Source organism: Zosterops lateralis, assembly GCF_965231275.1.
Source record: "Zosterops lateralis genome assembly, chromosome: 4".
NCBI lineage: Eukaryota > Metazoa > Chordata > Aves > Passeriformes > Zosteropidae > Zosterops > Zosterops lateralis.
The window spans coordinates 36,976,503-37,120,681 of record NC_139765.1 but is presented as its reverse complement, the minus strand read 5'-3'; the positions used below and the strand labels follow the sequence as shown (position 1 = coordinate 37,120,681).

General features: G+C 38.5%; 1 protein-coding gene across 5 annotated transcripts; it reads right to left on the bottom strand.

Moving 5' to 3' along the window:
• Nucleotides 1–43,522: 43,522 nt before the first annotated feature.
• KCNC2 (potassium voltage-gated channel subfamily C member 2) lies at nt 43,523–142,915 on the bottom strand (the record flags this gene model as incomplete). 5 transcript variants are annotated; one of them, XM_083860543.1, is made up of 5 exons in its annotated part: nt 46,041–46,177; nt 50,056–50,223; nt 52,158–52,289; nt 52,616–53,546; nt 142,283–142,915. In XM_083860543.1, the coding sequence occupies 5 exons, from the start codon at nt 142,913–142,915 to the stop codon at nt 46,041–46,043; spliced, it is 2,001 nt and encodes a 666-aa protein (XP_083716669.1). The 5 variants fall into 5 exon arrangements, with proteins under 5 accessions (XP_083716671.1, XP_083716669.1, XP_083716670.1 ...); XM_083860545.1 differs by lacking the exons at nt 46,041–46,177; nt 52,158–52,289 and adding an exon at nt 43,523–44,219; XM_083860544.1 differs by lacking the exon at nt 52,158–52,289.
• Between the last annotated feature and the right edge of the window lie 1,264 nt (nt 142,916–144,179).

Genomic DNA, 144,179 nt, shown 5'->3' with positions numbered 1-144,179 from the left:
CCTTTCCCTCATCTCATAAGTAGGTCACTTTGTCATAGAAGGAGATCAGGTTGTTCAAGCAGGACCTGCCTTTTATAAACTCATGTTGGCTGGAACTGATCTCCTGGTTATCCTGCATGTGCCACATAATGACATTCAGGATGACCAGCTCCATGACCTTCCCTGGGGCTGAGGTCAGTTGAAAGGCCTGTAGCTCCTCAGGTTGTTCTGACCCTTCTTGTAGATGGGCATCACAGTCAGCTGGGATTTATCCATTTGACCAGGATTGGTGATAATTGATTGAAAGTGACTTGGCAAACTCTTTAATTAGCCTCTTACTTGTTCTTGGGTGCATCTTTCTAGAAAACGTAAAATTAAGCCTCAAAAATCCTCATTTACTTGTGGAAAATCTTAAAAATTGGGATGAGGGGAACTTGAAATTCATCAGACTATGGGATTTGGTAGCTGGATAGTTAATGATTGAATTCTCATCTACTGCATACATTCTAACCTTGTATGGGACTCATTAACAAGAGAAGAGACTCAGAAATAATTTAATGATGTTTTGAAGATAGGTCTTTATTAGTATTTTCCACTATAATTTGCCTAGACATCTTATTGCCCTCAAGATGCCTCCAAAGTCTTCAAGACAGTATGCAGATACTGCTATCCATGTATTCAGGTTTTACTGCAGGCACAAGGTGGTTGCAAATAATCAGAAATGTGCTCAGATATCATGTTTCATTTGAAAGGGAAAATTTCAGCCTGAAAATAAAGTTCTGGTCTCAATTTTTTTGATAGTCCGGTCTTACTTTATCTGGTATATTCAGTAATGAAATGTAGCAGTAAAAGCACAACTGTTTGTCATCAGCTTGTTTGGGTTTTTTTACAAGTGAGTTGAGGTACATTTTCTCCCAGAGAGGTTCCTTAATGTCATATGGAACCTTTTCTGTTTTCCTGGTTCCAAAGATGATATTGTCTGTAAAAGAAGACAATAAGTGTTTGTTAAACTGTACTGAAAATGTGGAATAACTGCAGGATGTTTATTATATAAACTATTTATATTTAATTTGCCATTTCACCAAATGTGCAGACACATTTGCAGACACATTCAGCCAAGAAATATTTAAACTGAGCTCATTCTATAATTACTTTTTTATTAAAAAGGAAAATATTTTTCAATACTTTGTATGTCACAAGTAAGTGAGATTGATTGAACTTGTAAGCAATTAAATGTCCATTAAAATAAAGATATTTCATATTAATACATTTACTTTGTTTTCAAACATCATAGTCTTGCTATGCTTCCTTTCAAAGGGAATTGAAATTTTCTGGTTTGAATTTAATGATGTAACTACCTTGAAAGTTTTCTCCATAGATACAATTGGCTTCTTCCCAGTTCTCCAGCACCATAAGGCTGTCAGGTAGGCTTCCTCCTGTGTAAGCAGTGTAATCCCTGTGCCACAGCAGGAAATACATTCTCGGCTACAACCTTTCCTTTATGCCTGGAGTATCTCTGCTGAGAAGAGTTTGCAGCTCAGGAGCAGTAACCACTGCGTGAGCTGAATGCTTAAGCTTTTGTGAGGGATAAATAGACAAGGGATGTTATTACTCTGATTCAGAAACCTTCTCTACCTAGGCACATACCTATTGTATTAGAGAAATTTAATGTCCTCAGCAGCCTTTCTGAACTGATATGGGCTTTATGGTACTGCAGGGCCCTGCTATCTGTCCGTGCTAATGACTGGGTGGTAAAGCAGCTTCAGTTGTGGCATTTTCTCTTATTCAGCTATTAAATTATTAAACTGTTTATGAGAACTTCTTTACTGGAGTTTGAATGTCTCTTTTTCCCTGTTCTTCATTTCTGTTTATTTAAACCCTCGTCAGAGAGTTTCCTAAACCGCTGATAACCCAATATTTCTTCATCTCTTTCCTCACTCTCTGATTATTTGCAGTTACAACCAGAAGCTGATGTCATAAATCTGCTTATGTTGTCATCTGAAGCATAAGTGAGATATATAGTGTACACTCTTTGAGTAAAAAAATTTGGGCTTTGCTCCATTGGGATCCTATACAGCATTCAGATTCAATCTACTTGCTTGCCATATGGACAAACCCTGTTTAAAGAGATGCCATCTGTCGAGCTATATGCAGACATGTGCTCATACTTTCTATTTTAAGAATTTTCTCCCAATTTTTAATGTTGTTTTTCTTTTGGCATTGGATTGGTCACCTGATCAGTTCCAGTAGGTTTTATAAATTAGTCTGATGCCGGGTATGTTTTCCAGCAATCCTGTGGGATGCTGATGCCAGAGACCCTTCTCTGAAGTCTGATGCTCTGGGCTCCTGGCAGTGCTGGGAGGGCTATGGGGTCTGTGCCCTGGGCTGTTCCCAGGAGCTGGGTCTCCACAGACACACACAGACACTGCCTGCTGGCAGCCACACAGCTCGGCTACTGGGACTTGCTGTGGCCACAATGACAAACAAATCTCCTGACTTAGGTGAGTCAGGAGAAAATCAGATTAGTGGTCTGTGTTCAGAATTTGTTTCATGAGCCAAAGTGAGTATTTTGCAGGTGGACAAGTCCCAGAAATAAATAAAGTGACCGCAAGTGATTCACGGCATGGATCAGCTCTAAGTCCTGAAGACACAAGGCATAACTGTCAATATTAAGTTCTCCTTTGAATGAAATCTAGCACTGATCTCTATTGTGAACCTCCCAATTATTTCAAAAGGAGCCAATACTTTACCTGTTATTTCATCAAAACTTACCAGAAAAAAAAATACTGGCCTCTTGCTGTTTTGAAAATATTTAACTGATCCCAGATGTCCCATGACAGAATTTCTATTAAACTGCAGGCTGAGCAGGACTTCTTAGCACAGTTTAGGACAAGCCTTTCATCCTTTTTCATGTTGTTATTTTTGGAAAATAGGCTGTCAACTGGGACATTTCATTTTCTCAGTCAGTCTTAGAGGAGGCAGTCAATGGAACAATTGATGATCATGACACAAATCCAAAGATAATTAAATGGTAAGGGAAAGGATTTTACTTGATAGACATGTTTTGCTGCCATCAGCACAAAGACAAAAGACAGGATATCTGTGTAAAGAAAGAAGGCCAGGTTGGAGGGAGACAGCAGCATTACAAAGATCTCTAGGAACAAATATTGGAGTTTTTCTATTATTTAGGGGAAAAAAGTGAAAATTAGGTACAAGTGCATATATTGACTTTGCTTCCTTCTCTTTTAAATGCTTGTGTTTTCAGTGTCATATTAAATCTTTCAAAAGCATATAAACCACAGATCTAGCATTATGGTGTTCAGATGTTTTAAGAAACACATCTCATCATCTTTATACAAAAAATTCCAAGAGAGATTATGTATGTCACTAAAAAGTACAGAGACTTTATGCTTATTTCTGATTTGTAACATGGTTTCAAAATAATACCATCAAATAAGATTGTGGTGTCATACTTCTGAGAGTAGAAAGTAGCAAGATACTGACAGATGTTAAGCACAGCTCCATAAATTAAAACATGATAATTTTGCCCTGCTAGAATGATGAGGAAGATGAGTAAAATTAAGTGCATGATTAAGAATCAATTTCCTTAAACTTGAGAGATCTCAGGCTGGCACTTATGTTTCCATCCAGTGGCAACTGCTCCTGGAGTCATGGGCAGTGCAGAGAAACCAATGTGTGCACAAACTGGGTGACCATGTGTCCTGTCACACACCAACCTGGCATGGACAAATGGACAGGCTTCCCCAGCTGACTGAGAGAGAGAGCTACCTCACTCTAGAGGATTCTGAATTCTCATTTCAGACACGCATCTGGTATTCTTATGATTTATTCAGATGGAGCTTTGTAAAGCATATTTGGGGCACATTTGCCCTGTTTGCATATCTACATCCCAGTGCAGTTATTCCATGTAGATACCTCCTTATAATTACGTGCCTGAGATCTTTCAAAGAAATTAACAGGTTTCCAAAACATTCCACAATGTGAAGTTTTGCAGGCTGCAGAAGGACAGTTCCCTAGATGATAGGGAGTTTATAGAGAAGAGGTTAATACATTTTAGTCTCAAAACATGCTCCTGGATTCTCTGCTCTTTTGAGATTCCCCACCTGTTGCCATGGTTTCCAGTGCCAGTTACATCTTTGTCTTGTATTCCTCTTTTTCAAATATATCTTTTTCAAGACAGGTTTATTGTTCCTTGTTCTGGACAGTCCTGTGGGGTCCAGAGAGTCTCTTGGACTCCTTCCAAACCCACTTAGCTTACTAAATTTTGTCCTAATGAGGCTCCTGCACACAACAGTGTTTATATTTTAAACAGTGACTATATTTTTAGCACTGCTGTTCATGGTAAAATACATTGCTGTAAAATAAAATTTCACATCAGGACAACTCTGCCTGAAGCAAAATGAAAAGTTCCTTGGTCCTTGCCAAAACTGTGTACCTATCCTTGGCCCACAATGCTACTTCACTCCTTTGTCTTGGAATCCAGGAAAACCATCACAGAACAGAATGGTTTCTTCCCCCTTTCGAATTACTTCATCCTGTATCACTGATTATAAACTTGCAGTGATTCAAACTATCTTTTTTGCCGTAAGAATTTTCTGCATTAATTTCACAAAGAATTAGGCAAGATGAATATCAAAGTTTATTGGCAGAGAGAGCTCAGCCTAAGAATTCTCACTGAACAGATAATAAATCTTCCTGCTCATCGGGATGACCTCAAATTCCCTATAGTTACAAATATTCAGTGTAAGCAAGGTCAAAATACAGATGACTCCCTTTGGCAGCTCCTTTTTTGAAAAACATTATAAATTAGAAACTGGATTGCAAGCCTCATAAATATGTTTTTTACCTGCTGACAGGTGCCTAGTCAGGATTTGCTATATTGAATTCAGAAATTAGTAGTAGAGAAATCTCACCAGCTGGAAACTCACAACATCATCAGGTAGTCTCCAGACATATTTCTTTTTCTATTTTAAAAATATGTGAATGAGAGAATAAAAATTGTCTATATGGAGGTAACAAAAGTAGGGTGAAAAACTGCTAAATTACTGGTGGTCCACATAATGTGCATTCCCACATCAGTTTCCTGTTCAGGACACCAAAGTATAACATCTATTCAAAGGCAGATTCATATACAACTTTAAATGGGATGTTTTACAGAAGATAGGAGGTGAAATAAGTACAAATAGACAAGGTTTGTTGTCAAGAAGAGAAAATGGAAAAGGTAGGGGTGAGGTCAGATACATTTCTCTTCAAGTCTATATCTGTATCTTTTCAAGTATAAAAAAATTTAAATCTATATCTCTTCAAGTATAAATAAATTTTAAAAAGGGGTCTATAAACTTATGGTTTGAGATCAAATTTTCAGAAATGCCAATATACTTATCTGATAGTTCACACATAAAACTGATCTCAGATTTATCTGCTGTGCAGCTGAAATTACTCATTTACACACAAAGATTTTAAAGCCCTAGGGATGAGGCCAAAACTTCATCTGAATTCATCACTAGAGTGAATGAGGAGAGCAGTAATCTTCTGAACAAATAGACATACGAATGGCTAAAGGCACAGAAAATAAAAAAAAAGAGAAAAAAAAAATCACACATGCCTGTCCAAAACAGGCATTCTTTCAGGGTATGTTATCTGGTGCAGAGGATATGTCTGATTGACAGGACTGAAAGTAGAAGGCTGAAGTGTGGCTGATACTTTTTGCACTCAAACATCTGTATTAAATTAAGTTTTTCTCTCTTTTTGTCAACAAGCTGGCAGGGTGCACACAACATGTCCGCTCTGTAATACCAGCATCACTGTTGGAAAAGCCCAGTATGAATGCTTGTTTCTGTGAATAGGTGTCTCTAACAAGAAAATACAACAGTCATAAAGAGAATCAACAGGTGATGTCAAAATTATACTTAAGCTTATAATGCTCAGTTTCTGGCTCTGTCCAGATATTAGTGGGCAAGGAGGTATATCCACAGTCTCAGTCATAAATGCCTGCATTCTCAGTACCAGAAATGCCATTGCCACAATATTTTCAAGCAGGCACTCCATTCCCTGCCGCCTGGCTGGTTAATGATGGAAACAGCACACACACCATATGTTTGCTGAGGCACTTCAGAATAGCTGTGCTGGTCCTGGCCCAAATTAAGGAATGAAAAGCCATGGCAGAAATGTAAAAGAACCACCCAAAAGCTTGTTTTAAAAGAAGCCTGACTTCGCATTGTTTACCTTCACAGCCGGTCTTTGAGCTGGGTCTTATGCAATCACCTTGTATATCATATTCAGATGCTTCTGTCCATTTTTACTCTGTCCTAAGGCCTACAAAAACAACTTTCTGCTCCCAGGAGTACCCAGCTGCAACTAAACCCAAGGAACACCAGGTTTTGAATATCATGTTCTCATAGCACCTGCTAGACTGCATTATTAAGCTCCAGTGCAGTGCACTAAAGACCTTCTTTGCACCTGACAGCGATTGGTGAGCACTCTCTGCTCTTCTCAAAACATCATACCACGGTTAACACTTAAGAGAAAGTCAGCACCAGGGGTTTTGCTCATTCCCAGAGAGAAAAGGAGAAAGAAGAATCACAAGGAATGCAGCCCTGCCAGTATGGTGGGAGTCCTGGTAGAAAGTGGGATAGGCACAGCTGAAGAGAAGGTTACAGCGTTTGCCATGTAACCATCATGACTACAGAGGAGGTGACTGCTGTGACAACAACCAAGAAGGCTACTGCACCTTGTTTCTGAAGAGAAAAGCTGCTCTGCCCTCAATGGCAAAGAGGATTAAAAGGATGGCCTGAGATAAATGGTCTGTCGGTCAGAACATTTCAATTAGAATGCTTTTTCCTGATTAAGTGGAGTACACAACTACTATGACATGTTTTTAATATATGTCAGTACTGACAGCCTTTCATTTAGGAAAGAAATTCAATAATATAGAAAAGCCCAGTTTTAACATTTTTTGAAAAGCTGTTTTGAAGTAAAAATTATTATAATCATACTTTCTTGAAAGGGTGAAATCAGAAATGAAATGTTTTGTCTCCCCAAATCAAAACAAAAAAAATCCATTTGATTTATTACAGTTTTTGAAAAGGATGTTGCTCTTCTGTTACTTCAGAGCAAGTGAAAAATTGGAAAACCAGAATTTCGAATGTAAAATACATCCCCAATTCAATTATTCATCTTACAATGCAAATCTGACAGTCACTTGAGTTTATGCATACATTAGCATAGCTTTTCACATATTCTGCACATACATCTGGAAATATTTTGATATTGCCAAAGCTGTTTCACCTTCTCATAGACTATTCTAATCTTCCCTCATGAAATATCTGGGAAAAGGAAATACTGTTTTTATCTGAATTTTAGCTCTCACCCATGTATTAGATACCACATGTAAAATTTTACTGTATTTTTCAAAGCAACATTGTACACTTGGAGCATTTTTTTCCCCAGAAAAGGCACATGAAGTTAATTTATAATAATAAAGGGTAAATGTTCCTTTGGTGGGTTAGCCTTGGCTAACACCCAAGCACCCACCAGATGCTTGCTCACTCCACCCCCTTGGTGATGTGGGGGAGAAAATAAGAAGAAAAGGAGCAAAACAGCTCATCAGTTAAAAGACAAGGAGTTCACTTACCAGTTACTGTCAAAATAGACTCAACCTCGGGAAAATTAATTAAAATTAAAAAAAAAAAAAAAACCAAAAACCAAAAAAGCCCCAAAACATAATTGCTAATTCTAGTAATGGAAAACAAAAATGCAAACATTTAAAACCACTTTTCCTTCCCCTTTTCTCAGACTTAGATTCTCTCCACCCTCCTCTCCATTGCTGCAAGCATCACAGGGCTGGGTTATTTTGGTCAGTGCACAGCAGTTGCCTCTCTGTTTCCTCCTTCTCATATTTTTCCTTTGCTGCAGTATGGATTCTTCGCAGGCTGCAAGGGATATCTGCTCTGGCACCTGGAGCATCTCCTCCTCCTCCTGCTCATATGATTCTTTGTGTTCTCTCTGCTTTTTCTCACAATTTCGTTCCCTCCTCCTCTCCCTGTGGTGTTCTGCCCTTTCTTAGACATGTTTTTCCAGAGAAAATATTTTCCATTCCATATTTTGCCAGAAGGTCTGTTGTAGTCTGTTGGGATGGGCTGTGTAGCCCCTGATCTCTTCTCACAGAGGCCACCTCTCCATCCCCCACACTTTGACACTAACACCCAATACAGTGACTCATTTCAATCTGAGCTGTCATATTCATGAGATCCAGCTCACTTAACTTTCAACATTTAGAAATCTGACTAGAAAGGATGTTTTTCTTTATGATGAGGATAACATCTTCCCAGAACAATCCACCCCATCTTTCTGAAGTGTTCATCTCATCCTTTGGAGATTTCTGTTTCTTGAAATTAGGAAACCACAGATGCCACACCTTTCTTCAGTGTTGGTTGAGATGAATCCCCTCCTTCAGCATAGGTAATTATCCAAACTCTCCCTCTCACCAGGAGAGAACATACCAAGAGCAGTTTTGGACTCCAAAGATGGGAATTGTCTCATTTCAGCTGGGGAATTTTCATGTTTTTAGAGATAAAAAGCCCAGACACATAGTGAAAGCTCGTCACCTGATCTTCTCTACAGCTGATGGAACAGAGTCAGGCACCTTGAAAGGTACTTCAAATCCCTGTCTTTAGATGCAAGGCATGACCCTCCTGAAGTATGAACTCTTTCCCTTGTCTGTAGAGGGGATCTTGGTGACTAAGATGACTAAATACCTCTTCATCAGATATATCATCCTTAAATTTCAAAATTATTTGCTGAAATTAATGTGCAGTTCTTGTTCTATTCAATCTTTGTAGTTTATCTGAATGTTGTTATTAACAGAAGAGTCTGATAGGTGAAGAAGAAAAGCCTTTAGTAGAAACAAAATCAGAAATGGAAAGCCAGCTAAAGAGCTGGTATTCTTCAGGCTCTAGGCCCACAGTAAGGTGTCATGTCCTCCTGCAAACCTGCCATCAGGCAAGATAGATGAGAGCAGCCACTCTTCAAACCACTGAGCAAAAAACCCTCATCTTGGAAAACCATAATAATTTACAAACTGTACCTCTGTCTTTCCTTAATCACTAGTCTTTACATGTACCAGCTAAATCGAATTGATGTTCTAGAATTTAGATATTCTATCATTCTCTTGTAATCAGTTGAATATGCCTGACTAATGCTAGAATCCCAAAATAGAATTACTGGTGTGTAGCTGTGACAAGAGCACCTGGAAGACCTTAGCAAGGGATGCACTACTGACTAAGATACCAAATGTGTGGCTAAGGCTCTTTCTCCCTCTAAACATATATTCTACCATCATATTTAATAACCTACCCCGTGTTCTGATGAGGAAGTATGTTAAATACTCCAAAGGGTTCTTGTCAGTGAACATTAGGGCCCTCTGTTGTGTTAGCCCAATACCTGATGACACAGCTTTCTCACTTTCAGAACAAAGTGTTGACTTGCCCCAGTTTCAATTATAGTTGATAATGATAAATGGCAAAGTACTTGTTTCTAAATGTTCTTCCTGAAGGGACAAATCCACAAAGCCTCCCATCCCTGCTCAGTTGATTTTCACTCTTTTCTGTATGTCAAGGCAAGTTTCCGTGATTTGGTTTTCAGCATGTTTACTTACACTGTATCTTGAACAATGTATTATCTTTTAGAAAAGTTTCCGTAATTCCCCACAGGATTTAATACCACACTTCATAAATTCTGTCACTTATAATTAGTAAGAGCTATAATTTTCACAACTCAAATTTTATTGCATTTCTCTACGCACAAATACTCTTCTACCTGTAAGATACCAGCAGTTTTTTCCTATTGTTCTATAAATATCTGTCTCACTATACATGAGGCAATCTAACATGCTCAAACTCTAAGATCATACAGCCACTGCAGCTGATGTTTTGATGTTTCTCCTGTGCTGTTATACTAATCAAAGCTGAAGAAGAATACTAATCTATTTTAAACAATAAAAAACCTGAAAACTACTTAATCAGGTGTGAAATTTCTTAAGGTTTGTGCAATTTAACTCCTGCAATTTATTCCTCAGGCTCTCCTGTTTTTTTTTACTAGGTGCACCCAGTGGTGAAATTAGTGTTAATTCCCTCAAAGGTATCAGCTTCTGAAAAAAGCATACAGGCTCCACTCCATTTAAAAATACCTTTTATTCCGCAGCCAAAGAATGTGTCACTTCTCAAAATCTTGGCTTATGCATTTGTTTTTTCAGGTTATGTAAAATACTGCTCCCTACACAGTGCCCAGGATGGTTCCTGTGCCTTATTGTATTGGACTGGCCAGTGACCAGCAGGGCTCTACAAATCATGGGTGGAAACATAGTGAATGCCTTTTTTCCCCATCTGATTCCCTGTCTACCAGCGACCTGCGGGACTGTACAAATGAAAGTTGGAAGACTAGTGACTGATTTTCTCGTGATGGTGTTCCTTCTTGACTCACTCCATGGTTTCAGTTAGATGCACAATCTCTTTCTACTTCTTATTACACAGCATTTCTGTAGGCTGATAAACAGCTGTTGGATATTTTCTATGCCAAAGAAGATCACAGCAGTGATGAGGAGAGTATAATTCTTACAAAATAAATGAGACATTATGTAAATAAAACACTTTTAAAGCCTCCAGGCTGCAAGGTGCTATCCAAATAAGTATCACCCACACCCTCATGTGCTGCTAAAAAAAAATCAGGGTTAAGTGTCAGTTTAGATGTGCATTTCAATGAGGGTTAATAGTTTCACAATAAATGACTCATGCAAAAGCATTTGTTTGGGGGCAAGGCAAGAAACACATGAATTTCGCCTCCAAGAGAGAGGTGTTTGGGGAGATTATTTTGCACAGAAGCCTGATGCTTGAACAAAGGACTTAGAAATTCTCTGCCTGTTTGAAAAACATATCCAAGCAACTTAAAGTGATTTTTTTTCAAAGACTTTTCCAAAATACAATTTAAATAAGGTGGCAAAAATTGTAGCTCTTCTTAGAAGATGAGGCATAGGATCCAATATTTTTCCTTTGAACCCATATGTGGTTATGTGCTCTTTCTTAAATCTTTCAACTTTCCATTTTTTCTTTTTGGTTCTCACTGAATGGCTTCCTCATTCTTATGTAAGGATTTTACTTATTTGATACATATAAACACTATATTTCCGTAGTAAGTGATCAGGCAGGCAGAACAGCATATCAATGTTGCATAAGGATGGGCAGCAATGATTCCTCCCTTCAAAAAGATTTTTGTAGTATAGATGCCATGTAAGAATTTAGAGACATATCCTGGAAACACAGGCCAAGCTGTAAAATATGTTTAAATATGTGGGTGTTGGTCCTGTTTGTCAGATGCCAACAACATGAACAGGTTTAGACATTGAATGCATAATGAAAAAAAAACCTGTACTCTGAATGACTGGCAAGAGGAAATACTATTAGGAGGAGGTTCTAAGAGCTGGGTGTCATCTGAGTAACAACTGCAAAAAAGGCCTGTATTTCCTTTCCTTTTTTGACTAATACAAGTCATGGTGATGGAAGGCTTAAATATACCTAATAATTTACAAAAATATGTCCATGGTACCTTTAAAGGGCTTTGATAATTCTATCATCTTCAAAGGAATCTAAAGTAAAATAGAGCTCATTTCTATGAGTTACACTGAGTGTGACCATGAAGTACAGCAAAAGTGAGATGATGCCAGTTGGTGAAAAAGCATAGGAATTATACTAAGGGAGCGGATTATACTTAAAGCCATCATGAGCTAAAAGGAAAAGCAAACCTGTGTTCAGCCTGATCAAAGGGCTACTACTGGCCTTAGAACAGGCCAGGAGAACCCCTCACTCAGTAGGAAAAGGCTGTGACAATTAATCAGCAGGAAAAGTTTTTGTTATTACTCTTTTCATGGGAATGTATTGCACAGAGACCTGAAATGAGTCTTCAGGGCACTCTGCCCTGCTGCCACAGACATCTGCAAGGTTTTCTTTCCAGGAGGACACTATCACTGAGAGCAGACAATAGTGGGCTGTTGGCATTTTCCTCTGAAATAATATAAGCCAGACAAGTCTTTTTGCTAGGGAAGTATTTAGATTTCTGCAAAATGTGCTTCTTATCACCCCAGTGGAAAGCAGCTTTGCAGTAAAGGGCCTGGAGGTCACAGTGGACACTAAGGTGAACATGAGCCAGCAATGTTTCTGAAAAGGTGATTGTCTTGGACTTCATTAGCAGAAGTGCTGCTAGCAGGCTGAGGGAGGTGATTGCTCCCTCCTACACAGCCCTGGTGAGGTCAAACCTGCGGTGCTTGGTCCAGTTCCTTCCTCTTCAGTACACAAGAATCATGGACCTACTGGAGTGAGCCCAGTAATGAACTACAAAGATAAGATGACCCTGGAATGACAAACAACTGAAAACTATGTAGCTTTGCCCAAATCCCATCATATTTCATATTAGCAAGAGTACTAATTTTGGGAATTAAAAATAACTTTTTCCTCAATGTTTTACATATATATATATAAATTGTCTGACTGAAAAGCCTCTAGATCTCCAGGGAAGAGAGCTCAGGGAGGCAGGTATGAATATCTAAAGAAGTTAATAATTTTGACAGGGGTGTTAAATATTATGGCACAGGTTTGAAATAGAAAGAAGTGAAGCCCTGGTTTGCAGTATGATTGCAGTTTTAGCTTACCAGTCTGAGATCTGGTCCACTGACTCCCTGATGCTGCTGCCTCAGCTTGAGGTCTTGAAGAAAAACACCGTAATTTTTCAGGTTGCTTGCAGAAGAACAGGAACATCAAAACAAACTTTTAATCTGTTCTGATGTTTGCTACTCCTGGGAGAAGAAAGCACTTCATTCAGAGTTAGAAAATATGACTGGAACCAAACAGCTTCTCTCTGAAGTTTTCCAGAACAATTACTATTGGAGCTTGTTAGATGGTGACCTTAATTTCCAGGAGCAGGAACAACAGCGTAGAAGCTGCATGCAGCATTGCATTGATCTGCCTTGCAAATCTGAATTTTCCTTCTCATCCTCATTTATACTGCCTATGTCTGCTGGTGTCATGAGACCTAATTTAGGATCCTTCACACCATGCCAAATTGTATCAGGTGAGTGGTCTAGGTCACTTAAAGAACCACTTTCAAAGAGATTTTAAAAAGTGTTTTTAAGATCATGTTGCAAAGGTAGGATTTAACAAATTCTGACAGCAAGGTTCACTCCATTTCCTGCTACATGGAAGAAACATACAAATGAAAATCATGTTATTATAAAACTAGAATAATTTGCAGAGACCAGAGATGCAAAAGCTTCAATGTCCACTGTGTTACTCCACTTCTCTGTGGGTTTTTAGAGAGGTTCTTGGCCCAGCTACAGAACATAGCTTCACCTCCTTTGGAGCTTGTACCAAAATACTGCTGGTTTGGTTAAGGGGTTGAGTGCATCCATCTCAGCAGGTGCTTCTTTAATACTCAGACAGAGTCTTGTCCATCTTTAAGGAAAGCTGACACTACAGACTGGATTTAATTCACTCACCGAAGACAGAAAAAACCTGTAAGTCCTTCAAAACAGTCATTTTCTTGCACTTTTAACTCTGTTCTAGCACTGCAAATAATTACTGGAAGCATCAACTAAGGGATTTTTTGTATTGGGTCATAGTAAGAAACTTGCAATTCAAATAGATCCATGAACATTTAGAAATGTAGACAAATCACGTACACAAATTTAAGTACCTCTTGGCAATGCAGCTTGGGTTTGTAAACTGGACCCAACAACCTGCTGCAAACACTTCAGCAGCACTTGATTCCCTCCTTCCTTTCAGCAAAAGTACTAAACCTAAAGTTTTTAATAGCATGATCTTAAATGAGACACCACAATTTTTTTTTGCATTGCATTTGTCTACTTAAAACCACTTAAAATTAACCAACCAAAGATTTTTGGCAGTAAAATTCTAATGAGCAATACCAATGACTTCAATGTCAATTATTGTTTAATTTATGGGTTGTTTTATATGGTTTTAAAAGCTTGGTTAGCTGGCAAGTTCAATTAAGAACATTTCAAATCAAAGCATTTTATTTCAGTTAGAATTAATTACATTCAGGACAACATATCTAACATGATAGAGGGAGAAAACCTAGATCAAGCAATTAAATGAAATTTCATCATTAAATCAAAATAATTTCATTACAGTCTCTGTCAAAAGGAAATATTTTCCCCATTTACACAAGGATCATCTCGTTTGGTTATTAAAAAAAAGTGAGTTCCTATCTTGCTACTACCACCTGAAGAAATGGAATAGTTAATATGATCTGTATAAAGGTGATGTAATTTTGTCCACTCTTCTCTTTTTGGAAAGGAAAAGTATTTATGAACATGTTTGAAAATATCAAAAGATGCATGCCAAATCTAATTTAATGATATGATTTTTTTATTGCCAATGGGCAGGTTGCTGAATAGTAAAGCAAATTGTCAATGTTATGTTGTATTGCCTTATTTTCCCATGAGGAATGTTTTCTATTTTGAAGTATTTACCCTCAGCATAGTTAGAATCTGACAACACTGTTGGTTATAGTAAGTACAACCTTCCACCAATTGGAGCACCTACAATGTCTGAATCAATGGTTTGGAATTTGTGAGGCTTTAGTTTGGTTAAAGCATTTTGACTAAGACAGCTATGTAGACCATTTTAGAGGTTCTCCAGCCAACACCAAGTACCAAACAAGACATGCATTTGAGGCCTGGCTGAACACTGATATCTCCTATTACAAATTAGGCTTTGAATGGGGAAAACCACAAATATTAAAAAAAAAAAAAAAAAAAAAAAAAAGGCACTAGAAATTACTCATTCACTTCTATGGCTTATTTAAAGATCAGGCACCCTGCAGGTCTGTTTTCCTGCCCTGTGGATGGTTGCTCCTTCCTTAGTTCTGTGCATCTCCTAGGATCCAAAACAAGTGTTTGCATTTAGAAGCCCTACAGCCTACAGGGCATTTAGGAGCCTTTGCTTTACTTTAAGAGCTGCTTTTGTCATTTGTTTCAACCCTAGACAGTGTTTTATTCTCAAAAAATTCAGGAGTGTTAACATGTGCTATTTTGCAAGAGTGGCCTGCAGTCAATTTCCATCCATTAAGACAAGTGCTGTCACTCACTGTGGAATGCACATTTACAGTTTGTCATACAAACGAGCCAAGGGTGAAAGGAAAATGGTGGAAAAAATACAGCACCATAACAGAAAATCATGACTCCTGACCTGATGAGATCAAAATATGTAGACTAAATTGAAAAATCCTTTCAGAATAGTCACAATTAACTGAATGATGGCTGTATGTGAACAGATATCAGCCTTGTGTTAAGAGTTTTGGATTTAGATCCACATCAGGAAGGACATGTTAATTTATTATTTTCCTCAAGTGGATGAATTATATAGACTAACCCTTTAAATTTGTTTTAGGATATTAAGATAATAGTACAATAATATCTGTAGCCTCTTATATGCCATTGTATTGGGTTTGCATGGCCAAGCTTTGGTAGCATGTGGGCTAAGAGGTGGCTTCTGTGAGAAGCTACCAGAAGCTCCTTCCATGTCCAGCAGAGCCAATCCATGGCAGCTCCAAAGACAGATGTGCCACTGGTCATGGCTGAACCAATTAGAAACAGTGATAACACATCTGTGATAATAGATTTAAGAAGAAAAAGTTATTATACAGTAGTAATTGTGGCTAGAGAACAGCAGAGTGAGAATATGTGAGAGGAACAACCCTACAGATACCAAGGTCAGTGCAGAAGGAAGGGCAGGAGGTGCTCCATGCACTGGAGCTGAGATTCCCCTGCAGACTGGTTCAGATCATGGTGAGGCAGCTGTGCCCCTGCAGCCTGTGGAGATCCACAGGGATGCAGAGATCCACCTGCAGCCCATGGAGAAGACCCACACCAGAGCAAGTGGATGCCTGAAAGGAGGCTGTCACCCTGTGGAAGGTCTATGGAGAGAGTATCCTCAGCTGGAGAAGCCTTTCCTTGCAGGACTGCACCCTGTGTAACAGTGACCCACACTGCTGCAGTCTGGGGAGGACTGCTGCCCATGGGATGGACTCATATTGCAGCCATGCATGGAGAACTGTCTCCCATGGGAGGTACCCCACAGTGGAAGAAGGAATGACTCACCACCCTGAACAGCAGGAAAAACACCAAGTCACAACCCCCATTCCCTTCTCCCTATGTTGCTGGAGAAGGAGGTACAGCTGGGAAGGAGGGATGGGTGGAGGGAAGGTGTTTTGAAGGGTTTATTTTACTTCTCATTATCCTGCTCTGATTTCGTTAGCAATAAATTCAGTTTATATCTCCAATTCAAGCCTGTTTGGCCCGTAACTGTATTTGATAAGTGATCTCTCCTGTTCTTAATCTCAGCCCATGAACCCTTCATTATATCTTCTCTTCCTTGTCAAGATGCAGAGGGGAGTGTGAGAGTGGCTTTGGTGGGTGCCTGGCATCCAGCCAGGGTCAACCCACTACAGCCATCTATTCCTTTGCTTGAATAGTGATAAACCCAGAACACTGTAGGAATTCTCTGTACCTCAGATTGAAGAAAATATCATTGGTTCTCAGTTCCATCAGTCCATATGTCACTCAGGAAAAAAAATTATATCATTTGTTAGGTTTGTTCTGCATTTAAAAATTCTATGCCTACAGCTTCGTCTTTTACTCCACTGCCAAGACCTACCCTTGGAAGATGTCTTTGTACAACCCAGTGACAATCTTCTCTCATGTAGCGGTACAGCCACATGTGTTTTCTGTTTCTGAAAACAGAAGTGTTTTCAGTTAAAGGAGTAAGAAAGGAATTTATATTTACAAGAAAGAATATTCATGTATGAACACAGGAAAAACATTAACTTAAATATCATGACTCAATACTTTATGAATATATATGTGTATATATACATGAGTTTAAATCAGATTCAGTGATGGCTTTTGGAGCGATTCCTCTAGTGACTACTGCTGTGGTTGTCACTCGTCTTGTTTCTGACAGATGAGACATATCAGAAACCTCTTATGTTGTTACAAATAATTTTGAGGTTGGCTGTGAAGACAGCTAACTTGTTGGAGAGCACTCTGGTTGGATACATGGGTTCCAGGAGAGAGAAGGAAGATGGAAGCTGAGCCCTGGGGTGGTGACACTCTTGCACTTTGAACAAATACACAGTGTGAGACAAACTGTTCAAATCTCTTTTTGAGAAAGATGGACTTACCACGAAATGTTCTTCCACAATCTCTAGATTTTGAAAGATCTCCTTGAGAAAAGACAAATTTCACCAAAGTATCTTTCAGAAGCATCTTCAATAAAAGACAAGGCAACCAACAAATAAATATTTGCAGAAAATGCTGGAAATTATTGAACTTCAGGAAAAATACATACATCCCTGCTGAGTTTTCCTGACTGGAATATAAAAAGAGGGAGAAAATGCTTTATTTCAGACATCCAAACTCATCTTGTAAGAAAACCCACTTCAGTTCAGTCTAAAAATAGCTGTTATATCATCAATAACTATTTATTAACTGAAACATATGGATAAATATATAGATCTTCTCTCTTTGTTGCAGTGTAGTACAATGTCTTAATATTTTGGATGTTCTCTGGCAACTTCTTCTGAAATCATGGAATAAACAGACTGTCTATTAAATACTTACCCTTCCTAGCTGCAAAGAAAATATGGACAGTTCACCGATGCTTAATAGGGAAGAATTAGCACATTTATTAAGTCCTAATTTTTAAGACATCATTTAAATGGTTTGGATTCTGATCAATGAATTCTGAATATTTGGCTAAATTTACCCCAGAGCTTAGAAATTCCTTCACGTAGCAATAGGCAACAATGACTTCAGATGTCATTACTTTTCTCTAACACATGTTTTATTCCAACAGGAGAGTAAGCAGTAGAAAAGATGTGCGATCACTGCTTTAGCAAAGTCAGACATCTCAGAGGCCAGGTCAGGCTGCCAGAATTCACAGAAATGATTGACAAGTGCTTGCATGGCCACAGACTGCACTGCAGGCGAAATAAGTGCCATCAGGGGGACTAGAACAAGAAGCTACAATGTGCCAGGCTCAAAAAGCACCTCTTCCCCTTGCTGTGTTGATGCAGTTGTAAGCTCAAAGAGAAGCATGCAAAGAAATAAAACAGGATAGCAGAATTTGCATATGGTTTCTTTATCCTGATGCTGACCTCCCCATCATCAGGCTGAGGAAGGATACAGAAAACAATATTCAGAAGGCAGCTCGTTTTTGAAAATAATGTGGTTATATAGGATCCTCCAGTTAATGAGATCCCAGTTTAATACTGTGTAGTGTACAGACAGTAGTGAACAAGTCTGCATTTCTGAATGCTGATAAAGAAAGCAGTGGAAATTTTAGCATGTGAATCTGTGCTGAGCAATGTCCTGTTCCAAGATGCACTTCAGTGCTGGACAAGAAAGCTGCTTCTGCTATCAGAAACACATCTTTCTCTTCTAGTTCCAAACAGTCATTGACTGGATGATTCAAAAACAGTTTATTAGAGAACATTTAACACATCTTTAGGTATTTATATTATTTTAAGTCAGCTAGGTAAGACTGATTTCCCAGTGCATCAGGACAAGTGATATTTTACTCTAGTAACACTGTATGTAAAAGCTGAAAATGAGACATTGAAAGGCATGCAGAGATCACCAATAGAGATAGATTGACATCCAAACCATTGTATATAATGGGCATAAGAAACTCTGTCATTTACCTGCATGTCTTCAGGACTGCTGCCATAAGCAGTTATGTTATGACTGTTACGTTGTAATTACATTCATGGAAAAAAAAACTGAAGTGTTTTCCATTGATGTAATTAACTGTAATGATGGTTGATAAGGTTGGACACATAGCTGTCACCATCTTAAAGCCAGACATCTGGTCTAAGGTACACATTCCTGTTCTTTAAATTCAAAAACATGACATCTGAAAGCAAGTCATCCCATTTAGCTTCAATTCTTTTCTTAGGGATGGCATGAACTTCCACAGGAGGTGCCTTTGTCTCTCCATTGCCTCTAAAAAGCATCTTGATAAATAGCCACTCTCATTCTAGTATTATTTAATTCACGGTTAAGGATTGTTTTACTTGCTTAATTTTGAATGTTTAAGCTTGATGACTTGTTTTGAGTTTGATTTGGTTTTGTTAATTTCTTTGCTTTTGGGGTTTTGGAGGGTTTTTATTCTGAAAGGAACATAAATTATGGCCTTTGAAAATTCACATTTAAATTTTGCTAAAATTGAATATAGTTATTTCCTTCAGTAATGGGAAGCACTTTCTCTAATAGATAGCAATAAAATGTAACTTTTGAAGCTGATAAATGCACATGGACTGAAAAACGGCTGTAGCTATTTGAACTTCATTGCTGAGAGAATACTATTATTATCTCTGCATTACTAGTATTTTCATTTTAGATCGAGGCTAAATAAAACTTACTAAAGGAAGGAGTGCATGTAAAATGAATAGTTGGCTATAACAACTAGTTTAACTAATAAGATGAAAAGTAATAAAAAAATAGTATTATAAGTTCAAAATAAGAATTGCAAACTCTCTTATGTCCTGTCATATAGGAAAATATGTCTACAACACTCATATTTCAAGAACTTAACCAGGAGAAACAGCCCAAGTTTCTGCCTGGGGTTAAAATGCAGAGTCATCATTTCAGATATGACTTAAAATTTTGGTAAACCACATAAGTAATCTGTCATATTCCATCTTGTCATAAATGTTTTTGCTGTGGCCTCATAAGCATGAGGAATATTTGAAGAGCAATGAAGGGGAAGATTTACTTTTTAGACGCTCCAACTTAGACTTGACTTAGTACATTCCCCAAACTCGTGTGCTTCAGTTGGTTGCAAGTATAGGCTACACAAGAAAAAACCCCAACTCCCAGCTCCCTCCCCACCTTCTCTTTAGCCCTTGTAAGTGCTTCTCTTCACCCTAGCAAACTTGGGATTTCCTGTTCCAGATAAATTGCAACAACTAATGTACATGTTCAGCAAACATGAGAAAAGGTTGGCAGCTGGACAAAAAGACTGTCATTAATATATGCAGTGCAAAAGGGGCCTGTGACTACAGAAGTAAAAGTGAAGACCTTTGTCCATGCCATGTCTACAATGTGAAGAAGGGTGTGAGAAGGCTCTGCAGACCCCAAGTGGAGAATAGCCCTTCTGGCCAGGGCAGTTGTCCTGTGAAGTGACCATCACAGTGACTGTGGCTCTCCTTGCCTTGTGGCTCTCATGGGCGCTCTGTCCTGCCAACCTCAGCCCAGACAGGCAGTGGCTTGGCTTCTCTCTATGCTGAAAGTGCTCATGATACTGGTACCTAGTTGAAAACTGGGCACACAGCTGGAGTTTGATGCAAGAGAACAAATTCTCTCAACTGGAATTTCACAGTTTCATCAGACAGATAAGCTTGATAGATAAACAGCCTCCTGAAATCTCCCAAAATATTGTTTGTGACCTCTCCAACAGCACCTTCTATGTTGTGTGCTTGCAAACCAATAATTGCATTCAGCTATAGAATAAAATTTGCTGAATTTTTCAGTTAAGTTAGAAGATGTGCATTTTACTAAGTCTAGTTTTGCCTAATTTGTTTCTTACTTTTGATTCTTTCTTGAAAGAAGTTTTGAAAAGTTCGGCTAATTTATTTACAACCAGGTACCACAACTTTTCTTTCGAAACATGCTGGCTTGTTGTGACTCACCAAAGAAATAATGCATGACATTCCTTCTTCATAACAAAATTGCAACATGGACTGTTTACCATTACAGTCCATCTTCTGCCTAAAAAGCACCCAGAGGAGTGAGGGGTCCTTATCTAGACATGAAAAAAATTAGGCTTTTCTGTGGCTTTGCTTCTTTAAGTGGCCCAAATACTCTCCCTGTAAAATTAGAAACGGTAGATCTAGTAAGAGGCTCAATTTTAAGTCCATCTTCTTCCACTTGTAAAGAAACTCGAAGAGCATTAGTTTGTGGCTCCTAAATCAACTGGCTACAGAAGTTGTTGTCTAAGGTGTCTCCATGTTGACATCTGGAAAACAGTGAAGTTGAGGACTCAGTGGTTTCACAAAAGAGTAGATAACTGATTTTTTGCTGATTTTCTGCAAGTTTGCATTTGATCTACCGCTAACTGCTATTAGAGCTTTTCTCTCTGAAATTTACATAAAAATTTTGCTCATGATATCCTAAAGCAATTTACAAAGAAGACCTGAACCAATATCTCTGTTTTCACAGATTTGGAAAATTAAGGCATAAATTACTTGGGCTGTGTAACTGAACAGCTCAAGGCTGACATCAGCTTCCTGAGATCTGGTTAGCCAAATCTGAACAACAGAGTTAGCAATGTTACAAGTTATAACCCCCTGTCTGGAAACTATGCCTCTCACCTGAGGCACAGTATCTGCCCATAATCTGGGCACAGCTCCTTGCCATGCTCACTAAAACAACTTAACTGGCTGGCAATGAGGTTGGCTGGGGCTGGGAGGGTCAATACTTCCAGCTGAAGAGGTAGAAGCTCAATTAAAGGCAGGAACTTCATGACTTGGGGCTTCTTGGTCTTCCTGTGCTCCTGATGCACTGTGGTTTCATCACTCAGAGTATTGCCTGTCCCCCGTGCTTTGCTTCCACCTCTGCCCTGGCATGGGTAATACAGTGGACCTCCAGGTCCCTTTCTTTTTATTAACACTGCATGTTCTGATGCATATTTTAGGTTGTTTCAATCTCTTGGGTAAGAACAAATATCCTCCCTTTCCTAGCCAGGCTTTTCTGGCAAGATTCAGCTCTGGACATAGAAATGCAGGTTATCTATATTAAGCTGTGTGCCAATTTATCTTATTTCCCAATATAGCCAGAGAAGAAAAGACAAACAGTGATGCCTAGGCTGCAGGATACATTTTCAAATCGATTTAACTGCTTCAACTTAGCCTTCTGGTGCCATCTGACATGGCCTTGGGTGTCTGCCTTGCCTCCAGCAGTCACTACAGGTGACCTGAGGTCCCCTGTAGATCCTGTGACATATCTGACAGCCCAATGGAGATGTCTAGGTTCCTCAAAGGCATTGTAAATGACATCTGAATCATCCCTTGTGTTTTCTTTGGAGATAACTGAATCATTCTCTAGGCTCCACTAACTGCTGACTAGTTCTAAATCAACCAGCGTGGGAGCTCCAGCACCCCACTCATATGCAAATGTCACATGAAACCCAGGTTTCTACTGCCTTGTCTAACTCTCGCTGCTCTGTTATCTTTACTGAGACACATACTTGGACTTTGCTTAATTTATTCTACTGTACTGCCAATTAACTGTCAAGTATGGCTGCTTTATTTTTTAAATAAATCTCAGGCTTCTTACAAATATTTCTTCCAAAGAGTAATAGGGCTGTTAGAAGCTGTTAGAAGCTGTGCCAATAGCTTACTAGGACTTCACTTACAAAGTCTCCACATTTTCTTCTCAGATAAAGGCTCTCTTTTGGTGTCTTAGTTCAAGAGGTCTGCATGTTCTGCTGAGTTATAAAAGTCTGCTTTTCAATCCTAATACTCTTACCTCCCACCTTTTCTTTTTCAAATTAAAAGATGAAAATCTTTGTAGTGTTTGTAGGAGGCTGGATTTCTTTTCTGTTTCACAACCACTAAGTTTGTGTGGCTCCTTTCCTTCCCCTGTTCCCGGGTCAGGATGCTACTACCTACACCAGTGCCTAAGTCTTTGAAATACTGAAGGAAATGCAGCATGAGACCCATATCACCATTTCTGCCCATCCTGACATGCAGGCTTAGCTCCATGCTAGAGTACTGAATAGAGGAACTGGGACTGTGTCATTGCAGTTGGACATCCAGGGCTGAGGCAGAGCCTGAGTTGTTGATGTTGATGGTCTCTTCCATCTCTGTGGTTTTTTTCCTGATAAACTCTGCAAAGGTTAGAATTTTTTCTGCTTTATTTTTTTCATCTAAGTAATTTACTTCCCTTAATTTGGAAGCAATGTTTTCTTTCCTGGCTGCTTTTACTGTCTGTTAGCAGTAGAGGGCTTGGAAATGGATGACCATGAAAGCAAAATGTGTTATTGGCATGGCTGTTACTTCCCCATGTACTCATTACAGAAATCCAAGTGAGGGCAAAATCACATCAAATTTCCAGCTAAAGAGAGTACCAAAAGGAGAGGAGCAGTCACCACTCTGCCTCTTCTCCTGTGTCCAGCTCCTGCATAAGGGTAGCATTCCTGAAAACAAAAATGGACCCTTACAACTGGGAAAGCATTCTCCCTGCCCAACCCTTTCAGATCCCAAGTGAAAGCTGAGTGAAAATAGCCAGAAGTACTAAGGCAGGGAAGAAATGTCCAAAAAAATGGAGTAAAATTCTTATCCTAGCAACAACAGCAGCTGAGGGAGGAAAACACTTAGTTGAATGAGAATGTCTTTTTTGAGGCTGATGATGCTCCCCATGCTCAGTAACTCACAGGACTCTGAGAGATGTGGAAGCTGCCATTTCCTTGGCCTTTGCCACTCTGTGACCTAGATTGAGGGAAATAGAAAGGCACTGAATGGTGGGCAAGCATTCCAATCATTTCTAAGGGCCCAAAGCCACCAACGTGGCTCAGGCAGGAAGCAGGAAAGGAACGTCCTGCCAGCATGAAGTATTCACACTTGGCAGAAGGGAGATTACAAGGTCAAACACAATTCTTGAGGGTGCTCAAGCACTGTCTTGACAGAAAGGTCTGTATGTGGAAAGACAAGGGCCAGAGTTTGGGTTCAGAACTACAAAGCTGCTCTAGTCTCTCTACAGGGAGAGGATCTCTTCTACACCCCTCATGGGGGGAGCAGGCACCTTTATCTCTGTAAGGGGGCAACTCTGTTACCCAGAGCCCCTAGGGCCACTTGGCGTGCTGCTGAGCTGAATTATGGAGTCTGGGGAGGAGCAAAGATATTTTGTACTCAGAAGGAGATTTTAAAGTTAGCTAAGAATTTAGCATTACTTGCCCTCCAGCACAAGCAAATCTCCCTTTTCCTTCTTGAGTACCATATGTTGCCTGCTACCATTTCTCCTATTTCCAGGGCACAGGTAGAGCTCATTAAAACTACCTCTATACTCTGTACAGGTGTAGGGGTTTGATGTGGGCTAAATATCTGGTGCCCACCAAAGCTGCTCTGTCACTGCCCTCCTCAGTTGGACAAGGGAGAGAAAATATAATGAAAGACTCATGAGCTGAGATAGGGACAGGGAAAAATCACTCACTGATTACTGTAATGGGCAAAGCAGACTTGACTTGGGGAAATTAGTTGAATTTATTACTAATCAAAATCAGAGCAGGATAATGAGAAGTAAAACAAGTCCTAGAAACACCTTTCCTTGACCTCTCTCCCACTTCTTGGGCTTAAGTTTGTTCTTGATTCTCAGTGTCCTCTCCTGCAGCAGCACAGGAACACAGTGAAAATGGGGCTATGGTCAGTTCATCACATGTTGTTTCTGTCACTGCTTCTTCCTCAGGGAGAGGAGTCCTTATTCACTGACCTTGGTGTCTGCACTGTTGTTTCTCTCATGTATTCTCACTCTGCTCTTCTCTGGCCACTGTTACTTCTGAGCAACATCTTCTATTTTCTTCCCTTTTTTTCCCCCATAAGTATGTAATCACAGAGGTGTTACTAACACCTCTGATTGGCTTGGCCTTATTCTGTGGCAGGTCCAGCTTGGAGCTGGCTGGCGATGGCTCTGTCAGAGTTGGGGGAAGTTTCTGGCAGCTTTCCACAGAAGCCATTCTGTAGCCCCACCACCACCAGTACCTTGCCACACAAGCCCAATACCACAAGAAAAGGGTTGTATGGGAGATTTGGGGGAAGGGAGATCTGCAGGCTCTGAGAGAATCAGAGTGTGTGCTGTTGTGACCACACCCCTTGTCTACCTCTCCCTACCTTCTAATAGAGGAGGGAAGATTTGAAGAAATCCCTCTGGATACCACTTACAATCCATCATCCTTAAGCTTAAGCTCAAAAATGAGTATCCAGAAAGCTTCGACTACTCCATGTATTTTTTGTAAGATAAATGGATTGGATTTCTAGGGACAATGTGACTTTGGTTACAGATCTTTAATTCCAGCATCAGCAGTTTTTCCTTTAAAATCATTGGACATATTCCTGGTGATTTTTGGACCTATAGCACACAGCGTATTTTTTATTTTTCCATCACTAAAGAGATTGGTAAGATCTGATTCTGAGGCTGGAGGTGGAAGTGCAGAGCTTAGCAATATGTTGGGTTCCCTATGATATACCCAGTATAGGCAGCCCTGCCATTGGTCACAATTCTTTTTCAACACAATTTGCAAGAGAAATGACAGTAATCTACATTTGCTCTAAAATTATTATCGTTCTGCTATGGCACTAAAATTCATCTGCCCTCAAGAAATGTTTCAATAGGAACCTCCATGTATAATACATGTTTTCAATTTATTATTAATGGACTTCAATCTGAATCGCAAATTCAACATGATGTCTGACTTTTTTCAAACTCATTCTGTTCCATGTCAGCTCTTATAACATGTTCCTCATCACAGAATCTGAACAACAGACCCACAGTGCGTTAAGTGATGGACTTAAAAATCAGCCACACTCTGTTTAGCTTCTCAGCTTTGCCCCAGAGGTAGAAGTCTGGACCATGCGGAACATTCAGTTTTGAGGGGATTTTTAGTTTGGTCTGATGCATATTTTCTTTTAAAATATTTGTATTTGAGCCAGTCAAAGCAATGGCTTTTAACATCAGAGTATGTGATGGTCAGATTAGTGACAGTCCTTAGTTCCTGCTCAGTGAGCTTCACAGTCTTGGCTTAGTCAGGCCTGTGCCCAGGACTGAAACCCTTCAGCCCTGTGATAAAGCACCAGTCATCCCTCAGCAGTTACCAGCTTTGGTCTTGATCCCAGCATGTCAGAACATTTTGTAGATGGGCACAGGCTCAAAATAAAGCTTAAAGTCTAGCAATTAGCTACAAATCTTAAGACCTAACCTCATCTGCATGCTGAGCAGTGGCAGTGCTACCCCCTGCCTGGCTGCAGTGCAGCTCTGGTGGCGCTCTGAGCCAGCTGTGTGCAGCTCACAGGTTCCCATTTGTCCTTAGGTTACCCCACGGCCAGGAGACACTGGAGCAAATCCCCAGGTGAAGGATCCTGCAGTGACGACACAGATCACTCCACACAAAGCCCCTGGAGAGAGGCAGGGCTTTGTTAGGACACTGCCAGCATCCCTCTTACAGACAGCAGTGTACCATCTCATGTGCACACCGCCACTGCCAGGCTGCAGCGCGCTTTCTCACCGTGCAAAAGGGCTCCTAAAGCAGCTTGGGTCCCTTCCCAGTACTACTCATTTGTTCCCATGGAGAGAAGTTTTAATAGCCCAGTTAATAGCCCAGGAGTTTTAATTCCACCAGGAGAGGATAACACCAGTGCCACGGGACATGCAGAGCCAGTGGGACTGTTAAGGGATTTCAACAAAGTCCTTTGAGAAGCTGAGAAACAGGAGAAAATGAAGCCAGAAGCAAGCAAAATGCCACACACTGTCATTTCCCTTTGCAGAAATCCAATGAACTATAGGGAATTATAGATTTTAGGAATAGTTATCTCTTTTCAGGAGCACAGGATATTTTGCTGCTGATGTAAATATTTCATTTATGACTGTAACCTTGAAATCCAGCTCCTGTGTGTTGTTCAAAAGGCACCCCTCAGACTACTTCCTCAGGCAGTCAGTAAAATAGTAAAAATCCCACAAGTCACAATTTTCTACAGAAGTACAGACACTGTGAGCTATACAGCAGCCGGAAGGAGTCCATAAAATACATCAAAGCATCACTTTTGAAGTTCTTTGAGAACATGAATGGCAAGCCAGCACTGAATAACTTTGCATCCAACCATGGCAAATATGAAATTGCTTTACTTGAAAGGAACAATCTAGCCAAATTTTCTTTCAAACCTCTGAAAAGAAAAAAAAACATTTCATGTGAGTAAGCATTTCAGAAGAATGACTCTAAGCCAAATAATCATCATTCATAAAACTCACTTTATTAAAGACATCAGCACACATTACAATACTAATGCAGCTATAAGAGCTGGGGAACAGACTGAGCCCAACATTTCCCAGCAAGAAGCAAACCTGGGAAGACAACTCAAACACTCTAACTTGCAGCCTTCTTGGGTATCAGGTTACATCTCCCCCTTCGAAAAGCTGTGTTGCCATCTCTGCACTATATCCCCAGGTGTCACAAAGCAGGCTGCAAGCCCCAGAAACCAAGGAGAGGAGAGAAAAGCAGTTTGCACCCTGAGAGTCTGCTTGCTTTCTGTAGAAATCAGCCCATCAAAGGGCAAGCAGGTTATATTTACCTGCAGGACAGACACCTTCCTGGACCCAGTCCTCATCAGGTCTGTGCAAACTGAACTAAGATCTTGTCTGAGGCAGGGCATCATGGACAGATAGGAAGTCAAACTAAGAAGGAAACATAGAAAGAAAAAGTACTATCAGAAAGGTAATAATGCATTTACCACAGTGGACTGTGAAGGGATATACAGAAAAGCAGGTCTTGGCCAACAGATGTTTGACAAGTACTGGATAAACAGTAAATTTTAAGATTATTTATTCCACTGACAGGGTTAAATTCAGAATCGCACTCTGAAGAAGGTAGAGAAACACAGCAGCTCTTAGCTGCTGTAAAATGCTTATAAGGAAAGAGATAGATCAGTGATCACAGCAGCAAGCCTGATACCCTGTGAGTTTCTCTTATGACTGTCTGAGAGTTACACGCTTTCCATGCCTGTGAATCCCTTGTGCCCAGCCAGCCAGCCATTCCCCAAAATAGGCCAGTCTGCTGATCACCTCTTTTCTCCAAGTTAAATTTCTGTTCAAGAAAGCCAGCTGTAACTCAGGTTTTCCTATTAAATTTGCAGTTCAAAACCAGTTGAGTGTTTAAAAAATTTACCAATGTTCTATTTGGGAGAAATAGCTCTATGATATTCTAAAGAATTGTATTTTATTTTATAAATATTTTATTAACACAGCTTCTGAAATATTACCTTATCAGCTTTTTCCCTTTGATACACATCCTTTTCAAGATTTTAAGATCAAAATATGTAGAGTGCAGTGTCTTTAGAGAGCATAATGAGTGGGAAAGGAAGCTCAGGGAAGGCTGAAAGGATGGATATTCGAGGACATGGGTGACCCACTTCCATGTGCACAGAGGCAACTTATGGTCTTTAAGATTTGACAACCACACCTCCATCCACAAATCTGAGCACATGAAGCTCTCATTGCAGAACTGGGGAAGGGTTGCAGCCTCCCAGTTGCTGCTCTACCAAAGACAAACAAAGCAGCTGGCACACCCAAGGCAGCTGTGCAGGAAACTGTACACATTGACTTGTGGTAGTGCTGGAAAACTAGAGCCCTTTGGGATTAGGCAATACTAAGTGATATCTTGGAGGCTCTTGGTGTTGGATGTAAGTGCTGAGGGTGTAGGGGGAAATTCAGGTGAGTACCCAAGTCCTTTCATGCCCCTGAGCTACAGGTGGGACCAGAAAGGGGTATGGAACAACACCTTAAGGTGGTGGGGTTCATCAGGTGGTGGATAAAGGTATGAGATTTCCCAAAGAAAAATTTTGTTGAACAAAACCTTACATATATAATTATGTTAATAAATAACACAAAGCTGTGCAGTCTTCAGAGCCATTCAATATTTAATGCTGCTATTTTCAGGGTAATTTATGCTGGTTGTTTGGGACTTTGCTCCTGCTCTCTCTCTATCTATCGCTATGCAGAGGTGACAGTTGCCCTTGAAAGACAGATTCAGTTTGAAACTGTCAGAATTTTCCTGAACTGGTTAAAGATTTCCAGCAGATATTTGTGAATGATCAGAAGGAGCTGAGTCACCTTACTGAAGAATTAGAAAAGAAAATAATGTTTAAGCAGTTTCTCACAGAAATAGCTTACAACATCTTAATCTGCTCAAAGGGCATTACTTTGAAATCTGGATTTTGATCATAAAGGTGATTCACTAAGACACTCAAAGACATGGTTTAAGCACATCTGAAGTCAATGGATCTTGCAAAACTGCATGCATTCAAGTGTGCCTATTTACTCTGCTAGGAAGGGATCATTTCTCAAAATGAAGATTTAGATATTAACCCTGAAATTCATCTTGGTGGTTTGCAATCATGACCAAGAGTTTCTGGCAGAAACATGCACAGTGAAAAGCAGTTACACATTCAATCTCAGAAGCACGTTGCATTACACTGCAGAGAGTTAAATGATGGACATGCCAAAACTTTGCAAAAAAGGATGAAGCAGACACCTTCCAGATTGGCTGAGAAAAACTGATAAACAACATGGTGTCAGGATTGCCGTGAAGAAAAAAAAATCCGTAGTGGAAAAATGCAGAGATTAAAAAATTAAAATTCTAGTGCCCTCACTAGTGCCCTAGTGTGTGTCACCGGGAGAGGAAGGATGTCAAAGACTCTAAATATTAGAGTAGTGAGGGGTTTGGAGCTGATTTTCCTGCTCAGATTGCCAGCACTAAGAGCAATTACAAGGCAGAGGCTTTAAGTGATTTCGGATGAAAATCTAAGCAAAAGTTCAAGGAGCTGAAGGAGTCCTGAAGTTTTATGACAGCAGAAGACAATGACAATGACACAATAAGTGATATTGAGAGGCTGTAGAAATTCTACCAGGTTCTGGAAAAAATGTAATTGCTTTATGCCAGTCTCCTGAACAGGCTAATCAACCCATGTTGACTGACTTTATTAGACGTTGCAAATGCCAGATAGAGTTTTTAACATCAAGACGTGCTTTGTAGATGAACTCTCAGCTCTCCATGGAGAACTGGACAACTTTTACAAAATGGTGAGGAAAACTGGAGAACTTCCTGGATACTTAAATATGCAGATAATGAAGACCTTTGCAAATCATATTAAAAATACTGGGGCACTTCCTAGGAGAGAAGTATTACCAGGAAATGACCAAAGCATTCCCATTTCCAAAGGGCAGTACCGACTCCTGCACTTCCAGACAGGTGGGAGTTGAAAGTACAAGAGGAGCCCAGTGGTCTGAAGTACAGATACCTGTATTTCAAGTGCAGCAAACAAGGACCAGTACAAGATTCTGTACTGTCTGGTGAAAACTGAGCCAGAGCTCAGAAAAAAAGGGTGAGGCTCGGCAGAAGGAAAATGAAGCAATTAGTATCCCCATCAAATGCTACCTTGGATGTCTTCTCAGCCCCTTGCACCAGTGAGAGGCAGAGTTCTCAGTAGTGGAATTTCTAGAAACAGAATGGTACATCATTCCTAAATGCTTACAGAAAAAGAAAAAGAAAAAGAAAAAGAAAAAGAAAAAGAAAAAGGCATTTAAGGCTCTCTGAGGGTCATTCAGGGATTGAAAAATTTCAGAGGAGAACCAGACATATTTTAGATTGACCTCAGATGAACTGTGGCATTATGGAATGTCTAAAGGTTTGACACGTGGCAAAATACAAGACAAGACAAGTGAAATAATCCATATTGGTGGTACAGAGAAGGCAAAAACTTGCTGCCTGAAGCAAAGTAAGCATCGATTTGTTTAATCTGGTGGAAAAAAATTGGTTCTTGCTTATAAATATTTTTCTAAACTAGCAGACACTCCTTTCTAGTTCAAACACATGCTTTCCAATATATTCCATGAGTCATCACATGTTTTTTAATGCATTTATTAGAGTCATAGCCATAAGCATTTTTGAATTGACAAACACTTTTGTCATTGAATATTACTGGAATCTCCATTTAATTTGAGTGAAATCCATCTCTGCACAGACAATGATATGAATTCAATGCACTATTTTAATTATCACAAAAGAACAAACAAGGTTTAGGACTGTGAGTATTTACTGCACTGGCCTTTGACAGAAAAAGTTGTGGATGTACTCAACTGTAGAAAACCAAACTTCTAATTTCCACAAAGTAATTTTTATGGAAATGCAAGTCCAGCAAGGGATGTGATTGTTATTATTGATGACAGATGAAACATGGATCATCCACAGACCCCATGGACTCTACACTCACAATGAACCATATTCAGATGTGCTTTCATATGTTAGATAGTATTCCCAAACTCTATTGATATGAGCATATTTGGAGGAGGAACAATCTTACAAGAAGAAACAAAAAACTAATTAGGTCCAGGGTGTATGCCTCTTTTAATTTTTATTAAACACACTAAAAAAATGTTTTTCCCCAGACCCATTCCCAGAAATCACTTTCTGTGTCTATCTGTATCTCAAAAGCAGTAAAAAAGGCTAAACTTTCGAGTTTATTCCTGAATTATTACTTTGCCATACACTCCTTTGCTGCTTGTCACTTTCAGAATTGGACAGATAATCTAGATTTCCTTTCAGAATTAGATTTCTAGATTAATCTATTCAGGGGCAGACTTTGGATGAGTGGATTGCAGTAAAACTTTGAGACTCAGCATGTTATTTTTCTCTTGCATCTTTGCTGTTTTTTCCTGGACTGCACAAAGACACCTTCATACTTCAAAAACGCCTGTTCTTGGCACACTAAATATCTACCAGTGGCTTCTGATGTCTTTTTATGATGCCATTCACTGAGGCTTTTTCCATCAGTTCTATTATTCTTTATCTTAAGGTTCAATCTTCTATTATAACTAGGAGATAGCTATTTCATCTTGCACTACTACTCTTCATATTTGAGCAATTTCAAAAGACAATTTCAAAGGGTCACTCTGGTTTGAAAATGTGAAGGCAGATGCCATTTTGATGTTTTTTTGAGAAAAAGGAACAAAAATGTGCTTGAGGCCAACCTGCAAGCCAGCATGCACTTTCATGTGAGTTTTCTGGAAAAGTCATATTTCTAAACTTATCTTGCTGCTGGTGAGGAATACATGAAATGTGGGCAGAAGCTCAAAGGCTGCATGTAAAGCAATATGGAGCATTCGCAGCCCATCAGTCTGACTGGTTCTATCAAAACCATTTATATCCTTCCTCTGGTGGCCAAGAGAGCTACATTTGTAAGTGTCTTCCATGCTGAGAGGCAGAGTGAGACATAAAACCACATAAACTGAAGAAAGATTATTGTCCTTGTACTTCCCCTTTTTTATTCTTATTGTTCTTCCTGCAAATCAACTTTGCCCTGACCAGAAGCATGAAGCAACAGTCTGGGTCTTCTCACACCTCCAGTTAGAGGCCGAAGAGGGAAAGGAACCACAGGCATCCTATGTCAAAGGCAGGGATGGACCTTAATCTGATGTATGTTACAACTGGTGTCCAAGTTTCGTAGTCAGTGGGCCGGTGCCAACTGTCTCCACCAACCAGGAGTCACCAGGTTTCTTATTCATGAAACTGTAAATGGACTCTTGCTGTAGCCAATTTACATGATATAATCTTCATTAAGTTCTCGGAACAAGCTGCACTGAGATTTGGGTAAGGTCAACAGAAAAGCAAATCTTTCTAAACTTTTTCACAGGTCCCCAGGTGGAGGGCTGGGGTTTACCTTTTACTCTTTTGACCCCAGTCTACATAGACATGTTTGTTGACATTGTTCCATGGGAAAAACTCCACCTTTGGTTGATTTGGGGTTTTTGTTCTGCCCTATCAAGCGCTCCCCTCATCTTTCATTCTCCTGTTACTGAGCAGTGCGCAAACACTCTGTGCTCTCATGGATCTCATACCACTTTCATCAGCAAATTTCAATTCTTTACTTTGAAACTGTGCTCCCAATCCTACTTGGTAGGAAGAAATATCTTCCCTAAAATTAGATTTGCTATGATATGAATAGAAGAACATAAGAGAAATTCTGTACTCATGTCAATTAGGACTGTTTGAACACTCTTTTGTACCATTTGGGTTAGGTTGAGTATTTTAATGACTACTGGGATATTCTTGTGAACATGTTTGTGTGTGTCACATATTTGCAGCAGAATAGCTTCTCTCTCTGCAGCACTCATTGTCTTCTCAGATCCATCCTGTGTGGAGGATCAGTGTGACAAGCAATGTTTAACTTCTGCATACTGAAACATACTGATATGCTGTTCCTCTTCAGGACAGTGCTCACAAAGGCTACAGTGTCAGAAGCAGCTTACCCAGAAACTACAGCAGATTCAGCAAATGTGTCTTAAGGACAGCTGAGCATGGTCTCAAAGAAAAGGACTAATAGATATGGAATCTGAAAGTAACTTTGTTGAAACTGAAATTTGACAAAGACTTTTTACACAAGGTACTTCTTTCAACTTCCCATTATAATTTGTTTAAATTTGTTCATGGTAATACCACCACCTTACAATAGTTTTCATTAAGTGTTTGATACAAAATGGGGGAAAGCCAAAAGGTTAAGAACCCTTAACTCTGAACAGGATCTACACAAAACTGCTGCCATAATCTCTTTATTATTGTCCAGTAAAAACGTTATGTTATCACTTCTCCACATGCTAGAAATACAAAGTTAGTTCTAGAGAAAACTGTACCTCTCCAACATATAGCAGTTTCTGCACTCCACAGGAAAAAAAATCATATTTTGATAGTGTACATTTTTTTAAAAAAGTTTAAGATTTTTTTCTAGTTTTTACTGAGATGGGAAAAAATTAACCCAGTGCAATCAAGATGACAAAAGTGATTATTATTGAAGAGAGTTACTTCTGTTATTACTTTAGTTTTATTGTTTGTAAACACTAAATCTGAATCTTTTTGATTAATGACTGCAGAAACAAAAAGTAAAGGAAGTGCGCTAATGGACATCCATTAAACTATATGAATTTTTCCAAAGCAATTTTTTTCTGGGATTTCCTTGTCAACGTCATTTTAGGACAACTATTACATTAAAAAAGTGTTCTAAAGATATACAGTACTGCTTTGTAAATTCAAATGTTCATCTTTGTTATTTTTTTTTCATCCTTGTTACTTTTTCTCCAGAAAAAAGAAACACAGAGAGTGCTACTAAATAAATTTGTAATCCAGGTCCACAGACGAGGGCTCTGAGATGCAGAATGATTGTGTCTGAGTTAAGGCTGGTGGAAAGATGTAAAGTGCCCATACACTGAGAAAAAGAAGCCTGTGGGGATGCTGCCCAAGAGACAGCATGATGAGAGCATGTCCTGACCACTAAACACCTTCCCCCACAGGCGAAAGCCAGCCAGAGCTTTGCTGGCTCAAGGCAAACGCAAATTCAAGCTTCCAGACAGAGTTGTGGTTTCTCTGTGCTTTCCAGGCAACTCTGCATGATGTGATGGTAACCAGTGGCACAACAGACTAGCTCAGATAGCTCTAAAAATTCAGTGTTAAGCTCTGGAACATGCAATCTGCACATGTATTGCTCACTGCAATCAGGCTCACAAGCATTACCTGCAGCAGAATGTGATGAGAAAGATAACAGTCCCTTTCTTGCAGGAGAAGGAGAGGATGATGACAGAAGTTTGGGGTTTTCTGCCTGCTAGAAAACCATGACTGGGAATCAGTGGTCTCTGGCAGTGCCTCAGTATTCACAGGCCCTCTGCAGATTTCTCACCTGCAGCTCAGTCTGTAGAAGCCTCAGAGAGGTTATCAGCCACCCTTCCCAGTTATCAGCCCCCCTCCCAAGCCACCTGTGACCAAAGAGATGCGCCACCTCTTCATAGCACGTGTGCCTACAAGAAAGGGCCTTTTCCAAGGCTGAGAGGACTGTTTATATGAGTTCCAGCTTCCCCCTGCAGGGAACCTTGTATGCAAAGCACTTTTCAAAAGCTCCTGGGATCCTTCCTTGAATATTTAACAATAGTTCTGTTGTCCATGAAGTTCCACCATGCCAGAGAAATGACAGAATTCTCCTTTAGTTTTGCTTAGAATCTTTTTTGGGGAGAAGACTGTCATTTGTATTATTTTGTATTGTAATTTATTTTAATTATTTATTGTTATGTAAAATTTATTCAGAAACACTGGTGGCCTTGTAATCCAATGAGGCTAAAGACCACATGCGGTTGTGAATATTGTGAAGCCAGCTCTTGCATTTCAATGTCAGCTGCTATGTCTTTGATGTCTCCTTAAGTTGGTTTTGAAAGAGAAAATAGCGTTGCAAGAAAAGGAACAAAATTAATTTCTTATGTACATGCTAAATTCAATAATTAAGCCTAATTGGATACAAAAACATCCAAGCAAAACAAACAAGCATTCTTATCACCTTAAATGCAACCATAAGCAGGTTCTGGGAGTATATGTAAATTGCAAAAACTCATGGTTTGAGATAAAGACAGTTTAGTAAGTAAAACAAAAACCAACAAAATAGAAAAACAAAGCCAAGAAAAAAAAGTCATAAAAAAACCCCAAAAATATTGCTCACCACAAGCTGACCAATGCTGACAGAGTACAAGCAACATCAGCCCTGGAGAGTTCCCTCTCTCACAAACTTTTACTGCTGAGCACCATGTTACATGTCTTGGATATTCCTTTGGTCAGTTGGGGTCAGATGTCGCAGCTGTATCTCCTCACAACTTTTTGTGCACTCTCTTCCTAGTCATTGGCAAGGTAGTCTGGGAAGCAGAAATGGCCTTGAATCCTGTGTAAGTGCTGTTCAGCGATAGCTAAAATGTGGGGGTGTTATCAACACTGTTTTGTTTGAAGATCCAAAAAATATCCCACATGAGCTGCAATGAAGAAAATTAGCACAATCCCCATCCAAAGCATATATTCCCTTAAGCAAAATGCATGATTACAATTGTACTGCTAACAACTAGGCCTCTAGATTCCACACCAAGCCCACAGAGCCATCTAACCAACCTTGACCACCCCATGCTGGGCTGGTTGTGGTGACAAACATATTGGTACCAACTTCATTGTGACAAGGCAGTTTCAAGCCCTTCACAGCATGGTCTCCATCCAACAGCTCCCTTGGATCTTGGTGCAGACAGGCCAGTGTGTAGACACAGGGACCATCCAGTCCTCTTCTGTCCTCCTCCCACAGGGACCTGCATAACACTCCAAATCCATCCACCTACTCAATGGGCAAAAACATGAACTTCTCTATCTCTGAAAATAAAATTACCTACAGCTGAGCTCCCAAAGGCATGCTCCCACAGAGAGATTTGGAGCAGATCCCTTGCCTCCCACTGCCTTGTTCCACGTGGTACAATTTGCAGCTTATACCAAGCACATGATATTGTTAAACACTGAGATGTGGCTTTATAGAAATATTTCTGTGATGATGTGACTACTCTGCAAAGCCATGGAAGCAAAAGGGAAGGCAGAGGGGGCTGTGACATGTTTGGTGCTCACTGCACAGCTCTGCTTTCCTGCCAGCAGCCCAGTGAGTGAAGCCCACCACCAAGGGAGAAAACACCCCTGTGAAATCCTGGGGAGAAGGGGACATAGATGCATGCTGCAGCACAGAAGCATGGTGGCTGTCACATAATTCTGCTTCTTGGACAGGCAGTGCATTCCTTCTGACTCCCTAAAACTTTTGTCAGGAGTTGCACAGCTTAGCATCAAGGTTTGGATACTGCTATGCTTACCTCACACACCTCTGCTGGGTCCCAACCAAGGCAGCCAGCTGGAGGGCTCAAATCAGGTCCAGAACCCAAATGGGTGTTGGCAGTGCTGCTGGCAGTGCAGCTGTAACACCAAAGCTGTGCCCTGCAGAGGACAGCCACACTGCTCAGTGGGCTGGGCTTTTTAGGAAGGCAGTGAATTAAATCCCAGTGCTGGCCACAGACAGATGCTTGCACCTCCCAGCTCTGTGTGCTGAAACTTTTATGGGAAATCAGACAGCTGGAGTTCCAACTCCTTCCTGTACCTTAGACATTGTAGTAACAGCCCCACTGAGACAAAGCCAGGCCCAAACATCTCCCCAGGGACCTACTGTGAACTACAGACCATAATCTGGAGTGTATCTGTTGCTAAGCATATGCCTGCCTGCCCTGCCCGCCATTACAAAACAACTCATCAGAAAACTTGGATGAGCATATAACATAGTTTGTTCAGTATTTTTAAAAAGACACAGGAAATGCAGGAATGATTGAATAAAAAATTACCTGTTACTGCCTACAGATTTAAATACAGATAAGTGAAACAGGCTTCCTAGTAACAAGGACAATAGAAGTCTAGAAGTCATGCCCTAGTTGGGGGGTACTGAGGACTACAAATAAAACTTATTTCAGAGCTTCTGTATAGGACTAGAATATAAAACCTTTTCTTGAAGTAAATTCTTGTAGCTACCTTTGAGGGATGTTTCATTCCTGACATTAATTTAGCTAATGCACCTATTTTCATTATATTTATCTTTGAATCTGAAGGAAATTCACTATTACAGTAAGCCTTAAAAAAGGGCAGAAAGAATCATGTCAGTATTTGTCATTATTTTTGACAGCTTATGATATATTAGGCACTCCAATCATTCTGCTCAGTACTATTATATTGATTGGTAAATGAATAGTTCAGTGAATATGTGGTTGGAAAAAATCTAATTTCTGAATTTGGTTTCTAAGCAATCATCTCTATCTGGTTTTTTTTGGCATGTCCCTCTGCAATGGTCCAGGCACTGGACATATTCCAGTTGCAAACTGCTTTTCATTGACAGCTGTGCTGCTTTTCAGACAGCATTTAGTGGTTCCAGAATTTAATTTCCCCAACTGTGGCAGCTATACAAAAGATGCTGCAGAGAACTGCAAATTTATTCCAAGCTGGGCTGGACCCAACTGCACAAGGCAACATCTCCAACAAGTTTTAGCTGGTTTAAAAAGAAGTCTCAGTCCTGTACTCCTCTGTCCTTGCAATTTGGGTCCAAATTCACTTACCTTTTCCCTTCCCAGCAGCTCTCATGCAGGCTGCAGCTGCACTGTAATGAGGAGAAAGGCAAAGGAGGCATGTGGGTACGTCCTGCATACAGCATGGGCAGTGTTGAGGCTAGGAAAACTGCAGAAGACAGAGAGCAGTGAAGGTACATGCAAAGAAAACAAGGGAATAATCCGCCTAGTGGCTTCAGTAGATTACAGAAGGGAAAAAAAAAACAAACTGGTAATATGAACTCTGCTTAAAGCTTCTAATGTAGACAAATGCTCTTCCAAGGAGTGTTCTTGAAGTCCACCTGGAGCTCACATGACAGGATGGTTTCACCAGAAATTTCTTGCAACACCAAAAAATGAGAAGCAAAGTCAGGAGTCAGTGTGGGAACATGTCCATCTCAAGTGCACCTGAGATGAGCCACCTCCCAGGGATGCTATGGTTGAACACTCCTTTTCTCTTCTCAGAAGAATGCAAGTACTGAAAAAGAAACTGTTTCTGAGGCAGGGAAGGAGAAATGTCCATGTCTTGGCACTGCACATCTGCAACAACAAGCAAAACACTGTGAGAGGCAGTGGAGCAGGGCCACCTTACTTCTGTACTGGCCCTCTGTCCCCATGCCAGGAGAGAGACAGATACGGATATTTTTCTGTCAATAGGGACTCACAAAGATCAATTTATCAATTTGACCCATAATGAAAGAGGTATCTAAGACAAAGGTAACATCAATTTCTAGACATGAATAATCCATCTTCTTTAGCTCTGGAGAAAAAAAACCCAAGTAGTTTGCTTGGAGTTTGCAAGGGCACAGGGCAGAGGTGCTTCCAAACACTCTGCAGTTTTGAAGAATGTATTGATGAGGCCCTTAAAACTAGTCTAGTGGTGGACTTGGACTTGCTGTGTTAACAGTTGGATTCAGTAATCTTAGGTCTTTTCTAACCTAAACTATTCTATGATTCTATGATGTTGGTGATAAATGTCCTGGAAATGCCAGTTGCTTCCCAAGACGTAGTCTTGCTTAAGTAAGCCAAGGACAGTTTTGTAATTCATGTTAGTGAGGTCAGCTGACAATGGGACCTTGTTCAGATAATGTCCTGGATTGAGGAAACACTTCAGTAATTACAGATGAAACTATTAAAATTGTGCCTGTGTTCTTCTTTGAGCACAGTCCTCGTGCTCTTAAGGTCTCTAATTGTTCCATTATTCAGAGATTTAAAGCATAGTTCTCAATGTTTAAGTAGAGGTTATAAACAGCAGTAACTAAATAAATTTCATTGCTGTGATTTCAAAACAAAACTAAGAGGAGTTTTGGAAATGCAAGAATTACAGTCAATGTTATGACACTGACACAGGGAAAGCTGTGTGTTTTTATTTCTATGTGGTCACACCTTTACGTGGCAGATTTCATAAGGGTTCAAGAAAACCATGTCCTTCAGTGCTACTTCTATTGCACTTTCCAGTGTTCCAGTTGAGAAAAAAACTGATTTTTTATGCTTGAAAAATGAAAAAAAAGCCTTCAAACAATGGCATCATCTGAATACTTTCAGACTGCCAAACTTCATTGTACCAAAAACATTCAGAGGCATGAAGAAAATAAGATTTTCATAAAACCTTGGTGCTGCATTTAGTCACAAGCAAGGAAATCCCTGTAAGGAATTGAAAATCCATTCTATATTTAGCATCAGCTTAATAGGATAATGTGGCTAAAGTTTACCATTCTTCAGATTGACGGAATTTTGCATTGTTTCACTGAAAAGGCCAGGCTTCTTTAAGTCTGATCTTGCTATTTTTGGAAATAAGCTGTCTTAAGGACAAGGAGAACAACTTCCACTTTTTTCTTTTGGTAGTTCATTGTCCAACACAAGTCTAATACTGCTCTGAGGAGACCAACACAAAATTGTCTGCCTTTTGTGGTTTAAAAAGGTGCCCATACCATTCTGCATTAAAAGAGTTGCTAAGCTACAGCCATCTTTTACAGCTTCAGTATTTCCCAGGGACTATCTTTTTCTGCATAGTACAATTCATGTTTACAACCCTATAAGAATCATAGAATTACTAAGTTTGGAAAAGACCTCTAAGATCACCAAGTCCAACCACTAACCCAGCACTGCCTTGTTCACCATATCCCCAGTGCCACTTCCATCTCTTTTAAATACCTCCAGGGATGGTGATCCCACCACTTCCCTAGGAATCCAATTCCAATTCCAACTTAAAATAGTACTCTCTCACTGGTATCTTATCTTGCTCTGGTATCTTATCTCAAAATCCCATTTGAGAAGAAAACTGATAGCTTCATGTGATAACAAAATGCAGCAATGCTCTAACCAGATGCAGAACATAAAAGGAATGCATGCTAAAAGTTTCAGAATAGCCTAGCTGTGCCCCGGGTTTAAACTGATCTTGAGTCTTCCACCTGCAAATAATATAGGAGATGTTAAATGAAATGCATAACATTTTTGTGCCAAAATTTCAAAAAGTGTCCACCTCCAACTTCTTTTTTTTTAAATATGCTAGAATATTGCCATCTGTGAATGTGAAGCTGTGAAAGCATGAATCTGAAATCTGTCAGCTGTTCATCAATATGCTGGTAATAAAAAAATGCAAGTGACAGAAGGTTGAGTTCTGGGGAGGAGGTTGTGGAGGGTGGGGGAATCGTGCATATTTTGCCAAAAGGCAATGAGAAGCTGCACCTAGACCAAACTCGGGATGCTTTGCAGGCTGTGCTGCAGAGCCAGGAGCTCTGCACCACTCACTCCTGGCTGGAGAGCATCCCAGCCTTCCCATGGAGATAGCATGTGACATATCCCTGTCTCTGGGGCTAGAAATCAGACACCTCTGCAATTTCAACATGTCCCAGGGATATTCACTAAAGTAGGAGAGAAATGCTCATAGTGGCACACCAGCTAGATACCCAACACCCAGCACTAACAGCTCAGTATTTGTTCTCAAGCCAACTCTTGACTTTTAAAACTCAACATTTTTTAAATAACTTTTCTCTTGGGAAATTAAATAAATAAAATTTATTTCCAAGAGGAAAATAATGTATTATTAAAATATTAATCATTCTGATAAATTTGACTTGATAAAAACCTTTCTGCTTTTTTGTAATTTCTTCTCACTCAGTTAGTATTCAAAGGCTCTATTATGGAAGTATTCAAGCCATTGCTTGTAATACAGCATATTAATAAATTAATTTTCTCTTTCTAACAGCAGTTTTCCATTCCAATTTCCTTTATCTGACTTCTGCATGATTTTTTTTTTCAAATGATAAAATGCTCTCTTTCATATAGTAAATCCATTCACGACTTTAAAAATTCATATTTCACACAACTATGCTGGTGAGTTTGTTCATGTTAGATCAATCCCTTCCCTCTATAATTTTCAGTTACCCATCTGAACTGATTCCTTAAATTTCCTTCTCTTTTAGCAGCTTTAATTTAATCCAGACCTTTTGTAAGAGAACTTTTATGAATAGTATTTTTTTCACACAAGAAAGCCCCCTGATTATACAGCATTATATTAATATATATATATAATGGTATATCATTAGCTGCATGCTTCTGAGCAATTCAGTTTGCAGTACACACCTATAAAAACTCATAATGCAATGTCTCAAAATTTGCTGGAACAAAATTTTCTCAGTGTTGAATGAGGCCTCATAAGAACAGTAACTGCCTCCAAAGTCCAAATATCCCATAATCTGCTCATCTCCACAACAGGTCACAGCTTTTGACCTCTGCACAAACCCTGCTGTTGTATTAGTTCATCTTTCAAAAGGATGCTCACTTTTGACATTGTGACTTCACAGTTGTAAAAGGCAAATGAGTAATAGCTTCTCCTAAATTGTCTTAGCAGATGCATTTCTTGTACATTCATGGCTTGTTTTCTAGTTCTGACTTCTAATCCTCAAGTAATACTTATACAAGGATTAAATTATTTTTTAAACTCCTAAGTCAAGTCCAGACATGGTCACAAGCACCCTTTGGTGGGTATTTGATCCCCAGAATCTGCTTGCACCAAAACTCCTTTCTCCTGGTTCAATTCTGCTTCTGGTCATTGCACCTACTTTCCTTTAAAAGATGGCCAAAAAAGGAACTGAATGAGAATGTGCAGCCCAATCTCTACATTGTATCTGAGACATAGGAACTGCAATACCCTGAAGAGTGAGGTTTCAAAGCCTTCTTCAGCCTGAGAACATTAAACCTTATTGTCCCACCTTTCATAGAAATGCCCTTTCACCCCTTCCTGGGCCCAGAAACAGGTGAGGAACAGGAGAGGGCTAGTAGGTAAGCCACCTTTTTCCTCTTAGAATAGTCAGACTTGGGTTGTAGTTTCAAAACATGTGAATAGTTACCAGACTCACCATCAGCTTGTCCTCCAGGTGTATTTTAAAAGAAAGCACTTAAACATGGGATTGGTTCTCTGGCAGAAAAATAATACCGAGTCCAGGACATTCTGGACTCAAAGTCCTGTGTCGGTGGAGATCCATCCAGGCTCCTTTCCATCCAGAGACAGTAGAAGATATCAGACACCATCTGGCCATCAGTGTTTTCTACAAGCTTGACCAACAAAATGCATGCCCTTGTCTGCATCCCATCTGGAGATCATCACTGTCTCTGTGTAGCACTGAGGAAAACCAGACACCTCTCTCTAGGTGCTTGGGGCAGACATCACCCTGTGTGACTGGAGCTGGCTGCAAGCCTTGTGCTGGCTGGCCACTACACCTCCTTTTCCCGTGGATACTGCTCTCACAATTATAATACAGGCAACTTTTAACCCTTGGGCAAACAGCACAGTGAGCCTTCCTGACATATCACTGTAACACATTTTCTGAAATTGAACACCTGTTTTCTGATCCTGTTTTCTGGAACCTTTCTTACATTACAGCACATATGCCAAAATACTGTGTTACAGCCTCTCAGATCATTTGTAAAACAGTACTAGCTACCTCGCTGCTCTCAGACAATCTGCTTGTGTATTTGGGGATTTCTGGTTGCCACAAATACAGTATATTAGAAGTTTTAAGCAACCATTTATCACCTCCTTTTTAGGTTGACTTCACACCAGGATGCAACAAAACTCCCATCAGACTTAAAATACCCAGCCTGACTGAAACTTCTACATGAGGCATAGAGTCATTAACAAGCTGATAAATTTTCAATTGTTGCAGAAGCCAGCTCATGCTAGTTTTGGAATGAGCTCCTCATGCATTCCAGGAGGCTGGTTTGAGAACTGGGATGGCCAGTAGCAGGCAGGGGATGGATACAGCTAAAGAAAGCTCATGAGACATTCAGAAGATATGCTCCAAGTTCCTCCCCAGGTCGTTTGCCTTTTATTCTCCAATTCAGGTATTACATTTCCACTGGTTTCCACCAGGATTGTGCATGCACCTTGACATGTTCACAGTAGTTCCACGATACAGAGTTTCACAACTGGGACACGTCCCTACAATCAGGACATCAGGGTGACAAAACAGATTCTGGAGAATTTCCCACTGAGTAGGATGGAGAGAACATAATTACCACATCGTAGCACTACAATGTCTCATAAACATAGAATAGACTAGATCCATTTACCACAAAAATCACAGAAAATAACTTATCAAAGAATATATATTTTATGTAAAATATACATTTAGAGAATATAATTTTAATACAATTTTTATACTTAATTATGTTAGGTTTGCAACACTTTGAATTAAAAAAAAAAATTCACAAAATATTCTTGCTGCCAGAATTTTATTTCTGATAATACTTATAGTTTGAGGTAACATTGAAAGAAGACTGTGTGCTGTGAACAAAGTCAGTGATGTTTGTCTGCAGTCACATTTTTGTTACTAAAGTGAAAAGTAAACTTAGGACTTGGCATGTACACTAGAATTCATAACAATTTAGGTCATGGCAAACTGAGAAAGCAAGGACTTATGCAAACCTACTTTGTTCAAATTTGTGACTTTTGCAATATATGCCATTAGTATGACAAAAGTCAAGACAGATGTAGTTTACATCACTATCATTATTAAGCGTGTGTCTTTGTATGATCCACAGCACAGCTTACTGCAGGAACCAGGAATAATAAACACAGGGGTGTGGGTCTTTGCATGGAGCTTTAGCAATGATGACATGAATTCAGCTTTCCTTGATATAGATAAAAACTGATATTCCATGCACACACGTTTTATTTACAGTGACTCATCCACAGTGACTAGTCACCCCTTCCTCTGGCAGCAGTAATTACGAGCGGTCTTTCATCTTCTTTAACAAGCTCTACTTCGCACGCAAAGTCTCAGTGACCTCCTCAAGGTGTGAGTCGTTTATCAGGGTCCATTCAGCAGCAGCAGTCTCTTTCCAGTATAGTCCTTGGTATGGCTAAATTCCATTGTCCCTTTTTCAGCAGTCAAAAATCCATGATAAATTCTGTACAACACTGTAGTTAATATAACAGCAGCACCAGATATTATATTAATTCATTTGCTAAAAGCTGTTTGCAATTATCTCTCTATCGACAATATTTTACCAAAAGTAAGTCAATGTACATCTCTAAATATCAGAAATGTATACTTTGATAAATACATTATTGTACAAGAATTCTGACATGCAGGTCATGCTATTGGGCTTGGCTATGTACAGAAGAACATGTTACATGGTCAACAATAAATTTAATTTCTTTTCCTAACAAAAAATAAAACATGACAGTCAGGTATTATTCAACAATTTCAAGGATCACTTAAGATTTCAGTCATTATGGTCTTCCCCATGTAGTTCTAAAACTCTACAGTTTAAGGGTAATTTCTCCTCACCAGCCCAGAACCTCAAATTTGCCATTGCATTTGACCTGTTGCATAAACAGTGGTTAATATTGAATGAAAAAGCCACTAGAGGAGATACAGTTTCAAAATTGTAATGAATGCTGATTGCTAGGAGGAAGATTGATGCAATAGGCAACCGGTCGGTGCTGAAAAGCCGCTTGAAAAATCTTAGGAGTGCACACGAGTTAGTCTAGATGATACTAACTGCACTTGAAAAATACGTATATTTCTATCTATACACAGATGTATAGTCCATATGAAAAAAAAAAAGAGAAAAGGAGAAAAAGTGTTCTTAGTTCAACTTAAAAGAGGGGGGCATTTTAACAGTATCTCTGTGCTTTATGGAGACAGATGGAGAATACAAGGACACAGGTTGCAAAACAGACAGACAAACAACATATAGACAAAGCACCTCAAAAAACATTGACTGAAGAAATTTTTGAAGCCCATGAGCCAGAGGTATAAGGCTGGTCAAAAACTCGACTTGAGAACTACTATCCTCTTACAATGGTAAAAAAAAAGCCCCCAGTAATTGTTTCAATTTTACTTGGTACTCGGCTTCTGAAAATGTTGAAGAACCCTGGAGTAGAGAAAATACTACAGTACCAAGCAGCACTTGCTAGCTTAAAATTGCAAGTCTGGATGGCGTTTACCTTTCTTGCATGTTTTGTGCCTTCCCCAAGCCATTAAGAAAGAGATCTGGCTTCTGCTTGCGTGTAACCAGTAATGACAACCTCTTTGCAGTTATCTGTGTGCAAACAACCGGAGACATTCAGAACTCTGATACAGCAATCCAGTACCGAAATAAGTTAATCACAAAATAAAATCGTTTATAAACAAGTAGATAGTTAAAAAATAAAGGAAAAGGTTAAACAAAGAAAAACAATCCCACATGCAGACCAGTTTATCAGTGCTTTCATTTCAGCAGGATGGTAACAATGTGAGAACACACATCCAGAGCCCTCTGTGGTCTCCACGATTGGCAACATTGCTTGTCAGGTGATGGAGACAAGATGGTCCATGCAAATGAGCAGACCCTTCAGAGCAGACATCTTCAGAATGGATTAGAGTCACAAGAAATGGAGGTTCAATGGAGTGACTGATAATCACTTGGAAGCACATTATTTTAAGTAAATCTCCCTGAAAATATGCTCTTATTTATTGAATATACTGGACAACGGCATCCACTAACTGTCCTTTTATTGCCACAGGGAAGTAGGACAATATAGTAGATAAAAGGAGAAATGCTACCTTAATTAATCTTTAAAAGCCAAGACAAAAATCTTCAGCTACCCAAGTGGCTTTTCTTGCTACTGACAGTTGTATCATGCAGGAGTTAGACCATATTTGTGGAGCCTATGCTTAATGCTACATTTACTTCCAATATGTGGTAAACAGTATTTTATTTAATACTATGTAGCCGATTGATGCCATCTGGATTACAAGATGGAAGGGATGGGAGACCGAGAGCGCCTTAGAGGACAAGGTGAGCTGTAAGGTGATGTTACTGGAGACAGTCGCAGAGCATTGCCTGTCAAGCCAGCTATGTTGTTTAAGCTTCGAGATTTTTCATAGCCTTGTATGAGAAAATGCATAGACATCAGTTGAATTCAGCCAAAAAAATAGACAAAAGACAAACAGTACAGTGTAATGTAATCCAAGGAGCTATCAGGGACTCAGAGGGAATCTGCCTGCAAAAAAACTCAGTGCTGAGACACATTACTACCAAAAGATATTAATAAATAAAATTATTTACAAATTAATGCATCTACTTTTTCCCCAAAAAATTAAACAGACCACCACAAAAGAGGTCTGACCTGCTCTTCCACTTCTTATCTTGCACTTAGTATCACACTGTGGGCTTCAGCAGGGTTGCACAGAGAGCAAGATAAAGAATCCCATCAGGGTGACTGAGCTATCTGGCTAAGCATAATCAAAAACCCATTAACACAGACTACAGAAACTGTTAGAATTACATAACCTTTGCTAAATTCAATTCCTAAGAAAAAACAATTTTTTTTCTTTAAAATAAAGAAACCAGAAACCAGATAAATTTTATGCAATATATGTAAATCAGTTTTGCAGAGGACTGAATGATATGAAGCTTTATCTTCAAAAATATTAACCCTTAGGCTTTGCTTCTAATTTTAAAGTCTAGTAAGACAGCAGAGTTTGATGTATTTGTAAATGCCTCCTGAATGGCAAACTTAAGACATTGAATTTGTGTTTCTTTTCCAGATGATTTGAACAAAATCAACGGTATTAATCCATATAAGCAAGTAGTAAATAGTTAATAATTAAATGAGGTAACCACAAAATGCTTCACAATTTGAAGGGAACATTGCACTTGCAGACATTTCTGTTCACATACACTGTGAGCTCTAGCTACCTGCTTTTTGCTACTATGGATTTTTTTCACTTTGTAGAGGCTATGCTATAAACCAACAAAAAAAGCATTGTTATTCACTGCATCACTATCTTCATATTCAAGTATTTTCAGCAGCTGCTGAATAACCCCATTTGTTAAGAAAAGGATCTGCTCATCAGCCTGAAGATATCAGCAAGGAAATACAACAAAGATTAAGCCGGCAGGACCTTGCTCCTGAGGTACACGGGTACATGCCCCAGTGCAAGCATGAGAAGGCTCACTGACTTCAGTGGCACTACTTATTTCTTTGAAGATAAGTATGCATTTAAGAATTTTTCAGGTTAAGATGTTCAGGTGTAAATTGCTCACAGGGAAATAATGAGGATTTTTTCCCACAAAAATTTTAAAATACCAATTACAGTAAAGCTAGCCACCACATGGAATGTCACCAAATTTTTTTTTCTTTTTTCTGATTGAAATGGTCACTGGCTCAAATTCCAGATCTCTAGGTAACAGACAGTTAATGGCATCTTTAGGAAAAATCATATCTTACTCTCTCCCCTTATAACAATTATCTTATTTCTTACCTACTGAGACCTGCATACTGTAAAACTAGACTTAAAGCAAATGTATAACCTCATGTCTGCTAAAACATTGTGCAATGTTCTCTCCAGATGGCAAGGGCAGGCTAAACTGTGATACTACATAGAATTCTGATACATTTCTGAAACAGCCTCCAGTTTCTGAGTTTCTGTCAGTATTTACACAGACTAGAAAGAATTATGTTTGAAAAGGGAATTAAAGAGGAGCACAATGCTAGTGTAAATATTTAAACTCCCTGTAAACATAAAGCTTAAAAAAACCCAAAATAATCAAGTAGCTTTTTACACAGAAACTAGGAAAGTAGTTTTTAATATTATTTTCTTGCTAATCTTCTAATGATAAAAGGAAAGAACTGATAGAGGAAGATGGTAAAGATTATAAATAAAGTAGAAACTGCTAAAAATGAAAACCAGATACACAAGATGAATAGTGAAAGATGCATGATCCAAAATCATTACTTTTCAGGTATTTTAGTGGATCTGCTCAGAATCAGTATCATTTTGGAGATGGAGATGCAAAAAAGCTTAGAATAAATTACAGTTGAACACAACCAAGAATCAACCAAGGAACAAACCAAACAGGAAGGAAGGAAGGAAGGAAGGAAGGAAGGAAGGAAGGAAGGAAGGAAGGAAGGAAGGAAGGAAGGAAGGAAGGAAGGAAGGAGAAAAAAATAAAATGTAAAAGAAGTAGACTTGATGTGTGAATGACATTCAAGCATTCAAACCTATTTGTGTATTACTTGAAGATATTTTTTGCTTATGGGGTAACTTCCCTGCTCTGTATAAAATACACTCCAAAGCCAGTGGCTAAAACATTTCAGTCTCAGCTAAGATTATCATCAGAGCCAGACAAAGAGCACATTTCTCATCAAAAAACTGTCCATTCTGACTCAAGCCCCAGTTTTCTAGTAAAAATTACAAAACCATTTTCTTTTAAATCTAGATTTACAAATTAAAATGTTCCAGAATAAATAGGTTTCATAAATATGTCTTTAGTAGCTGATAGGTAACTTCTTTTATTATTTCTGATCTGCCCTAGTCATGGTTACTGCCATAATTTGCTGAGTGAAGTCAAAAACCTTATCATGCAAGATGCCAAGGCAATCTACCTTATCCACATGTTCTTGACCTCCTCAAAGACTCTTACCATTAGAGATATTTTAAATAATCCTAGTTGTTGAGAAGACAGTGAAATATATGCTCGGTGGAAAATGTAGTAAATCTGTGCAAAAACATGCTTGCAATGATTTTTCATTTAAGCTAAGCATTATATATAGGAGAATATAAAATGCCCCAGCATAGAGAGTGATATTCTTTGCCAATACCGTACTCATGGAACTGGTTGCATATCTGCCTTCACAGGTTTAGCCTACTGAACTCATGTTTCGAAATGTAAAAAGAGCACTTGCAGAAAAACCCAAGAGAATTCTTTTAGATATATACGGCTGGCTGGGACAGCCATGTTTGCTATACACCAAACAAGTTTTAAGAAAAAAAAAAAAAAAAAAAAAAAAAAATCTCAGGCAAAAATGTTTTCCAGTGCCACACAGCTATATCAGATGAACTCTGAAATGAACAACTACACTTTAGCGCTCAGGAATGCAACACCTGTCAGAATGATACTACGTCAGAAGAATATAATTTCCCAAGGAACAGAAGCAGTTCCTATCTAAGGAAATGGGAAGACTACCACTGGGAGGCTGAACTTCGGGCCATGTCCTGATGTGAGGTTTGCAGCCACAGCCAGATGTGGCCTGCCGGGGCAGAAACAATCAATCATGTGGGAGGTATAAGTATGAAACAGTCTTGCAAACTACACCTGGGCGCTCCCATCCTACTGAGCAGCAAGTAATCAGATTTGAAGAGGCTAAATAACTAGAAAGGCATTTTTAACACCTTGCAAGGTCAAGCATTGTTTTTCTACGTAGCTGAATTATGGCTGGGGTAGACAGTCATCTTTTACTATCAGTGGTGTATTGCCAAGAAAAGAAAAAAAATGGCATTATAAGCTCAAAATTTTATTTGAAAGAAATCTAAATAGCATCTCATGATGCGCTTTTTTGTGTTCAGAACAAAAAAGTTTCTTACTTCTGACATGCTAACCTTTAAAGTGTATTCAGCTGTAAATTTTATTAAGAATAGACCACAGTTATAATATGATTAATTTGTCTTCTAGAATGACAAGTTATATTGAGTGATGAGTGGTTGAATGAGTAAGGTCTGAATTGCAGGCTTTTCCATTAGAGATTACAGACAAATGAAGACATGAGTGAAATGAGGGTTCAACATCAAGCACATTTTTTGAAGACTAAAGGGGATGAGTGTTTCTAAAAGGAAAAGAATGACTAGGAGTAAAGAAAAAATGATACATTGTGAGTACAGTCTTTCCTCTTAGAGCATTGTGCACATCATTTTACTCTAAGATTGTTTTTCACAAGCACATTGCTGAGTAACCTTTTATGATCTAATGAAAGAAGTCCATACCTTTCCTGATCCCTCCATCAGTAGCACACGTGTAATCACCTGTTGTCAGTAGGAAACATGTTCCCCCTCTTCTGTTTTTGTCTCTTGTACTAGAACGTCTGATGGGAGGGAGCCTTTCACCAGGTGAGAGTGGCTGCTCACTTCCTGCACTGTCTTCACCTGATAACACTGGTTAAAGCACCATGCCCATTTACAGACAATAATGAATGAGGAAATGAGACATCACAAAGAGCTTACGCTGAATGCCAGATATTCCCATCACTCAAGAAGTAGATATAAAGTAAATCATTAGAAGAAAACAAGATTGCAATTCATCATCAATCAGTACAAAATGGCAAAAGATATATGTTTTGCTCAAGAACAAATGATCTTTCGACTTTCCTGTTCTTCTTCTAAAATTTGTATAAAATTAGATTATACTAACATGAACTAAGTAATAATAAAACCAAGGCTCAGTTAGTCACCTACTCTGGACTGTAACTTGTCAGAATACATTCAGCCTTGGATATTTCAAACACTTATTTACTATTTTGGCTATCGTTTTTGCTAAACAAGAGGTCAGGTATTTTTGTTTTGAATATATTGTTCAATGTTTTAAAGACAAGCGCTCACCCAGGAGGGCTATATTTTCAACATTTGGCACTATACACTGTTTAATAACACTCAGCTTTCATTTGCATATTTATTACACTTGCATTGCTTGTCATCATAAGTACCCAACATTAAATGCTTTCTTGGTCTCTACTTTGTCAAATGGCAAAACTTCTACCTCTCTTGATTTGTCACTCCCAAAGGACTCTCTTTTAAAATTATCTACTGTTTTGAATTCAGGCCACATTTAAAGAAAAAAATCTCTTCTCAGTACAGTACAGTAACTTCACCTTTACCTTTGCACTTAAACCTGAGCAAGTTTTTTTTTTTTTTTTTTTTTTCCCTGAACTGGGAATGCAAAGGGCAGAATTCAGCCTTGAAGTTTTGCACATAATTCATAGTGACTCTAATGACATTCTCTACCAGAAAAAAGCTACAGTGCATGATGTGAACGGTGGCACTACTGAAAAGAAAGATAACACTTTAAAATGGCTCCTTCTTGCATGTTGGCTTTCTCTCTAACTTCAAGGATTATAACCCCTTGTAAATAAAGCTGTAGACACACAAAAAAAGTGTCTCTTAGTGAGAGATATATCAATCACACTGAGCCTTCTCCATTCAGAATACCTTTGGTAGGACCTGCTGACATAAAAAAGCTGTTAACATTAACACTTTAAAGATGTTATCTCAAAGTGGGTATGAGCCTGATAGCACTGAAAAACTAACTACATTTTAGTGTCAGTCTGAGTCTTTTCAAGTGTTTTCATCCTTTTAAATATATTTAGGATGTTCAAAAACCTGTGTTAACTTTGTGAACAGTAACTCGGAGAGTGAAACCGAGCTTCTTTGAAAGTAAATGCTGTTCAGTAACAGAACAACAGACCAAAGAAGGATATTGTTCAGAGACTGATTTTCCAGACTCCTCTTTTTAAATACTATAGTTCAATTACTGAATTACACCAGTCATGAGTAGTTTTGCTCTTATTATTCTTTAGAAGCTTTACAGCTGGAGTCTCATGACAGGTGTGTGAGCTTTTTTAACAGATTGTGTTTGGCTTAAGAATAAATATGCTTACAAAACAAAAAAAATACTCTTGCTGCTAAACTATTTAATTATACTGAGAAGTAAAATTTACTCTTTAATTGAAACAGATTTGGAGTATGGAGCAGTGGCTTGGAGGGACTGAGGCTGTCATTTGATATGCAACTTCACTGAGTAAAGCACAAAATACTCCTTATTCATCCCTTGCAACTCTAACAAATAAGGTAATAGAAATCACAAAAATCAACTGTAATAGCGATGATGGTGCTGTCATTTCCTTTTTTCTTGACAAGATTTACATCAGCTATGCTAGTATAATTTAATGAATAGTAAATATCATGCAATGTCTCATCTAACACAGATGAAGGAGATTCTTTTAGCCAGGGAAGCAGAATGCCAAATGGAAAGAAAACTAGAAAGAAATTTTCTTCCTATTTCCTTTGAGTGCTGGGCTTTGGATGTAAAGCACCTGCTCCTTTTAAATGACTGCTTCTTTGTAGGATCTTGCTTAACAGGCCACGATGTGGCACAGGCAAAGCTGACACGAGAGACAGACACTGAGGCAAAACACCATGGAGTCCAACAGGGTGGGACACGGTGGCTGCTCAAATAGTCACAGTCATGCAGAAAAACAAGAAACATCCATATAACGCAACAAACAACAGGCAAAAGAAAAGGTTGATATCATCAGCAGGAAAGCATTCTCAACAGAGCAAGCAAAACTGTATAGACCAGCTACATAGAGGTTTGGGAACATCACTATACCTATTTTGTCCTCTATGAGACTGACACACGCAAATGTTGGAGGGGAGAAGGGTGGGAGCTACATCTTCTCCTGGCAGAAAGACTGGCTGCTTTCTGACCCCTACCAAACATACTGGTCTATAAAGTGTTTTCAGAGGACATGCATTTCCAGTGGGGTCCTACCTGATGATCTGTTGTGTTCCATCATCTGGTTGTCCTTGCCCAGGCAGATGTCACCCTGTGTGCTATTGCAGGCCATGTTCAAGTCTGTCTTGCAGAAGGTGGGTGAGCTGGCTTGAGGAGCAGGCGGGATGTGCTTCTTTCGTTTCCTTGGCAGTTTCTGCTTTGCCATGGCCAGGGAGTAGTACATCCCAAAATTGTTAACTATCACAGGCACAGGCATGGCTATGGTGAGCACTCCTGCCAGTGCACACAGGGCTCCCACCAGCATGCCTGACCAAGTCCGTGGATACATATCCCCATATCCCAGGGTGGTCATGGTGACCACAGCCCACCAGAAGCCTATAGGGATGTTTTTGAACTGTGTGTGTTCACTTGCTGACGGGTCATTAGGCTGGGCTCCCACCCGCTCTGCGTAGTAGATCATAGTGGCAAATATCAAAACTCCAAGTGCCAGGAATATTATCAGCAGCAGAAATTCATTGGTGCTGGCTCGCAGAGTGTGGCCCAGCACCCTGAGGCCCACGAAGTGTCGGGTGAGCTTGAAAATCCGGAGGATCCTGACGAACCTTACCACCCTGAGGAAACCAAGCACGTCCTTAGCAGCTTTGGAGGAGAGCCCACTCAGGCCCACTTCTAGGTAAAAGGGTAGGATGGCCACAAAGTCAATGATATTCAAGAGGTTTTTGATGAATTCAAGTTTGTTGGGAGAAAAAATAACACGTACTAAAAATTCAAATGTAAACCACACCACGCAGACTCCTTCCACATATGTCAGTGCAGGATCTGTCTCAATCTCATACTGAAACACAGCTTCTGTCCCGTTGATGACTTGCTCAGTTTTGTTTATAATAGTATTGAAAGCCTCGTGTGTTTCCAAGCAGAAGGTTGTGATTGAAACTAAGATGAAGAATAAAGAGGCAAAAGCGATGAACTGAAACACAAAGAGATAAAAGAGACATCAGAACCACACAGCTCTTCACATTAATACAAATGATGTCTGTGTTCATAGTAAAACTCTTACTCATTCTTCCCCAAATGGCTGACAAATTCATACGCATAAAAATTTCCACCTAGGCCAGAGGAGAGCAGCAGACAGCTCTCATATGCAGGTTAGGAGTCCAGCAGGAGGAAAAGTCTTGGCAATGGATGGCATGACAAAATGCAGCTCATTAGGAAAGTGGCAACAAATTCTTTAATCTGTGCTAAATTGTCTGAATTTGAGTCAGTTGTCAAGGTTCCTTGCAAGCAGTTCCTGCACACACCAACCACAGCAACACTTAAAAAAGTCCAGCTCTCACACAGTGGAAAATGTGGGCTGACCCCAACAGTCCTGAGATTATGTTTCAGAATTCATACCTGTCTTGAAGAGCACCTCAGAGGGATCTAGGAGCAGATCCAAACTCTGGGTTTCCTTTAGATTTTCAATGATTTACAAATAGAGGATATTTACTAATAGGAAAGGCATTCTGTGGTAGAGTTAGTTGCATAGCCTATTATGTTTGTAGTCATCCATGACTGATTCTCTTGGGCAGCACTAAAAGCAAACCTTGCAGAACCTCACACACTGTGGTGGCAGAGCTTTGCCACAGTCTTAGGATCCACAATCCTGCTAACCAGGTTACAAATTCAGGGCAATCCAAACAAAAAGGGAAATATGAATTCAGTTCTAGTAGAGACACGTGAATTGATAAAATACAGGTAAATAACCTGGAAACAGCCATCACGGAAGATTTTTAGGACTTAAAAACCATATACTGCCTGATTTTCAACTCAGCCATCACAATCAAGCATTGAATAACAGAGCACAGGACAGGATCTTATATATTAACACTAAGCCGAACAGCTAGAGTGGGAGATAGATTTTCTTACACTGAGGAATATACACCAAATGAGAAGGTGTTTTGAGGTCACTTGTTCCTTTGCTACAATGGTTAACTTCTTTTCAATAACATTACAACTATATTAGCTAGCACTCAAACAGCAGTGGTGTCGTACATAAATAACAATATTTTTGTTTTGAATTTGCATCTTAACAAACATTTTATAGCCATTATTATCGTAGAGGGAAAAAGCCTTCTGGAGACATGAAGATTTTTGAAATTGTTAGGGGTCCAAGGAGGCAAAAGATGCCTAAACAGGTTAAAAATATCTAGCATCTAGTTACCACACTGAAATCATGAATGTCAATGGAAAAAATCTAGTTGCAAAGCAGAAAAAAATAACAGCCATAAGCAGGAATGCCTCTGTTCTGCCACTTTAATCCAGGATACAGCATTGTGTCAAAACTGATTTTGTGTACTTAGGATATCAATGACTGAATTTAATATTAGCATTCAGATTCTGTGCACAGGAACTCATTTGGACTTGTACAATACTGAATGCTTGTATTCTTCTAACACAGAACACTGGTTAGACAACAAAATATTGTCTCTACAACCTGTAGAGAGAATTCCTTTTATTCTGGAAACAAGCTTAAATTTGCAGTGCAGGTCTGGCAAATTTATTACATTCAGATTCATGAGATGGCTCTATAAAAAATCCCATATAACTCCCTATATGAGATATTTGCAGGTTATTTGTGGCTTCCTTTCCTCAATCATGGGAAAAAAAAAAGTTATTCCACCACACCTTACAACTGAAAACACTCTAAATGTGTTACCTTTCAAATAGTACTGACTCAGAGACAGAACTGAACACTTATCATCCAGTCTGGACTTCTAGCCACAAGCTAAGGAAACAACCTTACACTGTCTGATTTTCACTGAATAGGCTTTTCTGCCTTTGCCTTAACAAATTGCTGCACGTTCGTAGCTCACAGCACCTAACACCAACATACACAAAAGAGCCTCACTCTTGTGTGACAACTAGAGTCAGCAAATACAACCAGATTTTTACAACCTAAGGGAATTAATCTCAGCAGATCTTTGCAAAACTTCTCCACAAGAGGGATAAAGAATTTATCAGACTCTAAGCCACTGATGGGCTAAGAATGACTCTTGGGTGTCTCCTAGAGCATCCTCCAGAATTGTTCTACACAGTCAAGGATGGAAAATGTAAACAAATCTTTGGAGGCTGAGTCACTGAAGTTAAGTCAGCACTGCAGTTTGTAATTTGGGAGGGAACTTTTGACAGATAAAATATTGGGCAACCTCTTCAACAGCAACACTGATGATTTCAGACAACTCTGAATTTTATTTTTTTGTCTAAAAATAAAAGAAAACTACATTCAACCTAACCAAAGTAAAATTTACCAACAAATAAATAATTTACAAATAACTCAGCTATTATAAGGATTAACTGTGCATTCAACAGTGCAGTGAACCTAACAGTATGTAAATAATTACCACTGTTTTCTGGACTGTATTTTAGAGTCCATTCAGGTTCAGAACCTTTCTAAAAAAAATGCTAAATACCAAGAGAGTAACAGGTAGAACTGCCTGACGAGCTATTTATTACTGTTTTGCTTAACATTAACACTGCATTGACATTGCATTTGGCAAGGCAGATTGAATTTTTTAGCTGTGCACCTACATTCAGTGTTTTATTATCCCTAAAGAAAAAAGACTTTCAGTCATGTCCAAAATCTAGCCTAAAGACAGTCATCTTCCAGAGGTTAGAACAAAGATAAGAAAACACTGTCAATCTGGTGACAGATTTCTTAGAAAGCCTGCAATAAGCAATCATAGAAATGTAAAACAATAAGATGTACACATTTTGCCATGCATATGCATGGCATCACTGATTTTGAGCAAAGGACACACATTCCTTTTATCTTTCACTGCATTTGGTTTTAAACTGCCAGCTCCTTGGATCAGGACAGAATTTGCATAGCACCTAGTAAGATGAAGTCTCATACACAAGAGACCTACAATGTTATTGCAATAATCAGAGGATTCTGAGAACATGCAAGAAGCAAATGCAAATACCAACGCAAGCAGTAACATTTTACCAGTCAAACAAAAGATGCTTAGGGATTACCCTTACATTAGAAAGATACTTCCTTAGTACTATGTTACATAATACAAGGAAATGTGTTGAAAGTCTCTAATACGTATTTCGTTCTCATCTCTAGCATGTTTTTCATACTCATCTGTAATGATAAAAACTAAATGAAGTCATGTGCTGTCCCTTTATCCTATGTGCTATCCATTTTTTGCTTTCCTTCTTCTTCATCCTAATTCCAGCTTCTCTAAAGTAATTAGCCTCTAAAAATACATCCATTTTGATCATGCGGGAAAGAACCACATTTCAGAAAAAGACAGTACAGATTTGAACTCACAGATTCTCTAGTGGATGTGACCAACCAAATTCTATTCCTCAGTGCTGCAATAGTTCCTCAGTCCACAATAACTAGGGTAGCACACACAACTTTTTGTTTATTTCCTTTTTTTCTTCTATGAAGCACAAAAAATTTAAAGGAGTAGCCTGATCACTATTTCAGAAAGGCTACAGCAAGAGACAATTTTCTGTTTGAATCACAAGTAACCTTTCACTTCTTTCACTGTAAGAAGTTCTGAAAACTTCAGATTTGACTAGCTGCAAGACAATTTCAGCCTTGGTAGAGAGCAAAACAGCTTATTCACCCCCCTTTTTAAACCAAAGATCCCTAACACATTTTTGAGTTTTCAAAAAAAGGTAAAGAAAAACTTTCAAATAATATCTAGGTAATCATGATCTTTTTCTCATTTCTTAAAAAGGTTTTTTTTCCAAGTAATTGCTTCTTCTTTGCTTCAATGGATGTGATAAAATTAACTTTTTTCATTTAGGTTTTCTTTTTTCCTCCTGAAGGAACCATTTTTCTAAGTAACAGAATGGTTGTAGACAAAATCTGGGACCACTGTTTTTGAAACTGAAGTTAACACAAATTGAATTAATAAAAAGTTCCGTCCATTTTTGCTGGAAGAAAGCAGTTAAAAGTTACAAAAATATTCACTATGCAATACACAGCATGTAGAGCATTCCTCATTACGCAGTAAAGTTCTCAGTAGGCTGCTGATTCCCTCTGCTCACAGTTTGAAGGCAGTGTGCACCCAATTTTGTTTTTGTATGTCAGCATCACACGCTCAGACAGTAGAGATTCCATCTCCCAGCTTTGTCTAGTTAAAAGGATCACCAGCCAAGCTCTGGTGCTAACTTCTAGTAATGTTCACCCTAAGTGGATTAATCTATAACTTGATTTTCAATGAAGCACATATTTCTAGAGTGTGAGGTGCCTGCAGATAACTTATTGGAAACAGAAAACTTTATGATTTGTACTTTGAATTCAGGGTCTCATGGGGGACTGAGTATCTCAGAGTTTAAAGCAATTTCAAAATTGACAACCAATTCCAGAACATGAAACTTAGCAGTCTGAGGATCAGCAGAACTTTTACGATTCCAAAGTCATGTCTTACCTTGCACATAGCTCCGTAAGTGCCTTGAAAAATTAAGGTCACTAAAAATTGTGGCTGCAAATGACCTGACAACAATCTTATTTTTATAGGCCATGATTGGATTTCACAGTAGGAAAAGGGACAAGGTTAGAGGATCTAACATCTGACACACACATATTTCCTTTCCAAGCAAACCCAGATACAGGGCTGGCCATTGTCCTGGGATGCAGCCAGGGCCTTACTGCAGCCATTCTAAGGCTCAACAGCTCAGACAGAGCCCAAACAAAACAGCAGCAGAGCTAGAAACTGACCCTTGCACTCAGCTGTATTCATAAAATCAGACTGATCCTACTCCATATTTAAGTAAGTTTCTTCTGTCCATCCCACACCCCTAAATAGGCTATTTCTACACAATTATTTAGTGTTCCAAGATGGACGGGTCATAGTGAAGAGGTTAATGCACAGCAAAGTGTTAATAGTCACAGTCATCCTTACTTCTTGCTTCACATTAGGTTTTGAATAAAATCTCTGACCATATTTCCGTGTTTTCCCTTAAAAAGTTTGTATCTGATCTGGGGTTGGATCTCCACACCTCCTCTTTCAAGTCCCCTCACTGTGTAATGTATATTTTCTAACATGAGCATTTAATAGCAGCTTTTAAGACTCATTCAGTTTGAGTTACATTTCAGGACACAGAAGGTTTGCCCTTGACACAGTTGACAATGAAAAAAGAAAACAACTGAATATTTAATAAGCCCTTGAAAATACAACACTTAATATTCTCTAATGCAGGTAACAGAATTGCTTTTAAAGAAATAAGATTAAAACGTTGCTTTAAATAAATTTCTTCACAGGCACATTATGAGATTCAATACATGTGTGTTGCTAGAACTTAAAACGATTTTTAAAAATCAATATTCCTCCCCACCACACTCATAGACTAAAAATACAACTATAGAGCATCCAAGAAAAGAGAGTGTAATTTTATTTTTCCAAAGAAACTAACTTTGATGGCTTGCTCAGTGTTGTAACCAAAATCCTGCTTTCATTAGAAATGGTAAGAGTTTACTGAACAACTTAATTTTTTTTTTTTTGACCAGAGTAGAGGAGTTTCCACTCATGGGTTCTTTGCTTTCCCAGATCACTTGTGTTAACCAGAACCCTCAAAACAGGGTAACTTCTGTAGGATAACAGAATACTTAAAAGGAAAGTAGTTTGCTTTGGTTTTGATATCATACTCATTTTGATAAATAAAAAAAAATCCAAACTTTGGAGATTTAAAATTATTCCCAGTGATGTCTGTTCACATCTGTTAGCTTAAGCCTCATCTTTTCACATTTCAGAATAAGATACAAATTATTTGAAAAAAATACCTGATCAAGTTTCTTCTTCCTACCAACCCTCTGACCAGAAAAAGTAAGCTGATCTATGTATTACATGCACCAACTCTCACTGGCTGTAAGAATTTGGTCATATATATGCATTACAAAACTGTATTTTACAAATTTTCTTCACATGTATTTTAAGACTCATCGATCTATTTCTTAGGCTAAAACAGTTAATAGTGGTTATACCAAAATTATATATTCCCACCATAAACATTATAAGCTGATATAGATTTTTTTTTTTGTCTCTCTCAAGGTTCAGAAAGAAACATTTTTTTCCTATAAATCTTCCATAATTTTTTTCTGTAATATTCTCCAGAAGCCTTTTTTCTTCTTCCAGGAATTCAAACTGTCAGTTTCTGAAATCCCCCTAGTTCTGTAGGGGAATTGAACAAGACCTAATTAAACAGAGAAAAAAGCTAAAATTATGTATTGTTCCTAATCAGTCCCAACTTGCAATGCTGATTTTTTTAATCTAGTTTTATAGCTGCTTAGTCATATAAAACCAAAGTCTCAAAAAAAAAAAAAAAAAAAAAAAAAAAAAAAAAAAAAAAAAAAATCCAATAAATTTGAGCGATTTGGCCATTCAATGTGAATATGACTCAACTGTGACTGTTACTTACGTAGAAAAAGAAATTGCATTTGTTAACTACATGGCATGCTTCACTCAAAGTAGGAACTAACCTTAGCAATGAAATCACAGAATTAGATACCACTTCCAGCTTTAAAGATAGTTCTCTTTGTTTAGATTTGACAGATTGTCCTCATTTTTGATTTTGACATGATAGGGTTTTTTCCCTCTGTTTAATTCCATCTGGCAATCAGCAGACTGTTAAAATTATAATGTGATTTCAGAATGAGCTCTTGTGATGAACTTACCTCTCTATATAGTTTAATATTCTATGTGGCAGAACTTAAACATTAATGTGCATTTTACATAAACCCAAATATCTCACCAAACATACCATCAGTCTCTTCACAACTCTATTTCTCAAAGCTGCTCTTCTTCCTTAGATGTAAGTTGCCTTTGGAAAATTATCATTTCATGAAAAAAAAACAGAAGGCAAAGTCACAAGTTTTTATGGTGTGATGCATTTTCAGTGCGTTGGATCTGGATATACTTAGTAAGAAAACAAATACCATCAGAAGCTAATGACCAAACTACTGGCATTTAGACTATAAACTCAAGGCAAACATATTATCAATTTACCTCACCACTCATAAATCATAATCTCTCACATTATTTCTCTCCAAAGATTAATGAATTGATACAGAGATAGCACTTAAAATAAACCATCAAAGGACAAACAAAAACATGATACGTGAAGTATCAAGCACTAAGACCAATTTTATGTCTCTAAAAATCTGTAAATCATCTTCCTTCTGGGGAATAATGTGGAATGCCAGCATTAAAGAGGGATTTTTAAAGTTTACATAAAAATAACAGCCCTAGCAGTCTAACAGCCTTAGCATCCTAATTGGGAAACTCTGGCCATTATAATATCTCAACCAACATCAAACCATAATTAGAAAAGTTCCTACCAATATTTTTGTTTCCTTCCTACGAAAGATAAGTTTACTCTTTTCAAATCCCCAGTACAATTCTACCTCATTTCTACCCCCTCCTGCTAACAACATTTGGCACTCAATTTAGCAGTTAAACTGCTGCTGTCACAATTCTACACACAGTCATAATTGAATGAAAAAAATCTGTATGTCAGTACACTTTCATTGAGATACTGTCTAAGAACAAACAATACCTAATGTCCGATGCATAGAATTAGAGTGCAGTAGTATTTACAGCTGAGAGTGGCTACTATCTGTATGTAGCAAAGAACAAATGTTCTCTTGCTTGTTCATTCTTTTCTCATTTGTTATAGTTTTAAAAAACTGGTGTCTTTCATTACCAGCTGGAGCACAAAAAGTTTATTAATGCATCTTTTCATATTCAGAAATCCAGGCACAAAATTAAGTCACTTTAACTAAGCTGCTAGGTAAATCAGCAGTCTAACACCAGTTTGACCCAGATGTGTCTGACTCAAAAAATCTTAGTCACATCTACATTTTAAAGCAGATTATAAAGAAAATCACAATTACAAATCATTCTGCATTTTAATTGCATTTAATTGATTGATATATATATCTTTCTAAAGAATTCAAAACTGATTTACAAAGCTACGCTGATTTAGACAGATGTTCTGCTCAGCATGGAAAACTTTTCCTCTGCCAAGTACAAGAGGAAAGAAGATTTGAGAATGAATTTCAGTAACAGGACCACACCTGATGCAGTGGGATTCCTGGGGACAGGACTGATCTGCTGCCCAGGATGTTGCCTTGTACTCCATCCCTCATTGCCTACCATCCAAGAAGATTACTGAGTTCCTAAATGACCAGTGTTGTTTCCCACTAGGCAAATCAAAATCATCTGACTTTGTTGCCCCATGGAGCAGCTAAGTAAAATATGCCATACCCAAAACACAACATACATTCCACTGCATGCTATTACCTCTTGAAGACTCAGCAGGAGTCCTTGAACAGCAATTAGGCTGCCTCCAGAAGCTTCCGTTTCCATTCACTTGAATTTATGAGGCTTGCATCACTTGTGATTTTTCTCAGCTGTGACTATTGCAGCAATGTTTTTGGTTTAACAGCTAGCTGTGTGCATTATTTTAACTAGACTTGGCATTTATATTCTAGCAATCATTTTTTAAAAAGGCATCAGCAAGGCTCGCTTTGCCTTTGTCTTACTGAAAAGGTCTCCATGGCTATGTGGCTTGAAAAGCAAAGCACTGCCACTCATTCATTAAACATTGCTATAAATCAAACAGGCAAAAATATTTATAGTAGCTGCAAAAACGCAATGGATGTTCTTCTCAGAGTCAAAGGAAAGGTGAGAAAAAGAGGAATTCACAGCTTGTATTCTGGTCTGCAATAAGACATTCAGAGGTTTCTTATTACTAAAAGAGCATATTCCAAAATGAAGTTAAAATTGTCTGAAGGGAAGAAGAATGCAGATTTTCAAGTGTGCATTTCAGCCAATCCCAAATTTACATAATGTGTCAAATTAGCCTCTCTGTTTGCTTTGTTGCCCTTCTCTAGACTTCCTGCTGTTTACATCATTACAGGAAAGATTAGGCTCTGGGACCAGGCAACTTGAAATACTACACAGGCAGTATCTTTCTGCACTTGATTTATCATGAGAAGTTCTCATTTGGCTCAATGGGTCAAAACTGCAAAAAAAAAAAAAAACTACAGTAAAATACTATTTATTATTAATAGACTTTTACACCCATGCAGACAAATGGAGAAAAGAGAGACATTCTTAATATAAATTAATGAAAATTCTATTTTAATGTAGTTTGTCTAGTACATAAATCTCACATCCATTAAAATTACAGAAACACTTTCATCTGTATCATCTCCATCTCACTTACGCACTCAGGCTCATTTATGTTTCCTCTCACTGAAAACAAGTCTGATGGCCTAATTTAAAATTACACTTGGGTGGGTTTAGAAGAGATTTTGAGGCTTGATGTCCATTAAGATTTGTCATAGAGCCCATCTTAGCTTTCATCAGAGAAGCCTTTTAACCGACTCATGTAACTTCTTTTTGTTATCATGACCTAATCAAAACATTCTGGAAGTGCTTACTAGTTTTCCAGGCCTGTGTCTTTTCCTCTTACAAAAAGTAAGACTTCTACTGCAAGTGCTGGAATGAAAACCACCAAATCCCTTCTTAAAAATTGAAAGGACGGAGCCATTTCCAAGCTACTCAAAAGTGTGTGCAGAATCCTCAAAATGCTGATTAGCAGGTCACCTTCCAGACACTATTTAAGTAGCACTGGGTTATTTTGTCATACCTACACCACAGTAATAAAAATAGATTTAATAATAACTGGTACCTTTGCTTCATGATTGCAACTTAATTATGGGAAAGCAAAACCATAAGGAATAGGGTACCCGGACTGTGGCACTGGCTAACCCTTAGATGCTTGGTAGGATAGTTCTAATGATGAGCTTCCAATGGAGCAGGCTTTGTGGAGTAATCCAGACATAACAAAAGCAAATCATTAACACAGAAACTTCAGCCTGTGGCTTTTAGCAGGAACTGTCACAGTTGCAATCCTATAGAGAAAACCTCTCTGCCAGTTGCACTAGCAGGGTAGCCAACAGCAGGAGTAGTTTAACTGATTCATGGCAGAACACACAGTTCCAAGACTCAACAGCCTCTAACTCCCTGGTTCTGCCTTGAAAATCCTCTAAGGAGTACAGTTTGGTTGTTTTTTTTGTGTTTGTTTTGTTGTTGTTGTTGTTGTTGTTGTTGTTGTTGTTTTTGTTGGGTGTTTTGTTTTGGTGGGGTTTTTTGGGTTTTTTTGTTTGTTTGTTTGTTTTGTTTTGTTTTTTGTTTTTTGTTTTTTGTTTTTTTTTTTCCCCTCAGATGTCCAGAGTTTGATCCTTTCTGCATTTCCAACTCCAGTGTGTCCCTGCCCTGGTACTTTCTTTTCCTTTTCCCTCTCTTTCTCAGCCCCAGCTTCACTGCTGGATCCCAGACTTTCTTCCTCTCTTCTTCTGAGCAACCTGTTCTTACTTTCTTTGTATGTCCACGTCCCATATCTCTAATCACTCTTTATTGTCATATGCAGCTCTCCTTCCAGAGCTGATGTGCCTTTGCCCTTCCAGGCTCTCCCAGGCCCCAGACTCAGCCTTCACTGCACATGCTACCTGGCTATTTGCCCCAGGCCATTTGCTCAGTTAGTTTGCTCAGCTTGTTAGTCTCAATCTCTGTGTCTTTCTACCTTGCTCCACGTTTCTGGACCTTCAAGCCCTTGTCCTTTGATATACATCACAATCACCTTCCTGTTTTCCATCTCCAAAAGTAAGAGACCTTCCTTCTGCTCCAGTGCTGATACCACTCCATGGTCTCCTGGTCCAGTCACTCACTGTCCTGTATCTTTTCTCCTCATCTCACAACCTCATCAGAATTTTTATGCCAGCCTGCACTCCCTATGCAGTTTCTGTGACTTTTATATTTGTGTCTGAAGGGCACATGTACCTGGAAACTCATTTGATTTTTCCAACCGAATAATTGGTCTAATGAAAGATATTTTTTCCTTCAAACCTGATTTTACTTTGAGATGCAGGCTTTCTCCCCTGCATCAACTGGATTCCAGGAAAATGGAAGAGAGCATATATGCTGGCCCTAATTTAAAAAAACCTACCTTCCAATAAAATTAGAACAGCTCCCCTTCAGAGAAATATTTATATCTTTCTATAGTTAAATCACTGTACAGTCTATAAAATAGAAACAGTACCTCATCTTTACCCTTTTCCCAGGCCACACAGGACAGTGTCCTTGCAACTCTTCCATGATCTCACATGATTCTCTGAAAAGTCTTAATATTTTAAAAAACTTAAATCTTTGAAATATCTTAATCAGTGCACTGGTAACTGTAACACTCTGGTACAGCTGAAAGAGTGATGGACTTGGAGGGGAATTTCAGATCAGAAGGGTGGTTTTATGAGAGAGGAAAGGGTGAGACTGCTAAAACTCCTGTGCTTGATGCATGTGAGTATGTTTCAAGTTCACAACACAATCAGATAGTTCAAAGCTAAATTTAGAGACAGTGAATTATTCATTGCGACCGTAGTCAGTTAGCCTTATCTGTACCCTAAGGAACCAAGCATATCACCCCAGACAACACTAGTTCACACAGACATGTTTTTTCAGACCTATCTTCTGGCTCCACAGTGCAAAAAAAATGCATTGGTCAACCAGTTACCCAGAATCTTGTTGAAGGTTTTATGAAAGATAGGTAAATAACTATATATAGCTTACTTCCATTTTTTAATACATTAAAATTCCATTTACCCTTGTCTCCAGGAATGCAGAAAGTGACAGTTCAATTGAACTGAGAAAGTGAATGTAAGAAAGACAAAAACCAGTGCAACAGTTATTAGGATACTCAGACAACTGTGACATTCAGATTTTGTTCTCTGTTCAAAGCAGACACTTGAATTGAGATGAAAGATAATTCAAGGCCTTCCTCTGGAACCTGGGAGAAGCATATGAAAAAGATTCCACAAGTTTATGAGAGGGATATATGACACTGGGTCTGTGATAAGAGAGGATTGGACTCAAAGACCCAAGAGGCTCTCCCAGCCCCTAGTCCCCAAGAATATTTCCAAATCCACTTTACACATTTATTTAATACATAGATTTATGTTCTAAGCTACTGACATTGCAACCATTAGCATCGATTCTGTGAACAGTGCCATTTCAAACATATTCCTATTATTCAGCTTAAACATTCTCTTAGAGCTTTGTCACCAGTTTGCCCTAGGGACTGACACTAATACTTACACTCAGGGCTGGACTAATCATCACAAGGACAAATACCAGCAATGTGGTGCATCATCCTGCTGAAGATTCCTTTATTCAAGAGCTTGTTATTGATGAGCACAAGCTTGCTAGCAGCAGAGGGGAGCCATACAGGACTTGCTTTGTGACCTCAGGAAAACCTAGGAATGAATTCCTGTGTCACACCTGTTAAGCCACCATGGCATATATATTTCTTCACAATGAGGTGCTGGTATGGACAAGAGCATTCATCCCAATCCAGTAGGCTTCAGAAGAAGCCTTCCCAAAATGCTACTGTCAACTGCTTATGACAACTCATCTTTTTCAGAGGTATAACAGTTTTTCAGGAAATTAATATATTTATCCTTTTCCTTGTGATTCCAAATGCCACTTATTTTTTAACTTACTTTATCAGCTTACTTATGAAAAAATCAATACTGGAATACACACAGTAGACCCATTTCAGGACTTTTTAATTACATTCTCCACACAAAGGAGTGTGGGAAGAAATATGAACCTAATGTAATAAAAACTTGGATGTTCTGGATGTCTAAAATTCACCTACAGTAAAGCAGCCAGCAGTAAAAAGTACTCTGATTATCATGTATGTGTCAGAGTGAACACACTATCGAGTTGGCTGAGGTAGACTTTCTGTACAGCTAAGTTTTTGGGCTAGCTAAAGGTAAAGTACTCTGCACTGGTTATCTTTACAATGGGCTTGTATTTTTATTTATTATCTATTTATTTATTATTTATTATTTGGGCTGATGTCTTTACAATGATTCTCACAGCAATGAAAAGCAACATTTTCAGCTACATACAGTGGAAATTTTGCATTAAGAGAATTCTCTAGAGAGCATTTCTGTGGTGAAACCAGAGTTAGGAAATCAGGCAGTAAAGGAGATCTTTGACATGTCTGGAGATCTTGCTGATGATTATGCACAAAGGGGACTATGAGAGAATGAATTGCCACTGCTGCCACTACCAGGCAGATTATGCTCACTTGAGACCTTCTGTGAAAGTAATCTGCAAAAGGAGAGGCACGCAATGCTGCACTGAGGCACATTTTGCAGTTTCTATTTCCAGCTTAAGGTCTACATGGGATATTTACTGCTGGCACTTTCCTATCAAGACTGGTTACATCTGCCTGCATATGTCTCTTTAAAAAAAGAGCATGTTACTTGCACATGGAATTGAAATATGCTGATGAAATATGCATGTGACATGAAGTTGGTCACTGGTGGAGTTTATGAGGCAAACCAAAAAATTAGCAGGATGCCAGTGTTCTTACCAGCTTCCTAAATCCTAAATCTACTTCTTGACCATTAAGACTCTTCGTTCCTTAAGATGTCCCTTCAGAACTACAAGAAAACTGCATTAAAACACCAGCTGTGGGGTTTCTCAGGGGTGGCGTGTTGTTTTTGGACTCAAAACTACATGGACAGGTGATGATCATTAAAATAGTTTAATAAAAGCTTATCACTTGCAGTGTTCAGGATTACTTTGCCAAGCAAGAGCAGAGACACATTAATAAACTGTATGTAACAAACCAGGAAGACTGTGGGAAACAGAAGAAAACTTAAATACATCCAAGGATTCTTTCTAGTTTGCAGCATGTAGCAGAAAGTATTCCATTTTAGGAACAAAAGTCTGATTCTTCCTTTACTAAAAGAGATGCTATAATTATTCCAGCCACTCAGATACTTGTCCTGCCCTCAACAGATCAATAGCTCAATACAAAATCGTTCAAGATTTTGTGGGCAAGATTACCAAGTATTCTGTTTATAACTCTTATTGCAGTACAGGTTACTTATATATCACTGTGTTTGACTGCAGTTTTACATCAGGCTGCTCTGGTACATTTCTCTTAGTGCAATTATGAATTTGGCCTCTGAGGAGAGACAGAAGGGCACTGGTGCCAGGTAAGCAAGGTACCAAGGTTGAGAGTAGCATCTCCACCCAACAAATAGAAGAATCTTGTGACAAAGGGAATTTTTAGCACTGCAATAAATGCATTAATCTGATTTCACAGCAGCAGTAGTGGCCCCCATTTGTGAACCCAGTCCTCCTCTTCTCTAGAGGAAAACAATTAAAAAGAGAAGTTACTTTTTAAATTAGTAAATGAAGAAAGTCACCTATACTGAATATTTTTCATCCTCCCCAGCTCAAGTACTCCAGAAAGATCCATGATACCACTCATACTGTATGGGCTTGGATTTTGAAACCCATGTCTTATAGTGCTTCCTGATCCTGAGCTCAATTCCATCCCACCATGGCAAGAGCAGGCAGCTCTCAGGCCACAACACTATTATAGATTGTCCCAAAAAAAGGACTATTTCTAGCTTCCTCATATAGAACAGAGATGAAAACCATCAAAGTTCAGATAAAAATAACCTGTCTCCCACATCTATGCAGTCTGGTTGCTTCCTAGACCTTCAGGCCTCTCAATCCTCATCATAATTTCATCTAGAAATGAAAAATTCCTGAACTGTGAATGACATCCAGTTATAAGCGAGGGTGTTTGGATAAGTCACTGTGCTTTGGTTGGATTTTTTTCTTAGTCCTTCACCTTCATTCATGTGAAGCTAAACTCTTGATTTCTGCATCAGTACCACAGAGAGTGGACATGAGAGCAGTGCCTGATGAGAGCCATTAGCAATCCCAGTACATTCCCAGTTTATTGTGAACGTTTGGAAGGACAGACCATGGCACACGGGGTCTTTCGCTGCCAAGTTCTTGTGTGGGGACAAAGTCTCTCTCTCAGGCAATACAATAGATGCCTTCCAAACCTACAGACACGAATAACACTCTTCTACTAATATCTTTCTTTATGCTGAATGTGGACATTGATACAGTCTTAATGCATGAACAAGGCATTTAAATATTTAAATATTTTAAAACTTTCTGTGGCAGCGGATCTTCCAAGAACACTGAAAACTGTCACACTTCTTCCTCCCATAAGTCTCAATATATTTCTGGGTGGGAGGACATAAAGAAGTGTTATACAATATCTGGAAATGTTCCAGTTTGAAAAATCGTAATGTCTGGTCAACTCCCCTAGTTCTAGCACATGATTTGCACACTGCTACTTCAATTTCTAGAATAAGGTAATCCAAGAGGTGAAAAGCTGCTGTTATTTAGACAAATTTAACAAAATCAATGAGTTTTTCATTGAGGATTCCAGTCTAGTCAGGAGAGAATTTAATTTCTTCTCTTTCCTGTCTCACCCCCCACAAAAGAGATGTCCCACCAAAAAAAAACAGTATGCAGAGGTCCAGATGAAATGAATGGATCCAGGGATCCATCTCCATAGGGGAGATGAAAGACCATGTTAAAGTCTTTAAGAGGTCAGTGTTCCCAAACTACAGCCTGGGCTGATGAGAAATTCACCCTTCTCTGCCTTCCAAAGGGCTAAACAAACTTCAAACCTCAAAATTTATTTTAAAAAAGCTTTTGTTTTCCAGTCAGCTATAACCATTATTTTATCCCAGTTCCCAGTGAGTAAGATTTTCTAACTGTAACTCCCCAACATACTCTTTCTCATTCTTTTCCTCTTCATCTCTTCTTTCTGCATCAAGTACCATCTGAAATGACAGACAGGTAGACAATGCACCAGCTTTTTCAAATCCTACTGGGAAACCCATGTGAGAGAGGAGTATAAAAACCATCCAAAACCACACACAAAATATAATAGCATGCAATTAATTAACCTGTCAAGAGAGAAGCAGACATTATTGTTCTGATGAGCTTTTTAGATTGTGGGTTGTTTCCTCTTGCCAGGTGCAGCTGCAGTGATAGCAGGAGGGAGCTTGCAAAAATACTATACTGCCAGTCCAGAACAAAAACTGGCCTTCAGACAAATAGCCTGGCCAGGCACTCACTCAATATGAGCTTCACTCCAGAAGAAATCAGACAAAGCAAAGGTGAGCTTTTTGTATGGGTTTGGGGTTTTTATTTTCCATTTTGCACAGCTGGCACCAATACTATTTCTATTGAAAAAAAAAAAAAAGAAAAAAAAAAAAAGCTATCTGGAACTCAAATGGAACCAAATACTTGTAGCCATTTAGGTTCAACCCTATGAAATACTGAGCACCTCCTGCAGTGGAAACTGGGGATACTCACTTAGAGGGAGAGACAAGCAGAACACAGGACTGGTCTGGTGAGGGCTGTTTGCCCAAGCTGCCCGTAGCAAGCATGTGAGTGTGAGAATGTGACAATGGTCTTTAGCCTTATGGAAAATAAACCCAATAGAAATACCAGTTTTTCACTTTGTTTCAACTGACACTCGGGCTTTCATCTTCATTTCTGCATGGAATTTATAGCAAACTTTATGTTCCTCCTTCTAGAGATCATGCCTTGCTGTCACAGCTTTTATAATTTTTTTTCCCTTGATTAACATTTCATCTGTTTATTTGATTATATAATGTCCTAATGCAGCTCTCACTGTTACCCACATTACCAGATACAGCTTTCTCTCTTGGCCCAGTCTGTAAAAACTTTCTGGGATTCAGAAAACTCTCTATGTTACATGAGGCTAAATCACTGTCAAGGTTAAGAGGGTTTGTTGAACGTGGCCATTACACAAGCCTCCTTATTGCAGGGCCCTTCTTGTTCATAAGTTCACTGTAGTTTATTCATAAGACAAATGAGTAGGAAACAGCTAATCCTTCAGGTACAGATAATTGTGGTGCAAAGAGCAGATAGTTATTAATTTTGGGGAGGGGAAGAGGGGGTGTCAGTTTTGGTTTGGGTTTATTTTAGATTTCAGACATAAAATTCGGTGAATCTCAATATCAATAGGCATCTTGGGGAAGAGATACACAATATAGCCTGGGAAAATATTCTAAAAGCTAGAAAATTATGGATAGCCAGAGCTTGGGAAGCAAGACATATTGCTTCTCTTAACAGACTACCAATATGAAACAAGTTATGAAAGTATTTTTGGAAAAACAGGGTTATGATCCCTACTGAAATATATGTCAGGGCAGCTAAGATGGAGTTTTGATCACTGAGTATAGATCTATATTTAAAAATAAAGGAAGTTTTATTTCCCATGTCACATGTAGGGATTTCATCAACATTTTGGCTAGCAAATGCTATCAAGTCAAATAATGCTTCAGATATGAAGTGTGAAACTGTATGTTTTAAAGCTTCATATTAACAGTTTATTTCAAATGCATGAAAAATTATGCAAGATATGACCAGAAAAAGTACTCAAATGTCTATTTTTAAATCCTTTTCTATCTACCACTGGCTAACAATCCAAATACTCAAACAACAGAAACTGAGGACGAAGAAGCCTGGAAAGGTTTTTGTGCACATGAGACCTGAGCCCACTCTAGGTGAACCAACCACCAGTATATTCCCTTATCCACTGCCACAAATCCATGATTACACTGGACAACCAGAAGAGGAAAACATAAAGTCACTACCTGTACTGGTTGAGTTAAAGCATTTTTCATTTCATTTTATTTAATCTGATAATAGTAATGTCTGAAGACATGATTATATTTGTTTTCTGCTGTTCTCTGTTACCAAAATATGTACATTTCAAGAGGCTAAAGTGGCCATGATGTGACATTGCTATAACTGGTTTGACCATGAGGTTTTTGCACTTTCCAAGAAAAGAATATAAGGTAGGTGGGAAACTTCCAAGCAAAATGAGCCAAATTCTGTGTAGATAGAGTCAGATATTAAAACATTTTAGTGGTTTCTTGATGGCAGAAATGCCAAAGCATAAAATTGTCTCATGCAATATAGGGTCAACTTCCATTTATTAACAGATGCACATGGACATCAGAAACAGCCCATTTGAAAAGTTGGACCTGTGAAAGAGCATAGAAGGCAAACCACATGCCAGAGCAAAAGAACTTCTACCAGTTGAATGTGCATTTACAAGGCACACCAGGCAGGCAGTAGGCCATTAGGTGAGACTTAGTGTGGTACACATACATCCACATAATAGCACACCAACAGCATGCACAGGGAAGGACATCTTTCCCTCATTTCTTTCAATTCCAGGCTGCCTGTAATGCTCCTAGTATTAATGACACTCATCCAAAAATATAAGCTGATTCAGGCTTGTAGCCCTTTAGTGCCTGATCATCACCATGCAAGACCTGATTACAGATACAGCTGCACTGGTGTAGCAACAAAATAATGGAGAAAAGAAACAAACCAAATCTCATAGAACTGTTGAAATGAGAGGGTAAGCCAAAAAAAGCAACCTAGCCTGGCAATGTCAGACCACCTGAGACAGTGACTGTGCAATTCAGAATTTTCAATAAGGCACGTGCTTAAGAATCTTGCTAAGATAGCAATAAGCACATAGGTTTTGGTAATGTGACACTGACTCCATGTGTCCATGTATGCATAAGCTCACCCAAGGTGCACAGACTGCTGCTGTGCTGGTTTGCAACTACGAGGTTCAATAAAGTTATAGAGAAGCCATAAAACAAAACCTGACATCAACTGCTCAGAAAAGGGACTTTAAGATCTTGCTTTTACTCCAAATAATTCCGGAAAAACTCATGCAATTTCAAAGTACCCAAAAATATACGGAGTACAGGCTTGTAAGATATGCAGACATACAGCAAGATGCTGATCTATGAATCATTAATTATTATTTTCATACACATTTAACACAGAGGTAAAGTTGGAATGAAGTTCAGAATGGTGACAGGGTATGTGAGAAAGCTCCAATTCTCCCAGGTCCCATTAAATATCTCCACTAAACCAATGGCATGGTAAAAGTGTTTACTGAATTAAATCTGGATGATATGTATGCATCAAGCCATTGGAATCTTTTCAAACCAAACCAGCCAAATTTAAAGTACTCAGTTGTCACTGTAAATCAGGCATGAGTGGATAGGTTAATGTAACAGAAAACATCAGTAAAATAAAACTTACCCATCTATTCCCCAAGGCACTTTTAAGACTATGACACTGCCTTTTTAAAGATTACTAGTTGGAATGACTTATAGGAGACAAACAGTTGATGCTATTTCCAAACATTATTTTCATAAAGTGAGTCCTAATTTCTAAGAATAGTGCTAGTAATTATGACACATAATGTAGCTCAGTGCAAATGAAAAAATAAACACAGCCTTATTCAACCTCTGGTGATATTCTTATCTTAGATGCAACAGAAGTTGATGAAATGCCAGCAGAAATGTTTTAAATTAAAGGCTGATTAGAAGTCTCATTTTGATCTTCAGCATGAATTTACTCTAAACCTCAGGCTAGACTTGAGAGCTGCTATCATATGTGGGCTAACTAGCTCACAGAGGAGACAGAAGGAATTCCCAAGTTAGGAGTAAAAGGAAAGCTCACATACTTGATACAGAAAAATAAAACATTTTCTCAATTCAATGTCCTCTTATTTATTTTTTAGTAAGTTACCTGCAAATAGGACAATTTATTTCAGAGGTTTGCTGTCACCATGCAGTACTGAAGGAGCACTTCTTTAGAATTTCCTGTATCTCAGATACATGTAATTTGTAGAGTTGGCCTAAATCACAGATAAAAACATGGCAAGGCAAAGGTTTAAATTTTCTGAAGGTCTTCCTGTTCTGGGTATGTAAATGTTCTTGTGTATGTTTGAATATTCTGCGCAGTTCTAACATATTTTAGATTTTCAGCCTACATTCTGACTAAGGAGAAAATTCTAAGAAATTAAGAAAATGTAAGAACCAAGAAGAGGTAAAAACCAATTTCCTGTTTTGACTACCGTAACAGAGATTTTCTTACAATCACAGAACAATGAAATAAATCCCAGGCTTCAAAAGTTTATTTTCTCAACCTGGTAGACTCAGGAAGAAGTAAAGAAGAAGGAAGAACCCAGCAGGATCTCCAAAAGGAACACCAGATATTGAAATGAAACATTAAAATAGGAGCCAACCTACCTGAGGGAACATATCAACAAGTGGCTTCCTTTAAATGAGCTGTTCTTAGCCCAGCAGTGCAGAAGTGCACCACAAATAACTAATTAATTTTCTTAGGGCCTACCTTCAGTCAGATGATTATTTACAGTTTTACCACAGGGAGAAGTATCCTGATTCCTCAAGTAGACAGCCTAGTTAAAGGAAAATGGGGCATGGACAGAATATATGTTCTGATCATTAGTACGTATTTAACATAATTAGGCCTTCACATATGTTTTGGCAGTCACTTGTGCCACATTCAAAACCAAGATTTCCATATACATCAACCATCTTCCACAGAAACACTAGGTTTAGAGGTGTAGTTTAGACTCAGACCACGAACTGTGTGTAGATGAGATCAGACACTTTTAATATTGCACATGCATATCTGCAGGTGGTGAATTAACACTGAATGTCCGTGAGGAAGGAGCTGATCACAATTACCATAACTGGAAAACACTGAATGAAAGAAGGGTTTCCTTCTGTCGGGGTAACAGTTTTGGGAATTGCTCTTGTACACTTGGTAACAAAGGACAGAGAGAAAGAGCTGCTCTTTAGAAGACAGGATCTCTCCCTGGCAAATGTACATAACTGACAATCTGCCATTGCTACGGTTTGCTCTGTAACTTCCACAGCATGCTAGATCCTCTATTCAGGATGGTTTTATAGTACTTCTAAAGAGAGACTGTATTTTCACCAGGAACATTAAAAGATCATCTTGTCTTTAACCTGACCATGCAATAGCCAATGAATTTGTTTGCTTTCCTAATGAAAAGGTAAATAAACATGCTATAAACATTCAATCTGCAATCTTTCTCTTCTGCCAGTACGTAGCTGGGTTCTCATGGCAACAACAGCCGTGCCATTGTCAACAGCAGGCCACTTGAGTTAGTGCAAGCCTGGACTAAATCCACTGAATGTAACAGTCCTGTATCTGCAGTCCTTCATCATAGCTGTGCCCCTGGTGCCAGCTGGAAAGGCTTGCTCACGGTGGTTCAGCAAGCCAGAGGACAGCAAAGAGCCCTGGGCATAAGGTCCTAGGCCCTAGTGGGAGGTCCCAGTCCCTCTCACCTTCCCTGACTCACCTCCCTTGGATGCTTCTCCTATGGAGGTGCAGGAAGAAGTGGCGATAAACACAGATAGTTACATGTGCTCCAGAAACCACAGAGCAGAAATAGCTATGCAACAGTGAAAAATAAGGGCAACAGAAAGGTCGGTTCAGCAATTTCAGAAGTCCAGATTCAATGTGGTGTGTCAGGAGCAGCATCTGACCCACCATCAACTCACTGTGATGACATTAAATCTTTTACCTTGTAGCCCCTACTGTGTTCTTCCTTTTGGCCATCAGTCCTGCAAAGTACCTGATTTCATTCTGCAGATTATCAGCCATTTATTTTGTGCCCATGACCTTCTCTTTAATATCTAGTTGACCTTGGTCAAACTCCCAATTAAAGATTCTTCCTCCATCAGTAAACTGTTTATATACCACATTTTCAGCATAATAGCACATCAGTCAAGATGCCAGCAGTCACTAAACGCAGGTTTCATGCTCCACACTAGGTAGCTGTTTGTTTCTCTAGCTGCCTATGAAATTCACAGCTACTAATAATGCATGAAGGCAGCTAAACAGGAAGAAAATTATAGCAATATGAACTATAATGAACATTTTATTCTAGCTTACATTGCCAGTGTCTGGAATTCTGTAAATATTACTGATCAAAACACTATTATTTCAAATAATTGTACATAACACAGTGAATTATTCCCTCTTAATATTTGACTGTAAAAGAAACTGTCTAGATAAACTACACACAGCATACCAGGAGACATGGATTTAATCAGAAATCAATCAGCATATATGCCCTTTGAATTTAATAATGAAGAACTGTCAGTGCAAGCTGAAAATTTCCCAAGTTAGATTTTACCATAGTTACTACTCTGTTAGAAGAATACAAAATATGATCTTAAAAATCCCTGTAACCAATTGACTACATGTGTCAACTTGCCTTGAAAGATTAACTTAATTATGTAGAAAGGGGGAAACAGAGCTTGTAGGATTGGTGGGATTTAAAACTCTTTGATGTATGTTTCCTAACTGCTGAGACAGGGCAGTTGAAACCACATACAATACTACGAAAATGTGCTTTGAAATTCTTTGAAAATATAAAGTGCTACACAGCTGCTATTACAATTACTGTATCTAAAATGTCCATGCACAAACCATCTTTGAATGGCAAATGTTATGAAATTCTTAACCAGGCTGGAAGTTATCTCAAAGAGGTGCTCTCAAAGGATGTTTGCTAACATCTTGTAAGTTCCTGCTGTTGTAGAAATAATAAATCTCATCAAAGCAGAAAATAATCTGGCATTGAAAATCTAGCACCTGCCTATTTTCTAAACTGGCATCTATGTGCCAATTCCTTCCTAGCTAAAAACCTCTACCTTTCTCAGGTTCCTAGGTTAATAAGGCCAAATTCAGAAGTAATAGTCCCATGTGACTTACAGTCCTGAAAATTATCAAAGCTATGATATAAAAGAATCTCCCTATCCGTCCTCTGAGCTTGGAGGTGAACAAAATTACCAGCTGACTCCTTGTTGTGTCTTCATATTTTTCTAGGAAACATACATGCTCTCCTTATTCAGAGCTGCCACACTTGGGCAATTTTAAGGTTCATATTCTCCTTAAGCCCACTGGGGCTCCAGAAAATAGATATTTTCTGACATTTACAATGAGTCTGCACAGAATTCCTACCTTCTAGCCTCTTTTTATAGTCAACAGAGAGAGTGAGGCAATTCTAAGTTACCATTCACCTGGCCCATGAAGAGGTCTCCTTTAAAAGAGAACCACAGGGCATGAGAGTGGATTTGACTGTGGATTATGGAAGGAGATCAGTATGAACAACTCTATGCACACCAACATTTGAGAAAACACCTCCCATCTTCACTTCTAATGCACCTGGGATACAAATACCATTGAAATAACCTGAGGATACTTCATATTCAGAGAGCAGATTTCTTAAGGCAATAGACTGATAGTGACAGCAATTGTACTTAGAACTGTTAGGCTTCAGTTACCCTAGTTTTGAAGAGAGGGAGAGTACATGTGTAAAAATTACATAACGTGAGGAGAATCTGAAACACTGAATACGAGATTTTATATTGGAGAGAAAATTCAAAATGCTGACAGACTTGTACAATTTCATTCAAAAACAATTAGTGAGATTATTTTACCACTGAAATAATTTTGTTAGGACCAGACTGCATCACATTCTTCAAATGTATTAAAAAGTCTATTAAATTATTTTTAATCTTAAATCAAAATGTTTGCCTCAGATCCTGAAACACAACAATATTTTCTGCTTGCTGCATCTCAGACTATAGCTATGCAGTAGCTATAAAACTATGTGTCAAGAAATTTCTGCTAAGTTAGACATTAAAGGAAACTATAATATAAGAGCAGGTTTTAAAATACTTTTTCCCAATATATTGTTAAAGCCAGATGATAAGAAATTTTTACCAAGAGAATGACATTGCAATGTCATTAGGAAACAAAGTGTGACATCTTAATTTGATCTTGAGACACACTCTATTTGGTTAAATGACTGACCAATTCTTTCTGTTTAAAAGCAGGTATACAACCTAGGGTAGAGAAATGATCAGTTATTAATAAGTCTACAAATAAACCTCTATCTTAAAGCAATAATGCACTGTAATGAACAAACCTTCTTATTTTAAATACAAACTGAGAAATATTTTGCTCTAGAGAAACAGTGCACAGGAAAGTTTAAGAGAAAAGTATCTTTGATACAGTGTGATTTAAAGAGCGCTTATAACCCCAGGGACCAGTGACATTTCCTGTTACACTAGCAAAATTTTATTTAACAGGGGCAAACCTGGATTTCCTGGCTATTGCTCAAGCTACACATCATGACTTAGAGAACACGAGTTCTGAAGATCTCCCCAGAGACCTACCAACAAGAGTGGATTTTCAGAGACCACTTCATGGGAAACTCAAAGGTGTCTTAACACACACACTCACATGAAACCTTTCAGAAGAATTCAGGGCTGAGAGTGGGCTCTTGAGAGGCACTGAGAGCTCCTGAAAGCAAGAGTGACTGCAACATAACAAATCTTTTCCACAAACATTAGGAAACTATCACAGCACACCTCTTTTGCATCTTTGTTTAAAAAATTAAGAAACTGAGACTTAGTAAGGTGAAATGAGTGTACTAACAGGTCAGAGTGACAGTTTTCCTCCCATCCCATGCTGTGCAGCCAAGTGTAGTATCCTTGCCAGTCACTTATATAATTTTTTTCAGAAGAATGCCTCCAATTCACTAAAACTGCCATCACATTTTCTGGTTTACCCAAATCTGGTCTTATCTGGCTACTTCCCACTCTAACTACAGAACTACTAGCAAAGCCTAATTCTCATGTTCCAAGGTAAAAAGCCACTGAATTCAAAGATAAGGAAAGTAATTATAGACCACACAATTTATTTTATGAGAAAAACAAACAAAAAAACCCCACTTTCTTTTTCAAAAAGATTCTTTGTGTTTTCTCCATTGTATCAATGCTTTGAAAATACACAATGCTACATAGCTTCTATTACAATTATTGTACCTAAAACTAAGCTATTAAGGTATCATAGAAAAATTAATTTAGAAAAAAACCCCCATATACCACATATACCACAATACTCTAACTCTATAAAAAATGCACTCTTGAATGTTTTAGGAACTTGTTTCAAAAAATACATATACATAGCCAGAATACCAAGAGAGGCCAGTGTTAATATTCCCCTTCAAAATATCTGTTAAATGAGTCAATAATATTCACAGCCAGTTTCCTGTTTCCTGTAGACTACTACATTTTCCTAAGTTAGATGTATTTTACTGCAACACATTTTGCATTTTAGGACTTTATATGCATGTAACAACAGCAAAAATAAACAGATGAATAGAAAAGAGTAACCACTTTAATGTACCCACAACAGGTGGATTATTTTGTTGCTCAGTGAACTTTTCCTGTGTAAGAAATAGCAAGAGGTGTAAACTAACACAAGCAGATTTATAACCACTGAGTGCAAGCATTAACTGAAATAATGTCCCTGTGGATTGAAAACTCAATTTTTCAAATTGCTGATCTTTAGAATTGTTGATAAGTGCATCTATTCATATCTTTAGGTTTTCAGCATATGAAGAGAAAACTTTGACTTGTTGCCTGGCAGATGTACCTTTAGCTTCACTGTTCTCTTTTTTGTTCTGGAACATATGAAAAAAAAAAATGGAAGTTCAAAAGAAGCAAAAAATTGCACTGTAGATACCTCTTTAAATCTTCAAAGCTTAGAAATTATTAGCAATTAGAAATTACAAGCATTTAAATTAATGAAATTCAAGTAAAAATAAAAAAATTTTGACAGCCTTTGAAGGCATTATTTAACTTAATTCTCTAACAAATAAATATGATTTTCATATAATTAAAAAGTATCTGTGATCCTTTTCTTTTTATTTTTACATCCTTGACCTACACATATAAAGGCTGCATCTTCCTATGGAATTATGAATGCAAGACAAAGTAATGCAAAACAAAAATCTAATAAATGCACCTTGGTTAAAGAGGAAAATCAAAGCAAAAATTCAGTACCTGATTAACTCCTTTCCCTATTGCTTCAGAAGTAAGAGTACAAAAGAAAGCAAGCACTCTGTTTTCTCATTTGATTCCACCAGTAAGTCTCTCAAGGGAAAAGGATGTCTGACTCATGAACTAACACCTTGGGAGTTCTCAGAATTCTGAAAGTATTCGGTTGCCTTACTCTCCTCGTCCTTCATCCCTAGACATCACATAATGTTTAAAAACTGCCTGGGTCCTAACAGGCACGTTTATGTGTGAGCTGAACTGCTACAGCTTCCATTTTTTACCTTTCACATACCAAATAGGGATTAATTATCAATACACTGTAGAGACCTAGAAGCAACTCCAATTTAGGTAAGTATTTTCTTACAGCAGTGGTACAACATTGTTTGGTTTGACTTTTAAATTTTCTTTAAGATAATGAAAAGTTCTTCAGTGCAATTAGTTTTCATTTCAACTGTAAAGTTAAGTTCCCATACATTTATAATTCCATTAATTTTTTTTCTCTCTCCAAGAAGGCTTATCTTTACCTCCCTTGTAAGGACTGTGTCCACCTGCTTACAAATATTTAACAGTAATTAATTAGACATAAGAAAACCAGGTGCCTTCCTTTTGCAGATCCAAAAGTAATAAAATCGTGCTTGCCCTTGAGACATTATACACCAAAAAAGCTCTTCAAGCATGCTAAATGAACAAAGGTCAGAATGTTCAGCTCAAATTTCACACAAAGAGCTATGTTTGCAGCATGCTTCATTGCCTACTTATTATTACTTTTCTCAGCGTTCGTGGGGTTGAATTTGGCATTTCTCATTGACCACCAAAACCAGCAGGAAGCCAATGGAAAGGAAGAATTCCATCAAACATGTTATCATATAATGTAAACCAGCATTCCTCTCCTTGTTTCATCTGCAACCACTCAGTAAGAGGGCTGAGAAGTCTCTATATTTCACTGTTCAAAACTCAGAAGATGATAATGATAAAGCCCTCCCTGAACCTTCTCAGTATTTTCCACCTCTGCAAGTCAAAAGGGCAAATTTATTTGTTGCTACACAGGCAATTTTTTCTCACCTTTAGGGACCTCCCTGATGTGGGGGAAAGTAGAGAAGAGGGAAACAATAACTGTTTTCCTAACAATCAACAAAACCTTGGTCTTTATACAGTCCTCTCCAGAACTGTATTCTCCTCGCAGGTCTTCTCAATGAAACATTGGGATTGTTGACAGTCAAGGAGCTGTGAAGAGTCAAAAGGTCAGAGAAGCCAGTAACAAGGAAAATTGCAGCAAAAGGGACACTGTCACAGAGCTGGAGGATGCAACTATCAGTACAAGTCCAGGACTGTCATTTTGAAAGTTCATGCAATGAGCAGTCAGCAGCTTGGGTAGGGAAAAGCATGGCCCATGAGACAAGTACACAGGAGGTAAGGCACACTTCAGCCCACAGAACACCTACATGGTTGCCCCTGATGTGTCAGCAGCTGGCCCTCAGAGTGCATTACTATGGTTGAGTAAGATAATTTAGCAGTAAGGTTTACACTTTACAGTAGGTGCTTCACAGCATAGAAGCAACGTGGGCATGACACCAACTGGAAGCCCTTACACAAGAGGGCAGGGAAGTCAGGATGTTGCCACTCTGAGAACATTCTTTTGACTAAGGGGCTGAAACTAAAGATGTTAGATGGGCAAAAGAAGCAATTAAAAGGAGGCAGGAAAACGTTTTTGCCATTGAATACGAAGATTACATATAAGATACCATTAAGAAAGAGTTTCAAAACACAACAGATGGTTTTTGCACAATTTCTGTTCTGCTGGACTCTGTTTTGGATATATCATTTAACTATTGTTCCATTTGTCATGTAAACAAGGAATAAAGGAAGACATTTGAATACTTGCTTTGATTACATTTCCTTTTTGGTATTGAAATGGTTGCTTTACATAATTTTGCACTCCAGTTGACTTGCTATGATACTCATTATGAAATAATGAGTTATAGAAAACATACGTTTCTGCAATAGTCTCTTAAGCTATATGCTTGGGACTAGCCATGAAATCACCTTTTTGTTTAGAAGGCTTTGGCCTTGAATATTCTCTTCTAAATTATTCATTAAGGCATTGACATACACACAACCACAAGGTTATGTTTCCATTCTTTCCCCATACCCTCTCTGTGTAAAATTTATAGCATGTATTTGAAGTGACAGTATGTATACCATCTCAAACTAAATAATTTCAAATTATCATCTCTGTACAGACATATTTCTGGCTTCCAAATAAACATCTTCTGATCTTCTATATGTTCCAATATAATATTTGCAATCCTAAAATAGTATCCCTTTCTATATGAAACAACTTTCTCACTATGCCTCTACTATATTAAGACAGATCCCACTGTTAAAGAAGGAGAAAGCAAAGAAAGAAGAAATGCTGCTGGCTGATTTGAAGTTATCAAAAAATATTGGCCCATAATTTCACCTACTAGATAGTTCCTATGTACCCTCTGAAACCCATGGAGTCAAAAGCAGTCTTCCTTCCTAGAAACTGATACTATAACATGCGAAAAGTTCTGATATTGAATAAGGGGAAGAAAAGAGACAAACTGCATAGTTTTTTTCACCTCCTTCTGAATATGTGGGAAGAGCTGAAGCTGATGGTTCTCACCTATGCTTCCAGCAGGGAAGGGCGCATTGACCAACACCTCACCTTGTACAGCAGCTGAAAGCCACAGTTTATTTTTAAACACTTTAATAATAGAAGGCTGAAATAACCTTCTGAGGTCTGAGCCAGATCCAGCATGCACATTTGATGGCACGATAACTCACACTGCCTGCACAGCTAGTCAGAGATACTTTGAAATAAACTTGATTGAAGACACCAGCCAAGTGTTAGGTGTGTTTTGAAGGCAAACCCCTCAGACTGTGGCTTCTCACTTCTCCTTTGCCCAAAGCACCAGCTCAGTGAGCAGGCTCTGAAACAGCTGCAGCCAAAGCACAGAGACTATTAATTGCGAGCAGCAAAAGCCATCACAAGAGCCAGGGGACAAGGAACGTCTCAGGCATGAGAAGCTGCTAAAGGAGAAACATGAAATAGCTTTAGGTCACATTATTTCCTCTCAGAAAGCAGAGAGCAGGTACCACTGAACCACTGAAGGTAAAATGAATGAATGCAAGAAAAAGATCTCGTTCATGCTCAGGTCATTGGTAGCAAACTTGGCTTGCACAAGATACATGACATTACCTATTTTGTGAGCAAAGGAGGGCTTGTTTAAAAATAAATAAATAAAAAAATTAAAAATCCACGTTTATAGCCACAAGGGAGGGTAATTCATACTTAGGGCTCCTCTGCTGTTTTATAAAACATGTGGACACCAGATAACTTCCAGCCACTTCCCTCTGTACAGGAAAGAGAATTATCAAGGAATCACTAATTCTCTTCACGTACAATGTAAGGTTCCTCTGAAGAAGATCCCTTGAATTTGCCTTTGTTTTCATCAGAAGCACTGGTTTTTTGAGTTAAGTTTTCCCAGCTCACACATTTCTTAAGTCATTCATTTCCAAAGCCAATTCACAGCGCAGCTGCACAAAGCTTTCTGGCAAAACTGCAAAGGGAGCAAAGTGTGAGGGAAAATGATGGGTCCATGACAAAGCAGGAGTGCCATAGGCCAGTATTACATATGGCTTTATCTGATAAAACCCTTGGCTGTGGTTGGTTATTGAAATGCCTGAATTTCCCCCACGACTTCCTGATTAGAGGTGGAAAATAGCAGCAACCTAAGGCCAAACAGGAGTTGCTGCATTAAGAAGCTGCTTTTCCCTCACTGTAGCCAACCTGTGAAATCTCTATGCCTGTCCACAGCAACCCACATCTTGAAACACCCCGTGATAGATTAAAAAATGATCCATTTTCAGCAATAAAACTTCCAGCAATATTTACTAGAATAATCAATCGGCCGCAGAATGATCTGTACTAGTTTTGCAAAATACCGAGTGTGTTATATTTCCTGTATTGACAAGGATGCTAACCACTGTGTTTCCCCCTACAACAAGCACCTAAAGCCAGTGAGAAATTATAATTGTCAAAAGCAATATGACAGAACACCATTCATGAACAAACAAATGTAACCAGACTCTTCTTCCCTCCAGGATAAACCAGACATGATTGTGACCAGGAGTCAGAGAGGCCTTAGCTGTGATTTAATGCAGTGAAAACATCATTATCTTCCAAAGCTCTAAGCAGAAGAGATGGAAGGACAGAAAGCCACAAACAAAATCACCCTGAAAACTGCACAGGGCATCATGCAGTGATTTACAAAAGACAATTATCTTTCTCACTGATTCATGGAAAGGTCTTTCTCACTGCTTCCTTAGGTCTACATGTGGGGAGATAATGCATACTCACACAGCTCCTTTGGGTTTCAGTGCTAGCTGTCACCACTCAGCACACTCAAACTGGAGGCCTTCAAATAGGAGATGGACAGCTAAAGCTGCACTTTTTTCATTTTACTTCACACTGCTTCCAGCATCTGAGGCAACACCTCAGAGGCTGTTGACTTGCCTTAGCTGTACAACTGGAGATGGGACAGAGGAAAGATTTTTTCCTTGCTAATGAAATTTAGTAAAGCCTTCATTTGCATCAAATGGCCTTTTCATTGATGAATAAAGAGGGAAGATTTAAAAAATCCAGCTCAAACAGCTTATTCCAGAAATGGAAAGTGACAGCATATGCACACATATAATCACATGGGAAATAATAATAGTACGTCCCAGTGCACTGCATAGCATAAGAAAGCCAGCTGCCTAAGGGATATGTCAGGAATGATTTATTTGTATACAGGGCTCTCTTTCCATGTGTCACCGCCTGATTTCTTCAACAGAATCGCCAAACCTTGGTGGAAAATAGCTATAGTTTCTTTCCCTTATCTCATCATTTGAAAATAACTTAAATAGTCCTTTAAGAGAAATACAGGATCTTCCTCAGCAGCTGAAAAATTGGAGGAAGCTGTTTAAACTACTTTTTTTCTAACTTATATTCACAGATGTAATATGATAAAATGGTTAGATTCTACTAAAAATACCAGTATTTTTATCTGAAAAACACATTGCTAATTCAGAAATTCATGAAGGGCTTTTCCTTTCTCTTCCTGTAGATGTTATCTCATGTGACTTTCTGTCTCAATATTTTCCAGCTTTTGTAAAGTGATCGTTTTGCTTCTGTATATCCATTATATTATTTCAAACCAGTCAGATGTATGGGTAATCTATCCATGCATAATAGTCAAAAAGTTATCCTCTTACAAGACTACTCTCCTTTTACTTCTTTGTTTCCCTCATCCTCCCCTGCAACTTCCCTGAAAAGTTTAAAGGAACCAGAATCTACTGGACAAGGAATTGAAAAACAGACATGAGGAGAGGTAACATCTGGCTTTCCCTGTAATAATTCCTTCTGGAAGAGTGTGGTTAGTGAGAACTTTGACAAAGATTTAGCAACACTATCTGCAGTATGAATTTTATCCAAGGCACAGGAGTGAGCTGCTTCTGAAACAATGGTAGCTCATTCAGGTGTCTGACAGATGAGTGAATACTGTGTTTTCAAATGTCCAGTAGCATTAACATTAGAAATTGTCAGAATTCTTCAAAGGCAAAGGCATTGCTCCTGAAAATGTTCCCATTATATCTTCCTGTGTCATACCAGCCACAAAAGCCCTTAATAACACAATCTTGTTTCTAATTTCTAGAACTTACTGAAATTTTGAAAAACATACAAGTCCTTACTAGATTTCCAGTTGACTTTTGAAGATCAGTGAGCTTTAACTTTGGCCTGGCAAAGTTTCAGAGAAATTAACAAAAGCATTATGAAGCAAGACCACCTATTACATAAAAGCAATGAGATGGTACACGATTCTGGTGAAACAGAACAGCCTGCAAGAAGACAAAGTCAGTTTTAACACATTCAAAAGAATGAGGTCTGTATGAAACACATCTGTTGGTAGCATTGAATGGAATAGATGACAAATGCACTAAACAGCTTTGTTTTCACTGATTTTCTTGTTACTTTTTGGGAAATGAGGACAGAAATTATTCATAGCCTCATAAAATGACATAACATTGATCACATGTTGATCTAGTCAATATAGATAAATAGAAATGTTCAATTCTTAATACCACACAGCACTTTTAAACAGACTGCATTTGGTATTCTTGTTGATGATCTGCCTACATTATGCCAGAGATACAAGCAAATTATTGCAATTGTTTCCTTGACAGAATCAAAATTTTCATCAAAGGAGTTTGTGGTCAATAGGAAAGAGAAAATTTGATGGGGTAAGATGCACATGTGTCCAAGTCAAAGGGAAGGAGCAATAGTGCTCCTCTGTTAAGGGAGACAGGTAAACCCACAAGAAGTTACAGTCCAAGTGCATGCAGTGAGCACACAAGGTATGTGCTGCAGCACAGAGCAGAGCTTATCCACACGGGAGCCACAGAGTTTCCTGATTCCCAGAACAGAAATTAAAGGCTTATTCAGCAAGGTGTGATTTACCAGAAAATCTAAAGGCAGAAGAAGCACAGCAAACACAGGAGGACACCATCATGGCATTTTTCAGGGAGGCAGTGCCAGGACATTGCTCCCTGGATGTGAAATGTATTGAAAGGTAGAAGTGGGAATCTCTGCATAAGCACCAACATCCAATGTACTTCTAACATTACTTCAACATACATGACATGTGATTAGGAAGTGACATATTTATTAAAGCAGTAACTATTATTGCCCTTCTCCATGCTACACCACAGAAAAGAAACCAAAGATATAAACAATCTTTCAGGTTTACTGATGAGCTAGAGTTGTGCAGGGAAACATTTTCCCTAGAGAAAAAAAAAAATACTGCATTCATTTTTCATCAGCCAATTTGCATACAGAACAACATAAGCATAAACAATAATCATGCATTTTATTTTCAAAATGCTGTGGCCACAAGGTTTTCTTGTAAATTTCATAACCTGAGTTATTTTCCACCCATATTAGATAAATGAGACAGGGATGACTATGCACTGTACAAATTACTCTAGATAAACCTCTAGAACAAACTATATGTTCTGATCTAATGCTTTTTAATCACAGGCCTGAATCAGCAACTACGAAAAGTCACCCAGCTGGAGATAATGACCAGGATAGGTGTCAGGAGACAGTCCCCAAAAGTCACCTTGCTTCTTGGACTGCAGAGACTGAGCTGAAGACAATGAGAAAACCTTTCCCAAGACCCTTAAAAATGTGTGAGATGCTGAGACCAGCATCAATTTATTTCTGCCAGGCTCCTGATGCTCTGCAGCTTCACAACAATCAGGCTGGGGTATGTTTTGCCTCCTTTCCATAAGTCCAAGTAACCTGAACAGGTCAGCTGAAAGCTTGAAAATAAAACAGAGGCATGCAGCTCTCCTAAACATGAAAACATCATGGAGATTATGCCAAGGGCTAGCACTATAAATGTTCCACAGTCAGGATGCAATCAGGCACAGGTTTGCCTTATTCATAACTGAAATGTCACCACACCATGCAAATGTGAATTTATGATGAAGAGAGAGGTATCTGTGCAGCATTAGTTATGCTTAATAGGTCATATCCCACTCTTCTTAAGCTCTTTTTAAGAAGCTTGGGAGAGACATCTGTTTGTCTTGTTATTCGACTGCTACTGAGCAGACATGAAGGATTTGTAAATACTCATAAATACTGCAGTTAAGAGTTTCTCTAAATATTTTCATGAACTGCCGCCAATTCAGTACAGAAGGGTTTAGAACCTACACTTCAACTACTATTAAGTTCTTTATCTCTGTAACTAGCAGGACCTATTTAAAGTAAAGATGTGCACATCCAGATCAATACCTAAATGATTTCTAGGCTTTATATTCAGTTTCTTTGGTTTTTAATTTATACTGTCCTTCCACTTGAAAGGGCTTTTTATTTCCCTGATAACTATGAAATATTTCACATAAGGAAGAATATAAGCCTATATAAAGAGACATTTCTTCAGAGACAAGCAAATGTACAAATCTTACAATTTTACCACTTCTACTACATAGGAAGTTGCAGATTAATATGTCGTATTCATAAAGTACTTGTGAAAATAAAGGAGCAAATGGCCAATTTTTAAGAAGGTCATTGTAAAATTTGCCTCATTCAGAAAAAGCACAGTAAAAACCTCAATAAATTACTTAATGCATATCCTAAATATATGAAATCCAAGGATTCCTACCTTCTGCTGTTAAATCATTTGTGGTAATACTGAGCCTTCAATTGCAATGACAGCAGAATTTCACAAACTCTGAAGTGACAAGTCCCTGCCCCAAGAGCTTTTAGCATAATTTAAATCCAAGAAATCAGTAACGGTTTAGTTGCTTCAAAATTTTAGATGAATATATCTATTTGACGTAAGCATGCAACAAATTTCTGAAAAAGCTTAGAGAAAATGGTACTTAGTTAATTTACTATAAAAATATAGCTTTGTGTACAGTTATTTTTACTTGCATCAACTTGGATAGCCAACAAGCCTTAATTAGTTGCAATTTTCACAGAGCATGATCTGCAGGGACACTGGAGTCATTTTACATTACAGCAATTAATCTGTTAAGCCCTGTAGCTTTATGCTTAAAAAGTACACCATATCAACTACACAAGAAGAATGGAAGGATATTGCATGGATTATGTGAAATTAAAACAGTTACACATTAGTTGATTCTTTCTCTCTCTTTAAAATACACCAAAATGACATATACACATTATAATTTATGTGCTATAAAGGAATATGTTATAAATAAATATATGTACTACATAGAACTTATACACACACAACCACTCACTCATGGATAAAGGCAACATTCCTTTCACTTTCAATGAGCCAACATATTCAAAAACAAGAATGTGGGTTCTCCATGCTCATTCTGAAAACATACTCCTAGAACATGTTTACACGAAGGTTGGCACTATGGAAACTTGCCTTCCTCCCAGCTACTTAAAAGTAGTCTTTCTCTGCAGCCAGGTAAAGCAAGGCCTTGACAGTGCTCTCACACAGCATTTAACCAATAGGTCCTGCCAACCAGTTTCCTCCTTTTCATCCTCAGACCTCATCAGTGAGAAGAGTAAATCTGTAAGGATTACTCTCTCCTTTATTCTTATAACTAATTTTACGTGGAATCCAAGGAGAGGACAATTAGCATATGGCAGGCATTAATGATTAAATGTAGATGCCTGAACCATAGGTATCTAAATCTAGATTGTCTTTATCAACAGTGGAGAGAAATAAGCACCCTTGGAAGATGCAGCATCTCAGCCCAAAGATTTTTTTTTTTTTTCTGCCATTGAAGAATGGTCCCTGTTTGACATACTCAGCTCTATAGAGAAAAGCTGGGAGAAGTGGGAAGCTTTGCTGGAGATGTCCTTACTCTGTATGTTGAAAGGTACATAAAGATAAGTGCAGGAAGAGGCTGACATGAAGGAACAAACGAAAGCAGTTCCAGGAAAAATTTTACACCCACAGAAACACCACAAAGGGCAAAGCATAATCTAAGTCTAGAGTAGTTTAATTTCAGCAGCTGCAGTGGTTTTTCTCTGTCTCCTCAAAGGAAAATGCAATACACATACCAGCAACCATGAGCCAATGTACCTGCTAGAATGAACTGAGGATTATGGATGATAAAGAAATTGGATCCATTAGCATTTCTTTCCATTTCTTAGTAGATGGCCCTTTTGGGCCTTATTGTGTTCCAGACAGGACCAGACGAACCAAGTAAGGAAAGTGATTCCGTAACACCCCTCCCACCAGGTAATAAAGCCAGGAACTATTTTGCCTTTTCATCCTGCCTCAGAACTACCCTATGCAGCCACAACATCTGAGTGACATGCACTTTGGGTGCTGATATTAACATTTGCTTCCTTAGTTTTGCCACATCTGAGTGACAGGCACTTTGGGTGCAGATATAAACATTAGCTTCCTTATTTTTATGAATTGTGTTGTTAAGAGATGCTCTTGTGCTACTTGTATGCTACGGTTACAACTTTTGTTCTTTAATTTTTTTGTGAATTCTGTGAGTTCTCACTTGCCATTGGACCTGTGCCATGAACTTCAGTGCTAACTTCTCCCAAGCTACTGAGCTAACCAGCTTTTATCTGGAAACTTCTCTGCTTGATGTGAGTTAAAAGAAAAAAATTCAATAGACATTTTAATAGTCTTAAGAATTAATTTACTGAAACTTTTAACTTTACTTGTTTAGCATGACCAATGCTGGCGAGAACATAGACAGACATTGTGCATTATCATTCAGGATGAAATGCTCAAAATCAGTAGATAACCATGGAATGGTTTCCCCATTGATTCATTTTAGTCTGCAAACAAAGTTACCGTTTTCTTATGCTATTAAGAAGAGAACAAGTACACATGTAAGCTCAGCAACCCAGTTTAGCTTCTGGTAGGATACACCATGTGGCTATTTCAAAAACAGAAAACACTTGTTATTAAAACATGAAAGTGCTCATTGTCCCATTTTTTCCACAGCATCTGGGCAAGGAGAGGAAATGATTTCTTAATTCTTACAGTATTTTGCCTACAGAGTAAAAACATAGTCACTAAACTCAACTAAGATTATTCAGACTATATGTATTTTCTTAGTGTTTTTTCTCCCTGGAGAATGAAATAGTTGGACATATACAAACTCCTATTCCTAATGATTCTTAACAAAAATATCAGCAGAGCCAAACCAGACGTTTTCATGGGCTATAAAATTATCACTAAACCATTTTTCCAAACTTATTGTACATATTTTTGCTGCATCAATTCCTCCATCTCTTTAGGCTGTCTGACTGATACTTGGTTTTGCACTAGCACTGCACTCCAAAACACCACTAATTTTTCAAAAGGCTTGAGACAGTATGAGCCTGCAGACAGATGGACACAGATGCTAATAAATACTCAATGAAATACTTCCTAGAAATTTGTCTTTAAAGTGTTTTCATAGAAACAAAAGCAACTGAAATGAAAATTATAAAGTCTGCATTCATACATCTTTAACAGGTCTTTTCAATTCAGTTTCAATGTTTAGGTATTTAGATGTGAAATCTGTCTTAGAATCCGCATAGTCTCTAGGCTTATCTCAGGGTGAACTAAGTATTTGGCATGGCAGCCTCAAAAATATTAAGATGGTTATTCGCACATAACATTCAAAGCTCATTAAATAAAATCTACAGAAGAGACAGAAAGTCACAGCTTCCATGTATAGCCCAAGCCTGAGCCCTGGAGGAGAATTTCTCCTAAAAGTAGCACTACACTGCCTGTCCTTGTTTTCTTATGGGAAAGATTTTCTAGCAAGCAGAAATCTCCAACCATCATGTGGTTTTGCTTTAAGCTCAGATTTTCACAGTCAACATCTCACTTTGAGTCTAACTTTAGCCAAGGGTTACCTTCCTTGTGTTCCAGTCAATCTTTGATTATTTACCACAAAGTTGCAGGCAGCATCTTTCCTCCAGCACTTACTGTCCTTATGTAGTGTAGACAATTAACATTTGCTTAAGGGACTTCAAGAGAACTCTCAGTTGTCCCCTTTTGCAATAGACTGCATTTCAACTAAATATCAGCCCTCTGGAAAGCTTCCTAAGAGTAAATCCTAACTAAAACTCTTTCAAAAGAAAAAAAAAAATCATCTAATCTGGTTTATAGACTTAAGAGGGTTTTAAAGGAGTCTTTCCCATCTGAATAAAAGGCCCCTTCACCCCATATGGCCAAAGGAGGAGCTGGGAATTTTTCTGCAAATGGGTCCAGGAATTTCCTTTGACTTTTCATGAAACTGTGGCCAAGACCCAGACACATAATTGTTCTCCCTCCTCTGGAAGGTTTCCCTATGAAGTAAAGCCACTGTTAAATAAAGAAGGGAAATGGCTGCAGAGAGGGTTAGAAGCAGCTGGAATGACTAGCATGTAACAGGCTGCTGAGAAGCCATGGGACAAAACCTAATTGCAGAAAATAGGCTTCATTTTGAATGAACAGGGTCTAAACTTCAGGTGTAAAACATACCAAGTTCTTTCAGCTAAGGAGTCGTGCACACACCCAAGTGACTGACCTAGCCCGGTTAGGTCTGCAGGTAGAGTTGTACTAGAGAACAGGATAGATTTGGGTCAAAGAACCTGAAGCACCACAACAGCCAAGCTCAAATCAGGAGTAGGAAAGTAGATACTAAAGGTTGCATTTTTCACAGTGTAAATACAGGCGGGGCTAATATTTACCCTTGGCTGTTTGAATATAAATCTGGTTGCATATAATATAAGGAAAAAAAAATCAGTATTTTTGGAGAAACACAAATACTTTTGTCAAACATCATTCTGAGCTAGGGATGCCTTCAGGAAAGCAATATGCTGGACGAGGAATGTTAGATGAGGAACCAAGAGCAGAATTAATCTTTATTAGTCTTTGGAGAGAGGCAAAATTTCAGGAAGGAGATTCATCTTATCCTCTGAAAATTCTTTCCATGGACTGTGGTGAGAGTACAGACAATACAAACAAATAATGTTTAGATGGATTAGGCCAGGAAAAGAGAATGGTTTTTTCATTGGCCATTTCCACCACCAATAGGAAGAGTAACACGTCAGTGACCCACATGCTCAACACTGGACAACTTATACCACTGCAAGAACAAATTGTGCATGGTCCCCAGCCACAAGCCATGTAATATGAGAAATTAGGAAGTAAATATCTACAAGAGAAGCTTCCATTTACTTTTATTTCTAACCATCATGCATCATCATTACATCATGATCATCACCACTATCCCAAAGATATTTACAAGAGGTTTATGCATGTGACATTCCAATGAACATACCTGCCTCTGCCAAATAAACAAGTGTAGAGCTTCAGGAATAGTCCCTGGAATATGTAATGAGGGTAGAACATGAATTATCAGAGGGTCTAGAGGACAAAGTAAGCTTTTTTTTAAGCATGATTAAAATTAGTAGGTTCTTTAGAGTTCCATCTACCTGACCAAGGACTGTTTCCCACTCAAGTACAGACTCTAATACAAAGCCTGTTTATGCTTGGCCTACTGGTTAGGTACAACTTCACCACATCATGTACAGGACTCCACTGGGACATACCCAAGGTGAGCAGAGGACTTTCTCAGGGAAGTCCTTTCTGAAAGGTTTCATGGGTTTCAGAGGTACCATAAACAAATCAATTTGTTTCCTAAGATGAATCTTCACCCTGCAGAATCCAGGAGAGCTGGTAACTCCCTTCAGAAGTCAAGCTGCTGGAACTTCAAAAAAGCCAGACACATCCTGTTTCCCCATGAGACTAACAGAAACATGGTGAAATCACTGGCTCTTCAGCATAGGTAACAACCTTACTTACTGAGATAGCATCAAATGTTCAATCCATTAGGAACAAAAAGGAAGAAAGATAATTGAAAGCCCAGATGTCTTTCAAGCTCTGTGTGAATTTGTTAATGTAGTTCTGAAAGAGTAGGCGAAAGATGTTTTACAAGCCTGACATAAATTGTTAAGAATAATCCTACTCCCATTCATAAAAAATTCTTGCATTCTATTTCCAATAGCTGTCACTCAGATATCTGCCTCTTAATATTTGTGTTTAAATAGTGGGGGGGAAAAGAGCTTTATGAGAGAGCTGAAAATCTTCCCCTGATGGATTTCTTCTAAATTTCTCTAGAGATACATCAAAAAATGTAACTACAAGCAACTGTCTATGAATTTAGTTTACCATTCAGTTAATTTTCCATGCCTATTCATACTAGATGATGCATATGGTGTTTTGAATCTTTTTGCCTGGATAGCCTTCTAAAGTTTTATGTAACACAAAACAAAATCAGTGTGGTGTAACCTATACTTCATAACTACAATTTTTAAGGATGTGGTCTCTAGAAAGCATTTTAACTTGCCTGATCTTCCATTTAAGTCATTGCTTTCAAAAGAAAATCCACATAAGACACCAGATATGACCAGCTAATAAAAACTGTTCTAGTCAGACAAAGATCTTTATGTGAAAACAAAGATTTTTATGTGCAAATAATGTTTGGGGGGGTTTGGGGGTGTTTTGTTTTGTTTTGTTTTTTTCCAGGAAATATAGCTTTTCAAATTCCCATTTTGAAAAGCCAATTTGAAGTTCACTTGTTATGTTTTTTTTTTCCAAAGTCACTAATAAACAGGACAGACATAAATAATTTTAAAGTCAAAGTTTGAGGAATTTAATTTTTTTGTCTCAATTTTTCAGACATTTATGTCTTCTGTATAGTTAGATTAAAGTAAGAAGAAAGTAAATCATTTACTTCAACTAATTTTTACATAAATGAAACAAATGTCCACAGTTCTAAGAGTGGAAGGAACAGAGACAATTAAATATTGTACTTTATTAAGTCATAGAGCTTCATAACACCATCTTTATCCTACTACTTACACTGTGATTCTTTACTTCATTCTGATGTAGTTGCAGTGAGCAACTTACCTCTGATAAGACAGCTTTTTGCATGTACGAATCAACCACTTTTAGCTGGGCAGGACTGTGAAATAGCTTTTGAAGTTGCCATGCAAAAAGTGTAAGAACTAACAAGTAAAGCAGGTAAGACATTTGTAAAACAAGTAGTTAGGGAAAAGCCTCAGTTACACTAGATCAATTTTTCTTTAAGAGTTGACAATGTGGAAATATACAAAACTACAGATGTGTAGGGATGCCTTCTGAAGGACTGAGATTAGTGTCTCAACAGATCTAATAATCAAAATCACATCTTCTTTTCTCAAATAATAATAATAATAAAATAAAAAAAAAAAAAAATTGGCACATTCACTCTGATTACCACCATGAGGCTGGGCCAATTCACTGGACTGATTAATTTCTATCATTCCTATTTTATACCTTGTAAGAGATATGGACTGTATAACCTAAAACTCATAAAGTTACAGCCAGGCATGAGAGAAGCATAATTTTTTGTATAAAGGTACAATATAGAATCATAGAACCATTCAGGTTGGAAAAGACCTCTAAGATCAAGTCCAACCATTAACCCAGTACGGCCAAGTCTACCAACAATCCACATCCCCAAGTGCTATATATACACCTCTTTTAAATGTCTCCAGGGAGTGAGATGGCTCAATCATCTCACTGGGCCACCTGTTCTAGTGACAACCCATCCATTGAAAAAAATTTTTCCTAATATCTAATCTAAACTGCCTCTGGCACAACTTGAGGCCATTTCCTCTTGTTCTATCACTGGTTGCCCAGAGAAGAGATTGATTCCCACTTTTGGCTACAACCTCCTTTCAGGTAGTTGTAGAGAGCCATAAGGTCTTCCCTGAGCCTCCTTTTCTCCAGGCTAAACAACCTCAGCTCCCTCAACCACTCCTCATCAGGCCTGTGCTCCAGACCCTTCACCAGGCTCTGCTGCTCTCCTGGGACTTGCTCCAGCATCTCAGTGTCTTTCCTCTACTGAGGGGCCCAAAACTGAACACAGGACTCGAGATGCAACCTTACCAGTGCTGAGTACAGAAGGAAAAAGTGGAACAAATTTGGTTAGTACTTGTTTTGGAAATAGACACTGATTTTGTATTCAGAAGGCCTGGACTTTAAAAGGTTGCTCGTTCCTCTCTCTTATATAATACCTTATAAAGGCAGGTTTCTGGAGTTCTTGCAAACTTGAAAAGAAACATTAGAAGAGTTTCCTTTCTGGATCTCAAATAAATTTCTCCCTTCACCTGTTTTATCCACATTTCTTAGCACAGCAAAATTAATAACTACAATAGTGTGTTAGGGATACAATTTTCAAATACAAGGTGCTTGCCTACCTTGGTAAAAGCTTATCATTTAATTAAAAGAAGGTTAATCCTGGTGCTTGCAGTATTTTTTCCTAGATGAAGAACTAATTTGGTTTCAGATTTTTCTTCTCAGTATTTGTTCCCAGAGAGGTTACTCATGGCAAAGACAGTATCTTCCTGATGACTGATTTTCCACCAGAAAAATACACACTGTATTTAATTTTCTTTTCACTAAGCCAATAAATCCTTAGAGACACTTTAGTAAGTAACATGCATCTGATTAATTCATTATTCACTTATTTTTAGCTGTTTGTTTCATTTGCACAGACTGGCTCTTAAATATTTTACCATGGGACAATAAATGTTCTAATCCAGAAAAAAATTTAAAAAACAACGGTATGCTCAATACTAATGAGATAGTTATTTTACAAAATATAAAGTTGCTTTCCAGTAGAAAAATATGACTAATTCAAGACAACTGTATTGAAGGATATTTACTTTTCACCATCCACTCTAATGTGAAATTAAACCAGATCCAAATTTCAAAGCCAAACCCTTTTTTTCAATCATCTCAACCAAAGTACTTTCAAAGAACTTCAGCTCCCTATTAACCCAAACAAATTATCTCTGGAGAACTCTAAAAGCATTTCCAAAATCAAACAGGTAGGATATCCCGGAAGGACAGACCACCCATTAAATCTGTGAAAGTTAGTTAATTCAGGGGTTTCCAAATGAGCTTTTTGAATTCAAGCTATCAGCATTTCTGTTTTACTTTATTTGAAAATCTAAAATAGTTTACATTTTAGATAATGCCTGAAAATTATTGCTGTTGCATATTTCTGATAGGAATTGCACATTCTTTCAGAGTTCAAATGAACAAAATACAGACTTTCAAAGTGCTCTCTCTTGTGTGATATGAAAATGACATTAATTTCTACTTTTTCCACTATTTTTTTATGACTTACAGAAGTTCTTACTTACAAAAATGAGCCACTCAATTGCTTTATGCTCTAGACAAAAAAAAAGTAAGTAGCATGGTAATCAAGTCAATTTAAATAAGGTAAATTCTCATGTTAGAAGAAATTGCAGCTGTTTTCATCTGACATGTCCACTGGTCTGTAAAAACTCTACAGCCTTGACTTAGCTAAGCTTTCCTGTACACCTTTATCATGCCATTTTACAGAAATGGAAATAAAAACATGCAAAAATATTAAATGATTTCTTAAATCTTCTGCCAGAGCTGAAAATAAAGATCATTCCTGATTCTTATTTCTTTGTTTTACTTTTAAACCATTTCTTTTTCCTCCTAAAATAATTTTTCATTAATATAAATACCAGCATTTTCAAAATGTTTTGGTTTATTTCTCTTTCACTGTTTCACTCCCCAGCTCACCACTAGCTTTAGCATTTCTCTGTTTAGGGAGACAGGAGTAAAAACCAACACAAGTATTTGATCTCATCAAAACCTCACACTTCAGTGATTGAAAGTAAATTGTCTCAGTGTGCAGTGGAATAGAATATCTTATGAACATAAATCTGAATATTTTAATGTAGCTTGTATTTGCAGATTTGACATTACTGTACGTCTTTGCTAACTAGTAAGTCAGCAACAACTAGCTCCAGAGGTATTTAGTACATGTCAAATCTATTGTATTTCACCTACCACTTCTGTCTAAAGTATAATCAGTCAATATAAATTTATTTAGACCATTTTGCCTTATCATAAAAATCCTTTACAGTAATATTTGTAACCAATTTATTACCTTTATCTTTATGGAAAGTGCTCTGCAAGAAATGCAAATGTCAAAAAGTACTTATTTGAAGCCATTACATTGAATCCCTACCTGACTCTATAGGGATAAAGACAGTGCAGTGGAGTTATAGGGTTTTTGGAGGTCACATTTAAGAATGGATTAATTTTATTTTGCTAGAGACAAGACCTCAGTCTTCAGATCCAGAACACTTCTACATGTGGCCTTACACCACTGAAACTAAAGGCAAAGACTGGTCTGTCAAAGGAGGCTGGGTGTTGTCACTGAAAATAAAAATGTGATAGTAGCAGGAGTAGTAAGTAGTATCATCATCATTATTATCATTTTTGCTGTTATTTTACTGTTATTTACAGTATAAATCTGTAATACTGATGAGCCTATTTTCACTTTCCTTTATACACTCCAGAGAGGGCTTAAACTATGCCAGGCTTAAACCTTTATGTGTCTGCATCATGTTAGAGCCATTTTTCTGGACACGTGAAGTTAAGACTCTAGCTCTACAAATTAGTCTTATGTTTTTTAAAGAAATATGTTTCTTTTCTGTATGGAAATAAAATCTTTTTCCTAGATTAAATATTGGCAGTCAGGGTACTGTTAATATGCAGTTTTTTCTTCAGCTATAGGACCATATAAAAATTCTACCACAGACCAAAAAAACAGTAAATTATGCACCATATAGACATTTGAGAACAGCATCTTTTTTTGATACACAGGAGAGATCTTTAATAGACCAGATCATAGTCAAAAAAAATTGATTGTAAAGGCAAAGCAGCAGTAATGAAACAAAAAGTCTTCATTTCTACTTGGCAAAAAAACCTCAATAACAAAAATCATAATTTAAGAACTCCATTCATACTTAGATCATCAAACCTCTTAACTGCTAAAAGAGATGCTCCAAAGAAATGAAACTGATTGAGCAATTATATGTACTATAATGAGGAAGCAGAAGGGAGGAGGAGAATTTGCTTGGGCTGCTCAAACTTTTGCATGCCCTGAATTTTGAAGTGTGTGAGCCTCATGACTTTCTTCTGCAATCACACACAGCAGTAACTCTGAGCATCCCTCTAGGACTTGTGCATCGCTCTGAAGCATCACAGACATTTTTTGGCGCATGGCACTATGAATAATTATTTCTGAACAATCTTACAAATTGCAGAGTATCTCCAAAACTGACAGCTGAAAATAAGTTATCTGCTGCTATGCACAGACTTTATTAGAACAACTTACCAAACTTCATCTTACAGATCAAGATGACAAGAGCTTACCCTTTTACTAATCTGATCTTGTTAAGAGTTGCTGGTCAGGTCTTCCCCTCCAGCTCAGCACCTGTACTGGGGAGGCTCTCTTCAAAAGGCACCTGTGAATATATTCTCACAAAAGATAACTAAAGCTGAAGCAGGAGTAGATTTTTCTGAAGAAAATATAAGCAACAAAAAATTGGAATTTCAGTGAAAAAATCACAGATGATGTAACTGCAGGCTGCAGCTATAAGTTGTTTTGATTCCCATTGTGTTCAAAGAAACTGAAATGATTCTTTGCGCTCTGAAAAACTATAGTGTTTGCTGGTAAAGAAAAGAAGGCATTAAAGAGGCTGCAATAAGGAGATTTGGAAAAAAAGAAAATGAGGCATTGTAAACCAGAACAAGGGGAAGAGCTAATTATCAAACATGTCTGAGTCAGTCATAAATTCTTCAATATTTTGTCAGTCTATTCCACTTTTTTCTTTTTTCTAAATGGAAAAAATATATAATACTGGTTTTAAAAGAGGGATGGAAAAGCTGTGAAAATGAGAGCTGACATCTAATTGACTTCCTGAAACTGAATTGTAAAAGAAAGACAGAAGAGAGCAAGCCTTCTTTCCAAGTAAAAAAAAGGTCTGATCTCATGGCTTCTTCAGTTCAATGGTAATATGGCTGAGATGGGACCAAATGAGAGCAAGTATGCTAATACCAACTCATATCCTTTCTAAAATCGTATTTTTCCCTCAAAATCCCCAATGGAAAGCTTCCACGTGGTACGGTGACAGGTGCAACGCAAGAACTAGTCAACTGTATCTATTTGTTTTGGGGTTTTTTTTCCTTTGTTTGCTCCCTTTCCACTTTTACTCTGGTAAAAGTAAATCATTTATTATCATATGTATTGAAGTCATAACCCAAATTCCGATTTATGGCTCTTGAGAGAAGACATAATTCCACTCTATAGGAACATCCATGCAAACAGAAAACGTGGAGTTTAGGACAAAATAAAAAGTTAAAGCCAGCTTCCAAGTTACTTTCTACAAAAGTTCACCCAAGTCTAAATATACACAAATACTCTATTTTCTCTCTCAGAATTTAGTACAAATTCTCTCCACAAACTGTCCATTAAAGACCATCAACATGATCAATTATCACAACATTATTTTCAACATGCTATGCACAGCTGAAGAGAAGGGATTTGAATAAAATATCTGTCTCAGCTTTAATTACAGCGTCATTTCCTCAAAGCTGTAATAAGGTTAATTTCCGCAAAGCAGTTTTCCATTTTTCCCCTTGCTTATTTTATCTCAACAGCAAATGGACAAGTAAAAATTTCTTAGAATCAGACCAAATGTGTCATGTTACAGAAAGATTTAACAAATCCTATGAATCATTTCTCAGGTGAAAATTAAGAGGGAAAAAAATAAGAAGGAAACAAATAAACTCAACACAAAAGAAGAAGCTGTTCCACTGTAACTGTTGGAACAGAACGGGTTTATTTTAAATACTATAAAAGTTCTGGAAATATAAATTTTTCCTAACTATAAATGCCACGAACTCACTTGGAATGAAGGTCCTTCCATATCTGGCACACAAGGACAGCTAACTACATTAGCAGAATGGTTCAATGTCTATATCAGATGTTTCATCCACCTTTTTATCCTAAATCCCTTGCAAAGAGCAATTGCAAGGCTTTTAAGTGCTCTGATCACTTTAGGAAGATCTAAGTCTGAATCATCTAGCCTATGTTCTGATTGAAGATCCTCCTTCAACCAGTACCAACCAGGGAAAGAAGTTTGGCTCTTTTCTCATGTCAGGATTAGAGGACTACATCCCTTGAAATAAACTGAATAAACAAAGACAGTACAGAAATTGAGGCTGAGCATGAACTTAAGCCCCAAGCTAACATGACTAAAGAGACTTCAAAGCTTAGGCAAGACAGTATAGATTGCTACAGAGTACTGACAAATGTATCACACCCAATAAGATGGTGTGGATATATTTAGTATTGAAGTCAAGTCACCAGCAGAAAAATACAGGTGGGTCTTGATGCCTGAAGCTGACTTTTTGAGTTTAGAAAGCAGTAAAAGAGGTTTGCATTAAATATAGAAAAAAGAAAACATAGCTGACTTGTAGCTTTCTGCCCCCTAGGAAAGCCAAAAGAGGAAAAAAACTAGATTTTTCAAGGTGGATTAAGAAGAACCAGGAGAAAGCCTTGGTAGCAAAGCATAAATAATACAAGCATGAACAAGGAAGGCTTCTGTTACTGTTAGAAAGAGAGAGGAGGTTAAGGAGGAGTCCAGGCTTGGGGGAAAATCTGTATCTGTTTGCTGGTGTGTGTACAGAAGTGTTTGCAGTGCACAGACTGGACATACTCTATGTTGGTACTGGGTCCTGCCTGTGTGGTCCACAGCTCTGCTCCAGAAGGCCAAGCCTGCAGACCCTGAACTGATGTCCTTATACTTCCAAACTCCTTAATGCAGTCTGCTATCTCAGATAAGGAAGATCAAGTGTAAACTGCAACGAAAAACATTTTTATTTCTGATGCACTGAGCATTTGATGAAGCAAAGTTGAACTAAAAATTAAATTTCCTGTTCCCTGCACCTATCATCTGGGACATGTAGTCACAAACTGTTCAAATAAAGGTTCTTCTACTGCTTCATCAAATTGAATAGAGGTGCTTTTTTCCTAAAGTAAAATGTGGCACAGTAACTAATAAACATCACAACACTGCACAAAACCACTTATTGGCTAATTTATTGCTCCTGGGAAAAAATCTACACACAATGAACATTTTTATATGCATGGTTATCTTCTATTTATATTTAGTTTTTGACTAAATGCACTAATCCCATTTTAAATGGCCTGTTATAAAGAGAAGGATTTATCATGTTGTGTCACTGTCAACACAGAGCAATAAACCTCTCAAGTACACAAAATTCAGCCCTTGCTTGTCTCCTGCCCTGTTTAATCACTGTGCTGCAGCACTGTTGAGGCAGGCATCATTGCTCTCTGATGACTCTTACTCACATGACCTGAGGAAAATTAAAATTTCAATATTATTTTTTAATCAAGACCCACAGTCAATCAGTAATTTTGATTGAAAATTTTGAACATTACAGCAACCTAATGCTTGTGAACAAAACAAAATCCTCTTGCTGTAGGCAATGTCTCAGCTGTTGATCACTACAGTATTACTGTATAATGGCCAATGTGGAAGATTACCCTGCTGGATTTAGATTACTGCTAACATAGCTGCAACTTAAAAATAAGGAGATAAACTGGCAAAAAAGCACTTAAACAGCACAGAGCTTAGAATCACAGAACAATTTAGGTTGGAAAAGACCTCTAAGACCATTGAGTCCAACTGTTACCCTAACACTGGAGTTCACCACTAAACCGTGTCCCTAAATGCCACAGCTATACCTGTTTTAAATGCCTCCAGGGATGCTGACTCAATCACTGCCTCAGGCAGGTGTTTCCAATGCTTAACAACCCCTCTGGTGAAGAGATTTTTTCCTAACATCGAATCTAAATCTCCTCTGGCACAACTTGAGGCCATTTCCTCTCATTCCATCATTGGTTGCCTAGAGGACAGACTGACTCCCATCTGGCTACAACCTCTTTTCAGGTAGTTGCAGAGAGCAGTAAGATCCCTCCTGAACATTCTCTTCTCCAGGCTAAACATCCCCAGCGTCCTCAGTCTCTCTTCATCAGCCTTGTGCTCCAGACCCTTCCCCAGCTCCACTGCCTGTCTCTGGACTCGCTCCAGCACCTCCCCTGGCAGCCCAAAATTGATTCAAGGTGTGGCTTCAACAGTGTCAAATAAAAGGGGACAATCATTGCCATGACCCTGCTGGCTGCAGTATTTCTAACACAAGCCCCAACACCATTGGACTTCTTGATTGCCTGGGCACACACTACTCATGTTCAGCTGAAACACCCCCAAGTCCTTTTCCACCAGGCTGGTTGCCAGCCAGTTTGACCCAGACCTGTTTGCTGCATGGGGTTGTTGGAACCCAAGAGCAAGTCACTGACAGTTCCCCTACTCAAGCCTCATCCACCTGGCCTTGCCCCATCTGCAGACCCTACCCTGCAGCAGAGCAACAATCCCACCCAACTTGGCATCATCTGCAAAGTGACTGAGGGTGCACGTGATCCATCCCCTCATCCAGATCATCAGTCAAGATATTAAACTGGTCTGACCCCAACACTGAGCCCTGGACAACTCGACTAGTGATTGGTTGCCAGCTGGATGTATCTCCATTCACCACCACTCCCTGAGCTTGCCCATCCAGCCAGTTTTTTACTCAGCAAACAGTGCACCTGTCCAAGCCATGAGCAATCCATTTCTCCAGATGAATGCTGTGGGAAATGCTGTCAAAGGCTTTAGTAAAGTCCAAGTTGACAACACCCACAACCTTTCCCTCACCCATTCAGTGGGTCACTTTGTCACAGAAGAAAATCAGGTTGGTCAAGCAGGATCAACCTTTCATTCACCCATTCTGGCTGGGCCTGGCCTTGTTTGTTCTGCACATGCTGTGTGATGGCACTCAAGCTGATCTCCATCACCTCCTCTGGCACTGAGGTCAGGCTGAGAGGCCTGTCATTCCTTGGATCATCCTTCCAGCCCTTCTTGTAGATGGGCACCACATTTGCCAACTTCTGCTGATTCTACAACAATTTGTAACCGTCATTTGGATTTTTTAAAATATATTTAACTGGAATTTTCTCATGTATAATCACTTACAAACTGGAAAAAAATTGCTCTATTTTGTTTCCAAGCTACACTTTATTGCAAAGCAAAAAATAGTTCTATTGTCCTGTCTCAGATTAGTAATTACTCTTCCTTCTATTCTGGCCACAGGGTGCTTCCATTACTTATTTGCTGAGTTTCAGAGCTGTATTGTCAGAAAAGCTATAACCAGGTCATCCAACATTTCTCCCAAATATAGCACTGATGTACACAGTGAACATGGTATAAAGGCCACCATGGTCAGTGGCAATGTTGGAAACAATTTAGATCATCAGCTTTGCTCTTCACTACTGAATGTTCATTTGAGAGCACAGTACCAGAAGCAAGGCATGCAAATTGCCCAAACAAGGTGCACCAATTTTGTCTGAAAGCCAGTCACAGAAAGAAGTTGTATCTATGACCAGACAATCCTTCAAGCTCTGCTGAAGCTCAGCCCAGCCTAGTGGTTGATATTCAGCTGAGCTCTTCTGCTTTTTATCCGGACAGTGCCCATTTTTGGCAGATGGCAGTTTATATAATGATGACAAATGTGAGTGAGCAGCTGTCATCAGCACTCATCATTTATGCATCCTGCAGTATCAGCAATAAAATATTCCCCTTTCGAAGGGGGGAAAATATTTCAAATCCCCAAATCAACACCTGAAATCCTTCTCTCTGGCATAAAAATACAAACAGGAAATACTAATCTCTAAAAGTAGTGACTGGAGAACTAGGAAAAAGATATCCTTGACTATTTTGGGAGCTACCAGAGTGGCTCAGTTTTGCAACAAGCTGCCTGTTACTTGTCCTCCCTTTCTATGGGCTTATCAGTCCCACAGAAAAAAAAACAAAAACAAAACCAAAAAACCCCCAAAAAACCCAGTGTAAAGTTTCACTTAATTTCAAAGCAAAGCTTTTCATCTTAGCTCTAAATACCTTCCCAAAGCATTTTGTAAGATGTGGATGACAAATAGATAAATTACTCTTCCTTGCAACTATTATTCTTCAGTCATAATAACCTCTATCCTGGTGGTAATACACAGGTAACTATTAACATTGTCTTTGGTGCCTGCAGAAAAGGGCATCTGCCTTTGCCCTTAGCAGTGCAGGAAATGGTTTATCATTCAGGCTCCCTCCTAACAGCCACATTACGGCATTTGCTACAGCCCTGCAATCATATGAGGTCAATGAACTCGCACTAGTGTATATAAAAGCTTACCTTAGCTCATTTTTTTAGTTTCTGACTCTCCTGGACCATGAAGAAGAGGATCTACAAAACTAACCACTAAATGTTAATCTGCTAATACCTACTATTCCTGTTTCTCTTTACGTACTGGTTCTTTTCATTAAGTTTACATGGCTGTTAATGCTTCATGTTTACAAGAAAACTCACAGTAATGTAACAGATTCATTCTGCTATCTTAATTATTGCCTTTTACTACACTACCAGAGACTCTGTAATACAGTTCCTTGCACTTTGGGGTTACTACTTTGAAATTGGCTTGATGAAGTGTCTTTCAGAACCAAAACTGAAGATGATTTTTAAAAGGATCTTGCATCAAACTTTGTCCAGCTACAAAAATGATGCACATCCTCCTGTCTGTATGTAAAGTAAATAAAGTTAGGCAACAGCCAAATAACACACCTGTCACCTGCTGCCTCCTATCTTTTCCAGTTCATTCCCTTTAAATCAAAAAAGGCATTGGAGCTTCATATTCTGTCTCTCAGAACATTAAAAAAAATGGAATTTCCACAAACTCCCATTTCAAGCTGAAATGGGTTCTGACTCAATACAATCTGCAAAATTTAAAGTGGTGCCAATACACTTCTCATTTTCTTCTTTCATCATCCATTAGCATGCAATATGATGAGTTGCTTCTGCGATCAAGTTTCATGAAAAAGTGCTTTCTTTCAGCTGAGAAAAAAGTGTTTTGACCTAAACTTATAGCCATTTTTTTTCTGTTGTTGTTCCAAGCCCAGTCTGATTCTAGATGGCAGATTTTCCAGCTAAAACTACAATGAAGAACAGGTGTACTTGAAAGCATATCTAGCAAATTGAAGCAACTGTAGTCCATCTACATCCACTGTGTAGTATCCAGCTCACCCACATAAGACATTGGCTCATTTGTCCATTAAAATTCAGGAACCTAATAAACTATATTTTTGCATAATTCATAAGCAAACAAATTCCATCTGTCTTACCTTCAGAGACAGTGTTGATTAGGGGGCATGAATGTAATGAAGTAATACTCAGTGGTACTCTGCTGTTATAAACACATGCTGATGAAAAAGCCTAAAGGCTTTGAAGATTTGCAAAGTTTCAAGCTTATGTGCAAAAACAAAAGCAATCAGGACTTGAAAAACTGCAGAAGGACTGGAGGAGTTCCTGCTAACTTGCAACACTATGACAAAGCATTTAATCCTCATGACTACCCTTGCATGAAAGGCAGGCACACACACAGAGGGGAAAAAAAGGCAAGAGAAAGCAGGAGTGCAAATGGGAAAATGGGAAAATGCAGTCACTTTGTATCTTTCTAACTGCAATGTTCATCTTTCCTGATAGATCTGCAAAGCAGAGGTCCCTTCAAGGAAGGCAGGTGCAGGCCCATTTGTACAGCCTTCTTTTTAGACTATGCAAATTGGAAGAAAGGCAGTAGGTTCAGTGAGTTTCCTCTTCCAAATACAGTTCAACAACACACTACCTCTTCAACAAAACCTTCTCTTCTCTCCTCCAACTGCTCTCTGTGTAAACAAAACACATTTTATTACACACAAGGCACAGGCACAAACTATCCTGAACTGTTCTTAAGCACACACTTAACAGTGTTTCAAATCCTCAGTTTCAAACGAGGAGTTATGGATATTGTACATATTTTCTGCAGGTTTTGGCTTACTCCTTTTAAGGGGTAACACACTTAGAATGGTATTGTACATTTTAAGATTTACAGAAGGAAAACCCCAACTGATGACAAATCTTCAGCTGGTATAAACTGTCTCATTCATTGACTTCTGTCCCTTCAACAGCCATGAATTGTGCAGGTGCTCTTGGCTGTCCTACTGCATGTGTTGTGCTCCAAAGGACCACTCTGGAATTTGATACCAGTTACAGCTCTTCTATTCTTTTTAAAAGACAATAAGTAAGTTGATGGCCCCTTACAGAAGATCTCCTGGCCCCCCTCAGAATTACAGCTGCAGATTGATTGCCTGGTTTCAGCATCTGTACTAAATAAATGTTGTCAGCTGCTGAAGGGTTTCCTTTTCTCTGCCTCCAACAAGAGTGCATAGAGATAATTTCTTTATTATTTCTGAGCAATCATTCCGTTCTAGATACCATGCATGTGACTTGACATCTGGGGAACCTGTACTGGCATGTTCAGTTACCTTCCCTCATATCCTGCCAAAGAAAAGAGAACTCTGACTTTCAAGGAGAAATGAGAGTGAGATGTAAGCTAAGCAGATTGATGGAGGGAGGGAGGGACAGAGGAAAGAAAGAAAACTTTTTTTAAAAAATGAGGGCAGAGTGCAACAAAATCAATAGTGCTTGGGAAGGAAGAAAAAGACATAAAAGAGTATTTTAAAACTGCATTACAATAATTTGAACAGATGTCTATCAACAAGCAGTTAAATAAATTCTAGCATAGTGACAAAGTAATTTTCCAGACAAAACTAATCGTGCATTCCCCCTAGCATACCTATAGACTTGAAGGAAAATCTGTATGTCAGCAAACTTTACCAGCCTAAGGCTTTCCTCCTCCAGATCAAAAAATATGATCCATCACAGCAGCACTCTGCACCACAGGTAGGAAGAATTATTTTCTCTGATTTGTCTAGATGATCTACATAATTAAATTCACAGCAATTGTTATCAACCTACTATCTCTGTTTCTCATCTGACAAGGGCTTACACAGCCAAAGCCTTTTCTATTTCTTCTCTCTATGCCTTCTGATCTCACAAAAGATATTATTTCTACCTGTAAATCATATTTCTCTTCGATCTGTATTCTAGCAGGACCACAAGAACCTGAACACCAGAACTAGGACAAACAGCTCATATAGGACATCTCACTTCTCTCCAGCTAGTTGCTGTCAAAAAAACCCATTTGCCAACATCCCAGGCTTCTGCTTCTCCCCTCAGTTCAGAAGGTTACAGAACACTACAGCTCCTAGCAACAAAAAGGGTTCAAACTGTATTTTAAAAATTAAATTCAGCATTATTATTTCAGAATTCCCTTTGTTTTTATTTGTCACAAACTGCCCCAAGACTAAAGAAACAAGTCATCCTCTGCATTTTGGCTCACATCTTCACAAAGGGAAACTCCAGCTGATGAGATCTGCCTTAGCAATGAGTACTGCTAAGTTGATGGGAACAGTTTTAGAAGGTTTTTGGGAGATTTAATGCTGATTCATCCATATGAAAACTAAACACACACAAACAAAAGCAATAAACAACAAAAAGTCTTATGTTTGCTACATAGTTACTTTTCATCTCAGAGAATTAAATATTCATGGCCTTTCCAAAGCTAGCTGCCTACTACTCAGGAAAAACTGTTAAATATGTAGTAGGATGATATGCTGTGTGAGCTTCATACACTTAGATATTCAATTTTTTATATGATGGCTTTAGGATTTTCATGTATTTCACAGTTTTCTGCACCTCGGTTCTTTGCCAATGCCTGTCACAAAAAGCATTATATCACATGGAAAACAGACAAAGAAGGCTGGTGAATTTCCTCTGTTTTTCCAACTCAGGCAGAAACACTGCTAAAAGCATCAGAATTTATGTCAGACAGAAGAGCAAAAAGCAACTAAGGAAAGCATTTCTTTAGAAGAGAATAAATACTGTAAAGTAAAAAATAAAAACAGCATGAGGAAATGTAAGCTGAGAAGAAAATTTTAGGAACCCTTTAGTTTGAAAAACTTACAGAATTAAGTATCTTCATTCTAATTCTAATTTCAATTGAATGAGGAATACAGGAGAAATCTGCACTTTTCCCATTACTATCTATTATCTCTCCATACATGAAAGTCCATGATAGGTACTTTAAATAAACTGGTCATCCTATCAGTTTCCTGACGGATCTCTGGCCCCAAGGAAGGCCCCAGGAAGGCCTCTGCTCTGGCCCCAGTGAAGGACCAGCCTCGACACCACTCCCAAGACATCTGCATGTACAAACCCTACAAATTCACATCAGCTCACAGCACACTTCTTTTTCAGTCCAAGGGCTCCTGTGATGCTGCCTTCTATACCCCAAAAAGTGTGAGAGATGACAGCTTCCAAGAGTTTTACAGCTGGAAGTTAGATGGCATGGTGGTATATTGCAAACCTTCTGGAGGCAGCAGCCTTATTTCCAAACACAGACTGGACCAGTGCTCCATTTAGAAGGTTTTGAAGCAGTTTTTTATTTCTTTTGACAAAAGAAAACGTGTTTCTATAATAAACACTCCCATAGCTCACAGACAAGTGATCAATACCATTTGGGTAAACAATTCCTTCACTGATGTACATAAAAGAGCAATCTTTAGTCAACAATTTTAACAACTGCAGCCTACACAATAAAATAAATCATTAAACATGGGAATCTGTTTGTATGTTTGAGTAAGAGACCTATTGAATTAAAAGGTACAACATTTGTGGACGACGTCAACACAAAGTAAATTAGAAAATGCTTAAAAGGGACTGAATATTAAATATGTTTAATTTATAGAGATTTATCTTTTTTGAGAGAGATCCACTCAGGACTAAAAACACATTTTTAAGGATACATTTTATGAGTGACTGGAATGTAGCTATAGGAACAAAAGTTGAAGCATATGCCTGTTGGTTTTATATTTTGTTTTCATAAAGTGCAAGATCTAAGAAAAATACTCCATCTTTCAAATTGCTGCCTGATAAATACATTGTTATAAAAAAGTGAAAATGCAACAGAAAAAAAAATACTCTAGACTGATGGAAAAAGTATTTTGAATCACCTTTGTAAGTATTTCCTATGCATGAAAATTGTGGATTTTTGAACTGAAAAGAATGAGATATTTTTCTATTTGTATTTTTCCAAAAACAAAGTTTTGCACAAAGCAGTGTTCTGTATTATATTCTCCACTCACAAAAAAATACATTAAAAATATTAATGAGATCATAAAAATCAAATACTCCAAAGACAGAAATGCCAGACTCACTTGCTTTGCCTCCATTCAGAGGAACAGAACCTGTTACCACCACCATCAATCCTAAACCCACGGGTAAAGTAGACAAGTGCTACTATTGCAGGCAGTTAAACAACTGATATTTATTTTATTTTACTTTTTTTTAAGATGGGACCTCGTGTTGCTGCTAACAAACATTTTTCAACACTATTTAAAACAGAACAAAACCCTTCCAAAAAAAACCCCTCACACTTCTGTCCTAGAGACCTAAAAATCAAAGGAAGTGACCAGACCCCATTCTACAATGGAATTAAGATGATAACAAACCAACCAACCAACTCACTCCTGGCTTTCAAAGCTGTGTGAGAATGCTCCCCTACCTTTAACAATGTTGACATGTTTGAGCATGTGAACGTGACAAACTGTTCAGGGACTGATGACATACTGGTACTTCTCACAGCATCAACAAGATACCATCAGTTTTTCCTATATGCCTACTTGCAGACACTCTTGTATGCTTAAAAAAAAGGAAAGAAAAAAAAAAGAAAAAAGAAGGAAAAAAAATGCTGAAAAACAAAATAAAATAAAAAAGAAAGAAAATAGAGAAAGGAAGAAAAGAGAAAACCCCTGAGAAGACAGGCTATACAACAGAAGGCCCGGGGACAATTCCAGTAAGCCTTGGGCAGTGACTCGTATACAAAGGATAGAAATAAACACTGTCAATACCAGTCATATCTCCTTTGGGGATATCATCAAGCTGGACACCCATGGACTCAGAGTAGTTGGTTCAATTTCTAGCAACTTTATCACCCAAGTCCATCCATAACTTTACCAAGTTCTACCTTAAATAATTTTTTATGCTTGTTGTTGGATGGAATCAGTTCTCCTAGTTTCAGCAAAGCCTAAGCTAGCCTAAATCAACACTTATTTTGCCACTAGAGTTCACAAAAAAACAAAACAAAACAAAACATAAAAAAAAAAAAACACCAACCAAACAAACAAACAAAAAAAGCCGTAACGTACAAAAACAGTGATTATAAAAAGGAAGACAAGGATATATAGTTTCTCCTGTCATCTGAGCATTTCTCCCTTTAAGCACTGGCACCCATGGCTGTCCTCTTCATTAAAGATGCCAAACTACCCCCAGAGGAGCAGATATTCAAGGAATGCCTAGTTTTGCTGACTTCCTCATAAACAGAAAGTTTTCACTCTCCTCTTGGCATTTCCATACATGCATGTACAGTCCTGACCTGCCACAAGTGAATATGTTGAAGTGTGAGGGCTGTTTTCAATCTACTTCTGGTACCTCTGCTCTTTGTAGTCATTTGCTGTAATCCCAAATCCTGACACAGAGTTATAATCAAACAGCAGGCAGTTCAAAGGACCAGATTTTCAAGCTCAGCAATCAGACTGGTTACAATCCAAGGCAATGCTTCATGATACCTAATCATATATTCTGCAGCTGCTGAAGAGAGGGGATTTTTATTTCCCAGAAGAACTGTAATTATCCTTCACAAAGCCTGCAGACTTCTTACAGTAGAACAGCTGCGAAGTCCTGTTGCCTTAACTCTTGGACAGTCTGAGTGTATATATTCTTTTCAGGGAAGAATCATCTCAAAGCACATATGTCCACTAGAGCACCAAAAAATGATTTATATGAAGGCTCATGCCCCTACATAAATCTGCAGGCTTAAAACAAGCAGACCATGATACTTCTACCTAATTCTGCTTTTTCCTCTTTAAGTAATTATCAAGTCATGATTAGTACTTATCAGAAAAGAAAGTACATAAAGTTTATTCACAATGCTGTTGGAGATGAAGAATGATTTCCCAAATAAACGTTTTTCTTTTAGCAGAGAACATGAACTAATTAAATCAGTAAACCATGTGTTTAAATGTCTTAATAACAGAACTATTTGTTTTCCACTAAACTAGCCTCAAATTTGACATTTAGCTGGAATGAAACTGAGGCTGTTTCTCTTAACCTAAGCACTTAGAGAAGTCCTCACAGCATCCTTTTATCCTTTCAGCTTCCAGAGGAAAGACCATGGATGGAAGGCTGGGGCTGCCTGCTGGGATGAGGCAACGCAGTGATCCACAGGATTCACACAAGCTTTGAACCCAAGCCAAAGTCATCAAGAGCTTTCTGTTAGAACAAATCAATTAAAGCAGAATTTTGTTATAATATGACTTGTCCACAATATTTCTGAGCAGAAAGAATGTAGTGGCATCCTGAAAATCATGACTTATAACAAAAGCACTGACATATCCTAAATTGTTTGAGGACACAAGTAGCTCTGTGATAGCTAAATGAGCTTTGAAGAACTGTTGTAGTAGCTTAGGAACAAGGGTAGAGAATAGCGGTAGAGTTAATAATGCTACACAAAAAAAAATTTCCAGACAATGCAATTTTTATGAAGATCACAGATGACCCCAAATACAAGAGATCAAAAGGCCTGAGCTTTAGAAACAGACTGGAAGCAGTCTCTGAGTCCAGTCTGCTTCAAACTGTTAAAATTTTCTACATAACAGGGAAATGGCTCAGCACTGAAGAAACTGTAAACAAAAATGTATCTTATTAATCCAAGATGGGTTTTTATTGCTAGTGTGCTGTGCTCATAGTTCAAGTAGATTTATTGAAATGTTTTCCACTGTAAAACAGGAGGTTTCACATGTGTGGCTCAGAGTAGGCAATTATGAAGGCTACACAGGCTTTAACAGAGAAAAATGCTCTCACCCTTTGGTATAGCAGGCAAGATTAATAAGATTCTTTCCCAAGTTGTGAAGTAAAGATCTGGACTTTTTCTTTTCCATGCTGTGTTTCTTCCTTGCTGAAAGTATAATATTCCACTATCCCACCAGCTGAAAACTATAACCAGCTGCTTATGCAACAAGAAGGTGCTGCTTACTCTGAAACAGAAATTTACCTTTCTTCCAATTTAGTCAGTATTTGTTTATTTTTAATCAAATGAGAGATAATTTATTTTAAACACTGAAAAATCATCAAAATGCAACACTACTAAATCACACCAAATGGAACATTAAGAACACTGATTTCCCATATGGTGTTAGAAAAAAAAAAAAAATAGATCCTTATCTTAGTGCTTTAAGCCTCTCCATCCAAAAAAAAATTGATGCAGGTAATCACCATGATTTCAAGCCAAGTTTCAGAATGTCCCAGCTCAGCCATGCATCAGTGAAAATGAGAAATGACAAAAGCCCGACTCGTCTCATATGTGCCCAAGAGACAGGACAAAAGAAACTGGCAGAAATCAGAATATAGGAAATTATGTTTAATGCAAGAAAAATGCATTTTACTGCAAGGATGGTCAAGCACTGGCACAAGTTGCCCAGAGAGGTTGTGGAGTCCCTATCCTTCAATATACCCAAACAGGATACATTACTGAGCAACCAGTTCCAGGCTGCCCTGCTTAACCATGGTTTTGGACTAGAGGATCTCCAGAAACCCCTTCCAACCTCAGCCATTCTGTGATCTGCCTGGAATTTATTTGGATCACTGATTACTTTAGTATGTGTGCCATGATCTCAGCCCTCCTGCTAGCCTAAACAATGAAGCCAATAAGCAAACCTATTGGCTTAACTCTGACTTAAAAGGACCTTCATGATCTTAACTGGGCGAGAGCTGTAAATAGGGCTGTGTTACATGAGGAAAATTAAAACAAATGTGGCTCAAACTCCTACCAATGTCAGAAGAAAATAAATACAAAATCAGTATGGCAAGAAGAGTTATTTTATCATCAAATTATACAAGTAACTATCAAGATAAGTAAGAGCATAAAAATCCTAATCAGGGCTAGGAAATACTTCCATCAGTTGCAATAGTGGCATTTAACAAGATGTTGATACTACACCTAGAATTGTTCAGAATCTCATAAACAGCACGGTATTTTGGCTTCCATCCCACACGAAATTAATTTTTAAAGGCTTGCAGATATGCTCAGCAGAACCCCATGCCATTGGGGCTGCTTCTCATGCACTTTATTTTGGACTAATATCAAATAATAATTTGATGGCCCCTCACAAATTTAAAATATTCTCCCAAGCCAATTTTCCACTAAATAGTCAAAAAAATAAATGTTTTTCAACATCTGATCCAAAAGCAAAAAGCTAAGAACATGAATGTTTATCAAAAGTTTAGCTTTGGAATTCTTGTGTGCAAAACTGAGACTTTTTCCTACTTAATAAAGGATAATGATATTGAGGGATAAAAGATCCTAAAATAAATTAATAAATAGTAATAAGAGCGTTTTGATGCATTCAGCAAATAAAAAAGTTTCTATTGTGATGTAAACAAAGAATTTCTCCACTAAACTAACAACTATCCATTAGACCCAGTTTACAGCAATTTACAAGATGAGTGATAAATGACTATTGACCTCTGTCAAGCAGAAATCACAGAGCAGTTTAGTAAGCTGAAACATTATTGGCATTCAATACAATTTGGCACAAATTCTGGGTTTTCTCCTTTGAAAACCACAACTCCGAGCCATGGAGAACATTGGCAAAAAGAAGCCAGAATATAATTTAATTCTTCCTTTGGAATAAAGGACGTCACGTGTGACAGCAGTTTTATTTGTTCCATGTACAATAAAGACAATCGGGTGATATTTCTCTTAACTACAGAAGTGTGGATGCAATAGATCCACAATTTCCATTCTCAAATATTTCATTCTCAAAAGTGCTGAAAAATTCCAATCCATTCCCAATATTTACATCTGATCCAGACCAAAAAAAAAAACAAACTACCATAGATCAGAAACTCATGCTGTATTCAGAACACAAGTAAATAAAACATGTGAATAATACTGTGATCCCTCCTGCAATTTCACTGGAGGTAGAACTCTTCTGACATGTTTCACAGGCCTAAAAATAATTTTAAAAATGGGCCAAGGGGAATCTCATGCAGTTCAACAATACCAAGGTCTAGATGAGGCATTCAGGATGGAGCACCTCTCCTATTAGGAAAGGCTAAGAGAATTGGGTTTGTTCAGCCTGCAAAGTAAAGACTTCCAGGTGGCCTAAATGCAGCCTTCCAGTACCTGAAGGGAGCCCACATGAAGATGGAGTGAGGTTATTTACAAGAGCAAGGAGTGACAGGACAAGGCGGAATGGCTTTAAACAGAAAGAGAGGTTTAGGCTGGAAATCAGGTAAAAATTCTCAACTGTGAGAGTGGTGAGGCCCCAGAAGAAGTTGCCCAGAGAAGTTGTGAATGCCCCATCCCTGCAAGTGTTTCAGCTGGATGGAGCTCTGAGCAACCTGGTCTAGTAAAAATTGTCCCTGTCCATGGCAGGAGCATTGGTACTAGATTATCTTTAAGATCCCTTCCAACACAAACCATTCCATCCTTCTGTGATACAAGGAAGACCAGACCACTTGCCTCTATATCAACAGAGGCCATTCAGTACTCCTTATGTTTGGACCTAACCTCACTATTTGTCTGCTAATGGAAACCTAGCAGCCTCTAGGCTTGAAGACAGTGATTAACAACATCAACTTACAAAAAGGGCTTCTCCAAGACTTTTACCCATTCCAATAATCCCATCAGCTTCAACATGTCTGGTTGCCTCATAAAGCTCCATGGCATCCCAACTGACATTCAAATGTAAGAGTTTTAATTTTCTGTTGTGTCTTGACACATCTGGCACTTTGCATTTAACATTTCCACCACATGGGAAAAAGACTCTGGCATGGTTGATCAAATGTATCAAGTCACAGGAACTTGCCTTTCCCTCTCTCTGTTCCACTGGCACTTCATCTGCTACTCAAAAAAAAGATAATTTGGAAAATCCCAAATACCTGATCTGTTATAGTGGAAGTTTAATTAGACCTAAAACTAATTTGAAAGTGTCAGCAATATCTTTTCTGAAGAACATTTAGGTATACTCCATTTAATAATAACATGACATGAAGAAGTAATGAAATTATGACCGTGGGAGTAAAAATTGTTTTAAAAGAAAGACTATTACTCATACTAAATACCACATGTTTAAGTGATTGGCATTGCATTAATAATTATAGTAGTTATCACTTATCATTGAGGAGAAAATATATTCAGAATACTAGCTCTATTTAACACAGCAAAAATAAAAACGGATTTAACAAATGTTATTGTGGAGCTGGAGTAGTCATCTATTCCCAGCCTCTATTCCCATCATTAGTAGCCAACTTGTTTTGAGCTCACTAAAAATATGGCTAAGTATATTGTTATTCATACTAACACACTTTATTAATAAAAGCCCAGATAAATATAGAGAATTTAAGAAAAATGCTCTTTTTGTTCTTCTCATCTTATTTTATCTTTTCCAAATATCACAGACATTAAGAAAAATGTTTATTCTAGTTTCCATTGGTTTATGACAAATAGAGTTTCCATGTAGAAGAGATGGACATAAACCCCCTGCTGTTTCAAGTTCTATTTACTATCGCTAATAGATAAGCTAGAAGCATCTTTAACCTTGGCAGACTTCTTCAAATAACCATTTACCACGATTAACCTGGTTTCCTTGGGATTGAAAGATCTCTCTAGTGCTTTTCCCACTTGCCATTAGACTGCTTGGTACTCTTTAAATGCCAAAACTCATAATCAAAAGAATCACTGCCTTGGATATATCCTAAAACTATACAGAGAGCAAAATGTGCATTTCTACTAAGAAAATTAATACAAATCTATTGTAAAAAAAAAAAATAATCTCTTGATTGCAGGTAATGCAATCTTGTATTCACTGGTGCAAGATCAGATTCTTCCAAAAAGAGTGCTAGCTTGTAATCATACTAGAAATGCTATGAAGCAGATTCTGTCTAGCATCCTCGAAAATTGGCCTGGAACTGCATGTTACTCTTGTTGCTCCTGGGATGGTCAGAAGGAAGAGGAGAGGCACCACATTTGGCCCTTTCAGCCATACATACCCATTTCCCAATGAGCCTTTATATTCCTTCCTGACCACAGCTACTACTGCTTCTCCTTCTCTGAAGAAGTCTCCTTAACACAGAAAACAACCATGAGGTTCCTTTTGCTCCAAAAGCCCCCCATGACATATATGCTGGAGAGTCAGTTCAAAATGATGCTTATGTGGGTCATTGCTAGCCTCCCTCTCTACTAGAGGTCCAACTGGATTCAATATCCAGATTCACCTGGCCAATTATTAATTTCTAGGGTAGCTGAATCAGCCAATAAATCAGGACATAAAGGTCATGTTTCCAGCCCCTAGGCAGAAGACCACAAGCTGAATTATCACACTGCCCATTTCTGCATAGCTGTCTAAATAATCCTGGCACTGCTCAAACTCTAGGCTCATTTAAGAAATCCATATATCCAGTCATATGGGGGGGGCTTGATATTTTCAGGGCTTCTTTCTTCCCTTCCGCTTTCGATTCAAGCATTTGCAGCTTTGATCATTCAAAGACCTTGTTAACCTTAAATATTCAAGACACGTGCTTTCATTAGTTTAGCATTTCTTTCTCCTTTGAGCAGAATTGCTCTGAAAGGAATTTTTCTACAAGACTGTGAGTACCAGGGAAACAAGCTGTTGTATCTCTCCAAAGAAAACCTTTCAGCAACATCAAGAATGTATCACTCCCGGCAAAACATCTGCTGGAGAGAGTTAACCTTCACACTGCTGTGAGCAAAAATATTAGTAACAAAATGAGCCAACATGGTGTGCATATGTGTCTGCTGATGTTCCTGTACAAGAGGCATTCACCTCAGACTCTGTCCATCTTCATTACCCCGTCAAACAGATCACTGAACTGAGTTAACTCATATTTCAACTCATACTACAGTGATTGAGAAATAGCACTCAGTATAGCAAACATAAGGACTGGGAAACATTCTGTTAATAATAATTTTAAAAAATTAAAATACTTAAGGATTATGATTTCATTTAGCAGGTATTCCTTCAAGCAACACAGTTTTTATGTCATACATCTGTAAAAGGCTCCTTGCACAGGGAACACATAGTAGTACATTCTTCTTGTATGAAACTGCTAGTTTTACACACCCTTCTCTCTTTATTTACCTGCAACCAGTAACTACTCTTGCAAAGAACAGTTCTGGTCCAAATTTCTGATTCAATCAAAGCTTTTTCACCTTGGTCAAAAATTAACATTTACTTGAAATAGTACTTCTCCTGCTTCGAGTTTTAGAGTGAAAGTCATTCAACCTTTGGAAATGGGATTGAAACTGATGAGCTTCACCAACGAAGCCAAGTCAAAACTAAGTGCTGTACAAAAGACTTTGTAACACTTGTAAAGAGAGAGCACATAGGCTGGAGTTCCCAGTTTTCCCATGAACAGGAAAGGAAAATCCCTCATTGGAGGTCTACAAAGCTCTCTAGAAGAGAAGAAAGACTCACATAGGTGTGCAAGCTGCCAACACAGCAGCCAGGTGGGACTCGACAACAGACTCTCACACCACTGGCACTGGATAACTCAGTCCCTACAGGACAGCTGCCATTCACAGGGCAGGGACAAGCCTACACACTTGGACAACAGCCCAGTGACATGTGGACAACAACACTAACACAAACTTTTCTGAGTAAAGAATGTGCATCATGGCACAAATTACAGGAGCATATAAGAATAAATTTTGAGTAGGCATCCCAAATAGCAGAGATGCCTTCTAAAGTGTACTTTTTTTGGTTTACGGAGGGTTTTTTTCCCAGTGGTGTCTGTAAGGATAATACCTACTTCCCTAAGAGAAAAAGCCCTTCCCTTCCCTGCATGCAGTCATACTCCATTAATTCAGAATGGCTGCTGTAACAGCAATGGTAACTGTTGTGATTCCTCATATTGAAACTTCTGTCATTCTCCTCTACTGAGAAGACTCTAAATTGATAACATATATTTATATCTTATTTATACAAAGAAATTCTGTTCCGTTCCTGTTGGCAATTGGGCTATTTTTGTTAAAACTCACTTATTAATTCAGCAGAACAAAGCTCACCTTAGTAAGTTATGCACATTAATAGCAGTCTATTATCCATGTCGCCTTCTTATGAATCAATTAAGTTTAATGTCCAAACTTCAAAATGAGCAGAAGAAACATATTTCTGCATAATGAACTCTGAGAAAAAGTCAATAGATGTTCATAAAGTCTCACTACATCTATCTACACAGGCTTTTAATTAAATATATTCATGTTTATATAAGAAATCTCATCTATATTGTTCTCAAATTTGCCTCTACTTGAGCCTGAGATTTAATGAACTCATCAAGCCCACCAACCATACCAGGCTTTGGGTTCTTTCTTAAATGCTTTGCACATCTCTTACTTCTATTGAAATTCTTAGCCCTGATTTCCACTTTTCCTTTCCCAGGACAACTCTTATTCTGAAATTAATGAAACTTCTCCTGGCAGCCACACAGAAGTTGTCCGAGCTGTGCATTGCTCAGGTGTCCTGGTACACATTTCAGGCAGCCTGAGCCCACAGCACCTTCTTCTCTGTTGATTTTACTTTGGGTGTTCGACATTGAAGCGGGGTTTGCCTTTTAATGCTGCTACTATAAAAGCCCTCCAGAGAGTTCTAAATTCTGCCTGTTTTCCTCTTGGTTCCTCAGAAAGCCTTAAATGCCTAACCAAAGAGAGTTATTTCAACAACAAAAATAATGGACTTCTCAGTTTGAGGAACACACAGAAAAACTAAATGTTTAAAGAGATCAGTCCATAACATACATTTTTCTGGTTTTCTTCACTGTTTAGGGTTTTTTTGGGTTTTTTCTCACAACATAAAAATATTAAAAGCTATCTTATAATTTTATTTTATTTATTTTTAGTGAAATTTCTACTGAATATGATATTTCAGAATTAGTAGCTGATTAAAAAAAATTAAAAATGCTGCCCCTTCTCATTATTTCCCCTTCCCCAGAACTAAATTACCCAACAATAACAACACAAAATTTATGAATACATTCTATCTCTTCTAAGCTGCAGTTTGGACAAATTTATTGCTAGCCAAGCAATAAATATTACCCAGCATTTCAGCTGCCTTTCATGCATTTGAATGTACTTCCACATATAAAAGACACTCACTACTAGAAAACATTACATCCCTGATTCAGAAAAGCATTTAAGAGCATTAAAAACGCGTTTTCCTGAATAAGCACTAACCACAAAAGGCACAACATCAGAAGGCATGACAAATTCAGAAGAAGAAATAGTTGAACAAACATAAAATATATAGGAGATACACTCTGGTTGATGTCAAGGTTTTGGAGAGTATTTCAGAAGGCTTCTGTTATTATTTTCAAGTTTTTCAGAATCTATTTTCAGATCTTATTGCAGGTAAAAAACTAGCTACCATTTTCCATGAGAAGATAGATCTCTCAATAAAGATGAAGCATTTTGGCACAGGCACGGGCTATAAATGTTTCTATTTTCCCTGCACTTATTTAGATCCCTCACTGGATTATTTATAAAGTAGTGCAAGTCTTTCATATGGAGTCTAAATACAGAGGTACAAATTGGCTGGCATCTTCTTTTATGTCAAACAGGCTTGTAAATCTTTATTTGTGTGACAGAAATCATAAATGATGACTCTGAATTTCATGTGGCCAAAACAATCGGATGCTGCACCTCCTTAGTCACCTTTCAGAGTCATAAAAAAGCCTAAAGGTTGCTTCGTGACTGGAAACCCTGGAGCAGGAATCAAGACTGCACATAGTGACTGCAGAGCAAAAATGTTCCAACCTCCCAGCCAACTCTTCCTGGTGAACTACTGCTCCCTTCAACATCACTATTTTTACACAGTTATTTAAATACGAACACAAATAACTTCAGTCTCCATTGCCTGATTCCATAATTCTCTTAGCTCACAACACTTCTCTCACAGGAGTCATAGGGAACTACTTTTGTCACTTTATGCTTTTAGCAGCTATACACATTGACAGCATGGAGTAAGAATGCATTAAAAAAACATTAATCAAGACAACACCAAACACTAATCTACAATTTGAGACCACTCTCTTATTCTACAATCCACTGGCAAATGCACATTTCTCAGATTTATGTGACTAGAAACATATAATCTCCTAATTATTACCAATTTCTACCATTTTTAAAACTCTGACAAAGTACTATAAATTCTTAATTGCAATTAAGAACAAAACACAAAGCAAGCATGGATGTGAATGAAGTATGGATTTTCTCATCCAATACAATTATTTGTTGTTCTATAACTGTCCAGATACTGAATTGCAACTTGAACTTTAAATCCTAGAGCGTGTTGGCAATTCCACAGAATTTAGGAAGATGCAAGGAGACAGGAACAAAGTTAAGTCCTGGTGTTTCATGCTTATGGTTTTTGCTCAGTATCATCAGAATCTGTTCTGGCTAAACTAAAGCACTGAACTAAAATTAAACTAAACGTATACTAAATCCTTCCACCTCCGCTTTAATCCTACTGTATTTTGCTCTCCTTGCTTACTCTTTTTTTTTTTTGGGAGCAGCCTATTTGAAGTCCCCCGTGTCTTTCTGCATTATCCTGTTCCATAAGATAAACAACCTTAGGTTGTATTCCTTCCAATAAGTCATCATTTCTAAATTTCTCACTATTTTGGTGACCTGTACAGCATCCATTAGTCCACATCTTTCCATCTTGGCTCCATAATAAAAACAGACATGCTTAAAAGAATGGAAGCTATGACGAAAATGTGTATTTGCATTCCTAGTAGACTTTATCACATTCAGTCATTACATTCTTCCCTGGTTTCCATCTTTCCTCAAAGGTATTGTTAGCAGTCTTCAATTCATGTTATTAGTCTTCAATTCAGAGCAGTTTAGGCACATTTGAGGAAAAGATCATACTCAACAGGAATTTAGGCAAATCAAATGATTTATGCAGAAGATGGAATGAGCCTGGTCCACCCACTGGTACAAATGCCCTGGGGAAGAAAAGCAGCATCACTAAATGATTCCTGCCCCTGCATGAGAGCCACCAAGTCCTTGTGAGGTGAAACTTTGCTGCTGGCTCTGAAGAGCCCCTCAGAAGAGCTCACCAGAAGGAGGAGGGCACCAATGCACTGCAAAGCTCAGTGGGCAGAGCTTTGTGTAATCTCAGAAGGGAGGAATACTGTAGTGTGTTTACAGCCCAAAGTAATATAAATAGGTATTTTTTATTCCTCTCCTGGGTTTTTTTCATCTGTCAGCTATTCTCCTAATACTTAATCAGGAAGTATTTATACACCTGTTCAACTTCAGGACAGTTTTTGTGTCTACTAAGACAACTCTGTTTTACAGAAAAACAACAAAGCCTTGCAAACCACAACACAAAAATCACATAGGTTCTACAGTGTTGTTTTCATAATACTAAAATTTCACTATTTAAATAATGAAAGCATTATCTTCTATGATATCAGTATATATCTGAATATTTAGTTCTAATCTTATTCCTTAAGCTACAATCTTTTGAAGTTAATGGAGTTACATTTTTAATAAGATTACATAATTAGAAAAGTAAGATTTTTTTTTTTTTCTTTTACTATGTTAATCAGTTAAAGGGTTAATAATGTTGATGCTTATTTGGTCAAATCAGGGGTTCAGCATTCACTGAAGCAAATGAGATAGTTCATGCCTCTTGACATTACTGTTTACCTTGCCTGACTCCTGACTAAACAAAATATCACTTTGGACCCAGAATTAAAAATAAGCTCTGCAACAGCCAAACCTTGGAAGTTTGTATGTCCTCAGGTCAAAATCATGAAACAGAAGTTTCTCTAAGTCAGATATTACAGTAACCATAAGCATTTAAAAATGTAGTAATTCTTACTTTACTTGGGAACAAACTTAATTAAAGAAATACATCAGTATGAGGTTAATGTACCACTTAAGCATCCACCAGTCAGTAAAGGAGCAAACCTGGTTCTCACAACCAGTCTCATTTGCTAGAAACTACCATACAAATAGGAAACAAAAGAAGTTGGAGTGATGCTGAGCAGCTACATATTGCATGAACAGTTTAGGGTCCCTCTGGCAAGAACTGTTGCTTTGAAATTTAAATCAAAGAAATTTTTTTCATATTTATAATATTTACAATGACATGTAGACAAGTAATCCCTTTCTAGTGAACTAGGAGAGTATTCTCTGCAATGAGTGGAGTCATTAAGTGAGGTAAAGAAAACAGTGTTGGCTTCCAGCTTCTGGAAAAACAAAGCTGCAATAGGAAGTTGTTTTTCAGAAGCAGTTTTTCCATGATAGTTTTATTTATTATGGCAGTATTTGGAGGGCAGTTCTTGGTTTTTGACAGAGTCTGCATTTGTACTCTGCTCTGTTACTGCTCAACACTACACAGTAAACTGTCCATACAGACCGGTGTACATATTAGTAAACTTCATTAAAAAGTCAGCTTGATGGATACCAACCATTCTGATACCCACAGCAGTGTCGGGAAGGCAGTAAGTAAGTAATGAGAAAACCAAGGTCATCGTTACAGCACTACCTTGTTATTCTTCATTTAATCACTGTTTCTTTCTGTTTCTTTCATCTACTCAATGACTTTGAAAGTTACAAGAATATTTTCACTTCTCACAGAGGTAGAATAGATATAATCTAATGAAAGGGAAACACATTTAGTACAAAATAATACACAGTATTCCTAAATGAAAGCAATTCCCAGTCCACACTGGGATCCTTGCTTTTGGTTACATGAGATACTGAATCCACTGCAAAGTTCTCAAGGAAACATAAGGACATGAAAAACTAGTAACTACCTACCAATATGTCTATACCATGCAATGCAGTTTGGTGAACAAACTGTGGAGGCAGCAACAACCCTCACTGTCTAAGCGAACAGTATCACCCAGCATTAAAATATTGTGTCTTAAATATACACATTGCTGCTGAACACAGAATTTTAGTTTTCCCTAATTCAGGGTGCTAACTGTACAATTAAAATAGGTCCCTTTTACTGTAATTTCTACATTTAAGGGCTAAATAATGTGAGTATACCTACCTACAACAACAAAGAGATTTCCTGAAGATCTTGGTGTTTCTGTTCCCCAGGGACACAAACAGAGGAAATTATATAAAAGCTGCAATTGTATAATCTACTAGCCCACTCAACACAGAGGGCCACATTCATTTCCTCAAAATGAACAGGAGAACACAGCAGTGCAAAAGAAATATTTAACGAAGAAGAGGGCAATAGGCAAAGCAGTTCCAATAGCTTCTTTTATCAAAAATTAAAGCAGCAGATCTAGAATTTACTGTTAGGGAATTTTTCCAGCTTCTTAAATTAAAAAGAAACTAAATAAAGCTACCACAATGCTGCATAAGCACGTTGTGCCTTCCACTTGAACATCACTTCAGCACTGCTGAGCAGGTGTGTGCCTACTACAGCCTCCTGTCAGGTTTCCTGCTGAACCCCTGCTTTACTTTCCCTTTGAACAGAGATTTTTACATACCTTTTAGAATTAAAACATGCTGTTGTCCCTTTTGACTGTGATTGCCATTCTTTCATGTAGAAAAACAGGTCTTATGGTTGCTGTTGTTTTGGTCTGTCTCTTGCTCTGTCACCAAAAAAAGGCCTGAAAAACAAAACCAAGGCTGCATCTGCATGGACCTCCACAGGTCTACCCCAGCATCTGTCCATGGCACGGCTGTCACTACTGCTCCCACTGCCCCACATGGCAGAGGACAAACAGACCTCTGATCCTCCTGTGTGCATTCCACCACAAAAAAACAAACTTGCTATTTACTACAAGAATTTCTCTGCTGATTCTGAACAAATCCCAGCCTCATGTAAATCCTCCCATGTGATGCAGCCATCCCTGCCTCTGCTCCTTGGCTTGGAAATGCAGAAAGTGGGGTGTGCCTAGGGGAATGGAAATCACTAATATTGAAGTAATATATTTAGAGGTCTGCCTCAGCAGGGTTCAGGCAGCCACAGCACATCCTAAGAGGATTCAATGGCTCTGTTGTGCATTTGAGGGGCACAGTAAACAAGGAGAGAATTTAACATGAATGTGAAGAGTGGAAAAAACATCACTTGGTGGTTATGTGATGTTATAAATTGCAATAAAGTATGCTGGCAGCTGTCACAGTTCTTCCACATTGACATTAAGAAGACAGGCTAGAATGGAATAAAGATGGTTTTAATGACTTGATGAAAAAAGAACATCCAAGCTCTCTAAAATATGCTAGACTTTGATGAGGTCACAAACTTGACAGTGAATTGCATTAGGAACTCATTACTCTCCCTACCAGGGCTTACACTGTGCAATCCAAAACACACACAAGCCAAATATGTGCAGACATATGGCAAAAACAGTCTGCACATATATGGAATCTACAGCTGGAAGAGGCTACAGCAAGGACTGGGAAAAGTAATAAACACAAGCAATGAGTGTCTCAGAAGCAGCTGAGTAGATCAGAGTCAGTTCAACCTGATTTCACTCAAATACTTTCACTTCAAGAAAACCATGTCATACTGAAAGCAAATGTGCTTCAGACATCTCAGGCAGTCTGGACTAAAACTGATAGTTTAAGGCATGCAACAGTGGTTTCCTAGAATATCTTGTGAGGGTCAGAACACCTTAATATCACAAGTGACCTTTACAGAAATCACAGAGAAATTTCTCCAGTTTAGCTAAACTGATTTGCAAATTAAATTATTTACATCAGAGACAGCCTCTAGTACATTCTGTTAAGTGTGGATAAATGGGTCTGGAAGCCAAACTAAGCTAAATGAGTACTGGGCACTCTTTAACTGATTGAAGCATAGTCATAGAAGCTTGCAACAGGGATTTAGGCAAATTGGCTTTAGCAAACAATTTAGTTAGATCTGTGCCAATTCTACATTTAGGCCACAAATACATTTCTCACTTTGCACATTGCTTAGTTCACACTAGTAGAGTTTATGGTAAAACTAATGCAGTCCAATGAAGTGGACAGCACAATTGCTTTCAGCCACACATGTAGCAGGATTACATTTAAAACACTCAAAATAGAGTTTACTGTGTCCAAACGAATGCATCTCCCTCAGCTATTTTTAATCATCTAGGCCTGTACCTCAAATTATTAAAAAGATGGGAAACTCGGATTCCTAATATTAGGTGCACTGAATTGCACCTCCAGGCCACACGACTGAGAAATTATATACCACAACATCTGAGACCTTTTCAGGCAGATTTTAGGTAGAGGAGTCTGTAATAGGGATATAATGGATCTGCAGATAGGTTTAAAAACTAGATGCAGTTCTCTCTGCAGTTTTAGGATGGTTAAGTCTAACTGTATTTGGAAAGAGAATAATATTGTTCATTATACTTAACAGTTCTGAGCTGTGAGCCTACAGAGATTTATAGGGTTTTTTAACATTACTCAATAAAATGGAAAAAGAAGGGGGTATGGACTTTGCCCATTTATTCTGCATTACAGGATCAGATATCTGAACTCATGAGATGCACACTAGCTCTACAGATATTAAGACCCACACTTACAGGAAGAAGCCTTGCTGATGAATCTTTCTACGAAGGAGCAATGGGTAACCTAAATTTAGAGAGTCCTCAAATAATAATGAGAAAAAAAAAAGAGGAAAAAAATCAAGCAGAAAAATTAGTGAATTAGAAAAAGTAGCAAATATCCCGAAGAAAATTAGTTTGCTCCAAAACGTAACAAACTCATGAAATAAGGATGATGAAGATTCATATGCTTGAAATAAAAAAAAAGTTAAGAAAAATCTAAATTTAGTGGAGAAGTAAAACTGTCTCTGACTGTGCATATCTAGGCAGTTTTTCTTTCCACACAATTATCAATAAGGCATTCTAAAGTGAACCTCTGAAGAAAGGTGTCATAAAGTCATCACTCACACATGCAAGTTTTCATATGGTTGGTTGTTCCATTTCTTCCTGTTTTTTCCAAAATAATTCAAATTTTCATGAAGTAGTCTGATAATGAACACAGACAAAGCAGTTTTATCAAGACTGTCTGACACTTAAATCACCCTCACTTATAATTCAAGAACAGGGGTATTACAAATTTCCAAGTTTTGTTTTTAACTTTTACTGTTCTTCCTCTCCTTTGGTCTTCATCTTAATTCAATGGATAGGTAAGTCCCTTAAACCTAGTAATAAAAATTATAAAAGTGTATCCTGGAAGTAGTCCTTTTTTTTTTTTCTGGTTTTTTTGGTTGTTTTGTTTTGTGTTTTGGTTTTTTGTTTGTTTGTTTGTTTTGGGGTTTTTTTGGGGAGTTTTTTGGTTTGTTTTTTTTTTGTGGTAAACTTAAAATGTGGCAACGAGATTTTATTTTTTTTTTTTAATGTACAGTGTTTAGGATTTATTATGTCTTTTTATATTCACAGCAACATAGAAGAGGTGTTTTGCTCCATTGTTCACTTGACATGCCTCTCTAATTCTGATACTGTGTAAAGAAGTCATGCTTGTAAGTTATCTAGAGCTGGAAGTCCTTTGCTTGGCTGTAGGAGCCTTACTTTATTTTCAAGGGGAATTTCAGTGAACTGTTTCTGCTATGGATTAGTGCCACAAAAAGTGGAATCATCATTCTTAGTATCAATGTTCTTTCAACAACAGCCCGAAAATAGGTTGTGAGATGGAGAAAAAGTTTTAATTTGAGTATATCAGCTCACAGTGTATAAGACAGTCCCTTTAGGATAATATTATTCAAGGCCATTTTGTAAAAACTAATTAGTTTAAAATTAAAAATAAAACTCTAAGCCACTTAGTGGTTTTCCTGAATTTCAAATATTAAACATTTATCTTATTAGCCTCTCTTCTTCCTACATGACCTATTTTTTACTTTCCTATGAACTGAAATAAAAAACAACTCAATGTTCAGTTTTTTTGGAATTTGCCATTTAAATAATATTCTTTATATTGCTATATACAGGTACACACTTAACTCAGATAGTTTGCCTAACACATTTACACCTTAATGCCACATTTATTATATATTTAGCTTCAAAATCTCTTATCTAAAAAGCTACAGACAGTGCAGAACAGGCACCATGTTTAACAGAGAGTTATTAAGGACAGCATAAGGATTGTGAGCTATGAACTCTACAGAAAATGAAAAGCAAATGCACGTAAAGGATCCCATTCTAAAGCTTACAGAGGTACACAGAAGTTTTGCCATTCAGATAAATCTTCAGAGATGAATGATAAACTAAAAGATTTAATATATTGCTTTTCAAAAGTAAAAAAAAAAAGCTGTGTAATTAAACCTAAGACTGTAGCTTTATACAAATGGACATTGAGGATTCTCCCTGCCCTTCTCCTTTCTCTTACCCTGCCAATACTTTATTCTATTCAGCTAAAGAATTCCCCAGGACTGTGATAAATGCAAATATTTCACCCTACAAAACTGTTAACATGTATTATTTCTTCCCTAGGCAGCAGAATAAAACAAATCCAGAAGCAACTATAACCAACACAAACTACATTTCAGGGCATCAGCAGTTCCTAATTTCTGGAGCCTCACTTAATTTATAGTTTTCAAACAAAACATCCCTCCCCAATAGGCCTTTTCTCACTCTTGACCTTTCTTTTTATTTAACTGCCATTTCAAATGCATAAATTTTCTTCAATATCCCCCCAGTAAGATCCTCTCTCCTCAAGATCTGAATGTATTTTTTGCACATTGGTTTCCTGTTTATAGGTGCACCTCCATCCTCTTGCACACTTACCTTACCAGTCTGACAATGCTCACTTTGCCCAGTATTCCCTGAACACTCTAGGAAATCCTTTCCTGACTCAGAGATTGCCGGACTAATGCAGGAAGCAGCGTATTTCCTATAAGCACAAACAGCCTTGACTCAACGGAACAGTACTATGAACTCCAATCTTTATGAAAAGCAAGGTGAGTTTTTATCTAGGTAAGACTTGAAAATACTTCCATTTATTGGACTTTCACTCTAATAAATATCACAGGAGAGAAGGAGAGCCTTTTAAACAACTAGTGCCAAACTCAGTTTAAAATGCAGTGCCAACCATTATCATGGCTACCAGCTCATGCATTTTCAGGGTCAAAGTAGTCACTCATGGCAGCAATTTGCAATGACAACTAGAAATACACAGAACTATTTTTTCACGTTAAATTCCTGTAAGGGAAGGCTTGAGTTTTTTTAAGATATGCAGTGAACATGAAACCAGATCGGTGCTACACTCCTGTTTCAGAACCAGCTTTGCCAAATTCAGAACAATATCCAACATCAGCACAGCACATGAGCAAAAGAGAAAGTGTATGTGAGAGACATGATTTTACAGTTCTAGAAATTTTCTCTTGACAAATACTTTACAGTTGGTTTACTGACTGGGAATGTGCACTGAATTCTAAGCAGAATGCTGTATGTCAGTTTAAGTGTTGACATTACTCTGTATTAGGAATCAATGCTGAAATCCAGCCCTGCATTACACAGCTATTAACAATACATTAGAAAAGAATTTTTCAAACCTCAAAAACCTCAGAAGAAATCCCCAAAACACAGCCATTCTCTGCCAAAAAGTATAGGCAGCCATCATTTCAGGTAGAAAAAGAAACTGAGCTCACTTCTTTATCCTGTCTCTTGTTTGTTCCAAAGCAATTAACTGAATGAAGAAATCACTTGCCTGTCCACGATCACAGCAGACTTAAGGCTTGCCAACTGCCATCTTTTGGAATTAATTCAGCCAATACTGTCACATGTTTTAAGCACATCCTCAAATCTTTGGCAGATATAACTGTTTGTTTTGTTTTGTTTTGCTTTGTTTTTCCCCAACAGAAAACACCATAGTTAAACTATTAATGAATTTCCTGTAATAATTCAGTATAGTTATATGTATTTCCTGATACATACTAATATGTATTTCCTGATATAGTAACTCAGTATAGCTTCCCCTTGCGAGAGAAAAGGGGAAAAAAATCAAAATAACATCATTAGTGCCCCCAGAAATCTTCAAAACACCTTAACACTTCAATTTCCATGACAATGCTCTCCCTCTCCATGGTTTTCACATGAGATAACAATTCACATTTCTGATCAATAAGCAATTTTTTTGGCTTTTTTTTTTTCACAATAAACTGTTAAACAACATGCTACACATCTTGCTCATGAAAATGCATTCACCACACCGGAAAAATTCATTCATCTCTACAGGGAGAACTTAGAGCTACAGCTCTTGTACATGAAAAGCAGGACACAAAGATGGGTGTTATTTCAGAAGTAAGGATTAATTTCTGTTGAAAAAATCTCACACCAAAATTTACAGTAATTCAATTACAACACTGCTGTATGCTTAGCCAATACTGATTTATATAATTAAGTACAAATTATTCACCTATTAAAAAGCAGCAAAGAATAGCAACTAGCTTCCAGTAACTAATGCAAATGCTCCTGAAATAAAAAATCAGGTGCTACTGTAAGTATTGATGACACTGGCCCTGCCCTTGGAATCTTACCCTCTTTGTTTTTTTAAGCCTGATAAAATGGATCTCCTAGCAAACAGCTACAGAACACAACCAAGAATCAACATGAGCTCATTCAACAGATTTATCATTCTAATATAATGCAGATCAAATTGAAAGCAGAGCCAACTGTAAAGACTGAAGAATATTTTTCACTTTGAGATTTTACATTCTGTTGTGCTAGAATATAACTGCACTGGCTAAATACCAAAGGTCTTTGCAGACATCCAGTGAACAGTATCAAATTCTGCAAACTTTTTACTTGATAAAATTTTAGAAGAAAAACTATAGCAGACCAACATGTGCCAATCCCCACCTTAATCCATGATTTAAAGGTCTTTTCTACCGTTCTATGCTTTAAATTCAATCTCCATGTGTTTACATCCAACAAAGCAACTATTACTAATATGACTCAAGAGTTTTCTTCCATGTAGACTTTGCCTCAGTTCACAAAATCATCACTGTTTTCTTACTGAACCCAAAATTTTCTTTTTTTTCCTGTATTCTTCAGGTGTAGGATATAAGCCTTCCTCTCTGAATACGCTCCTCCAACCCTGCTCTGCAAACACTACTATCAATATATTGAGGATTTCCTCTCATACTCATTACTGCATACATTCAAATTACTACACAGTCAAACTTTACTCCTACCATAGATCCACTGAATGAAAAAAATCCCCACCAACAACAGAAAACAAAAAAAGAGACCATTAAATGATTATGTATGCTTAAATTTTCAGGCAGAGAAACAAGCAAACAATCCGCAACCTTCATTAAAAATTACCTAAGCTCTCCTTTGCACTATATTTTACAGTCACAAACAAAAATACATTTCCTTCTTTTTTAGAAACTCTTGTTATTTGAGCGCTAATTGTTTTTAAATTTATTTATTTTTATTTTCTAAGGTAAGACAGCATTTGTATTTTCCCAGTTTGCAGTCAAAGATGAACTTCAGAAGAAATAAACCTGATCCCTCTTCACTCTCAGTGCCCTCTAAGCCTGACCAAATGAGTTCATCATGACATAATCCCTACACCATTCCCAGCTTTCACTGTATTATGACATTCTGCATCTTCTGTTTAAATGTTGACTTCATGGTTTTATGCTTCTCATTAGTGAATAATCCTCACAAGAAGCAGAGATGTATGAACTTAACTTGAACTGATCCTCTATTCATTTCAAAAAAAGAACTAAATGAAAAAAGTCAGATCAATAATAAAACAGGCTGTAATACTTCAAAGATGAAAAATCACTGTGTGTGTTATCAACATGACCTGATGTAAATGATTACCAAATCTGATTTGATTTAATATGTCCCCTTACTAAAACTGAAGAAGGGAAAACTGCATCCCTAGGAGATATGACTTTCTTAAAATGTCTTATAAAATATTATAAAGAATGTATGTTTTGACAAACAGGAATAACTTTATTCAGCCCTGAGTGTCACTGATGAGATAGCAGTTCATAGAAAATAAGATGCCTTAAGTTATGTGACTCCAGGTTTCTCCTACATTTAGTGAGATAAAATTTATAAAGAATGGAACACTACTCCTGTTATCAAACATGATTAATTACTGTATGCCAATATTGTAATATAGATGCATATCCAGTAAGATAGATCCATCATTGCCTAAAAAGGTAAGATATTCATACAGTCCACAAAACTCTACTCAAACTTATTGCCAGGAGCTGAACTAAACGTGTGAAAGCAAGAACACTGAATTAAGTAATGAAATCTCAGATGCAGTCTTCTTTATTAAAATCTTCCAAAGACAAACTGGGAAATCAAAAAAAAAACAAACAAACAAACAAACAAACAAACAAAAAAAAAAAAAAAAAAAAACCTTATTGACTATCATAATTACAGGTTAGAAACACCTATGTATTAATTTGTTTATAAATTTATGTGTGTCTGTGCATGAACATTCATCTATATACACAGAAATATTTGCATCCACATTTGTATATATATATATGGATAAGGACACCTGAAGTCTAAAGGACTCATTCTGCCTCCTGTCTCACATGCACATTTCACTCCATTTTCACATTTCTTCAGTGCACACAGTTGTCACACTGTACTTGTCTGAATAGTAAAATTGCAATGAAAAATTTAAGTCACATGTTTTCCTTTAGCCTCCACTTTTTCCAAAACCTTCCCAGCCACAGACAAGGCTTGGGTTTCTGGAGGCAACATATTACTCACAGTGTCATTAGGAAACTCTAATAAGTACCTTGTTATTTTAAAATTGCTTTGCCAGTAAACAAACAGAATAAGATTCGCAAAGTTTTTTCATTATACTTACTAACACACACCTCCTGATCCCTATTTGCAAGGGGTACACAAACAGTAGCGGTACTAAATAGGATTTTAATATTTCTTCACATTTTAGAAAATTAGCTCTCCATATTTGAAGAAAGCAAGTATCATTTCAAAGAGGAATGCCTTCATCTCAGAAATCCGTCAGGACTGAATTGCAAGAGAGGTTGCTCTAATGAAATACAAACCCAACATAAACTACATCTGCACTTGTCTAGAGACTAATGGGTACATTTCTGCTACCAAACACTAAATTTAAATGTCTTTCAATTGTTGAGATTACAAAGTCATTGAAATTTTGCAGTTGTCATTTCAGTAAGGAAAGCTATCAAACTTTAAAGAAAAACTGCTGACACAGCTACTAAAGCAGTATTCACAGCAGATAGGTATCTATAGCTATCACTGCACTTTAAGCTATAGCAAAATGGTAAATTTTAATACAAAAACATTGATTCAGAAGTACTAGAATAGCTATTCATTGACTCAGTGACAATGCAAGATGCTGAATGCAATGCAGTGCAGCTGAAGAGTGAAGAAACAAGTAAGAACCAATTCTGAGAGTCTTCAATGATAGTTTTAAGAGACACTTACTGCTGTCACAGCTCCTGGATGGAGGTGCAGACTGTACCTACTTACTGTAGCTGTTTCAAAAATGTCATAACCAAGTCATCAGGGAAGTAATTTTGAAAAGATCAAAAGATCAAAGCTCCCATCTCACTAAAAGATTAAGGAAATGGCAATTGAAGCAAGAAGTTTAAGTAGATAAACCTGCAGTTCATAAAAACCCAGCATCTTCCATCCTTAAAACCATGAACATCAGTCAAAAGAAACACATGCAACCTGAAAGATCTTTGCCAGTTTTAAGGTTTGGCTGGCTACATTGTGACAAACCGAGACAATGACACATGCTTTTTTCAGTCCATAACGGCTCATTTTTTTGTCCCAAGATGTAATTTTCCCTGCTATGAAATATCTATTTTCATTTTTAATTCCCTCAGTTCGTTTCTTCTGCTATCAGAGCACTGACTTAAAAAATGCAATGACTAACCAAGGAGACCTCGTAGCTGCAATGCATCAAACCAGTTTTGTTGACCAGTCACGGGTCACTGCACTATTACCTTCACAGGCCTGTTTTGGAAACAAATGACAACCACAGCCATTTCTTTTCCAAGCTGCACAGGTATATCACCTAGGCAATCAGGAAAATAACTCTGTCTTGCTGTCAAGAGTCTCAGCTCTCAAATTTGAAACTATTTTCAAACAGCCTCTAATACAGCCAGCAATAAAATTCACAGGCCAAATGATTAAGATGCCTAAGGTATTTAAATCAATTTAACATACAGTATTAACAGATAATGAAGAGATAATGAGCAAAGCTGATGTTCAATACCTACACTGAAATCCTACCTTGTTTGATTTCTACCCTAAAAAAAAATGTTGATGTCATTTATTATGTCTTTTACTATATACACTTTTGTTTTCAAACCATGAAAATATGAAATACCATCATTATTAAATAAAAGGATAAGGAAAAGAAGGCAAGGTTGAAAAACCAGAACTTACTTCTTTAGAATAGGATAGATTCTTTCAGTTGGAAGGGTCCTACAATAAACACCCAGTCCAACTGCTCGACCACTTCACAGCTGAACCAACATTTAAACCATGGTTTTAAGGCCATTGCCCAAATACCTCTTAAACACTGTCAGGCTTGGGACACTGACAACTTCTCTAGGAAGGCTGCTCCAGTGTGTGACCACCCTCTCAGTAAAGAAATGGTTCCTAGTGTCCAGCCTAAACTTCTGACATAGCTTTGAACCTTCCCACATCCTGTTACTGGATACCAGATGAGCACCTCCCTCTCCACTTTCCCTTCTCAGGAAGCTGTAGAAAGACATAACTCCATCCCAACTGAGTTAGTTATTTATATTTTTTTAAAATAATTTTGCAGACCAAAAGAAGAATGTTCAAGGTGAAATCCAGATGTGCTTGTGCATCAATTAGATCCTAAAATTCAAATGAAATCTGACGGTAGATATCAGATCCAGAACTGCAAATGCAAGAAAATTTATTTCCCTAATGAGATCAAAAATCAGGAAGACAAATAAGGTTCTTCTCCAAACCATATCTGGATTAAACCTAGAATACTGAAAAATTCCTGTCACAAAAAAGACCTGGCTAACACTTTTGATGACACTAATAAAAAATATCAAAGTTATTTCTTTCAGCTTTTAACAATTATCCTGTGAAAATGAAGATATTCCTGAAACCAATTATTAACATAATTGCTGTTCATATTAGTAGGATTACCAACTGCCAATAAAGACTATTGCTCACTTGAAAAGTTCAGAGAATTTTTAAATATCTATGTAAAAATAAGGGCTATTGAGGACATCTATGATATTGTCTAAGAACTAAAGAAAATTTATACCCAGACATTTGTATACTTCAAAAACATTTTTATATTTTCCTGTAATAATCTTATATCTACATTTAAAAAAACAATAAAGTTCTGTTATTGCACAGGCTTTATATAAAATGTTAATTACTATATATTTGATTATCCTCAATCTTATAGCACACAGCATATAAAAGCCTAATAATGTGAATGTTCACAATCTGAGAAATTACTTAGGCCAACAGGAATGTGACTAGAAGACACTATTATTATTCCCCCCCACCCCTTCAGAGTGTCCACCAGCAGCAGGGTGCTGTTTGGGATGGTTAATCTCTCTCTCAGTCCTGCAGCAGGCACCAACACAGCCCCCTTGCAGAACTGCTGGGAACTCAGCCTGAGCTCTGCATTATGGCAACAACATGTACCCAGCACTCCACAGCACTGTTCTGCAGCCCCCTCTTTCAACTCTACTAAATTTCATCTTCTCCAATTCAATTTTCTCTGCCTTTAAGTGAGTTTCAGCATTTGATTTCTGTTGCTCTAAAATCCCAGGTACTTTCATATCCCTAATACTGGAATAGCCTTGTGCTTTTATCAAAGTGAACACTTTAACAGGGTGAGAGTCGTTGCCAAAGAATTATTATTTCTCTTAGGATAAGGATTAAACAGCTAAAAAGAAGTTTACTGCTATGTATCTACTATAACTTTAGTACTCTAAAAATTATCCAAGCGAAATGCACAATCTTCAAGGGATACTTACCCTTTTATAAAGACTAGGCAAGGTGGAAAAATGCAATTCTCTATGCTGTACACTAATGAAAATGTAAATACTTTAAACTATACTTATTTAAAACTACACTTATTTCAAAAACAAGCTTAGATCATATTGTGTGTCATATTTCATGCATATTAATGAACTCTACCACACTATTCTGCATTAGGCTAAGAGACTTCTCTGTTTACAGCATTTTTCTGGAATAAATCAAAGACCCAATATCTAAGTTTCACCTAGAAACACCAAGAAACTACAAAAGACTGTCTGTAGCAAGAAAGAACTGAATTATCACACTACTATAACAATTAAGCTACTGGTAAAAATACCAAAACCACAGCAACATCTCAGAATTTTCAACTTAAAAGCAGCAGGGGAATAACAACACACTACTATAATACATAATCAGATAATTTGATTTTTAAGCTTCAAGCCACCACTTCAGCCAGGAAATCTGTAAAGCAAATCACAAAAAATTGTATTTCATGTGATTAGATGGCATTCTATTTTTAATACTTCTGATTAACAGATGGAAGTGGAGTTTTTCCTTCAAAACTGCTTTAGTCATCATATCGTACCAACAAAGATTAATTAAATAAATTAGTAGAACAGAACCAAAAAAAAAACAAAAACATGTGATTTCATGTTCATTCTCTACAGCATCTGAAAAAATTACCATTTAGTTATATCAGTATATACACCTGTATACGACTATAGGGAAAAAAATGTACCAGGTCATCACTACAGTTTGAATCCCTTTGATCATCTTGATAAATATCACCAAGCTAAATTTTTACTACTATGTCCTTGCATGTTACCCCAGTTGAATATTTTGTTCACCAGAATAAATTATTTCTGATGTGTGAAATATTCTCATGTTCTACCCCTTGCATTAGGGAAAAAGCTCTTTGGAAGTAAGAGCACACGTAAGATTGGACGTAGTTCCCCTATTTCCTCTGCATATAAAATTATTGAATAGCCTTGCTTAGCATTTCTTTAAAATATAATTTTTATTTCTATGCAATTACTGATTTATACTCGAAAAGTGTGTGCTGATGAAAGAACAAGAGTGTGTAAAGGAACTGTATAACTATAAGAAATACACTAAGTAGACTGAAAGCTGATAGCTTGATGTTCTGACTTATACCCGTATTTTATCTGCTTAACTAATTTACTCACCATAAAAAAAAAAAAAAAAAAAAAAAAAAAAAAAAAAAAAAAAACACCCACACCTGCAGAAATCCTCACAAGTCTATGTAAACCATGTTAACAGAAGTGAGGCCTACAGAAAAGTTTAGAAAGAGAATTAGAAGCAAACACACTACTCCCATTGGGTGCTAAATATAGACAGTAAAAAACCTCTCTTTCCAGTAATGGCTGAAGGAAAGTGTCCGTCCCTAAGATGAGCCACGAATCTGAATCACAGGACGAGAAGGAACCATCTCTGGAGAAATGAACAGCGCTGAAACAGCACTTGATAATGAGAAGAACTTGTTTCTTCCATCTTAAAACTACTGGACAACACTTTTATAAGAGATTATTAAGATATTGAAAATTTATGGAGGGAGCCTTTGCTCTTCTCTTATTCTTCTACCCCAGTTGCAAGGCACCTTCATAGGAAGAGAACAACCATGCTCTGTCAATGATCACTGAGGGAGAGAAGGGTAGGCAAATTTTACACAAACTTCTCTTATAGTACATTAAGGTTGCTGCAGTGAAGGATATTAATCAAGGATATGGAATTTATCCGAGTTTTGAACTTTTTTGATTATGACTTAACAGAAATTCACCAAATCAAGCAAAAAGGCTGATTTCTTCACAGGGTATTGATTGATATATTTACTTTGGACTTAGTACCAAACACCTTAAAAATAAAAGGACCTTGGAGATACCAGTTTTCCTGCATTGCTTATTTTGTATTCTGACTGCATCACATGATGTGCATGATAACGTGATTCCTCATCTGACAGTAGCACTCAAATCTATATAATATTCATCCCAAGTTGTGAGCTATTCCTCCCACCACCATCTTAATCAGTTTGAGGATAAATTCTCATCCTCGAAGTAAATTATTTAAGAATTTCATCACTGTAAACAAACATGACAAATACTACATTCTATATTAACTATATAAAAAAGAGAACATTGTCTGCCAGATTTCTCACTTAAAAATAGTTCTCACATTGCTACTATATTGGGCTGTGTCTAATTAGCTGATTTCCACTTCCAGTTACACCAAAGCAAATTCAACCTAAGTCCATTAACAAAATTATTTTTAAGTCACTGAAAGACAATCTGGCTGTATGCATGTGCACATACCTAATAGCATCTATTTCTGAAATAATAGGACAGATCATCTCTGTGTCATTTATGTCAGAGTCATGACAAAATCCTTTTCCCAGATGAATAAGTGACAGTGAGAAGGCTGTTTTCAATGGGAAGCGGAAGCGAAGAGCTGGCTTGTTTCCATGGAAACACTAGCTGCATCAGGCAGAACAGCTGTAGAGGAAGAGGCAGAAGTTAGGAAGGCAGAAATCTTGCTGATTTTACCTCACCAATGTGTCAGTACCATCAGAGACTATCTACACTTAGAGTAGATCAAACCAGTTGATTATACATCATGTATTAAGCTAAAATTTCCAATTCGGACTTTTAAAAGCCAGCATGCCAGAAGTAAATTAATAAAAATTACTTACAATGTGATTTAGTCAGCCCATGTAGACATGAAGCTAGAGAGTGTATGAATATCTGCAACAGTAATTCATTATGACTTTTGTCATTAGGAACACATCTTGATGTGTCTTTAAAAAAGACAGCTCCCATAGTACAAATGCTTCAAGCAGAATGACTGTTTTTCACCAATTTAATGTAAATTATTATTTTCCCACTTGTAAATAAATTCAGTGTTTTGATTACCAACAAAAGGAATACCCTCTTTGAAGCATCAACCTTGAATATTTTCTTTGTGCCATTTTCAGGCAGATGTCTGCCTAACTGATAATTGAATGGTAAAATCTAAAGTATATCTGCTTTCCTCGTTGAATAGAAGACAGAGTAAAGATTTCCATTTGTGTATGAAAGGGCTTCCTATCAGTAAAGAAAGCAAACCTTTGCTATTCACTAATTATCTACAAACATATTCTGAGACTAATGTATCTTCACCACTCCAGTCACAGTATTTCAGACTACTGCAGCAGTGTTGTTTCCACCAAAAATAAAACCTGTCTTGCATCAGAACAGGCAAAGCCCTTAAAATATAACTCACTTCAGTCATTCACCATAGTAGTACATGACAGGCTTCCTAAATCAAGGCTTTCTTGACAGGTATCAAAACAGGTATCTAGGTACCTGGAGAAAACATAAGCAAGCCACCAAATACAAAGTTAACTTTGATAAGAATGTTTTCTAACATAATATATGTATCTTTAGTCTCTCGAGGGAATCTGTAAAATTGTATTTTCCCCCTTTCCATCCCACTCATTTCAGCTGATTCTTCACCTCACCGAATGTTCAAAGCTGGTGTAGATGCAATGGGTCGCTGAAAGGAATCTTTGACGATTTAACATCATATAAAGCAGTAGAGGAGAGCTTTATTTCCCTCCAAAAATACCACCCACTGCCAAATACAGATCGCCATGTCACTGTGAAGCAGCACCAGTATTTTTAAGAACACTTGCATGATGTATCTTAATGCCTAGACTGAAAGGCTTTTGTGGATTTATTTGGATTGCAGTGAATATTTAGTTACAGCAAACTTGAGAAACACTTGCTAATTAGGAATTGTATTTCCTTGTAAACCAAGCAATTATGATCTTTCCTAGAGATAAAAATCATAGTAAAGGGGCTGTGTAAGTTGCCCTCAGCAACTGCAAAGGGCAGTGCCATCTCAAGTGGCCGGGGCCATGCTGACTCCCCCACTGCTTAGCTACCCCACATGGCAGGTGCTGTCCCATTATCCATCAACAGATTTACAGGATTCCCAAAACATTAAGGATATATAGCTATGAATTTCAGGGCCATTTTTGCATTCCTGCACTCCGTACAAGAGTAATCCATAATCCTTAGGAAAAATCAATGACAAATACTAATTACTTCTTTAAACAGCATCATTTTTCAACTATTATTCAAAAGTAAAAAGGCTTTAGAGGTAATTATATTGAAATATGATATCTGAGATGAGCACTGGCATTGCAGTTCCTGCTGGACATCTGCAGACACATTTTGAACTCAGCACCTAATATTGTCTCCTGTGCTTTTTCACAAAGTACTTAGATGTATCCTTGCAAACAAGTACCTGGCACTCAGGAGCCACTGGACACTAAAATCACTTACAGATATTAACCAACCAAACAGAGCACATGTTTTAGTCAGGTAAGAATTAGGTGCCTGTTTCAGAGATGTTTAAACCAATGCACAAAGACTCAGTCACCCAGCACTCCTCCTCCTATGACAGCACCTTATGCCAGTAGATTTCCATATCTCCATAACAGCATTGTGTCAAACAGCGTTTTGTGAATGATCGTTCTATTAAGCGTGGAGTGAAAGGAGTACGGCTGCACTCTTTAATTTCATTTCACGGTCTATGAAATCCAAAACGACAATATGAAGACAGAAATAACATTCAGACCTAACTCTTGAACTTGGGAAACAAAGGAAAGAAAGTGTTGCCGGTTTCAAAGCAATCATATATACGCAGATTACATTTCATATTTACAAGCCCCATGTTTAGTAGATGTCGCTATCTGATACCAGACTGCATGCACTAAAAGTTGAATTTTTTTAGAATCTTGACTAAAGTAAATTTTCTTGTCAACAAACTAGTTCCACTATTTATATAACATCACTGGATGGTCTTGCTAGAATAATCTTGTGCGTGCACTATCCCCGAAGAGGTTACCATGGCAACTTATATTTGAATTTCTATAAATTTCTATTTTTAGAGATCAGTGTTTTGAATAAAGAAAATCACAAATATTAAGTACCATTTCATTAACAGAAAATATCCCATTTTTATCAGCATCATAATTCCCAAAAAAGACACTAGTGAACCTAAATCAGTAATGCTAAAAGAAAAAAATTATCACAGTTCTTAGGAAAGTTTACCACTAAGCAGCCCCACCATAATATAAGTGGTGTATGAGTCAGTAACTAACACTGTGAGGCGGAGATTGATGTTCACAGAGTTTTGTCTTGATTTCAGTAAGCCCAGGATTTCACTCAAATTTTTTTAGAGTTAGTCATCATCTCAGCTGACATAAAACAAGAGTGTATTTGCCAGAATACTCATAAAATAAGGGCTCTTGTTTCAGGTGTGGAAAAACATGATATCTCAGTTCCAAACTAAGGTTACCATCACCTTAAATTACTGTGTTCAAGAGTGCTTACTAAGTGCATGTGAGTCCTTAAATACAAATTCACTTTAATGCTTTAAAACTTACCAGAAATTCTCGAAATTGTCTCCCTACCCAAAAGATCAAGTACAGATCTTCAGAGAACGAAAATACAGAAAATACAGATTTGGACACTGTTGTTATAGTTCTGACATTGCCTTTTTCTGGCTGCCTGGGTTTGAAATCAGAATAGCATCCTTAAAACCAGTTAAGTTATAAAAAGGTAAATACTCGGTCTTCTAAGAGATTGCCGTGATGCAATTTCCTACTAGAGCGTTAATTACAGTATCGTTTTGCAAATTTGAAATATCTTCACCCAAGCCACTAATGGTTCAGTATGACCTAGTATAGATAGAAAATCTGGAAAGCAAGTACCTACAGGTTCTGTCCAAGACTGGGCTGAAAACCCAACGGCAACTCCAGGGCATAACAGCATGCCTACCTTCCTACTTCTGGCATCTTCCATTTAACATTTACTCCGTACTTCTCAGTTCTCCAGCAAAGTTGAGCAGGAAGATTCTCTGTCACAAACTGCAGTTTTGACACTGTCAGCAACTTTCCACAAGACAGTAGGTGAAAGAAAACCTGCAGGGCAATCGCCACATACCCTAAGAGTTTGTCAGGAAACTGACAGTGAAATTTTCTTTAGGATTCAAACAGCTGAGATGCGAGATGTGGGTATGTCACTGATGAGCAAAGAGACACTTCTGGTAGCTTTTCTTCAGAACCCATTCTTTATTAAAAACATATTTTAAGAATCAACTGGAGCCAGCTGTCGAGGGAAAACATACTGGTAGACAACCTTCAACAACATAAACAACACTGGCACTCTGCAAGTGATAGTAATAACTGTGAGGACTTTTACTTTGTTTAACTTACCTCAATAAGCTCATAGCTCATAAGTGGGCAGAAACTGCATCATGCCATGGGGTACAATTCCAGAAGTCACTAAACCATACACTTATGCACACATCTATGAGACTGCCTGTGGAATAAGTGGATCTTAGGAGATTACACCCACCAAAACTGCACCTTTTGCAGAATGAGGTTTAGCTCTGAATACTTCATGAGAATCCTGATAAATACACTACAAAATACTTCTTGCTGTTTTATGATCAAACATTTCCTGTTACAAGTCCTTTGTCTTGTATTGCAGGGAGGATTTGCTGGGGGTTGCTTTTCTGGTTAAATTAGAGACACCACTGCACATTTCTCTCAAAGGAATCAAAACCATTTGTTTGCTCCAAAGCCTTGAGTTAGAGAGTGAACCTGCATCACCACTGACAACTGCAATGAAAAGACAGAACTAAAATCCAAATCATCAAAGTATAAAGTAGTGAGCATAAAAATCTAAAATCCCTATCTAAGTAAGAGAAAGTCAGTATGATTACTTACTGTCTTGTCCCCAGACCCTTAGTCACTGAGCCAGTCAGGGTCACCCTGAGAAATCAATGGAGGAAGAGCCAGGGTGACCCCCTGTCACATTTACTTTGTTGAACCAGCATCACCTAGCAGTGCAGGCAGAGCAAAGCTCAGAAAGGACTGAGGTGGCTCTCCCGTGTCACTGTCACCCCCTGACCCAAACCCCAGACCGCAGGCCGGCTGCCCCGGCCCCAAACACGCCTTCATGGAGGCGCTCAGGGAGGATGAGGGGCTGTCCCTGCTCACACCCACACACAAACAGGTCCACCGGACCCATACGGGCCGGGGGTGACTATGGCTCCCCTGCCCTTCTCGGGGCACAGCTCCCGCCTCACCCCCGCGCTCCCAGGGGAAGGATGCTGGCACAGCCGGACCCCTGTGCCGCCTGACACTGCCTGGACCCCTGTGCCGCCTGGCACTGCCCGCAGATGTGGAGGGCACAAACACCACCACCCCACGTGGACCGGCGTCCCCCCCTTGCAGTGCCCCCCAAAGCCTCGCTCCTGCCCGCACACCCCGAGGGGGGGCGAGCCTCCCCGCGGTGCCGGCTCCTCTGCGGGACCCCGGCAGCCCCTCGGCCTCCCCGGCCCGCGGTGGGAGCGCCGGCGGGCGGCGCTTACCCTGGCGGCACGGGAGGAGTAAGGGTCCTCGAAGAGCGCCCAGACGCGGGGCTGCAGCCGCCGCCAGCGCCCGCCCTTGCCCTCGGCGGCCGCCCCCACGTCCTCGATGCCCAGTCTCTTGGCGGCCAAGTCGTCGTCGTCGCCGTCGGGGGGCGGCTCGCCCGTCAGCAGGTCGGGCGCCTCGAAGATGTCGAGGGCCTCCTCGGCGTCGCGGTGCTGGCGGTAGGTCATCCAGCAGCAGGGCTCCACGTCGGTCTCGTCGATGCCCCAGAAGGCCAGCTCCTCCTCGAAGAGCGGCCCGCAGACGTCGGCGGGGCAGTGCAGCTTGCCGGTGCGGTAGTAGTTGAGCACATAGGCGAAGACCCCCGGGTGCCGGTCGAAGAAGAACTCGCTGGCGCCGCCGCCGCCCCGGGGGCCGCAGCCGCTGCCGGGCTCGGGACAGCCGCCCACCGGAGGCGGCGGCGGGTTGGGGGGCGGCGGCGGCTCCTCGCCGCCCGGGGACTCGCCCTGGGACTCGCAGGCGAGCAGAGCCAGGCGGGTCCCCGGCAGGGTCTTCAGGGTGCTGCGGTAGGTCTCGTGCCGCGTGCCCCCCACGTTGAGGATCACTCTCTCGTTGTCCTCGAGCTTCCCCATCGCTCCGGGTGGGACATGACTGGGGAGAGCGCGGGAGGCGGCGGCAGGATGGGCAGGGGGCGCTGGGCGGGGGCAGCCGGGCGCCGGCAGGTCCGTGCGGGACGAGCTTCCGCCTTAAACGCAAACAGAAGAAATCGAGGAGAAGCCCCACAGGCACCACCGCAGGAGGACCGCTCCCCGCGGTCACCGCCTGTCCCAGAGCCCTCCCGACATCTCCCGCGGACCTGTACTGGGGGAGAGCCCTCCCGGCCCGCACCCACCGCCGGCCGCTCCGCACGCCCCTCCGCGCAGGGCTGAGCGCCCGCCCCGGCACGGCTCCGGCACAGCTCCGGGCACGGCTCCGGGCACGGCTCCGGGCACAGCTCCGGGCACAGCTCCGGGCACGGCTCTGGGCACAGCTCCGGCACAGCTCCGGGCACGGCTCCGGGCACGGCTCCGGGCACGGCTCCGGCACAGCTCCGGGCACGGCTCCGGCACAGCTCCGGGCACGGCTCCGGGCCGCCTCCCGCCTCCCCTGGAAGCAGCTGCCGAAATGGCACTGCCGCTGCTCCCACCGCCTATGGATCCGCCACTGTCCCCACCCCCTGCTCCCTGGCGGGGCTGTGAGAACCGAGCTGATGGAACAGAAAGTGTACGGTTAATTATTTAATGGGCATCTATCTTTTATTATCCTAACAACTTAACGAGGGGGAAAAAAGAAGGCTTAGATATTTTTCTCTTCCTCCCCACCCCCACTGTGGGAGGGAGGGAGGAAAGGGTTGCTTTTGGAAAGAAATACCGAGCACCCCACAAGCGCGGGCGGCAGGTACACTCTGGGAAAAGCTGCCTGTGTGGAGCTCGGCTCGCTACTTTCCCAGACAAATGACGAAGGCGAGCGAGCATCTCGGGGAAGGGCAGGTGGGATCAGCGCCCCGCGGGTCCCTCGCTCCCCGCCATCCCTCGCTCCCCGCCATCCCTCCCTGCCATCCCTCCCTGCCTCCCTCCCGCCGCTACCTTTGCCAGGGGAGCGACAGCGGCTTCTGCTCCCGGGCGGGCTCCGGCCCCGGCCGCTCTCCGCGCCGCCCTGCCAGGCGAGAATACTTGTTGTCGCTCAGGGTGTTTCTCTGCGTTCAGGTGGCTGTTTCGCTTCCCTCCATGCTGAGCTCCGACAGGCGTGACAGCGGCTCCCGCCGCCCGCGCGGAGACCCCGCTCCCCTCATTTCACCGGGGGACGCGGCCGTTCCCCCCGGGGCCAGGGCCGGGGCCGGGAGCGGGACCGCGGGCG